This window comes from Conger conger, chromosome 6, assembly GCF_963514075.1.
Source record: "Conger conger chromosome 6, fConCon1.1, whole genome shotgun sequence".
Classification (NCBI taxonomy): Eukaryota; Metazoa; Chordata; class Actinopteri; order Anguilliformes; family Congridae; genus Conger; species Conger conger.
The window spans coordinates 27,314,861-27,434,732 of record NC_083765.1 but is presented as its reverse complement, the minus strand read 5'-3'; the positions used below and the strand labels follow the sequence as shown (position 1 = coordinate 27,434,732).

Here is a 119,872-nt window from a genome sequence, read left to right as displayed (position 1 = left end):
GATTTGGCTTTGTCAAACACTGTCAAAACATGGGCATTCCAGAGAAAAATGAGCCATACCACCATAGAATGCTGCGTTACAACCCTGGAGGTACTTTTTTAATTGAAAAGAAAAAAAAACAGTGTGAGGAATGTCGGTTGCGAGACCCGGGTCCCTGTCTGCATCATTCCTGCGTTCTTGGCTTCAGCAAGGTCCAGTCTCGTGTCATCTTTCAATTTTATAAAATGCCACTGTGGCTGTGTGCCTTCTAGCGCAGTCAAAACACTGTGCCGACTCTATCAGGAAACAACAAAAGAGGGAGAGGTCTGGCCTTGGAGTGATTAAGGTTTCATTTCTCACAGAGAGAGGGAAGGAGAGAAAGAGCGAGGGACAGAGAGGGAGGGTGAGCGAGAGAAAGGGAGGCAGACAGACCGACAGATTGAAAGAGAGGCAGCAGGACAGAGAAAGAGAGAGGGAGACAGAGTGAGAGAGAGAGAGAGAGAGATGCCTCATTAAAGAAGAATCACTTGGGACACATTATGAGACATAATTGGTACATTTAAACCCCCTGCCTCATTTATTCATTGTGGGCAGTTTAAGTAATTAAATAGTGTGTGATACAGTACATAAAACCACTGCTCTTCCATAATGGAAATCCGGGACTGTGTGTCCAGGGCTTTGTGTTTAATAATGACCACGTCTGGATCATGTCTGCAATTTATGAAAAAGACTTGGTCAAAATTATTGACGTAGTAGCAGATTGAGTCATATTTTTCCCATCTTGTATTATTAGTTTAAATAAAGGGGCTCACTTAGCTTCCTCTAAGCACTGGTTCTGTGTCTGCCTGTGTGTGTGTGCACATAGACGTGTGCGTGTGCGTGTGTGCGCATGTGTATGTGCGTGTGTGCGTGTTTGTGCGTGTGCGCACCTACACGTGTGTGTGTCTGCATGTGCATGAGTGTTGGCAGGAGAAAGACGGTTGTGAGTTTCTATAGTATAACTTTCATTTGCCTTTATCACTGTAATTTGTGAAGCAGCAGCACTTGAGCTGATTCTGTATGATGAGGATTAGCCGGGCCTGCCAGTGTTTAGCATCCTCGGGAAAGTCTTGTTCCAGCATAATTTCATCAGTTAAAAAGAGAAAGAAAGGAGAGCCTGCTGGGCCTTTGATCTGCACAGTAAAGGCTAATGCAGTCTGTTGTGTTATCACCGTCTGCTTCTGCTGTTAGAGACAGGCCTGCTGGCTCCCTGCTCTTACCAGTGCCCCCACCACCAAATATGCCACAAAATTCACTATCTTCAGCTCAACCCCTTATAGAAATGTATACATCTTTTTACTCCATAATTACTTTAAATCCCATTGACTTAAATATTTGCTGTTTTGCAACCCTGCACTTATTGTTCCAAATGTTCTAGCTTCTATGAAGATCTGAGCCTCAAATCTCCAGTCACCATTTTGGAGGGGTTCCCTCTCTTTACCCTTTTCCTGAAGCTGTGCAGCGGAGCCGCTGCTGGGGAAAGCAGGGGAGCGTGGCAGGTCGTGGGATGAGGACGGTGAGGGCGTGTGTGCGCTGTGCAGGAGCACCTGGACTAACCTCGCCCGTCACTGTTCACTTCTCCACAAAATGGACGCCATTAGTGCAAATGTAATTAAGGCCAATCAACACCAGCTCCTCCAAAGAAAAGAAATCGAAGATGTGGAAAGATGAAAAGAACAAGAACAAAAGGAAAAATTATGTGTTCCTTTTCCCCAGGTCGGTCAGTCGGACAGTCGACTGTGCGGAACAGACACATATTTAGCCAGCATAAAATTGAAAAAAGACCAGTAGAATGTGTGTGGAGGGATGACTGCTCTAATGTGACAGTTGAGCACACAAAACCATTTCTGATCTGTGCCCCAAATGTGACTAATAATCAGCAGATGTGACCATGCCTTGCACATTCTAACCAACTCTCAAGCACATCTGCCCACAAACTGACATTCATGTGCGCCCGCACACACACACACACACACACACACACACACACACACACACACACACACACACACACACACACATGCAGATGACATCTACAGCCTGTATTCTCTGTAATAAGAAAAAACAAAGTACATGTATGCTTAGCATTGATACAGTAATACCAACACCAACAAATGGATAGTTCCTGTGAATCAGCTTTCCACTTTAAAGCAAAACCAACTATATCGTCTAATATAGATTATTTAGGCTACCCAGATGGTCAACTCTATTATTTCAAACACTGACATTCCTCTGTTTTTCTCTCTGTTGTTGAAGCAGAACCGTTCTAACTTATTGAATGAAGTCATGAATAAGCATGACCAAAGACAATCAAGTAACTAGATGGATAATGCAAAGATACAAACCAGAAGTTCCGTAATTCTGTGAGCTAGACAGAATACATGCAGGAGCTTACCATCTGGCTAGTACATAGTCTGAATCTATGACTATACGTCTCAGTCTGCGGGGAAAAATATGAAAAATGATGAATAATTACAAAGACAACAAAGAATGGAACATGGAATATCCCAGTACAGAAGATTCAATAACGGTTCAAGGCAGCAAATAAACAAACCAGCTAAGAACATGGCACAATGAGACTCAAAACAAACAATTGAATAACAACACAAACTGAGATTCGAAGTTGGAGAGAGCCACCTGCGATAATTCACAAACCGCGGGGAAAACACTGAGAAAAACATTTAAGCATTTGAATGCTTTGGACGTATCAATATTGCATTTACATGTTCAATTACATCTCCTGAAGAAAACAGAATCCGGCCTATATCCCTCCATAATTCAAAAAATAAATTAGCCATATGGTACGCATTGGAAGTATGGAAATATAAGTCTTGGGAGTGGAACAAACTAGTATCCTGCTGGGGGAAACCACATAAGCTTAATTTTCAAACATTAAGCCGAGTAAAACTTTGTGTAATGATGTGTGGGCTGATTTCATTTGATTTCATTAGATGTCACAAACGTGTAATCCCCGGGGAGACGCAGTCACTCGGGCTGGTTCGCCGCACGTGTGTCGCTGTGTGCTGCTGATAGAGTCATCTTCATGACATTCTGCACGCACGGCAAATTTACATCATCCACGCGCACACAATAGAAGCTGTTATTGCGTAAGGAAAGCTGAGTGTATCCCGACGCCTTATGCTACCCGCGTGATGATGGGGATTTAAATCATCTTTGATTGACAGCTGTCAAAAAGAGTCCTGGCTGAAGCCCAGTGATCCAGTTAATTCAGTGTCGTGCTCTGGTGGCAGGAACAGGCTGAGGTTCACGTGCCGCCATGAAGTCCTGCTATGGTGACCGGCAGCACATGGAAACGGTGCTAATAATGCTGCAAACACGCAACAGGAAAACAAACAGTTGATGAGCATCTAGTGTCATTGTGTCAGCCAAATATCTGAGAGCAAGCAGTCAGTATGCATCGACCAAGAACATAGCAAGCAGTCAGTATGCAGCGACCAAGGACACAGCAAGCAGTCAGTATGCAGCGACCAAGGACACAGCAAGCAGTCAGTATGCAGGGACCAAGAACACAGCAAGCAGTCAGTATGCAGGGACCAAGAACACAGCAAGCAGTCAGTATGTAGGGACCAAGAACACAGCAAGCAGTCAGTATGCAGGGACCAAGAACACAGCAAGCAGTCAGTATGCAGGGACCAACAACACAGCAAGCAGTCAGTATGCAGGGACCAATAACACAGCAAGCAGTCAGTATGCAGGGACCAAGAACACAGCAAGCAGTCAGTATGTGGGGACCAACAACACAGCAAGCAGTCAGTATGCAGGGACAAAGGACACAGCAAGCAGTCAGTATGTGGGGACCAATAACACAGCAAGCAGTCAGTATGTGGGGACCAATAACACAGCAAGCAGTCAGTATGTGGGGACCAATAACACAGCAAGCAGTCAGTATGCAGGGACAAAGAACACAGCAAGCGGGGTGACGCCCAGAGCAGGTGTGCGCAAAGAAGGCAATGTTTGTTGTCCCTGGGTACAGTACTCTCCCATAAGCCGGCCATTTACAAAACAAAGCTGACCCCCCCCAGTTTCAGAAAATGAGGGACGCATGGGGATGGGGGGACATATGCCAACAGCCCCATCAGCTGCAGTGAAGTGAGGAGGATATATCACACACTGATCTGAAAAGCGTGGCCTCTTTTGTTTTCTTTTGTAATTTGGCTTTTGCCAGAGACATGGACATTGAGCCCACGGCTAGCATCAGGTTTCATTTGCGTGATCTGGACGCCGGCCCATCGAAGGGTTCTGTGGACTTCCTGCCAGGAAAGAATGCCGTTCCGCAGATGCACTGCGAACAATGAATCGACAATAAAACCAGGAAACACAGCAGGCCTCCGGGGCTAACGTTCCACCGTTATTTTTTTCTGCTGTAGGAGAGGTCAAACAGCATTCTAATTGATGAAAGATGCTCATTTTCAAATCAACACGCTTTGCCAGATTAGCCTGAATTTATTAATTCTGTGGATTGGCAAGCATGGAATGTATGGAATGGAATAGATGATTACAACGACAAAATGTGACATTTGCGCGAAAGTTTTCACATTTTTTCAGAATCAGACTCTACCTTGTGATCTTTGCATATGCTACCAGGAAACTAGCTAACTCAGCAAATATAACCAAACAACATTGGGCTGGGGTGAGGGTGGGTTAATTCAACATACTGTTCAGAAAGACAACTATGAAAGCTTGAGTATATTTATTTAATTAACCTTTCAGGGATCACATCACATTATCCTTTTAGTGAATAGGGTATTATTAACTGCAGAATAAATGTATAAAAAGAGATACGTCCGTGATGCTTCTCACTGTGCTGAAATGAGCCCTTGCTTTGATTATGCTTTGTGTTTTTTATGCCTGCAATTAACCTGCCTTTAGGCTACTAATGAATGGTAACCGTAAACGTGAGGCCGTTAAACGTGAGACTGTAAAGGTGAGCCCACGCGAGACCGTAAACGGTAAAATGCATCGACAGTTCCTGACAAAAAAACAAAAACAAGAAACAGATTCACATTGATTTTGCCACACGTTCTGATCCTTCTAACAGCTATTTCACCACATCTGTCAGATAAATTCATGTTTCTGTCAGGGATGTCCTGCAAATTAATCGCCTTGGAAAATAACACCCTTGGACACAGTGGTGAAATCCGGGGAACTCGAAGAGGAAGATTATAAGAGGAAGTGAATGAGTGAGAGGAAGAACAAGTTCCTGTGAGACAGCTATGACCTCTGAATAATGAAGAGTTCACAGCACAGGTCTCAGGGAAGATAAAGCCTTTCTCTTCCCTGGAGGAGTGTTCAGCTAAAACAGTGACTGCAAAGTGTCCGACAGAATGAGAGGCATACACTGTCAGAGACAGAGAAATGAGAAACAAAACTTCCAACTTTAAAAACTTTGCATCACTTCTGGGAGGCAGACAGATAACTGGACCACTAACTGAGCACTTCAGGCCATTCAGCTGAGCTGTGACATTGCTATGAAAAAAACACAGCTATAGTTTTTTCTGTTTGTGTGTGTGTGTGTGTGTATCTGTCTGTCTGTCTGTCTCTCTCCTGGAGGCAAGAAACCCAGGTTCCCATTATTACTGAGAGCTCTTCAGTACTGCTCCCTTACTGCACACACACACACACACACACACAAACACACACACACTCACACACACGTAGCCCATAGCGATAGCGCAGGACCTCTCGCTCCCCCCAGCAGCACACCAAAGGCAGAGAAAGGGGCAGAAGCACAGCTGAGAGAGGCATTTTCAGCTCTCTCTCCCAGACACACACACACTCACTCTTGTTCTGTCTATTCTCTCTCAAGTTTCCTCCACTAAAAAGACAGCAGAAAAGTAATCATTACTGCTCATGTCTCTCTCTCCCACGGTATCAAGGGGTTCAGGGCACCAGTTAGCATAGCGCAAACGAGCGGCCAGCGATCAGTGTTCTTTGGTGATAACACCCAGCCGCTGGAGTCGCTGCTCTTTGAAGCTGCCGGAAGCCAACGGCTTCACAGATGAGGAAGATTCGCAGGAAAGGGGTTCAGGACCAGACCAGTAGAGCTCAAAGAGAACCTGGATTTAACACTCGGGTGTCAGTATAAAAGTTAAAAAAACAGTCGGTTAATCTTTAATGAGAGCCCAAAGAACACTTGTTAGATGTGTGGCCTGGACCACCTCTGTTAAGAGACTTAACATGGTGCCCCCACCCTCAGCCCCCAGCACAGCACAGCTTCTTAAAAACCTTAATCTTTGCCTCTTTTTGAACAGCACTATCAAACTTTGGCAAACATCACTTTGAAAACAAGTCCTTTATTAGCAAACACTTAAAAAGCCCAGCATAAGAATGCCTTGTACAGAATCCTCTGTCCTCCATAGAATACAACCTCTAGGAACATTTAACATTTGAAACTGGTCTGATAAAAAAAAGTAAAAAATCGGGTTACAGCGTAAGTTACTAAGCTGCCAAGCAGTTTTCTTGCTGCAAATCCTGCGCCCCCAAATTGCCATTTAGACTCATGAAGGAACTCCTTTTACAAACCTTCTGAGCACTTTAATATTCTCAAAGATCAGAACACAAATTACATTTTACTGACATGCACATTAAAGTCAGTATAACGCAAGTTAACCATGCAACAATTAAGGATACCAATACAGGAATTCTTTTTCTCCCTTCCCAACATGTGATTCCTCATCTGTTATTCAATCTATCATTTCATCTCCACTGCCTCTCTTCTCCTGAGAGATTTCTGGCAGACAAACACCTTCTTTCTCTTTTCTACCAGACCACAAATAAGGAGGCAAGGGTCCCAGCCTAATGTCATCTCTTAAAGACTGCATCCTTGAACACCACACATTTTCCATGCTCAATGTTTTTATATTTTAAAAATGACAACCTACAGTAGTTGATGCTCTACATGTACCTCATACATCTACGTTACAAATGCAAGATTTTTCTGTCATCTGAAGTGCAGTAGCTCCTGGCCCATTGATTCCTACATTGCATGGAAGACTTGTGGCACTATTCCTACATTTGCTGCAGCATAGTTGCGTTACACAGATATTATTCCTGTCACATTTGACCTCTGACCTGTTATTTACTCTACATAAGCAGGTAAACTGGTGTGTATTAGCCCAATGCAGAGGGTTCCACTAGCTGCTTGTTTTAGTAACCCCCAGGCAGGTGGTAGACTGTGTTTTCTATTAGAGCTAGCCTTTCCCTTAGGCATTCCCCAGAACAGCCTACAATGTCATCACTATGCAGGACACAGAGAAAGATTAGTGGGCCACACAGAAACAGCTGGAACTCTGCCTTTCCAGAACCGCTGGGTGGCTTGTTCTGCTAATAGGCCGGGTTGTAGTGGGGGAACACCCCCACGGTCTGCCCTCAAACACGCACTGTGACAGTGTGGGAAATGGAGGTTTGCACAGCAGCACATTATGGGCCAGTGCTTCCCCCATGGAGGGAGGGTGTGGCTCGGCAGGGCTGTAGTGGAAGGAGCAGCAGCAGTGTGGATGCTGAAGCGTATCCTTCCATCACAGTGAGGGACTGAGAAGCTCAGCGGAGTGAGAAATGGGAGGGTGGGCAGCAGGGGGGTCGGAGGAGAGCATGTGCTCATCTGCTCACTCCAAATTACAGAGGATGTGGTGTGAAATGGGCACTCGGACAGTGGGCATTGCAAAACGACACAAAAAAACAAACCGATGCAGAAATTACAATGTTATGCTAGGCATGGGAGGTCTACATCTGGTCGGTTTCCCCTCTGTATTTTTGGGACGCTACGGTCATTCAGAATCATAATTGCATAGAAAGCATTTCTCCCAAAAATGAATATTTGTTTGCACAGAAGTCTGAAGTGGTGAGGGTATCTGGATATAGTAAAGGTGTGCTTGGTCGTAGGGAGCAGCAGAATGTGCAGATTTTGAGGGGGACGGTACAGTCTGTAAATTCTGTCAACATGGCGTCTGTAGATTAAGGCACTAGTGACTGAAGAGCAACAACAATATAAAGCTATATGCGAGATTAACAACATAGCTGCAGGTTTCTCACAAATTGAATTAAATGAATTGTACATAGCATTGCTGGGGCTAAGAGATGGTTGCCGTTGGAATGTAGATAAAAGGCTTGGTCCACTTGTAGGGAAGTTTGAGTCAGACGGTGCGCTCTCTGTTGCATATTTTATGAGCCTCTAAACCTTTACACAGATGGAGGATAATTATCCATGGCGGAATTGATGGAATTTCTTAATGTTCATCATTGCTGCCAATCCCAGTTTCCGGTAGGTAATTACAGGCTGTTGAATCGAATATTCTACAATTGACTTCTGTTCCCTGGACAAAACCCACAAACCAATAGCAATTTAGCATTCTATTTATTACATATGCAAAAAAAGCATTCATGAATGCTGAAATAAATAAATAGGAAATTAATAAATACATTTAATCAGGGGAGCAAAGCAAGGGCCGATCCGCTTCAGGATTTTGTGCCAACTTCTGCTCTTAATTATTTAATTCGCTAAATAATGTCTTGATCAGACATTTGTATAAGCACAAGCTACAGTCGCAGACGGCAAGTGTTTTCCTAAAGATTGTACTGTCTTAAAGTACAGGAGTGAACCAACATCATTTCTAGAGCTGTCAGAAAAATACTGCTCGCAGACTGGCCCTCCAGGACCGGAGTTGTGCATCCCTACATTAAATGAAATGAAATTTATCTATTTGATTATGCATTTCAGTATCCATTTCAAATTTATATACAGTATACATTTTAGCATTTATTATTTATTAAAATAATTAATTAAAATAATTATCTTGCCATTCGTAGGGTCGCCTGCCAAGGTTGCTCAGTTATGCTCTGCTATGTGTTGCTATGACCCTAAAATCAGCAGTCAGTTTAGACCCAAGGAACTGCTGAGGTAATTTAACTGTGTAATAAACTGCCCTAAAAAGCCGGAAAAGCAGCAGGGTTGTTCAGCCCCAGGTTTGGCCTCTCGAGCCCCGGGGTTGGGTTGTGAAGTCACAGGGTTGGGTTGTCGTGCCACAGGGTTGGGTTGTCGAGCCACAGGGTTGGGTTGTCGAGCCACAGTTTTGGGTTGTCGAGCCCCGGGGTTGGGTTGTCGAGCCACAGGGTAGGGTTGTCGAGCCACAGGGTTGGGTTGTTGAGCCACAGGGTAGGGTTGTCGAGCCACAGGGTTGGGTTGTCGAGCCACAGGGTTGGGTTGTCGAGCCACAGGGTTGGGTTGTCGAACCACAGGGTTGGGTTGTCGAACCACAGGGTTGGGTTGTTGAACCCTGGGGTTGGACTGTCGAGCCACAGGGCAGCCCTGGATTATTGGGCTGTGGAAAAATTACCTCACTGCTAAAACTCAAAACTACGATGAAGTCACTGGCAGACAAACAGACATCCAGCAGCAAGGCAATTGGACCAATTACACCATGAAGGACAACTCAATTTCAGTCGAAGGACAACTGCTGAATAAGAGCTTATTATTTCTTTTAACATCACTCTCAAATCCAGGAAACAAATTAAAGAACAAAATTTGAACAGAAAATTGAGCCTGTTAAAAGTTCTCCTGAAAATGCAATGCATGTATTGGTACAGCATTGTGTTTTGCAATGAACAGTCGATGGAACATTGCTCTGTTCAGAAACTATTGAGTGTTTTCTAGTAGGCCCTACATGTCGACAGCGAGAGAGTGAGAGTGATAGAGATAGAGAGATAGATAGAAAGAAAGATAGTGATAGAGTGATAGAGATAGTGATACAAATAGAAAAAGATGTAGAGATAGAAAGAGAGATAGCGAGAGGACAGAGCACATTGTCCTCCTTGCCCTCGGTACAATGCCTTGCATACAATGCTTCTGCCAAAATAATCCATTTGCATCACTGCACAGATGTCCTTGCAGTCATAGGGGAAGCATTACTGTAAACAAAGAAGCACTGACAAGCATAATAAATCATCAATTTAAAAAAGACCCATCTCCAAATAAATCTGCAGTGGTAGGTCTCAGACAGAACTTCAAACATGTATTCTTTTCTGATCATTTCACAAGACAAAAGGCAGAAATGAAATGTAAAAAAATTAACAAGGGATCCTCTCCAACAACATCTAATAATACACTAACAAGGCAAACACGTGCCCCGTGTAATACATAATCCACCCCTACCATTGTGTAGCTTTGCCAACAGAGCAGAAATTGTGCTAAATTATTGAAGAACACTATTCAGACTGATGACACCAGCTGAGCTGGCACAGCTACTGGGCCAAAAGACTGCGCAGCTGATGCAGACGGTGTAGTTACTGAGTCAGAGGACTGCGCAGCTGATGCAGACGGTGTAGTTACTGAGTCAGAGGACTGCGCAGCTGATGCAGACAGTGTAGTTACTGAGTCAGAGGACTGCGCAGCTGATGCAGACAGTGTAGTTACTGAGTCAGAGGACTGCGCAGCTGATGCAGACGGTGTAGTTACTGAGTCAGAGGACTGCGCAGCTGATGCAGACAGTGTAGTTACTGAGTCAGAGGACTGCGCAGCTGATGCAGACAGTGTAGTTACTGAGTCAGAGGACTGCGCAGCTGATGCAGACAGTGTAGTTACTGAGACAGAGGACTGCGCAGCTGATGCAGACAGTGTAGTTACTGAGTCAGAGGACTGCACAGCTGATGCAGACAGTGTAGTTACTGAGTCAGAGGACTGCACAGCTGATGCAGACGGTGTAGTTACTGGGCTGTAGGGCCGCACACTCAAAGCAGTTAACTTCATTAACCCTAAACCCATTAAGTGAAAGTGCCAACTTTTTCCTCTCTCTACAGCATAAACTACTTTTCTATGCAGGCACAGGTTTGCACATTGAAATGGAAACAGCAGGAGGAAATTACCGTCGTTATTCTTATTATAAAATAAACATAGTCACCTGTCACACATGCTCTGCTACTGCATTTGGCACAATGAACCAACACAAGATTAAGCGCTGTATCGACATCATCGACAAAACAACTAAAGGGCAGGTAAGCAAATATACAATGCTAATAGTCAAATATACTCTGCTGATTTTGTTTACCTCTTTTTCCGTAAACATTTGCTACCTGAAAACATAATTTAGTTTGTCGTTTTTGCTTTCTTTACAATGTAGAGGTGACAAATCTGCAACAGGGTTACACTAATACTTTCTTAGAGCTGAATTATGCAGCAGCATAGTTCATTCCTCTCGTTCTCATTTCATACCTCCTTTGATGTATAATAATAACACTCCAGCAATTTCAGTTTCTCTGCTTCAGCTTCAAACCACTTCAGATTGCTGCACGCACGTATCATCTGCATAACTGCATGGGGACCCTTTCCCTAAAAGTCGGTCCGAGACACTAGCACAGAGAACACAATTATTTCTGCTTATATTTAGCAAGAGCTCTCATCCTGAAAGCCTCACAATGGCATCACGGGAGGATGCACAAACAGCACTGCAGTATAAGATAAGGAAACGCGCTGCCATGTTAACACCGGCTCTTACCCACGGGCTGGGCCCATGGTGAGACCCTGCTAACGACGAAGACGGATTACGCTCATATTTCGCCTTTCAGGGTGTGGGTGAACCGGGTGGAGGGGGAATCACGCCAGCACCCCTCCCGTGCGTGGTGTCCCTCAGGGTGATGGATGCACGGCAGACATCTTGAACCCCAACACTAAGAACACAGCAGCTGAAGGCGCGGGGGCATCTGCATAACGGACATGAATATGCATGTCCAGATGAGCTCGCTGCATACACATTGGTCACTTGGGTAATGTCTGATGAGTCTGCCGCAACGTTCACGCGAGGTGAATGCAGAGATGCCAGGGGGTTCAGGTACGGAGAATCACGGTCTGCCACCTCAAAACAGGGCCAGGGCACGCTGTTCTATCGAGTGTTTGAAGTGCTTGTTTGAGAGGGTGGCGCAGAACGTTTGGGAGAGCTAAGCAATGACAGGGACCGTGAGGGCCCATTGGCCAAACAGGAGTCCAGCCTTCCTGGGCCTAAGATGACGCTGTGGCCATTATCTGGGGGCTGTCAAGGACCAATGAAAACAGTCAGCTATTAATCATGTAATGCAGATTTTGAAAAATAGATTTTAATGGAATAAGATTGCCTGGGTGTCAGGTAGATTAAGTCCTTTCTTTGACTCATTTCTGTCAGGTGTTCGGCTTGTGCAATATTGTCATCTTAAATGACAATTCGATTTGTCAAATACATTGCCAAGAATATTGGAGATATTATTTTTGACTACTCAGTGTGAAAATTGAGTTCAATGTCAAGACTCAATGTCTAGACAAAGGAACCAGTTAATACTTTTTTTGCTGAATATGGCCAGTTTCCAAAATAATAACAAAGGAATTGAATAAGTAACAAAATATCTTCCTGGACTGCATTTCTCACAGAATGGAGTGAGTTGCCTCAAAATGGGTGATTTGCTAAAGCACTCACCTCTGTCCCCATTAAAACAGTAATTGCAATCGCACAATTTCATTTCAGCTTTGGTTACTGTGGGCAATAAAATTTTAGATGATAAAGTAGAAAGTGCAGTTAAACCACTCAAGGGCAGTCTGGTGTTGGCTTTCCCTGTACAGTGTTTCAGCAATTAACCGCTGGTCCCATCTCTCATACGAGACACTGCTTTGAGTGAGGTCCAGATTGAGAAGTATAGCAGACACACAGACCAAAGAAACCCCAAAGTGACCCAGACAAAATCAGGACAGGAGAAAGGAATGCAAAGGGGAAAGAGGATATTGCACACAATTATTAAACTGACCCTAAATGTCATGTTTAGATTGGAGGGACTTGACGGCCATCCAAGGACCCAGGAGTTTGAATGCACAAAGAATGCACATATGGGGGTGGGGGGATAGATTACATAGATATTTTTAGTAGTCCTATGTCAAGTCAAGAAGTACCTTAGTTCAGATTGACCGTTTAGGCTTTAAAGAACTTCATAACGAGAAACCAGTTTACATTTTCCAGCAGTTTTACAAATGCTGTCAATGAATTGCACATGAATTGGCCTTGCTGTTCCAATACCTTTGAAGGGAAGTGCATATGTGCCTGTGCATTCTTGTTAATCTGGTACACAAGATTGGGAACAAACATAGTTTTACATTGCTTTTGCGCACACACATTTAATAAAATAAAAATAAAAAAATAAAATAAAATAAATACCACTTTCACATTTCTAAGAAAAATCATTCTTATCCCACTGTTTAAAATTGCACTTTTCAGAAAAATATGAAATCCTAGTCCCGTTAGGTGGTGTACAATTGGCCACGGCTTTGCTCAGAGAAGCGGGGCTTTAGTCTGTCGGTTATTGTCCACCACATGGCACTACAGTGCTTCCCCATTGGTGCTTGCATCAGCTTCTCAGACCTCAGGGCCAATAGCTGAACAGTAATGGGAAAGTTGGCACAGAGGGTGCTATCTTCAACCAAATTTATAATAATGGGATGGGATTCAAATTGTGAATGGCCATTCCCCATGAGTGTGTGGATTAAAGATTAGGTTAACAAATAATTGTACAACGGTCCATGGAAATAGGACATGCTATATAAGCTTTTGCCTTAAAAAATACTGTATGCTTTCCTCAACAATAGAGCCTTCTTTTTTGACACATTTCTATTTTCTTTCTCACCAGGTATCCATAACAGGAGGCAAGAGAAAACTAAGTTCCAGCTTCTGCCTTCACTAGCGTGTATCTGCCAGTATTTCCAGGATAACATACTATACCAAAGGCTGTCTGTTCATCCCCAAAGATTATCATAAAGGCATGACAGTATTCTTGGAAACTGGGAATAAAAATATTTCCAGAATTCAAGTCTTTTTGTTAAAGAAAGAGAGGCAGCTTCATTGCATTTTCCTGCACATGGATTTTGTGTGTAGCCAAGATATTTAGTCGAAATGAACAATTGGAGAGGCAAACCTCATCAAGAATTTGGTAATTTAAAAACAAAACAGTGCATTTGCAAACTGTTAAATGGGAAAAGACTTGGGACCAACCAATCTTAACAGCTTAAATGCTTTAAAATCATTTTAAAAATAAATAATACAGATCGTATTGAGAGGTCCTGTTGTTTCCAGGCAACATGCCGGCTGAGCATTTCAGAGCACAATCATGGCTTCTGCTCTGATAATAAATTGAAGAAGGCTATTTTTACACAGGGCATTTGTGAAGGGATCAAGCTGACTCCTCTCAGAAAAACTAACAAGTTTGATAAAAAAAGAGATAAAGGTTGGAATGGCTAATGGAACATCACGATAGGAAGGAATGATTATGAATTATTTCAGTTGTTCTATTAACTATACTTGGCATATGCTTAAGTACCTATATTGGTATAAAAGTACAAGGTACATTTTTTACATTACAAAAGGTTGGATAGCATCACCCATATTCAACATAATTTATGTACCTTGGCTAAAAACACGTATTAATGCATTTTATCTGATATCTTTGTCAAAAGAAATACATCCATCCATCCATCCATCCATTATCTTAACCCGCTTATCCTGAACAGGGTTGCAGGGGGGCTGGAGCCTATCCCAGCATACATTGGGCGAAAGGCAGGAATACACCCTGGACAGGTCGCCAGTCCATCGCAGGGCACACACACCAGTCACTCACACACCCATACCTACGGGCAATTTAGACTCTCCAATCAGCCTAACCTGCATGTCTTTGGACTGTGGGAGGAAACCGGAGTACCCGGAGGAAACCCACGCAGACACGGGGAGAACATGCAAACTCCGCACAGAGAGGCCCCGGTCGACGGGGATTCGAACCCAGGACCTCCTTGCTGTGAGGCGGCAGTGCTACCCACTGCACCATCCGTGCCGCAAAAGAAATACAGAATAAAAAAAAACATTTGGTAAGTGAACCTATTAAGACCATGTACCAATTAATGCTGCTTTCATTTTTTGGGATTTGAACAAAGTTTTTTGGTTGACTATCTTGAGCAATTCATCAACTTCTTTTATCCATGTCACATTTTATGCTAAGCAAGTAACTTCGTGTTTTCATTCTACCATGAGGTGGTGCGACAGCTAGCTTAGAAAATCCACCCGTTTACCTGACAAATGGCAGCATTTTGAGTAGTTCACTATCAGACCCAAATATCAAGACATGACTTTCTTAATTTTAGATTAAAAATCAGGACTTGCAAAAGAAAATGTCAGCAACATGTAATCTAGCGGTCCCCTCCACAGCAGAATTTTGGCCCACCATAAGCCTAAATGTGGAGTATGCTGAGCTGATAAGAAGTGGGGAAAAATTGCAACTGACAAACCAAATTTGGAAAAGGTTCACGGAGGTGTACAAGATTCTCTGTAGGCTCTACATTTGATCTTTTCAGTGTTCTTTACAAATAAAATAGTATAAAAAATTGAATGTGCTGAAATAAATTTTAAAAAGATTTTTATATAAATTATTCATGAGGTGGGCTTATTTGGAACAGCTATGGGTTTAACTGGTATGCTGGGTACCTATTAAGCCCAGTTCAGACCTTTCATTTCATATTCCATAGCATGTCTTCATCTCAAATGTTAAAAAGTTTATAAACCAAGTCAGAAAACTTCAAATGAGAGATTAATGTTTCATTTTTACACAAGTTTGTCTGCAGCTTAGATCTGGGTGAGCTTAATAGGTATACAGTACTTGCCCTATGTCATTTGACCAAAAGACAGATGAAATGCATAAATGCTGAGAAAGCATGGCTACACATCACAGATAAAGCAGCAAGCTAAAAGCACTGCGCTAAGGTGCAGAAGAGAACACACAATACTTAATAGCAATATAACAATTACATTCAAATTCCTGTGAGAAAGGAGCTATGGAGCTAGAGAATCACTCATTAGGATTTTCATTATTATATTTTCCCCCCAATTTGGCTTAAATGTGTATCTTGTTTTCTATTCCCACTGGAAGATTCCCACTGAGAAACAATGACAGGCAATATAATAACTGCGCTCAATAAAGATTGACTGATTCATTGATTGATGGATTCATTAGTGTTGTCAAGGGCATATTGATGCTTTATTACACAGTTATTCTTGAATAGGTGCATGAAATTGTTTTCTTGAGGAGGGAAAATGAGCCCATTGCAAATGGCTCACCAAAACAGTAACACAGCCAGAAAGTTCTACAGGAAAAAAATAAAAAGGCTTGAATTTGGAGGACATTTGAAAAGTTCTGCGATTGGTGACAGGGAGCCTTTATTTACTTTTTTTAAATCGACACTTTCAATTGGTAGGGAAACCTATTGTACCCAGAAGAAAGGAGACCGGATGTGTATTTATAAGAGTTGATATCTGTTGTACAGTATTAGTGGGTTTGGATTAATGAAAAGAAGATCAATGGATGATTGATCTCACCCGGTGAGGTCTTGTCAATTTTCTCCACTTTCATTATTTGCAGAGAACGAGAAGGAAATGAGGGAGAACAAGCCACCCACCAACATTTCTGTGGAATTGCAGCACTGGTAATTTGTTTTGATTATATTTTCAAAGCATGGAGGCGAAGGGAAGTTCAATTTGATAGAGGGTTTCTGGTAAATGATAACGTATGGTAATGGCCCTGGTAATATTTATCCCTCTCAATAGTGAACACGTGGGGTTCATCAATGGCAAGGCAATCCAGCCAACACTGAAGATCTACCCATTATTGCTGTAGAAATCCGTGCAAAACTGAGGACCCGTAACTTCTGTTTTAGGATTTAAGCTTGCCATTTGTCCCAATTTGGAATGCTTATTTGCACTCATAAACCCACATCCTCTGTTGAGCTGAAGGGTGCAGGCTGGGAGTGCATTTCTGACAGAACAAATGCTGCAGTCCCAGTGCTGCTTTACACAGGAGTCGCTAATGGTGCGAGATACCATCCAGACCTGGGTCAAATACATAATTGTTTTAGATTCAGATATTTTAAATGCTTTACTGGGCTCGTCTGGTGTATTGGAACCTATTACTCTAAAAAAGTACAAACGTCCTTATATTCCTCTTGGTTGGCTCAATTTCATCAGGCATGATCAATCCAGCGCATTGAAATCCAAAACAATTAAGTATTTGATCCAGGCCTGAACCATCTAGATTTATGTAAACTAAGCACTAAGTAGACTTTAGTAGTTGGAAAATGGCAAGCATTTTTGGGCTAAATGGCCTGTTCTTTCTATTATGTTATGTTAACCTATGATGAGGCGGGGAACACCCTGCTGACTGAATGCTACGCTAATGATTCCTGCAACTTGGGATCGTGATGACAAAAGATTGGGCTGGTGCATTTAGCTGTCACCGCAAGCAAAACTCCTCTGCATTCCACCATCCCCGAATTCCTGAAAAGAAACGGAAACTATTTTGTTTTTCTCCTCTTTTCCCACCACTAAGGGAATCATTTTCATATGCCTGCCTCAATCACTCAACATGAAGCAAAATATTCCTGGAAAGTTTGGAAACCTTTGGTCTTGACACTGAAAGGGGAGTAGCTAACTGCTGATTGTGCCAAATTATTTTCTGCCACTTTCTTTGCAAACACGTTTGGTCGATTCTATGGTACCTGACCTTATAGAGGGAGATTTCAACTGTATCTGGGGTCATACGAGGGTCACTTCGGGGATATTCGGGAGACATTTGTTATAGACGTGGGTCTTCTACTCCCCTGTCAATCAGAGAAATTACATGGAAATTATGCAACTGCGGGAGGAGAGAAATGTCACAGGTAGACAGAAAAGCCTGTCAAGAATACGTCACGGTTCCGGGTGATCGATCTCTGGCATCCAACATTGAGGGAGCATCGCTGGCATGTTAATACGCTGAACTTTAAAAGTGAGAGGGGGTGATTCATGGGATTCTACATTTAATTAAAAGCCACCGGTACAGCGATTTCCACCCCGCCCTGCATTTTGTGCTTACCGTTTTCCTTAATCAAAAAGGTAGCACCTTTTCCCCGGTAAGCCAGAGATGTGCCAAATGGACAAAGCTGTTCTTTGTGCTCCCTCCTTAATACTGAAGAGGCTCCCCCCCCCCCACAAGCGGTGAGTGAGAACACCCAGCATTGAAAGTCTATTCACAAGAGAGCAAAGCACTACTTCTAACGAAGCAGCATGAAAAGGGAGGTCAGGGGAGGAAACTGGTTAGAGGGTATCTAGCGCAACTCTCCGTATTAACACAGCACAAGCTAAAGATCGCTTCTTTTGTGACTACTTTCAAGAAAGGAAAAAGGAAATGTCAGGATTTGAAATTCAAATTCAGAGCGCCTTTATATGATAGCTTGGGTGCTCGTGGAAACGGATATCCTTCATTTCTATTTATTTTATTCTATTAATTTCTGACTCGATTCTGCTAACATCGGCAAAGCAGCAACCAGCACTGGAGACTGAATTTCAAACTTTCTTGACAGCATCTTCCAAAAGAAAAAGAAAAAGAAATGGAAACTTCGGACCAGTGTGATAAAAAAAGAAAGTAACTTGTATTGTGCATGGACTGATTACAAAACTAGCTTAAATTGTAAAATTTGTATATTTTAACATATTATAGTGATCGCGGTAGTGTTGGTTGGCACTTCCATTCAAAACAGCAAATTTCGGACCACAATCTCTCACGCATTTCAGGTGACTTAATATGCAAACACAATGTTGATGGCAGGCGTCTCCTTAAGATTTGACTGAATGAATACATTTAAAAGAAAATAATTATCTTTGAAATGGAAAAGAATTTCAGTAAATGATCGTTATGCATGCTAGCTAGCTATATATAAAAAAATTACACTTTTTGAAGGAAGGAAATTAATCACAAAAAACTATGTTTTAAGTTAAATGTTTGCATTTGCTGAAAGCCTCAAAAGACAGGAAATTAAATCGATCAGCCCTAATGCTAACATCAGTCAGCTCTCCCTCAAAGTATCAGCACAGATCTTTGACAACAGGATACAGTCATGTACAATGTCTACTCTACGTCAAACAGTAAATGCTCCCCACTTGGCAGACTGTTTAAGATTCAAACCTCTCAAATAATTCAAAATCTTATATTTTTGTGATGAATATTATATATGTATGACCATGTAACAGGCTCTATATGCTCTATTTGCACTGCAAGAATACATTTTAAAAATAAAAAGATTCTAACAGCGGATAGACACCTGCTGTCTAGAAGTACATACTGACTCAAGTTCCATTCCAACCAATGGCTCCTACTTGAAACAAGATGATAAAAAAAAAGTTCCTATTAATCAGTCCGTTTCTAGCAGTACAGGGTGGCTCCTACAGATAAATTGCTGCTCATGGGAGGTTAGGTCCTCAGAGGCTACACTGGAACGGGGGCACACACACTGGCGCGGGAACATTTCCTTCATACTGTTCATCCAAAATACCAGACGAGTACAAAATAAAAAAAATAAAAACTCGGCATTTATGAACAGACGGACCCAACGCTGAACACAGGAAAGTTTAATTACACAGTGGTGCCGCAGGAGCATGAGCAGGTTAGTGTTCAACAGACACAAGCTGTAATTCTCTCTTACACAGTTAATGAGCTACATTTACATTACTGCACCCAGGGCGGCCAGACGTTGGCCCTGCATGACTGCTTCCGAGATGCCGTTGTTACCAAACATTTCCGGACTAAGGCAGACGTTAAGGTGTCTCTAATACACAAACAAAAACAAAGTGTTCATTCTCAAGACCAAGTGTGCTGCTCCGTTGACATGCTAAACACAACCAACACATTACTCCATTCAAAACCATTGAAAACCATGGTAACCCGCGTTTCTGTATGGATGAAGGACCACATCCATACAGATACAGGCAGCCCTATAACGAACTAACAGAAAACATTCTCACAATGTTGCTACAATGTAGTGGCAATGTTATGACACAAAACATTCCAGTAACATTGTGAGAAAATGTTGCATCGGCTGGGGGCCATCATCCACCTACGGCTGATTCCACAACGGCAAGACAGCTAGTGCTGCACCGCCTGGGGTAGGTTTGGTTCCTCCCCCCACCAAATGCAACACGCCAGCCACCATCTGTGAGATACAGCACCTCCAATCAGTGCTCGTGTTCCCCTGCAGTACCATGCATACTGCAGGGTTTTACATTGGCACAGGCTGGCAGTGCCCCTGTGGTAGTCCTACAGGTCTGGATGGCACAGCAGCAAGTCACGGGAAGCAGTTCATAAAAATAAAAAAAATGCTGAAAGGATGAGAAAACTGCATACAGTCATATGCAAAAATTTGGGCACACCTGGTCAAAAAGCCTTTTACAATTAATATCTTGGTGAACAGAAGCAAACCTGACCTCTAAACGGTACAAAGTTAAACATGACACATTTCTTCAAAGCAAGACGACTTTTTATTATCATTTTTTAGTTTAAAAATAATGAAAAAGAGAAAAAGCACCTTGTGTAAATGTTTTGGAACCCTGTCATTTTGGAAATAAAAAACAATCTTGCTTAAAAATTTGCAGAAAGGTCTCGTTTAACTAACATTTACAGTTCAAGTTTGCTTATGTTCAGCAAGACATTCATTGTAAAAGGCTTTTTGACGAGGGGTGCCCAGATTTTTGCAACCCACTGTAAGCTATGAGCTGTGCCATGCTTGAGTTATGGTTTTTAAGAAAGAAAGATTGGATGTTTAATATACTTTATTTGAAACATCAAAACCTTAGTTAAAGATATAATAGCATACATGTTAAGTTGTATAACATTTTGTTCCTGGTTTAGTCAAACTACATCCAATGGCTAATTAACCCTATACACCACGGGTACACCACGGAAACTGATTAAAGGTAAAAAAGTCCAGAACTTAAGACTGTTTGAGAAACAAAGCACAGACCTAACCCTGAAACTGGACTGCGCCGAAACTTTGAAAATGAAAGTTGCAGGGTCCTAAAAGAGCAGCAAACAGAAGTATGTATGGAGTAATTCCTCCCACACGAGGAGGGCAGTTATGGCTCCGGCAGGATCAAGACGCACTGGAGCCCGCCGCCCCCTGATTTCCAGAGAGGTCGATTGAACCGAAATCAATGACGACCTTTCCTCTCTTCGGCTGAAACTTCCTGAAACACACACAAATAAGAGCGTATAAGAAAGTCCTTTTTGTTAGAATGCTCATTTTTCCAGCAGCACCGCCCCCCTCCCCGTTTCCTCCAGGATTCTCTCCGTGCTGGATTCACCCCCCACCGTCACACTGCTCAGTGCCAGTCCCACAGCTGCAGCTGCTCTCCTGCAGGCCTCCAGCAGGCTGTCCTCCAGGGGCTCTGCTGGTCCAGCAGAAACGGCCTCCTCACTACTCACAGAGCTGCTCTGTGGTTCCACCAGACCCACTGGCCCCTCAACAACCCCCAAACCGCCAAAACACCCTCCCACCGGCCCATCTGCAGACTCGCCTCCTCCGTGACCCTTGACCCCCTTTCCCAGGAGGCCCGTGTGCGCTGCGCTACCCACCCCCCCCCCCAGGTCTCCCTGTCCCCAGAGGGCTCCTCTGCAGAGGGGGGACCCCTGGTGCGATGCCCCCTGGCACCGTCTGGACAAACCAGTGCACTCCTCAGCCTGAGCGGGGGGGGGGGGGGGGGCCTCTTTAACTCCGATAACTCAGGGGCAGGTGCTTTCAGAAGCGGTCCACAGCAAAAGTGGGCACGTTAATACTGCCAAGACCCCTGAGCCAGACTGCCAATCAAACGGGCCTTTCTAACGCCCAGCCTACGTGTTTAAGACCTTGTGGGCTTTGCGAACAGCACCAACTAAATGTCAAAACAAATTCGAACTTATTTTCTTTTTTTCTTGTCTTGAACTTTAACTCCTCAAGCAGCAGTGGAAAGGTGTGAATAGTTAAAAGTTTTAAAGCCCCCTTTCAAAAGCGCCTGCTTCAATCCCAAACTATACATATAAAAAAAAGTTTTAAAGATTGAGTTGAGAGTAAATAGTGTGCCATCTCTTTGGCCATTGGCAACAACCCCCCAAGGACAGCCATTCACTTTTGGGGCTTTTTACTGGCTTTTTTTTTTATTTAATTCAGCTTTAATTTCTTCCAGGAATAAAATATTTAATCCATAAGCACCAGGTATTCAGCATGCATCAATATTGCATGGCCAACTGTTAGTGGTTTTCTTCCCGTTTCTTTTTTTTCCCCCCATTCTCAGGTGGAAACATGTCAAGGTTATAAAAGCTGTTTTCTAAGCTACAATTGGATGTGAGCTCTATTTGATGTGCGAATGAAATCACCGGCCATAAATGGACAGAGAGGAAATATAATTGAACTGAGTTACATGAAGTACGCCTGCAGGTAGGAGACAGCGTTCAGACACCTGCCAGGGGAATTAATTTCTAAACCTCTCAAGACATGAAGATGTCTTCCGGGATTTTATATTGAAAATTGATTTTTTTCTTCCTTTCTTCTTTCCCGTAAGCTCATCCCCTGCAATAGGTTTTTCGTCTTTCCTTTACATCAGATAGAAGTCTTAAGACGCCACCGTACACTTCCTTACCTACGTTTATTGTCCTATAGTGGGAAGCTTGCCGCGGAAGCTCAGAATATATACGCGTAAGATTTACAGTGGAATTTCTCTTCTTCGCTCCTGCATCTTCTTTGCTCTCTCACTAACTGCCAATTGGAAATAAAGCCTGCTCATAATGGAAAACCTTAATCACCAGGTCACTCGTGCCATGAATGACATCCTGAATGTCGGAATCACATTTAATAAAGCTGTAGAATAATTTCAGTGCAAAATAAAAAATGGCAACACAGATGTTCATTAAAGAAGCAGATGATAAGCAGCACCACGGCGAGTAATGTGGGTGAGTGCAGGTGAAGGAACCATAAATCCCCTCAATAGCCCATTTTCCACCAGGTTGCAGAAACTAAAAGTGGGCAGGAAGTTCAGATCCACAACAGGAACTAAAGCGGCTCCTGGAGCATGGTTGTGTTTGCCTTCCCATCGCACCTCCAGAACCACGCAGAGTAGGAGTGGTCTAAAACTGAGTTCATGGACTGGTCAGTCTGCCACTCCGGTTATCGTAGTGTCATATCCTATTTTTGTAATTCTGCTTTGGTTTTTTCCATGACTGTTCAGTTTGAGTGACCTAGAATACTGACCACAGCTAGCTTGTTGCAGTAAAGTCCAATTTTACGCAATTTATAGTTTATATTTTATTTCCTGCAGTTTCCTGTTCTATATTACTGTAAACACTTAAAGGTCCCACACCTTTCCCACGCTTTTAGATCCAGATATCCATAAGAAAGTGATTTTAAACAGCAAAAGCAATCTCTTTACATGTCCAGTCTCCAGTGCCTATCATGAGCTTTACCAAGAACAGGCTGGTTAAGTGACTATTTTTAAGGCTCATGAATATCAATGTTCAGGCTAACTAGCTGGCTAGCTCTGCAACAAACTGAATGCCGTCTGTGCCAAGTGTTTGGATTTCTTCAAGCTTAAGGCGGACATATGCAAATTCACTTCTTTTTTTTTTCCAATTATTGTCCAAGTATGTTTCTGTTGGTATTGGCAACAAATATGCATTTGCTATACATAGGCATTTTAACTTCGCTAGAATTAAAGGCTATTTTAACCAGCCGTAGCTTGATGTTTCAATAAATGTTTTCTGTGTATTCAGGACTTACTTTTATTAAAATGCTGTACTTTAAGGCGCCAGTGACCTGAGAGAACCACCTATTCAGCAGGAATGTTATTTCTTTGCATACAAAGTGACACTAATGTTATTGGTTATATCATATAAAAATATGCTGTTACAAGTAAAATCTTACTTATTGGTGATCAAGTCAAGTTATATTTGTACCCACATTTGTAAAGTGATTTGGAGCTACCGTGCATTTAAAAGTGGCAGTTGTTTCACTCGGCAAAATACCATTTCCAAGTTAGCGGTTGACTAATCCGTGATGTACAAGACTGCTAGCCCCACCACATAGTTCTGGTACCTCAGAAAATAACTACAACATGAGCGAGACTAAAAGGGGTGCAGGAACCAACCCCCAGAACCTAAATCGCCCCTGGTTCCTCTGGTTTAAAAGGGGATTTAGTTGCTGAGTTCCTGAAAAGGGGCTAATGAAAAGGTATTAATATAATCTTAGTTGCGTGTTATTGAAAGGGGGGTGGGGGGCACGGCTAAATTTCTGAAATTCAACACGGAGGGTGAAGGGGGTTGACTGCTTATACTGCCAGAAAGCCCTCAGAACATTACCTATTGATATTGAGAAGGAACTATAAAACAGTTTTTTGGTCCTTTATTTATTTGTTTTTTTGTAATATAGCATTCTCAGTAGCACCGTGTGTGTGCGAGCACACCTGCAGTCGTGGAGCAATAAAGCTGTATTATTAACTCTGAGGAGGTGACCCAGCAGGGGGAGATGGGACTTCCTGTCCTCTAGAGGTGTGTGGCTGGATCTGGAATGACGGGTCTGCTCCCAGCAGCCGGCCGGGCTGGCAGGCTAACAGCCCTGGAGGGCACAACTCCCAAAAACCCAGGCCTCTCATCATTTACATTCACAGCAGACCTGGGTCAAACACTGTACATAATCATTCTGGATTCAAATACTGCTCTGTGCCCAACTGATCTTGTCTGGTGCAATTGAGCTTACCAAGAGGACCCGAAGTTGGCTTTTGCACTCCATGAGAGTATTTCATAGGTTCCAATACACCAGGCAAGCTCAGTAAAGCATAGAAAAGTATTTTAATCTAAATTATGCATTAGACCCAGGTCTGACTCGCACACCATGGAAAGGACAGGAGAGGGAGAGCAAGAAGGAATGACACAAGAACAGAAAGAGAAAGACAAAGTAAAAACAAGGAGGGGAAATGGGAACATTGGGGACAGAGAGAAAGAGAACAAAAGCAGGACAAAAAGATGTGGAAATGATAGGAAGAGAGGGAGGAGAGAGAGCAGAACAGAGAAGCAATCACAAGAGGACACTTCAGAGAAAGAAAGAGGTGATAAGAGATGGGAAAGAGGAGAGATTGAGGTTGAGAGGGCTAGAAAAAAACAAAAGAAAGGAAGAGAGAGGGATGAGAAAGAGGAGAGAATGGGGGAGAGGGCAGGGGAATGTAAGGGAAAAGAGAGACTCTGACATGGCGTACACAATTGAGTCTGTGCAGTGAAATACACCGCAGATGAGCGGGCTGAGACTGCAAACATCACAAAAACAAACACAAAAGGACAAAACAGCCAGAACTTCAACTAACTGGCACCAAAGTAAACTTGGCTCCAGCTGCCATGACGGTGCAGGGTTACTCCCGTGAAACCTGCCATGCGCTTCTCATTTCCGAACATCCACGGGGGATGGCGAAAAGGCTGTGACTAATTCCCCCAGTACTGCCACAGGGGCACTCCGCCGTACAGCCGGGGAAAGGGCGGGAGAGACAAATAAGCAGCCACAACCGTACACTACATTTTACGATAAGTGCATCGCTCCACCCACAAGGCCCACATGCTGTTTTATATTAGTATACTGATCTGTACTGGCTGGAGCAGCACTGCCCTGCACGCTTCCAGAGGTCCGTGAAGCAGCCATTACAGGTCAGTGTGGAATGGTGGACTGAGAGCTCTCCTTCACCAGAAAATGGCTTCTTTGAAGCAGAAGCCCTTATTTGTTTGTGCGGTCAGACCTGTCGGGCCCTTAAAGATGTAAATAATGACGTCTGTCTTTTTTTTTGGATCCTCTCTAGAGTGCTGTGGAGACTCACTTGTACTCGATCCCCGCCATGTCGAGTAGCCGTCTGGAGGCAGTAAATTCCTTTCGGCCATGATACTTGTCTGACAGATAAATCACATCCTTTATTCCTGTGGAGAGAGAGAGAAAGAGAAGGAGAGAAAAGTTAATTGATGGATGTGGTGGCGGGTGGTCAGAGGTGTAGAAGGAGGGTAGGGCGGATGGTCTTTTAACTTGCAGGTGCGGCCGTGACCCCGTATTAAGGGCTTGAGACACACAGGAAGAGGGAGCGCACTCACAAACCCTGCCTTGTGCCCAGTTTCTGTCGCACCGCCCAAACCATGCCTCCCCCTCACACCATCCTGAAGGCACATACAGAGACCACCCCTATGGGCTGCCAAGACTCCTCCCACTCACTCCTGAAGGCACAGAAACCACACCCACAGGCCACTATAGCTCCTCCCACTCACTCCTGAAAGCAGAGACCACACCCACAGGCCACTATAGCTCCTCCCACTCACTCCTGAAAGCAGAGACCACACCCACAGGCCACTATAGCTCCGCCCACACCAGAAGGCACATGCACTGACCACTCCCATGAGCCACTATGGCTCCTCCCATTTGCTTCAGAAGACAGAGAAAGCACAGGGACCAGGCCACGCTGTTTATGTGAAGCGAGGACAATCTACAGCCTCACCAGGGCAGGCAGACAGCTCCTAGAGTAATGAGCACCAAGTGAGGTCAGAGAAACTCATCTCCCATCCACTAACCCAGCCCAACCATGTCCCCAGAGCACGAACCAAACTCGCGAGTGCTTTAAATCTGCGTACGCTTGCAGGTTTATATACTGAAGCCACTTGTGACGAGGGACGACAGCAGTGTTTCAAAATGTACATCTAATAAACAAACCATAAATAAAAATGCACGCTGCACATTGTCAATATTCAGAGCGCAGCGCGCATATATTCTCGATGCGTTTGAACCTGGCACTGTTCCAGCTTCACGGAGCAGAGGAATGCTGATGGCTCAGAGGGGGGGGGGGGGGGGAGGAGAGGAATGCTGATGGCCCAAGGCGGGGCAGCCTGGAGTGCAGAGAGGGCCGGCACCCAGACATTCAGCCCCACAGAGAGCTGTCGCAGCAGATACACATCCAAAGGAGAAAAGTTAGCTTAACCTATTTTACTGGAACCTTTGAGTATGACATCTCAGCACTTCAAAATCACTTTTCCCAGGAGAATCCTTTTTGTTTGGTGGTGAGACTTGACTTTTTATTGATAACCAAAGGATAACACGCAACTTGCATAAAGCCACCAACTCCCTGACCCCTGGCATATGTCTAAAAGGTTTTTTTTATTTAAGGTATTTAAGACTCATACCGTGCTGCTACAACTACAGGATTTGGGCAAAGTGCAGCCAAGCCTTTCATAAAACCTGAATGTGCAGCCTTTTTCAGTCCCAGAAATATCAAACGCATTCCTTCGGTAAAAGAGAAGTTGTGAACAAAAAGAGGGGCAACTGTGTCATTACTGATATGTACTTGATGACAAAAGAGAAAGCGCAGCTCCTAAATCACCACTCAACTCGGCAACTCTGAAGGTATAAAAAAGTGCATTTAACCCAGATTACAAATCTTCCAGTGGTTGCAGACCGGCGGTAGTGGTGTTACGGCTGTAGTGGGGCTCCCACACGTCACATCCACTGAAAGCATAGTGCACATATGCTTCATGTTGTTCCCATCCAATCTGGGAGTCCCAAGCGCTTCCGCTAAATTGGGCATAGAATCACTCAGTGAAGGCCCTCAGTCACCAGGGGAAAGCAAACCTCATTGCTCAATAGTAACAGCTGTGCACCGGCGTTGCCCACGAGGGCGTTCGCCCTTCCGAATTGACTGAGGAATTTGCAGCAACGGGACAAGCATAGACTGATGACTGCTCTTTGCAAATTGGGGAGAGAAATTGAGAGAGGCAGGTTTAAAACCCCCCAAAAAAAGTTTGAAACGAGAAATTGTATTCAAAGACGCGTCTCTTTGCTGCACAGTGCCACAGAGTGCATCTTTATAGGCCACAGTCCATTAGACTGCACTACATTTAGCAGACACTATTATCCAGAGAGATGTACGACAGTGCGTACAGAATGTTTTGAGCAACAAGGAGAGATGGCCGCAGTAGTCAATACACAGTACTCGCATCAACAGTGAAACGTGAAGTGCTGTAGAAGGTATAAGAGATTTCAGCTGTGATGCTATGAAATGGATTTGAAGGCACCGTGTCAAATGAAGCATAGGCAAGGGTATTCAGGCCAGAATAACAGCTCAGAGTACAGGTATTGTTTCACTGGTGTCAGCAGGTGATTTTTCAGACAGACAGTCAGTGACTCTGCTTGCTTAACTGAAGAGATGTGGCAGAGAAGACCTTTTCAGGAAGGAGCAGCATTGCGACACTAGATTGAAGATCATAGCAGTCTGGCTGCAGTCACACAATAACCCACCTTCTCTTTCTGGCTAGCAATAAAGCAAATTGTGCTCCATTAGCCACAGCTGGCTAAGATTCAATACAAAACTGAGGGGGCCACATCCACGCGCCAATATCCAATGTCTTGACAGGTTGAGCAGATCGCCACAGTACAGACATTACTGTGTTACATTTTGTTCAGATATCCCCATTTACCTCAGGAAATCATGTGCCTCTCTGCTGATGAGTCACACGGGGGGACAGCCCAAGAGAAAGAACTGTGTACTAAGCATACTTCATATAAACTATAATTATACGTTTCTGAGCATCTGAGTATCAAGTAGTGTATACTTCAGCTATACTTCAGTATGCCATACGTTCACATGGGTCTGCCTAGCTCTGAAATTCTACACACTCTCCCAACACATTCCGCACAGGTGAAACTTCTCACATCGGTGCTGTAAAAGTTCCCCAAACCACATGGGAGGGAACATTGAAATTTGGCCGTTGTGATCAACAAAACATTGAGTAAGTGATCTGTGTAATCACTTCCATGAAATATGTTTCTGTGAGCATTTCCAAAAACCTTTGCAAACTTTTGCAAAAGCATGAAGCTTTTCTTTTTTCCGTAAGTTTGAAATACAACAGGACTTTCCCTGTCCCGGCTGCAGCTTTGCTGTAAGCACACAAAGAGGACCAGCTAACCATAGTAGAAAAACAAACTGGTAGCTAGGGAAGAGGAACAATATATAAAACTAAGCGGCTTTAAATTATTGCTTCAAGTTGTTCTGGACTGTGCCTGACTCTATTCTCTAAAACACACACGTAGCAGAAAACCTCTCCATGGACCAGTTACTCTTTTTTCCCAGCTCCCAAATCGGATTTTCCCAATTTCTTCTGTAGCAGGAACAAAAAAAAAAAAAGTTTCATTTTCTGCTGTCTTGTCTCTGCACTGAAAGTCCCCTGTTACAAAACCTTACGATGTGACAGACTGTGAAAGGCTCTAACTGATATTAAATGCACCCCAGTGAGAGAAGCAGAGTGGATGGGAACAGGTCAGGGCGTGGCGTGGCAGAAATGAGCATATGGGCTCCGACATCCAGAGAAGACTTTACTTTGTCTGGGGGGCAGTTCCTGCACAGATACTAACTAAACTGTGGAGTGGTTGTGTTGTGAAACCCGGGAGCACTAAGCCACCGCTTCCCATTGAGGCAGATGGGTACCGGCTGTAATCGCAATGCGGGGTTTTGGTGTCTCGTTTTGGAGCCACGCAACTTCAATAGGCAACACAAAACTCATTCTTTAGACTCCGTCAGCGAAGCAGGTAGCTTACTTTACTTGGTCAAAATGCCGGTATAAATATAAAGAATGATTTAAACAATGACATTGTTCAATTTCTTTGCCTTTGTTATAAAAAAGAAGTTTTTTAATGTTGCTTGATCTTTATTTTTAAGAAAGTATTTGTTAAGGCATGGGTACCATTTCGAAGGTATCATTTTAGCATTTTAGCTAAATTTAAAGGATATCCATCCCTAGGTATCAGCAGGTATTTTGATGACTAAACTGAGGATCAGACCAGTTTTATACAGTCCCTTCAAAAAGTATTGGAACAGCAAGGTCAATTGGGTTATCTGAAACCAAAGGTGCTATGTTCTAAGTAGTTTAACACATCTAGATGATAAACGATTAGACACAGTAGAAACCGCAACTCCATCCACAGTTGAACAAAGTGAGAAAAGAGAAAATCTTGAGAGATATACATTAGCCAACACTGTGAAAAATCATTAGAAGTTAGAACACATTACTTTAACAAATCTTCTCAAATTATAAGATTTCTGGAACAAAAGAGAAGATACTGCAAATGACAAGGGCCATCAGCTTCAAAACCAGCAAAGTACATCTTTGCCAGTAATAAACTGGATTGGACACTGGCTGACAACATTTGTTGTTTACTTATCTTTTTATTATATAAATGTATCTTAGACAGCATTATTGTTCTTCACAATATGTTTATCTTTACTTGTAATATGTTCACTGTAAGTGTTCATGCTCGTGATGTAAGTGTTAATGCATGTCATACATGTTATTTCCATATTTCTGTGTGTATTCTGTGTGTACAGTATAATATTGTATTGCTTTGGCAATATGACTGTAGTTGCCCTGCCAATAAAGCAAATGAAATTTAAATTGAGAGAGGGAGACACCACGGTATCTAAAAGTAAGGGGAAAAAGCCAGGTAAAGGGTAAAGATAAGGGGTGTGAGGGGGTGCATCCAGAGCTCCCCTCCCTCCCTCTCTCTCTCAGTGCTGGGGGAGCAGGTGGCATGTTAGGGCATGCCCAGGACAACAAAAGAGGGGACTATGGGGCCAGCCAGCGGAGCAGCAGAACCATTACCACGGCAGGGGCACCGGGGCACCGTGAAACACGCCTGGAAATGGTCTGGAAATGAGGTGGGGGGGCCAGGGACTCGGGAAGACAACCAAGGCATAATTAAACAACATTAGAATGCAATCAGCATTTTCACGTATTCTTCATTCCGGAACCCTAGCCCATAATTCCCCCCGATTCAGCCCCTCACATCCAGCTAACAGAAAGCTGGCACCAGCCGCAGACGTGGTGCTGGGCTCAATGAGGCTTAGGAAAGCCAGGGAAAAGATTTACAGTTTCACTACACTAATTATTTCCCTGCCTTTTGAAGTATAATTACACACTAAATGATTGTGACAGGTCCGTGATTGTCAATCCCTTCAACTTGGAAAAAAAAAAATGTACAAAATGTTAACTGCGAGTTAAGAAGGGAGTGCTTAAATAATCAAAGCCAGCCCAACTGAGCTATATGCTGAACGTGCTAAACAAAAACAGTACAAATCAGTCAGAGCCCTGGAGCTGGGGTGCCAGCCTGGCAGGAGATGGCAGATATTAGTGTTGCTGAAAGTAGATGATGCAGCTGATTTTCTGGGACTAATAACAGAGCAGTGTCCGATTAACCGTCTGCTGCAAAAGAGAGGGAGGGACAGAGAGAAGCGGAGGAGGCTGAGAAGAGAAAGAGGGAGAGAGAGTAAGGTAGAGAAGAAATAAAGATCAATGGTCTAAACAATGGTATAATAGTTTCCCACCAAGTATCAGGCAATTTTGGTTGATAATCTGGTTGCCTCTACCACAAGGCTGAGACTTGGCCATAGGCGGACTTTCCAACATTTCGATGACCCAAAGCACACCCCAAAATCCGCATATAAATGGTTCTGTGACAATAATTGTTCAGGTCTGGCCATCTCAGGCGCCAGACCTCAATCCAATCAAAAACCTGTGGGCTTGATAAACCCAAGAACGTGAAGGATCTGGCAAAGATCTGCAGAGGAGTGATCCAAAATCCCTCCCAATGTGTTCCTTAACCATGTCAAGCATTACAGAAAAAGACTCCACGCTGTAATCCTTGCCAGAGATACATGTGCCAAGTACTAAACCAGGGGTGCCAATAATTATGGAACCTTGATTTTGGTGAGATGTATTTTTGCTTAAAAGAATGCGACTCTGGTTGCTTCCACTGAAACATGAATAAAGTGCAGTATATTTCACACTTTGGCATTTTGAGATTCTCAATAATTACATTGTTTAATATATATATATATAGTACCGTGCAAAAGTCTTAGGCACCTGTATAACATTCTGTCCGGATAAGATTCTTTAAAAAATAATTCAATGAAAGGTCCTAAACAAACGTACTATACATTTTACAAAAATTTAATCTTTTGGAAAACGAATACTTGAAAATCTCAAATGTGTTCTTTTATACTAACACACACAAAAAAATAAACATAAATATAATAAAGTCTAGGGTGCCTAAGACTTCTGCACAGTACTGTATGTATAATATATATATATATATATATATATATATATATATATATATATATATATATATATATATATATATACATATATATATATATATATATTTGTGCATTGTCAGTCAGAGAATGTTCATGTGTGCAATGGTGAATGTTCCTTATATGTTCGTTTCTGTGCTTTGGCAACATAGGATGCAACTTGTCATGGCAATAATTTTTTTCAATTTGACTTTGAGAGCGAGAGTGGGAGAGACAGACAGGGGGAGGGGGAAAGACAAAAACAGAAAGAAAAAGACACAGAGAGGGAGGGAGAGAGGGGGCCCTCAGTCAGTCTGCTTTCAGGAGGAGCTCAACAGAAATTTAAAAAATGAAGTGTTACAACTCATTGGGCTTGAGGCCTGAACGTGTGGGAAACGTGTGGGGGTCCAGCCTGGGGTGAGGGCTGGGAGTGACAGCACCACAGCGCCCCCTAAAGCCCACTGCCCTCCCTGCCAGTCCAGCACCCAGCCACAGGGCCTGCGCTCACAGAGACGCTGAAGAGCTCACAGAGGAAATAAGGGTGACATGTATGAGGAAAAACCTCTGTGCCAGCACAAACTGAGGATGGGGGGGAAGTCAGTCTGCCATTTCAGAGTCTTAATGTTACTGCCCACAGTCAGAATGACAAGGCGCAGCTGTTTGTCTGACGACAAACAAACAAACAAACAAACAAACGAAAAACCTATTCCAAGCGTGCACATACCATGCCATACTGCGTTTCCTGGAAAAGACATCAAGAGAAATGAATAATTTAGGATCCACCCAAGAGTTCACCCTGTTGTTCCTCGCATCTTAGGAGGAACACAGACACAAATCAAAGGGGGGGGGGGGGGGGGGATTACACAAGCACTTTTGCCCTTCTCCTGTTGCTGAGGAGCACACCGCAGTCAAAGAAATGACAAATCTTGGGGTGATTTGAGCTTGATGTGTCTGGGCGTCTTTCGTGCACGAGTCTCTTCTTGAAGTGCGAGGGGGTCGCAGGAGGCTGAGGGGTGGGGGGGGATCGGGGGAAATAGCCGAAGGTGTTTCAGAAGAGCGGAGCCGCTTCTTAATGAGGTGGCAACCCCTGGATGAGGCGGCACCCCCACCGCGCGGTGCGAGAGACGTCAACCTCATCTCCGAAAGCAGCCCCCAAGGGGCTCCGCCTCTGCTCCCGCAGCAGGGGACCCTGGGAGAAACTACACATTTCAATAAGTATATCTAAAACAGTCTGAGACTGCTTTGAGTACAGCAGTCAAACTGCTGTGTTGCGGGTAAAAAGTTGGGTGTTGTCTGAAACAGAACTGAACAGGCACTGCTGGGCGCGTGTGTGAGTTACTTTGCTGGATATTCTTCACCTTCCAGAGGTAAATCAGCACAACTCCAGGCACCGCTCGCTAAGCCAGTGAGCCCGCCGTGGAGTCAGTGGGTGAGAAAGCGCTCATATCATTTCTAGGGCTGCCTCCTCTGCTGTCAGGGCCTGCCCTTGCCCTCTTTTTTGGAGGCCAGGGTGATTTTAACCCCCGAGGGCCTGGGTTTGCCCTTCATTTCTCACTCACCGTGATAGCTTTGCATGTTTCTCCACCTGCTGGGAAAAACCACCTACACTAGAAAGAGCCAACAAAAAACTGGCACACAAAATTAAACAAAACAGGGGAGGGGGGGAAAAAAGCCTCTAATGATGTGTATTACACGGGAGAGTTACACTTCACACACGGCACACAGGAAGAGTCACCGCTGTTTGGAAGGGCCAGGGGAGTAATTTAAACTCTCTCTCCTTGGGTGGAGTATTGGCAACTATGCCGGTCCAAACTGGCACACTGCGGACCACTAGGCATATCAACATCAACCAAGGACCACTTTAATTCCTTATGCCGACCAGAAGGTAAAGATTCATCACAGTGCCAAATTAGTGTAATCAGCAGATTAAAGGTCCAGATGTAGCCAACAACATCTTGGACAATCGTTATAAAGGGACAAGCTTGGGCTACCCGGATTCAGCTCATCAAAAACAGCCAGGGCGTAGCTTAAGGATGGGGTATGCTTCATAAGAACCTCTCAGAGAGAGGGGGGGAGAGAGGGAGAGAGAGAGAGAGAGAGAGAGAGAGAGAGACCCACCTGCCTGGATGATGAGCTTGGCGCACTCGTTGCAGGGGAACAGGGCCACATACATGGTGCAGCCCTTCACATCGGCGGAGTTCTTGTTCATGATAGCGTTCAGCTCTGCGTGACACACTGCAAGGGGGGGGGAAGTGACAATGTTAGCGTGTAGCATCGACATTCATAACATACAAACATGCACGTTCACACGCTCGCAGGCACGGGCACATGGACCCACACAAACGCATGCGCGCGCACTCACGCATAACAGCATCTTACAGACAATGCTTCAAGCCCGAACAGATGTATCCTCTTTCCGACAACATCGGCCACAAAAGGGGAGGTAATTGTTCAGCTGAAGCGCTAATTATGTGAAATGAATGGCCCTATCAGCGCTGATAAATTGCCATGTTTTGACTGAAAGCCAACGACCACCACTTCGCTGACAGTGTTGGCAGAGCTCAAAGTCTACAGTACAAACACACAAAAACATAACCCCGCTAAGAGAGAGCAGGAGGATGCATGAGGCGTATAAAAACGCGGTGGAATCAATCATTCAGACCGACACCGGCATAACGGGAGGACACTTCAAGTCTGACAATGTAAAAATTATACAGTCAAAACATTTAAACAGACTATCAACATGGTGGCACCTAACTCCAAGACACTGAGAACAACAGAACCCTAGGTAACAATTAACTGAACAATGCCTTTCTTTCCCTAAAGTACATGAATGAAGATGGAACAGACTGTGTTCACAGAAGCACAATCCCGCTTCGTAAACTCCAGCTGTAAAATCCCATAAGGCTTCAAGGCTCGCTCAATGAGAGACATACAAGAGCCAAGAAAAGAGAGAAACAATGGCCGCTTACAAGGTGATCAATCAGCGCACCATCAGGCAGGCAAACTCTGCCCTCAAGATTTCTTTTCAGATTTCAACACTGCCATTTCAACCTCAAATTCGGCTTACACAACAAATCAAATACAGTCAAGAACCTCAAAATAAGGACGTTGTTCTTCAAAGGGGCCCCAGTATACTTGAGAGGCAGCATCGTGTTCCATCACTGCCAATCCCAAATAACAACAACCAAGACACCGCGTACTACCACAGTACACAGAAGGTCCTGAGGCGACACGCAACGGTACGTGGATTTGCAACTGACTTGATAACTGCAGGGGATGTCAATATCAAGGCATTCAGAGAGGGCGATGTGAACACATTATTTTCTGCCATCAGTAGTTTAGCAAGAGCTGAGAAAAGTGAGAATTAGAATGAGCAGCCCCCACACCCTAAAGCAGCAATGAAGGCCACACAGGGGACTCCACGTGTAGATCCTTATGTACCTGATGACAGGAGAGGCTGCAGAACTTACACATTCCTCCAGAGTGAGTCCCAGTGCCGGGCAGCTCCTTTGTGACTGCACGTCTCAACTGCCATACATGGCAGGACACAGGAAGCTCCATTAAAGAAGACTGAAACCCTCCTCATGAGCACAGCGAACAAATTGCTGTCACCATACCTCCACGGCAAACAATTCCACAGGATATTTAGAAGGTATTTTGGACCGTCTTCAAAGACAAAGCAATTCTTCCCTGAAGAAAAGCAGGAGGTGTAATTACAGCCTTTGGGTCTGCAGAGGTGCAAGGGCCTCCATCAGATCCGCTACACAAATTGTCTCTGCAAATTTCTAAATCCAAGCTAAACGAGACAAGACAGGCAAGAAAACACAGGACGGAGACTACCAAATAAACTGAGGTAATTTCTGAGATGGTCAGGCTAATATAATTACACTAACCCAGCAACTCACAAACAGTTGCTAACAGCACAGGAATTTAGCTTGCCTGAAACGGCCTGCAATGAAATGAAAATGTATTCCAACTGTGAAAACATCTACTCACCTAATAAATGGTGAATAAAAGCGGACTGAAGTCGTTTAAGCCATTCTAATTTCTTCTTTAAAAAATCATTCCTTGCGAGTAATAAGTGCTGGAGATGCGCCAGTTAATTTACTCCTGACAGCTGGCTATGTGCAGTTTTTGTCTGCAAAGCTTCTTTTGCCAGCATAATGTTTAGAAGAGACATCTTTCAGCTACGGGTAGCCCTCCAAACTGCTTTCAATTACTTTTGAGATGCCTATCTTTTTTTTTTATATTCAACCCCAAACAGCACAGCTCCTCAGAGAAAGAAAATAAAAACACGAAAGGAAACTATGGCTTCACCTTTTCCATTTTCAACCCCAGGCAATGAACCTCCCTCAATTCCCAATCACGCATCAATGCTACAAACACAGGTGCTGCTTCCAGTCTGGGAACTTGGGAGGGTTTGTGCCAGTGGGGAATTCTGTCGGGTGCATTTCTGTCAGGCGAGTACCTTTTCTTTACCAATATAGAAATGCAGTTTTCCGCTGAGCAGGAACAGCACAACAGTTGAATTTACACCACACAGTAAATCGGCCGTGCTGTGGAATACAAGTGTACATTAGAGTGTGGAGCAGTGGTCTACAAAAATGTGTATTATGTTTGGAAGGAGTGGTGGTCTATAGCAGTGGTCTCTACAAGGTATTGGTGTCTGGATGGAGCCGTGGTCTATACGAGGCATCTTGATGTCTGGGTGGAGCAGTGGTCTATATGAGAGGTCCTGATGTCTGGGTGGAGCAGTGGTCTATACGGGAGGTCTTGGTATCCTGGAGGAGCAGTGGTATATACAAGACGTCTTGGTGTCTGAGTGGAGCAGTGGTCTATACGGGAGGTCTTGGTGACTGAGTGGAGCAGTGGTCTATACAAGAGGTCTTGATGTCTGGGTGGAGCAGTGGTCTATACAAGACGTCTTGGTGTCTGAGTGGAGCAGTGGTCTATACGGGAGGTCTTGGTATCCTGGAGGAGCAGTGGTCTATACGGGAGGTCTTGGTATCCTGGAGGAGCAGAGGTAATGTGCTGGGGCTTTATGTTTCTCCATGTCTTGCTTCGCCAGGTGTGTTCCGCTAACAGGCCCAGACAGATGGGCTGTGAGGTGCCCTCTGCTCCCCCTCTTGTTGCCCTCTCTCCTGGCTGTCGCCCCCCAGCAGGGCCCTGCTAATTAGAGTGGCCCAGGGCAAGGTAGGGGCAAGAGGACAAGCACCACCTGGCACCTTCCGGGTTCCTTGCCCCCACCCCCGACCGGGCGCCACACTCACTCTAACAGCCAGGGTCACAAAATATCTTTTTTAAACCAGCACAGAAGAGGAGAAGAAAGCAGGTCAGCTTTTCTCACTAGCCATTGCACCCCACCCAACCAGACACATTTTGGATGGTTTTCTCCCCCCCCCCCCCCCCTTCCCATTGAATTGAAAGCAGCTCATAAAAATCATTTTCACTGGTAAAGCAGCGGCAGAAGCTGGCGTCCCGACATGCGGGCATCACGGGGAGGCTGGCTCCACGCCAGCGCTGGGGGCAAGGCTGCTGACTCCGACAAATGGCGTATCATTAACTCTCCCGGACGCGGGTGCAGCCATTACATTTACATTTCTGTGGTGTTTAGATGCGTTACGGTAAAAACAAATGATGGTGCATTACGTATTAGGGAGAACGCGGGGTAAGGTGGTTCAATTATTCCCTGAATGCAAATATCAGCATATCAGCACCGGTAGTGGCAAATCAATTCCCGGTTTCTTTCCTTCTTCAAAGGCAAGTTTTCCTTTACCCATGCCTTTTCCTTCTTTAAACTGTACACAAATATTTTATCCACTGTACTACTTTTAAATACATGCATTATATTATTAAACTGTTACAGAGGAGGAAAAAAGATCGAGAGATTTTAAGCATGAAGTTTTTAATAATGATTTTTGCAATCATGAAGCAGGAGATTTTTTTTTTCCCCCCCTTCTCTTGAATGAAAAACCACTTACAAGAGTAACAGGCTGGGTAGAAGCAGCCATTTGGAAGACTGTTTCCATAGAAACCTGCAAATGATTGATAGTGTGGATGGGGGCACAATAGGGAGGATGACTGCAGCCAGGCTCGCTGCCCCCACCCACCCTCGCCGGCTCCAGTGTACAGGGGTTAAACAGATCAGCCCGGCCCCGGCCAAACAAATCCTCTTACAGAACTCCCTCTCACACTCGCACACAGGGGCTCAACTACACAAGCCTTCGCCCCAAGCATCTTCACACTCTTCCTGAACGCAGCAAAAATCTGCCCGCACCTGCCGGCCCGCCCACACCCCCTCCCTCCATCCCGGCCCCACCGTGCCCCCGTTGACTTCGGGCGTGTTCCAATCACCTTCTGGATGTACTACGCAAGACGAGAACATCACCTGCAGAGAACCATCTGGCTGGCAATTGTGTGTGTCGGTGTGTGTGTGTGTGTATGGGGGGGGGTTTGATAGCCTGAATGACATTTTCTACAATGAAGACCACAAAAGAAGTGGACAAGCGTCTTGTGTGACGTTATTCTCAACAAGATGCTGTTTATCATTGCGGATGTATGCACAAATCGGCACATACACGTTTTTCCATTTCAAAAAATGTAATTACAAAATAAAATGAACGTATATAAATAAATATCCACAGTATGAGTTTACCTGGTGTATTGTCTCAAACTATTCCCTGGGAAGGGATTTAAGCAAACAGGTGAGGTTCTGACCAAATGAAAAGGTTCAAGTCAAGTGCCTATTTAAAAAGAAAAACAAAAGGTGTTAAAACGTGAAAGGCGCATCTGAAGCGCCGGCCGCTCGGTTGTCGGGGGGAACAGCCGCGGGGCAGCCTTTCACAGCGCGCGGTGCGGGGGGCCGAGTGAGGGACCTCTGAGTGAGCGAGGCCGGCAGCATTAGGAAGCAGCGCCCCCTGCAGGTTACACAGGAATCACAAATATAAAGGCAAAAAGACAAAGGGCCGATCACCGTCTGAGTGAGCGCGCTTTCAAAAAGGGGCACGGACAGCAAAACCTTCCTGTTTTCCCCTTTAATAGGTCACCATTACACCCTCTTTCCTCCTGAAAAAGGTTATTCTTTCCGCCCATTACAGTTCCGATGAAATAGGGCTCATTTAGTTTTTTTACAAAGTAAACCAGTGTGCATTTTATCCCTTGTCGCCAACAATACAACAGCAGCAATCTCGAGCCCTTTCTGCCATCCGCGTATAGTCTGCCATTTACAACAGCAAAAACGCTAAATCAATTGGCAGCAAGACTGCAGAGGAAGGCAATCACAAAGCACCCGCCTGTCTTTCTGGAGCTTTCCGCGCAATCACGGGCGTCTGAGACCCAGCCACACAATCCTGGAGGGTAAAACATGCACACCAGCCCCTGAAGTGTCCACATCCTTATAACCAGTGGACACAGAGTGCATTGGGACCTGTCGGGAACTGAAAAACACAGCTGTTCTCATTTTCAGGGAAGAATGGGCACTGCGTGTGGTTTACCCTGTTTCAGAACTCGGTACCAGTTAGGAGAACGGTGTAAATTCACTGTTTGCAGTATGCTTTCTGTGACATCACAGGGTTAATGAACATCTTGGCTTGGTGGGTTACCAGTTGTGTTTGCGGGTTTGCGGGTCACTTTCCCATAATCTCAGTCAGTGTCGGTGCGCTCTGGAAAAGGGATGTACCCCAGCTCTCTTACGGCCCTATGTTTTTCGGAGAGGGGGTGCGTGGGAAGGGAGACTCACCGTAAGGGTACTTGGTGTCCAGCCAGTCAGAGGATGACCGAGCCCAAGGCAGAAGGTCATCATTGCAGTCATTGGGCATCCCGTTATAACCTATCCCCACTATCTTGTTTTCCTGGTTCACAATACAGGCTCCCACCTGAAATGAAAAGGGTATTTCACTCTCAGAGGGCTAGAGGCACTGAATCCATCTCTAATATAAAAACCCAAGTAGAGAGACAGAAAGAAAAGTGGGTCATTCAAAAAGAAGGAATATTTTGGAAAAGGAGGAATATATGAATATGAGACTTTAAACATTCACCAAGAGCAAGCACATCAGCCACCCTGAGTACTGCCTTTTATATAGTAGGTAAGCCCCTAAATGTGGGGGCAACAGAATCTGGTAGGAACCGGCCAAATTCACAACTTCTGCTTGCAGCCCTGCAAGCAATGTGCTATCCGAGGAAACTGAGCAAACTACACAAGGACTGCACAACATCCCTGAAACATGACAGCTTTCAGATGCACCTGGACTGCACACTGTAGCTTTAGAGTTCAGGTCTCATTGGTTAAGACTTTAAACGTGCACAGGTACTCTGGAGGGTGGATCACAGGACGGTATCGGCATGGCACTGTGGCACCATGGCAACAGGAACAGTAACCACAAGGCTGTGGATATGAACGCCGGTATTTCTGTCAGACCCTTCACAAGTGATCATGTCAGTCACAGTCCATGACTATACAATGTAAGCATGGGGCAAGGGGTTGTTTAGGTAGCAATGACAGACCTAAATGGCAGCAAGGACATTTGGAACATACCATTGTATGTATGTATGTATGTATATATATATATATATGTGTGTGTGTGTGTGTGTGTGTGTGTGTGTGTGTGTATATCCTCAGTCAAATGACGTACATCTGGGGTGTCTCGGTGGCGCAGCCTGTAGAGCACTGACCGCATGCTCATTGCGAGCCGCGACGTCGGCGGTTCGAATCCGACCGTCTGACATTTGTTGCATGTCTTCCCCTCTCTCTCGCTCCCATTCTTCCTGTCTCTCTATACTATACTGTCCAATAAAGCTGAAAAAGGGCTAAAAAATATCTTTTAAAAAAAAAAAAAATGACGTACATCTGCACATGCAGGGACTCGTAATTCCTCTGTCTCACTGTCCGTAACGTCGATGTAGCACGAGATGCATCACGTTTCAAAGCCAGTTTGTTGAGGCAGAGATTACAGAAAACGGACGCCAGTGCCAGTCAAGGTCAGGCTGAGCTGTAAGATGCATCAATAGAGAGCTTTCACTCACCTGCTCTGGCACCAGAGCCCCAGAGACTCACAGAGATATAAATGCCTGCACCCAGAGGGGGGGATATGTAACATACATCTTCAAACTTCAGCACCAATACAATCAGTATGGCCACAGACATGGAAAGGTGGGGGGGGAGGCCTTCTATGAAAAATAATCCATCTTTGTTTCCTCGCCCCAGGAAGGTGATGAAGAAGCAGAGACTCTGAGATTTAGGTCTGGAGACACGACCCTGTGCACTACGCTGTATAAACAAGGCGTCAGCTTCCTGTTTTCACTCAGAAATACTCGTCTTATTGTTGGTAGTTGGATCGCACGGACTCAAAAAACTTTTGCTCTCCCCCCAGCCCCAGATTTACTGACACCCCAAACAACGATCCTGGCACGGCTTTAATAAAATAACAATACAACCTGTCAGTGTCAGCAGACAAACTCCCCCCTTCTTAAAACGAGCCCCCCAACAACTCCCCTATCGGGTGCGCCGAGGCTGGGTGCCTGGAGAAGAGCATGCTGGGAAGGGGGCTGGGATGAGAAGTGTGTTAGACACCCCGCTGTGCCCCTCTGGCTCAGACCTACCCCCCTCTCCTGGATTTGGGCTTATCAAAGAGAAGCAGCTCCAGCTCTCATAAACCCCATTCACTTTCCAGACACGCGCACACAAACACACACGCTAGCATAAACCCATGCACATACACGCCAACATAAACCTGTGCACATACATGCTAACATAAACCCATACACATGCTAACATAAACCCATACACACATGCTAACAAAAACCCATACACATACACACGCCAACATAAACCCATACACGCCAACATAAACCCATACACCGTAACATAAACCCACACATATACACACGCTAGCATAAACCTGTGCACATACACGCCAACATAAACCTGTGCACATACACACCAACATAAACCCATACACATACACACCAACATAAACCCATACACATACACGCCAACATGAACCCATACACATACACACCAACATAAACCCATACACACGCTAGCATAAACCTGTGCACATACATGCTAACATAAACCCATACACATGCTAACATAAACCCATACACACACACACACAGGCCAACATAAACCCATACAGATGCTAACATAAACCCATGCACACACACACATGCTAACATAAACCTATACACACGCTAACAAACACTCATACACGCAAAAACTGCATGCAGACATAAACCTATACAAACACACACACACACACACCAACATAGACCCATATACATACACACAGACACAACCTAACAGAAACAGAAACATGCTAACATAAACCCAAACACATATACACAAATACATGGTCAAATCACATGTAGACATTCATTCCAACAGACATAGACCAAGACATATAGACATATACACATTATATACCCATATAGACATTATATACCCTTCAGCATGCATACACATTTATTTAGCTCATTCATTCCTTATTACAGGCAGGGCTTCCTTTATTATTTTTCGTTTCTGCACACTTATTAAGCATTGGTCCGAGTAGGTCCCTTTTTTTCTTGGGAGAAAAGCATCAACCACTTCAAGAATTTTGAGTCCCATATAGGCACAAACACATTTGCATTCAAAGTGACATCAGCAAAAAGCTCAAGGCTAAGGGGACGACACTGTCACTGAAGATTGTAATTAAAAGGGGGCATCACCAATTCTGTCATCAATTTAACCGCTCGTGGTATGACATCAGGTAATACAATTCACATGCACCAAACTGTAAAACATCAGTGCTCAAGGCCTTTATTTTCCCATTTTGATGGAACCGATTGTGCACCGGAATTAAGGATGAAACAATGCCTAAACAACTGCTTATACTAATATCACTACTTTGTTCCTCACTGTTTTTAAGGCACATTTTAGCCCCGACTACTTTTCCCCACCTTCGCACGACTGAATCATACTCATAGGCTCATCTCTGCAGCATCCATCAGTCAAGCCGGGAGAGCAGACTCATAACGTGCCCTATCCTCTTGAATTCTACAGGACAAGGAGAAAATCGAGCGGCACGTCAACCGCGAAGAGTAATGCTCTACGTGTAATGTGGGAAAACCCTGAACGGGGGAGAGGTGTAGGGCAAAACAGTGGCTGACAAAACTGACAAGCACCAACTGAGGTACAGGCTTCCGAGAAGAACTGAAAGTAAATCTGCAAAGCAGACATGTGGTCACCTAATTACCCCACCTGCATGGTACCTCATCAGGAGAGTCATACTTTGAGTGAATTTGGTCGCAAGTTTGTGAGCACTGAAGAAAGCATGAGCTGAAATGTTTGCCCCTGTAATGTCTAGTATCTATCACATGCCTTTTTTTGCACCATGCGTTTCTTGTCCCATTAAATATATTTTTCCGAGACCATTTTGTCTGACCCTTTATGCAGAGTGCACTCGGCATCTCATTCCTTATTATTGGCTCTGGCGACATGCACCTGAGGTAACTTTTATCGACTGAGTGCAACAATTTATTTTTTCAAAATAAGGACGACCAAACGCTCTAGACCTGTTAATTACTTTGGATTTAAGAACCAACTGGTTTTTTATCATATTTGCCATATTCCCACAATTCCTGCCACGCTCCGCCCGAACCCACAGAAGCAGCTTCTTCTGATTATTGCACCATGTACCCACTACCCCCACACAGAAACGCACGCACACACAGACCCCCAAATTTATTCAAAAGGGCTTCTGACATGCTCGTGTCAGCCCAGTTAATATTTAATGTCAGGACAGAGCAGGGAGTAATGTAAGCACAGGCTTACATTGGGGTGGGGGTAGTCAGCATTGATGGGGAGGGTGTTAGAATACCTGTGAGTTTGGATCCTTGCTCCTTTGTGCTGACAGGAAGGCAACCGCCATGAAATATTCAGGCCACTCCAGGTAGTCCTGCCTCTTCTTGCAGGGAGCCTCGGCCTCAGCCCTGGCATGCCTGGCAGCCCGGACAGGAGAGACAGTAAAGAGACTGTGAGCACAGGCGTGGGGCAGGACGCGGGCGCTTTAGGCAAAGAGCCCACCTCCCCACAGCCAGCACTGCAACTCCAAGACACAGAGCCAAGGACCAGACACTGGACACACACGCACGCACACGCATGCGCACGCACGCACGCACACATGCACGCACACACGCACACAGACACACACAGACACACAAAAACATCTGTCTTCAGTGTTTTAGTCTTGTAATGACATTAAAAACATTTTTCTCTCAAGTCGAAAATATTTGCTTGTTTTAAGCTACCTTTTGCTTGACAAGCGAATTATTTTTTACCCCAATAACCTCACTGGCAATGTGCAGTCTTATTTAGGAAAAAACGTTATAGAAGAGAGAAATGAAGTGAACATACACTACTTGTTGAGATTTACTTTTTTTTGTCCGGTGCACATCACAGGCACCATTGCTCTACTGCTAGTTACTGTGAAACAAAACAGGCAACGTGTGGCCTGGGGATTCCCCACTTCTAGACCATCTCTATCTAACCCCCTCTAGACAAGTTAAAAAACACATAAGGTGGACAGCCAACAAAAAATAAATAAATGAGACATTCACCATTCAGAGGAAAGCAATTCTTGATGTGTGTCAAACTGGATGTTTATTGCTTATGAAATCCATTTTATGCCTCTGAATAAAATCATGGAATTGTCCCAGGAGACACACAATGTTGTGCCCTACACAATGGTACAGGTCCTTAATTTAAACTGGAGCATTTCAAATCCACATACCGACACCAACACTAGAAACGGTCCGTTTCTTTTATGGTTTAAGCTTTCAGGGAGCTGCGTCATTATCATTAGCACCAGAGTGCTCTGTGGGGCTTGAGTTAAAGGCTGACCTGTGACACATTGTGTTACACAGGGTCAGTTTATTTTTTTTAAATAAAAAAATAAACAATCACTATAACAGTAAATGGGGAGCACAGCTATGAATATCATTGTATTTTGTAGCTTTATCCAACCGTGAATAATACTGAAACCGTCTGGATCCAAAAATCCTATCATTCTCAGATTCAGGAGAGAGAGAAAAGCAGCAGTCTTTCTGACCTGTGATGTACTTTCACTGATGGGGAATTGGGGCACGGGGATTATGAAAAACGGAAAAACTGCATTGAAGCCACTATTGCAATGTGATTTTTAAACTAACTCACTGTTTTAAACTAACTTTTCAAGCTAAGGAGCAATTCGAATTAGTCTTATTGCCAGTGTCAGGAGGCTCCACACTGTACGGGGCAAAGATGCACTGCGGCTTCAGTGTCACTTCGGATGTCTTGAGGTGTGCATGTGCAAACCAAACATTTAGCCATACGGCAGTGTTTTATCAACGGTTCACATCCACATCAGCGGTCACTATGACGTAAAAAATATCTGTACCTGTATCATGATTTTAACAGCTGAAGTCCAACTACCGCAATGCATGAATTGTTTTGTTTACAGTTACAACGCAGATAGATCAAGCAGTGACGACAACATACAAGCACATGTAGCAACTAACGTAACAGAACGCATCTTAGAATAGCTCGGGAATGCATGTTATTTCACGTTAGCCCTTGATGACGAACAAAATGAATAATTATAACGATATATTCAGCTTGTAAACATACAGCTAGTCGCTAGACAGAACAGCACGTACAAACGTAGCTTGTAAACGTAAGTTGTTGCTAGCTAACAGCTGCATGGTTAATCTCCAAACCATCTTAATAAGTGCACGCCTTTAAATGTGAAAGTTACCCATTTTGTAGTGATGTCTCTTTACTCGCTTCTGTGTTCATCTCCTAGTTTTTGCTTTAGTCTTATTCAGTATTTTCTTTCCCCAAAACTATTTTGGGTATGCGTTCACAGAAAAAAAATGTGTGCTCTTTCCTTTGCCATGCACGCTGTGATCTCGCGCTAGCACACATGCTTTTTTCCCGCGCCTGCAACTAGTACCACCCATAGGCTCAGAGAATGTGTTGTACACGGAAATTGTTTCTTTCTGCAACCAGACACCCATACTGCATTATGTCAATGTCAGCGCTGTTGCCCCAATTCCACCGTGTAAAGCCTGTGAAAGTAAGATACAATTTGTTCTTACTATATAATAGCGCCCGTACATAAATCCATAGGCTACTTGGCCAAGTTAGCTAGGCTACCTAATTTACCACGTATGTGTTGGTAGATTGAAGCTCATTGTTGCCGTTTCTCAAATGTTTATCAACATATTTTGAATATGTGCATATAACATAATTTGCAAATAAGTTGTGGCTGATGGGGCAATGAAACCATGAAAACAACATATAATACCACCCATAGCCACTACGCGGCAGTGACGCAGTTTGCATAACTTTGAACACATTCTCCGCATGTGTAGGGCAGAGTTGTATGCTCCTTCACAATGCTTGCCTTTTTAATGTTAAGTTAACAATATTTCTGATCAGTTGAAAATAAATAGTTATTACTGCTACAGATTTTGATATGTGTTTTTGATTCGACATAAACTGATTCAAATGAATGCACAATAATTGTGCATCGTGAATATCCTAACATGGTGAATATATCTAATGCAACTAATTGTTAGCTATAATGGAGTGACACAGACATTAAGAAGGCTATAATCTTTCTTGAATCAGGGTGAATTTCCATTATATGCACTGACAATGAACAGGATTTTCCTGCAGATTTGCCATTTTTGTTGTTCAGCCTACCACGGCGTGTTAGGTGTTGTTTTTATAGGGAAAAATAAAGACAATACCTTTTCTAATGTATCCCTTTATTCGGCTGGCATGTTGTTTTTCACAGCTTTTTCTGCAACAGCTGGTGAACCTACAACTAGGCTACGATATCTGCAGAATCAGCGCTGTTTTATTCTTGTTAACAAGCGCCTTGTTAACGACGCGTTGATAAATTTACAAGTCACGAACATTTCTTAATCTCCTAACACATTTATTTTTGCAGGTCTGCAACTGCGCAGTCTGTGGATTCACAGCTTCTGTCATGTACGGGAGAGCGCGTCGTTCCGCTGCGCAACAATGAGATACCTTTTTCACCTGTCCCGGAGGCATATTTAGGATGCATGTTTTCTTTTTTGGTGTGTATGCTACTCATATTTTTCTGTTCTTGTGAATTGTGTTTTTCTAAGACAGGTTCATTCATATGCAATGTCACCATTCTGATTTTATCAGTACATGTTTTAGTTTTGCCAGCCAATATACAGTAGGTCGAATAATTTTCCAGTCTCCTACGACACCCCACCTCCGCAGAAAGACGAGTTGATCCCTAAGTTTATGCATTTTCATTAAAATCCCAGTGGATGTGTGCCTCTTCATTCTGCATTCTTGGTATCATAGTTATGAAACTCATATCAGATCCCTGCCCAAATCTGGAACATGGACCCCAGGATTACCAGCTGACACAGTAATTCTGGGGGCTGTTATCCGGATAACTGCACAAAGTCAAACAAGGAACAGCTCTTTTTTACTTGGATCCATGTTCTGGATTTGGACAGGGCAGTTATCTGACCAACTCTGTGATCCTGCTTTGAGGAGCAGCCCCTATCTTTGTGGAACAGGGCCCAGGTTATTGTGGTAGCTTGTGGTGTTATGGTATTGGTTGTGGTATTAGTTGCCCAATTGGAAAAAAAAGTTTTTTTAAATTTGTTTTATGTGTTGGATATTGGTAGGAACACAAAATAAAGTTGTGTGTGTGTGTGTGTGAGGAATTCTTACAGAATTCTTGGAATAATTTTGGAGTACAATACATGTACATGCTCTAATAAACTCTTGTCTGAAATGCCTTGCTGCTGCTTCAGCCACTGCCTCTGGTCCAGAATACAGGTGACCGCATCGTTTTCAACCCATGAAAATTTACACCTCAAAAAAACTTTATTAACTTCCAATGGCTGCCTATATTCAATTCAAATATCTCACCCAGGCATACCAAGCAGCAAATCTTCAAAGAGCAATCACACCATATACTCCAGCTAGACCTCTTCATTCAGCATCGTCCGATAAACTGGCTGTCCCCTCCCTTTGAGCGCCCCTCAGTCCCCAATGGTGGAATGACTTTCCCCAATCAGGAACATAGATTCACTGGCTGTTTTCCAGAAACATCTAAAAACTCACCTTAAAAAAAAAAATCAACCCTTCTCTCCCTTTAACTCACGGGTGAGGAAGCAAGTACCTTGATGATGTCATGCAAATGACTGTTCCTGTACCAAACCTCTCACTCCTATAGCATTTGCTTAACATGTGAAATGCATTTTTGTAAGTTGCTTTGTCTAAAAGCATCCACTAAATAACCAAATTACAAATTGCATATTTCTTTAGTTAAGTTTTTTTAATGTATCTCATGATGATGTTACAGCTATTTCAATGCACATTGTATTTCCACTAAAGATATATTTCAGCAGTCCACTGTTATAACTTTTTAAATCACTAGTTCAATCATGTAACGTGAATATAAGTATTTTTTTTTACAGATTACAGATTGGTAATTGGTTTGCTTACTAACCAGAACAGTTAACCGTAAATACCTTGCAGTTGCACACAAAGTATAATTACATTTTGACAGGTGAAATGTAAGAATTTTGTGCCAATGTTATCTGCCAACCACATTAAAAATAGCAAAATAAAGAACATTAATTCAGTGTTGGCATTAGAATGTGAATTATTTATTTCATGCTCAGTTTGTAGAAAGAGCCCTGTTCTCTGTCAAGAGACTGCTCTCTTCTCCCATACTCCCTCCTTCCTTCTCTGTCTCTAACTCTTCCTTCTCTCCCTGACACTTCCTTTGCTTTTAGCTGTCGTTTATCTTACTCCTCTCAGTGACTCTGTCTGGGTCTGGAACAGCTTTGCTTATCTTATTTCTCTCACTATAATCAGGTGATGCTCCTGTCTCCTTCTTTTCCCACCCCAGTCTGACCAGAGATAAGTATATGGTGTTATTCACAAAAACCATATCAATTTAAAATATCTAACTGAAGGCTAAAGATTATGAACTGTCAGTACTGCAATCTTTGGCATTGTTTATTAGCATGAGAAGCATGGATGAGTGATTCTTAGTACCAGGTGCATCTCATTGAAAACTTCCCATAAGTGATTTTTGGTTTAAAAGTCTGATTTCTGTATGTGTATAACAGCCATTATACTTTCAGCACAATCATGGTGTTGAATGGTAGGCAGGCATATACACTATACACTCAGTGAGCACTTTATACGGTATTTATTGCACTTTTTTTTTTACTTATTTGTCCCCTGATGCTGTAACCTATCCACTTAAGAGGTTTGACATGTGTGTTCAGAGATGCTCTTCTGCATACCACTGTTGCAATGTGTGGTTATTTGCATTACTGTCACCTTCCTGTCAGCTTTGACCAGTCTGGCCCTTCTTTTCTGACCTCTCTCATTAACAATGCGTTTTTGCCCGCAGAACTGCAGCTCACTGGATGTTTTTTGTTTCCACAGTCAAAGTCACATAGACCACATTTCTTCCCCGTTCTGACATTTGGTCTGAAAAAAAGCTGAACCTCTTGACCATGTCTGCATTCTTTTATGACTTTAGTTGCTGCCACATGATTGGCTGATTAAATAGTTGCATTAAAAAGCTGGTGTACAGGTCTACCTAATAAAGTGCACAGTGAGTGTATCTTGTTTCAGTGGCTGAGTTTTCTTGGTTTTTTAACATGGTTAAAATCCTTGCCTTTCCACCTAGGACCTAAATAATGAATGGTGCTGGCCTCATACTCTTCAACATTGTATCCTCCCTGATATTTTTTGTAGTCCTCCCCCACTCCCCTCTTATCTCTTTACCTCACTATCTATAGTGAGCTCATTACACAGTCTGCTCTCGGAAGGTTTAATCATGGCAGACGCAGAACGTCCTCCCTTGCCTGCCCTGATGGCCTTGACCACATGACCTCTCATGCTTATAGCCAGCCATTGCCTTAGTATAAAGGCTACATCCCAGCTATGTAGGAGCAGAAACAACCCAGGCCCAATGTCAAAACATTGAAGTTCTTGCTATTTGGCATTCTTGGACCAGAGATATCAGAGCATCACAGCATTGGCTATATATTTGTTGTGTGTGTGTGTGTGGGGGGGGGGGGGGGCACAACACCTACTGCTCAAACTTTGGTCCAATTGCTCATTATTCTGCCCTGGACACTTACGACTATTGTGATCTATACTCATACAGTGCATCCTAAAACCGACAATATAGCAACCAATAGATCAGACTGCAAACACGGTTCTGTTTTTCTACCACTCCTGTCACAAGAATCTCCTAATCTGCTTTTCTTATTTCCTTATAGCCCCTCTATCTAGCAGCCTGCATCAAATATGCTCTTCTTTGTGTACAATGAATAAGATTTAGCCATTTTCAGTCATTCCACTGCTGATTACATATTAAAGAAAAGTGTTTAGCTCATGTCGTTATCCTCCGGTTGGTGCATTTGTAAATTGTGTGAAGAAGGCCTACATTGCAGGAGATTGGATATTTTGTGTTTCTTTCAGCAGAGGGACAGAGTCATAGATAAAAATACAAATAATCTTTTGTTATTTATGTATGCATGTGTGTTGGGATACATTCAACAGAAAGTTGCCTGGTTATGATCCTCCAATAATAAAACGTAAAACGAGGCGGCGTTATTTGGCAAAGTGTCCTGGGACAGGACAAGTCACAAGTGCCACAACTTCTCTTGTCAACACTCGAAGGGTTAAACCTGTGGAATGTTGCACTGAGGAATGTGCATGCAAATAGATTTATGCTAATTATATGCTAATGAGCTGTTGGCTGGGAACAGAGTCATGTCTATCCGGACTGTTAGGAACTAAGATGGAGGATTGGGAAGAGCGAAATATGGACCTGTATTGAATTTTGTAGATCCAAGGATTTCGTTTCTTTTCCGTACTTATGGAGGAACTTTTAGGATCTGATAATGCCTAGAAAGGGGAACGGGCAGCTGCCGTTACCGGACGGCTGGGAAGAAGCGAGGGATTACGATGGCAAAGTGTTTTATATCGACCATAATACTAAGCAAACCAGCTGGATCGACCCAAGGGACAGGTAAGCAACGGCTAAAGATAGTGTTCCTAGACTTTAAAGTTGACATGAACAGTTAGATACGCAAACTATTCGAGTAAATAAAGTGTACGTTGAGGTAAGAGGCTTGCCAGCTATATCAGGCGTGGAAGATATTGACAAGTTTCATGCAAGCTAGCTAGCTACTTGTCCGAGTTGCTAGCTAACGAAGGACAGCCAGTTAGCTAGCTGGACCTATTTTCTAAGGAAAGGCAACTGAATAACGTGGAGATCGTATGCTGCTTTTTATTGAATATTGTAATGAAAGCTATGTTGAACGATCTACCACGAGCAGGGCAATGTGAAACAAAGTACACAGGCGTCATAGTGAAGCATACAGCTGACTTGGGACGTGCATTATCACAATGTCTAACTCTGCTTTTGAATCGCTGCTGCCGCGCACAATAGAAGGATTGTTCCAGCTCGTAGTTTTGTTCTGGATTAGCTATAAACTACAGCACACATATCTCGCCTGTTCGCTACTGACATATCTTTAATATTCAACCAAGAGTTGGTCATCTGAAACGTCTGATGGATTCTGTTTAATTATCACAGCTCGGTCTAGCCATTTATATACTTTAAATATATAGACTAGCTAATTATGTTGCTTCTAAGTACTTGTGATGTTCAGTAGCGTTCGAGGAACCTCGACAGACTGATGCATTTGCTGCTAACGAGTTTTTCAGTCAAGTAGCGTGCAGAGTTAGCACTAGATCACTGTCTTCAATGAAAATAAACCCTTTTGCCCAAGTTGTACCCTGTTATCAAGTTAGTGCTAGCTACTTTTGTGTTTTAAGTAGTCAGTCAGTCTGTAAACAAATTTCTGTTCTCACTGCGATTGTCTGTGTATCGCCTTGCTAAAATGCCCCGAGGTTAATTTTTGGCACTCAGCACAACTTCTGTTGTTATTTAGCTGGCTAGCAGGCTGATTTTAGTTCACAACGCATGAGGTATCCGAGCAAGTTAGCAATAAGAAGTAGTCTAAATGTAATCACGTTGCGCTGAATGCATTATGGAGAAGTTAAAATTACGATGGCCATTTAAAGTTTTACCGACTTTACACGCGTGCTTTCGTTCCTGTTCTGCTCCAACATAAAGCCAATGTGTAACGAGCCTGTTTGTGTTACTTAGCCTTAGGCCTCATGACCAGATTTGTCGGTGGCTACTGGCTAGCTAAGCTAGGCCTCGTCTGAACATAGTTTTAATTGAACCGTTATTAGTCCGATCGACAGAGAAGGAATGTTATTTTGAAAACACAATATGTTGTCTATACGTTAGCGCTGTATTAAACAGGACGGCCTCTCTATAAATCGTCTGCGTGGTTGCTAAGGTGTGCGAGGTAACAACTGGATAACTGCCGATGAGTGAGTTGATAGTAGGTTGCAACTTTAAATGAATGGGCGTAAAATAAAGCAGTTAGCGCTTGAAGTTGTTATTGTGTTGCTCATGCATGTTTTTGTTAGACACCGATTATTTGTTCAAATACTGGTTTGAGGTTAACTTTAAATGTGCTCTAGAGCGACATATATTTCAGTTGGATGAATGTCAACAAAAAGTGAGTGATTAGCCTATGGAGAATTTCATTAACGTTAATTTACTTTCATTAACCACGCATTGCTCAATTGCATTGCAATCGTAACCTATAGCCTACCTATATTGACCAAGTTCTGAAAGCTTACTAAGAAATTGATTGAAGATTTCGGTTTCTAACGGAGGGGGTCATTTCTGTGCACCTGAGCATTTATAATACTTTGTGATATTAGTGAGGATAGTATGATTACACAAGCCATTATTATTTTACAGTTTGGAGAATAGGCAAACCATTAAATGGTGGTATTATCACCACTAACTTGTTGACTTTACTATCTGTAGTCTTTACGGCCTAATGGTATTACCATATTTACTTTGTGTTTATGACCAGGGCAGATATTATTGTTGTGTCAAGATGAATGAATGTGACGAATCTGAACCAGTCAGTCTACAAATATGTGAAAAAGTCAGTTGCATTAAAGTTTCAGGTTTCATTTTAACAGGCCAAACATTTTGCTGCAATATATTGATTTTGGACGCGGTTCTTGCAGGGTTACATGCGTCTTCGTACTGCAGGTTGCATTCTTCAGGACTGCATCTGAAGTTGATTTGGTGATTGATTAAAATGTGTTGTAAAATTGATGTGTTTTGAAGGCAAACGACCAAAACTCTTAAGTGGGATCATTTTGTGCAAAACACTGCATGACAAACTGGCCTATATTTGTTCTCTAGAAATAGAGTTTATCGATAGTGGTTATGGGAAATACCATTATAAAAGCATTTCTGTGTTACTTTTGTTTGTGAAAGAAGGGTGGTAAGGAAATTGTTTGACATTAGATATCTAACTGAGACTCAGAGGCATCTCACTGGGAGGGTATTTCCTAAATTTCTTCAGCCTCTAGCTAATGGCTTCATCGAGGTAAATATGTGGCAAGACTCTGCTGTCTCTGGTTTCCATGGAAGTCAAATTCACCAAATAATTCTGGCTAGAATTCCATTTTGAAGTCACGTGTGTAGTACAGAACAAAAAAGGTCACTGGGCATTCCAGCCAATTTGTGCGTCCATGTGCTTCGCCATGTAAGAATGGTAAGAATATACTAAGGTCTTTATGAAACCATTTAATATTGAGAGGAAGTACAAAAAGACAGAGGATGTGGTGCCTCTTGCTCTCTTAGTTATTTAGGCATTCATTTTGCTTTTTAATGGGGTGAACAACACCAAAGCGTAGTTATCTCCTGTAAAACAAGATTTTGTTTACTGGTTGAAGGAGAGCAATTCAGTTCTCATCGTGCCCCTTGCAGGCAAAAGGTGAGATCTTTCACCCGCTGTGTTACATCAGTGCTGCGGTGTTCCTATGGTTTGTAGCGAGAGTTGTGGGTTGTAGTGAAGATCGTGAGTCGATACTCTCTGTGTGAGACGAGGAGGATGCAGCACATCGAGGCAGGAACACAAGTATAGGGTAACAGAATGTGATGGCAGAAGAGGAAAAAAGACCCCACGCACACACTGAACGGTCTGTGTTGGTTATTTATAAACAAACAAATGCTATCTCCGTCTGAGAACCAGACTGACTGCGTATTTGCAGAGTGGCTGATTTGTGGTTTTGCTGGTAGAGTAAAGTGAGAGAGGCAGGCTTTCAAAACAAACAAAAGTCTGAGAGCGGGTGTTGTGCTTGACGCATGTGTCAGTTTGCAAGCGCTTGGCAAGTGATATCACACCTGCGCACAATGACGGGATTTGGGCGCCAAAGCCAGGTAACATTTAGCACGGTGCTCCTGTAGTTCCTGCAGATACCAGACCTGACGAGGGTTGGCGGGGAGCCCTCCTGTCAGGGAGAAAGAAGAAGAAAAGAAAAGAAAAAAACTTTTGGGTGCCTGGCACCGGGTTGAGCGGTTGCCATGGAGATGCGGCCTGCTTCCTGTGCAGGTGGACTGGACGGGAGCAGTCTCCCCCTGGCCGTCAGAGACCAGCACTCTTGGCAAGGTGAACCCAGCTTTCACAATTGAAGACCTGCAGCAGATCTACTGCCTCTATGCTACCTTATTCCCTTTGAAGTCTGGGCACGGTATAGGCAAGAAAAAAGGAAATGTAGGCCTATTTATGCAATGCAGTGTTTTTAAGGAGAGGGCTGTATTAGGAGACACGCACAAAAAAAACTCTGTGTGTGTGGAGGGAGGGAGGGAGGGAGGGAGGGGGCTGCACTCTGTGGAGGTATGATTGGAATCCAAGGAGGCAGGAGGCAGAGTTTTTTTCTTTTTTGCAGGTCTGGAATGTGCAGGACAAGGTGGAGCTTCTGCGGACCGGCTCCTGTTGCCGATAACAACCTTAAAATGCGCCACGGGCAATAAGCGTGATGAAACGCAGTATACCAAACAAACTTTTTTCAACAATCACATTGTCACAGACTAATACCAAATTATACTGTGCTGAACGGGAAATCTAATTAAGTTATTACAAGTCCATAAGTAAGCAAATTCCATTGTTTAGGACGGCCTGGGTTGGTTTTTGGTTTTCTGTTTGTTTTTACGCTGATGCTACTGCGACTTCAGATGTGGAGAACTGCTTTGCCGTTTTATAAGTGACTGAGCTCCATTTGGGAAATTCACCTACTGTCGTAGAGCAGAGCAGGTAACTTGTTTGTGATGTGGGCTCTTCCATCCCGTAGGTTTCATCCTGCGTTGTTGGGCTAAGGCACTCAATCACAGTGCAGTGATGAGCATAGCTGGTGCCCAAAGGGGTTAGGAATCTCATTGGCTAATTAACCACGAGGGTTTGTGGCGTTACAGTGTCCCCTCCCAGCTGTCTCACCTAGTGAGTCGTGTGCCTGACTGGGGCCAGACTGTGCCTGCTACACGGGTCTCCAGCACAGAGGGAGCTGTGTCCCAGCTGCCCAATGTTTGGCTTTATGGTGCACGGTCACTTTATGGAGGTTTGCAGTGTGTGCTCTCAAGTGGCTCTGCAGTCTGTGGCCGATCAAGTTGACGGACAGACGGGCAGACGAACGAGTGGGTGATATCATCGTCTTTAGTGCAGTGCGCAGTGCGCAGTGTGCTGTTGTCTTGGTCCCATGCATTGCCTGTTGGGTCCACAAGTTATACTTTATACTTTTTAGTGACGGCGGTGCTTGTTGTTCACATGTATGAATCACCCGGCATTAGTCACCAGTTTCCATAGACATATTTAGTCTGGGCTCCCTACCTAGATTTGACTAAATTCCACTGTCTGGATGAGCAGTTCTGTGACGTTTTGGGGTAAAAGAGTGCATTTGGTTCAGTAATGATTTTATTTTGGAGGGAGAGGCAAGCGGAGCACTCCGCAGTGCGGTCGCACGTTGTTGGCGGGATTTGCCGTGGATCACGTCACCATGGCTGCAGTATCCGCGAGCGGCCCTCGACCGTGACCGCAACCGCGGTCGGACCGGACGGTCACCTCAGGAATGTTTCATGGCGGTTAAGTGTGCGCTGAGCTCCGGGCTCCTCACACCCGGGAGCCGGGCATCCGCCAGCCCAGTGTCCCGGCTCGTACGGCAGTTCTGCTTTGCATCCCTTCTCTTAAAGGTTTTGCGCACGGTCGCGGGTTAATGATTCACTTTTTTGTTGACACACTGTCAAGATTAATGTTGTAAACCGCTGGGTGAGGAGCCGTCCAGGAGTGAATTCCTGATGGTAGAAAAAAAGCTTGCTTGCGTGTGTGTGTGTGTGTGTGTGTGTGTGTGGGGGGGGGGGTCTTTACAGGTGAACTAAATGTCCCCTCTTCACAAATCACACAAATTAATACCAGGTCCCAGATCATTTGATTGGACATCTGTGAGCGCAGCGGCAAACGCAAATGAATCACAAACCCCCTTTCCTGATGCGGTCAGAAAATGTCAGCATCATGTGTGAGGCGTTTACCGGTGGTGTGAGCATGTTAGTTTAAGGGCGAACAAAAACAGTTGCAGCCCTGTGTGTGTGTGTGTGGGGGGGTCCAGCCCGTTATTGTTTGGTTGTCATGTGATGAAGAATGAAGCCGTAATAAAGATCGCGGGGGAGATAAGTGGGTTTCATTAATGGTTCTTTTTTCCTCTCCACTACCTCGAAGCTCAAAGCGCAGATTGAAACCCCCGTTTCCTGACGCCATTGAGACTGCTGTTGAGTAGTTGTACATAGGGCTGGTGCTACAGAGTAGCTGCAGCACACCACAGTGTGATCATTCTTCAGACTTAAAATTCCAGCCTAAAGCCCTTTCACATTGTAATAATTTGCGGAGTGCTGATATGAAATACCCTGGGCCTGTTTTCTGTAGCATTTCACTTTGTCGCAACTGAACTTGGGTTCTGTAGACAATGTGACGTCGCGTGCGATAACTATCAGACATAACTAGTCCTGCTCCTACTGTCGTACTCCTGCTCAGTCATTTATCAATAGGACATAGCAAATGTTGCTGTGGTAGCAGCCTCCAGCACGCAGTGTGGCTTTGGGATTGGGCCTATGGCCGCAAATTTGCTCCCACTTTGCTCCCACTTTGCTCCCACTTTCCTCCCACTTTGCTCCAACTTTGCTCTTAGCCAATTAGCTACTAGTTAGCTAGCTATGTCACTGTTAATCTAGCTGGCTGTGTACGTCACATCCTGTCTTCTCACGAAGCGGGATGGTGAGCGTAGGTCTGGGTAATGTAGGAAAATGACACATTGGAGCAAATGTCAGAAGAAGCCTGACAGGCTGGTGAAAAATTGTCTATAGCAATGAAGTAAAATATTTTGCCTACACCAGATAATGAACCCTGGAATGAACTGGACTGAAAATGCGTTTTAACACTGCACCCACCACCACAAAAAAACAGTTATTCGAATGAATACAGGCATCACTTCGCATCACTTGCGTCACCTTGTGCGCGTTATTCATGTCATTAACCCCTGCCCTGCGCATGTCCTCCTGCTCTCCACTGCTCTGTCACATGTAATGACCCCAGAAATGACTTCTGGGTAATTGGAGTGAAGCGGGAACCGTCTGTGACCCTGGAAAAAGGCAGTCCGAGACACCCGCCTTACCCGGGATTAGAGACGAGGGAGAGAGGGGCCAGCGACAAACACAATGACCCTGTAATCTGCCGTAATTATTTCCTGCGCTGCTGCCACCGTCGCCTGTTTGAGCGCAGTTGCCGGAGCAATTACACACGGCTCATACCCGCGGTAACAGCGCGCTGCTCACAGCGGCTTTGTCTGTGACATATTTCTATCTCAGAACAGACTGACAGAGATGTAATCCCACTAATTACAGCAGAACACACTGCGGTCACCCCCACTCACCACAAGGCTGAATTGAGTGGCAGGAGGGGATGGCAGCAGCTAAATTGATCTGTTGGCAGGGCTTATTTTATTCGAAAATGCAGTATCAGACATTTCACGCACACCAGGCGGAGTTTGCAAAGAATGGTGCGCAAAAAAAACGAACTACAATGAGCAGCAGTCCTGTGGGTGTAAACACCTTGTTAATGAGAGAGGTCAGTGGAGAAGGGCCAGACTGGTCAAAGCTGACAGGAAGGTGACAGTAACACAAATAACCACACATTACAACAGTGGTATGTAGAAGAGCATCTCTGAACACACAACATGTCAAACCTATAAGTGGATAGGCTACAGCAGCAGAAGACTTAATGAGTATAAAAACAAATACCGAATAAAGTGCGCACTGTGTACAGATAAACTACAACCTCGCTGCTAATCAGGCTTGGCCAAAACTTGTCCTTTCTGGACAAGAAAACCCAAGAAATGTGTATGGTTGGACATTACTGGCACACACAAATGACCTTAGTGACGTTCGTTCATCAGCTTTGTGCTTTGTACTGTAAACACAATTATAACTTGTCCTCTGGAGTTAATTTGCAAATACTTGGTGAACTTTCGCAAATGCCCGTTGACCTGAAAAGCTCAAATTTGTTTCTGTTTTCAGTTTGAGCTTATCAAAGGATAATGATAATGGAGGGGAAAATTGGAAGGATAGCCTTCAACACCTTCAAGTGTCATTTGAGCAAAATGTGTCGTGTTGTCATATTCCAGACATTTGTTAACCACCTTTAACGAAGCCGCAGTCTGAGAAAGGGACCATTTGTTTGGGGTCTAAAGTAGACCCTCCCTTCTTGCGGAGAGCCAGGAAACGTGCTCATGTTTCCCTCCTGCCCATCCTCTGCTCGTCCCCATGGCAACCAGGTCCTGCTCAATGGAGCAGAGGCATCCTGGGCGGTGTGGCGGGAGGGTTTCTGGGAGGACTTTGGAGTGCTCTCCTGGCCAAGAAAAAAAAACCTGAAACCTCAATGCCCCAAATAGCAGATTTATAAGTCCTCTGTGGCAGCAGCGTGAGGGTCTGTGCATTCCAGCGCGAGGCTGTCCGAAGGCCCAGAGAGGGAGAATTTATAGGACTCCTCCGAGTGACCCAGGGCCTGCGCCAAAAAAGTTTATTTAAAAAAAAAAAAAAAGGTAGATAAAATTCCTACCCTTCTCCTCACGTACTCTCCCCCTCCGTTCTGGTTTAATGGGGCTTGAGCAATTTTAATGAGGGAGGATTTGTAAGGTTCTGCATGGCTACAAAAGATTTTGTTTCCCTCTTCTTTTTTTTTTAGTTGTGTTTAAAAAAAAAAAAAAAAAAACTGATGCAAATCATTGCTTTTGAAAGCCGCTGGCATCTCGGCCAATGGGCTTGAATGAGAAGGACCCGAGACAAAAACAAGGCCGCGCAGTCGCCATAGAGACGGCGAAAACACGGGCCGGCCGGCGCGAACGTGCCGAGCGCATGATGCTGCGGCACCCACCCCCCCCCCCCCCCACGCCCCCCCCACGCCCCCGCCGGTTTCAATGGGGATTTCTCTCAATGCGCGTAGAAGCATTGAAAAACATTGCAGACTATGGTGGCAGACTGGAAACATGACCCTGCGTTAAACATTAAACCCATCACCTGGTGCTGTTGATGGGTTTGGTTGATGTTGGGTGTCTCTTCCCTGTGAGCTAGGGGGTTCCCCCAAATTTCAGTACCCAGTCAGGTTAGAAAGGTAGCCAGCTAGAGGGGTTGCGGTAGGGAGACAAGTTGTTACATTGACATCGTTTCTTAAAGGAAAACGCCAACATTTTGGGAAATTGGGAAACATCTCGTCTAAGTCTGGGTAAGTCAGAAAAAAAGTATATATCCCAAAATGTTGGTGTTTTCTTGTAAATATCTGTCTAAAGCTGAGGTGTGTAGTTTTTTTTGCTGACAGCTGGCATTTATGGAAGGCCTTGTTGTGAGCCCTCCTGCCCTCCAGAGGGGAATTTCCTGTTGGCCAAATCTGACCCTGGGTGTGGATGTGATGCTGCTGTGCTCAGGCTGTGCATCAATAAGCCAAGTGTCTGTGTCTGATTGTGATGGTGTACACAGATTCACACACTCAATCACATCCTGTGTGTGGATGTGACGGGGTGTGCTTATTGTGAATGCTGAACTGTGCCCTGTGTCCGCGGTGTGGGTGTGAATGCGAATGCTAAACCTCTGTACTGTGTTTATGGATGTGGACGCTAAACCTCTGTACTGTGTTTATGGATGTGAACGCTAAACCTCTGTACTGTGTTTGTGGATGTGAACGCTAAACTCTGTGCTGTGTTTATGGATGTGAATGCTGAACTCTGTACTGTGTTTGTGGATGTGAACGCTAAACTCTGTACTGTGTATGTGGATGTGAACACTAAGCTCTGTACTGTGTTTATGGATGTGAACGCTAAACTCTGTACTGTGTTTATGGATGTGAATGCTAAACTGTGCTGTGCTTGTGGATGTGAATGCTAAACTCTGTACTGTGTTTGTGGATGTGAACGCTAAACTCTGTACTGTGTTTGTGGATGTGAACGCTAAACTCTGTACTGTGTTTGTGGATGTGAACGCTAAACTCTGTACTGTGTTTGTGGGTGTGGATGTGAATTCTAAACTGCCCTGTGTTTGTGGCTGTGGATGTGAATTCTAAACTGCCCTGTGTTTGCAGGTCTGGATGTGAATGCTAAACTGCCCTGTGTTTGCAGGTGTGGATGTGAATGCTAAACCGCCCTGTGTTTGCAGGTGTGGATGTGAATGCTAAACTTTGCCCTGTGTTTGCAGGTGTGGATGTGAATGCTAAACTTTGCCCTGTGTTTGCAGGTGTGGATGTGAATGCTAAACTCTGCCCTGTGTTTGTGTTTGTGAATGCTAAACGCTAAACTCTGTACTGTGTTTGTGGGTGTGCATGTGAATGCTAAACTCGGCCCTGTGTTTGCGGGTATGGATGTGAACGCTAAACTGTGCCCTGTGTTTGCGGCTATGGATGTGACCTCTAAACTCAGCCCCGGGTTCGTGGGTGTAGCTGTTTAGCCTTAGCCGCGCCCTGCGTTTGGGATCTGACGGTGCGTTATAGATTCAGGGCCTGAGTATCTCTGAGCCTGTGTGAAGCGGGGCGGGGGGGGGGGGAAACACAGGAGTCCTCACACATGGAGAAGGCTCTGATGAGCGGAGAACACAGCTGATCACAAGACAGGGAGGAGACAGGCCCGGCTCTGTTACTCACGCATTCTCTTACGTACGACCGCATACTTTCAAGATGAATTGCACGTTTTGAAAGATTATGGGGAGACAAATATCTGCTGACGGGTGCATCGGTCTAGGCCTCAGCCGTTTGTTTTGTCTGTTGGAAAACTTTTTGTTAACCGTCTGTTCACTCCGTTCCACGCAATCATCTTTCAGAGTAATAAGAAACATTTTTTTAAATGTCGCATTTGTGTTGCACTTTTCAAACATGTGTGTCACAGCCAGGCAGTGCTGAGCGTACCACAGCCTGGCTGTGCTGAGAGTGCCACAGCCAGGCTGTGCTGAACGTGCCACAGCCAGGCTGTGCTGAGAGTGCCACAGGTAGGCTGTGCTGAACATGCCACAGGTAGGCTGTGCTGAGAGTGCCACAGGTAGGCTGTGCTGAACATGCCACAGGTAGGCTGTGCTGAGTGTGCCACAGGTAGGCTGTGCTGAACATGCCACAGGTAGGCTGTGCTGAGAGTGCCACAGCCAGGCAGTGCCTCCGGACCCCCGCACAATCTGTAGAGCAGCCCCCTCAGCGGCAGACGGCCGGGCATCGCGGTGAAGAACGCCCTTATCTCCGCCCCGCACACTCCCCATCACAGTGGCTGTATCCCTGACGACGGGAGTCCGCACGGTTACCGGGGGTGTCATCACAGGCCTGGGACCGATAGCTTATCCGGAAATCCCAACCCGTCGCTCCACACACGCTGCTGATAAAGACGCTTTGTGCTTTTTTTTGACGGGCCTTGTTTATATACGGCGATGACCCCGGCGATCCGCATTGTGTCAGCTCAGAGACGTGTACCTGGGTACATATGGGACTGAGAGATACTGGGGAATTGTGTGTGTGTGTGTGTGTGTGTGTGTGTGTGTGTGTGTGTGTGTGTGTGTGTGTGTGTGTGTGTGTGTGTGTGTGTGTGTGTGTGTGTGTGTGTGTGTGTGTGTGTGTGTGTGTGTGTGTGTGTGTGTGTGTGTGTGTGTGTGAGAGAGAAACCCTCAACACAAGAGTTATGGAGGGGGTGAGGGTTGGGTGATAAGAGCCAGGCTGTCTATACCTTCACATTTATAACAGGGTTTCCCCTGGTATGACCTAACAGCATAGCCAATTCACCAGCACCTCCATGAACACCAGAGAAAAATCAGTAAAACCTCACTCTCCAATCTCCACAGTGGCACTATTTAAGAAAATTGGCATTGTGTAGAGGTGTTTTCACAAGGACAGAGTAGACTACACTATGCGATGTATGTATGGAGAAAGACATGCGTGTCAGGTTAGGTATGCTCCTGCTGTTGTCCTTGACCAAGGCACCAGCCTCAGGACTGGAGTTGGTCCCTGGGCACTGCACTGTGGCTGCCCACTGCTCCTAAGCATGTAGGATGGGTCAAATGCAGAGGTCAAGTTACCCCACAGGGTGCAGTAAAGTATACCTTACCAAGGCTCACCACCTCACACTGCTGCTGCTTGCCCTCAGAAGCACTTCCTCCTCCACAAGCTGTTTTCCTGGGGGGGGCCCGGTATACGACTGTGGGAAACCCGGTATGTGACTGTGGGAGGTGAGGGCGGGGGCTTCTTTGTTGACGGGGGAAACGTATGCTTACATATATACGTGTGACCTCATGGATGTGAATGTAAGTGTACATGTGTGTATGGTGGACCAATGCCTCCATAATTGCGTGTCAGTTGGTAAGTTTGTGTGTGTGTGTGTGTGTGTGTGTGTGTGTGTGTGTGTGTGTGTGTGTGTGTGTGTGTGTGTGTGTGTGTGTGTGTGTGTGTGTGTGTGACTCTCTCAGGTTGGCCCTGTTGAAGTGAGCAGAGACCGTTCTCCCTGTTCATTCAGTAGTGTGTTTACAGCACTCTGGCCACCTGGGCTGTAGTCTCTGTTTGCCAGAGTTCGGAGTAGATCTTTTACATACGCCGTTCCAAAGGCCCTCTCCATGCTTACGTCCCCAGTCTTTTATACATCACTGATTTAGCCCGAGCATCTGTCTCTCTCTCTCATTCTCTCTTCCCCCTCTTTCTTTCACTCTCTCTTCCCCCTCTCTCTTTCTCTCTCTCGCTCACACTCTCTTCCCCCTCTCTCTCCCTCCCTCCCTCTCTCTCTCCCCCCTGACTGGCTGTGATCGAGCCAGATTCCCCCCAGCAAGTGCAAAGGGCGTCTTATCGCCACGGCGAGGGCGCCAGCACCTGTTCTGTGATTGGGCATTCCAGGCATTCCCCCTGTCTAATTTTTAACATTTACTGTAGGCACCTCTGACTGAGTGCACATTCCACACTGACAGCAGGGAGAGGGAGAGAGAGAAAGAGAGAGAGAGAGTGTGTGTGTGTGTGTGTGTGTGAGTGAATGCATTAGACTGTGTGTGTGTGTGTGTGTGTGTGTGTGTGTGAATGCATTAGACTGTGTGTGTGTGTGTGTGTGTGTGTGTGTGTGTGTGTGTGTGTGTGTGTGTGTGTGTGTGTGTGTGTGTGTGAGTGTGTGTGCGTGTGCCAATTTGAGTTAATGCATGAATTCCACTCGAGCTGAAATCTGTCAGAATTGCGTAGATGTACACTGTCCTCTCTCCTCTGCAAAAGTGGAGCCAGTTTAATATTTTAAATCCTCTAATCGGTTTGAAAGGTTCCAGGTGTTCTCTTTATTAGAAGCATCCTGCAGTACATCTCCTTCTTATCGCGATTGAATATTTTCACGATTTTATATTTTCACTATTTAATATTTTTACAGGGAAATATCCTGTGAAGATAAAGAACGGAATAGAAAAAGCTCTTTGTGGAGAATTAGGAGCTGAACTGTTTCCCGTTGACCGCAGTAACTGCAGGCTGCTGTCAGGACTCTCACAGTGTGCTAATTGCCTGCTAAGTCATGTGGGGGCATTGGTGAGAACTGCATTCCTCTCTTGTCTTCTGTGTCTGTGTCTGGAGGATGTGGCCCCGGGGCCAGTTTAGCCCAGGACAGAGGTGGAGGCTGTCTGGTCTCTGGTCAGGCCTCTTCCAGACTGCGGCTAGCCTGCAGTCTGTACCCGACACTAGCCGCTTTTCAGCCCCTTTAGCGCTGATCCCGGATCAGGGAAACCAAACCCCAGCGATTAGGGGCGAAAACACTGAGTCTGATTCAGGATCAGTGCCTGGAGTGGGCAGAACACTGCATAGCGAGGTTAGGCCTTCTGTAAACATCCTGTAAACTCACATATACATCCTTGCAGTGTTCAGCATTGCATTGTGGGGGAATGTTTTCTGTGAAACGCAAGCTTGGGTTGGGTTTCCATAGTTCACCCCCCCCCCCCGCCCCCCTTCATTCCATCTACTCCCAGATGTGTGGTGTGAACTGGAGGAAGACTGCTTTAGTGAGCGGTGGCCCGTTTAATTCGTAGAAACCAACTCAGGCTGCTAGCCTGTTGTTTTGCGTCGCCGACTCAACTCGCCGGTGTACTGAGCCTTGTTTGTTCCGTCGCCTTGCGTTCAGGTTGTTTCGTTAATAACGCAGGTTCCCCAACGAGTGGCCCTTACCGAAGAACACCTGCGGATGCTAATGACGGCTCTTCCTGTCATAAAGGGGCACGGCGGAGGTCAATAAGCTCAGTATATCCTGAATAGAGCATGCAGCCAAGAAGGCTGCTTTATGTGTGATGGAGTTTTACCTTTTACACGTGAGCCGCGACAGGGCGTTGCTACCCTCCCTCTCTGGGCAGTGCCAGTGCCAGCCACGCAACGCCCTGCAGCCAAAGTTCAGACGTACACACGGTCATTTCTCACCTTTTTCTAGCATTTGAATGTGGTCTCACGGTCATGCCAGCAGCGAATTGGATTGAGGTTAAGTGGGGTCCGGGGGGCGTTTGGTGCGTCTCTCCGAATGAGGCCGTGTGCCACAATACTGGCAACGGAAGAAGTGCCGTTTTAAACGGGGTGTTCACGTCCTGTTTTCGGTCAGTCAGACAGGAGAAAGGGGGTTTTGGCCTGCTCGTTATGTTGCGCTGGTAATAAAGCAGGGTGGGGGTTTGTGATGGATCTGCGGGTGGGCGGGCTTGGCCGTGCCGTAGAGGGGTGTGGAGAGAGGCCTGGGCCTTTCGGAGCCCAGCCCCGGGACACAGCGAGCCCTGCTGACCGCACGGTCTGGGACAGTCAGGGATTGTTTGTCGGTGTGGTCACTCACCCAACAGAACCAGCTCTTCACCGCCCCTGTGTCCGCTCCTCAAACCCTCCTTCCCCCTCTTACTCTCACAATAACAAACCGCCTGGCCTGGTACCACAGGACGCCAGCTTTAGACTTTGGCCACACTTAGTAAAGACGCAGGAATGCGGCCTTTTTATTGTCCTGGTCCAAGCTGACGATACAAGACCTCTTTCTCTCTCTCTCTCTTTCCCTCCTTCTCTCTCTTTCTCCCTCATTCCCCACTGTAGGGTCCTTTCTGAGTGAACTAAACTCAGACTACACTCCACTTGGGCTAATTCCTTGTTTGTGAAGGACAGGATGTTCTTACTTGGTCCAGAGGGGGTATGGTACAGGAGTGTAGAGTCAGTTTGATGGTGCAGTTAGTGTGATTAGTTAAATCTCCTGTCTCGTGCCCGCACTGGCCCACTAATGTCCCTGTTTCTCTAAGGCAGGGGTGTCCAATCTTATCCAGAGAGGGCCGGTGTGTGTACAGGTTGTTGTTTTAGCACAGGACTAAGACAGCTGATTCTATTCATCAAGGTATGATTAAAGACCACAATTAGTTCATTAGTATAATCAGGTGTGTTACTGCTGGGTTAAAACAAAAACCTGCACCCACACCGGCCCTTTTAGGATAAGATTGGATACCTCTGCTCTAAGGTCAGCGCTTGAGTCGCCCCAAGTTATATTTTGGTTGCTGCATAGTTTAGTCTACATAAGTAATATTGCTCATGCGGTAGCTGTAGAATTCATTTATATGCTGGTGATGCCTCCGTACACCTCTGCTCCCACTCTCAAATAAAGCATTGAAGTCTGACAAAAGGCTTTTCCAATCTGTTCTCTGATTGTGTGCATCAATAAATAAGGATCTTATAATAGATGGTGTCTGTGTATGTCTACTCTTGTATGTGTCAGAGAGAAAGAGAGGACGTGTGTGTGTGTTTTGTTGTTTTTATAATATGGGGTGTACAAGAGTGATATCGGGGAGGTCACTCCACTACTGAGGAACCAGAACAGAGAACAGGTGTGAACGTGCAGCTCCACCACCTGGTGCTCACAATGAGGGGTCCCCGGGCGACCACAGCTGGCAGACCGGAGTGGTCTTGCTGAGTTACAGAACAATAATATAAAAAACAGAGGTAAAACAATATCCCTGCAGAGTTCTGATGTGCGTGCGTGCGTAAAAGGCTACCAGGTAGAAAGATTTCATTGGATTTTTTCATAAAAGTGTCAGTCTTATAATTATAAACATAGGTTGGCTAGTCAGCTGTTTCTAAGGACTGAGATATGACGAGTGTATAAATAAAATGTGACATTAGTCAGGATGCTTCGCACGGGAATTCATCTGGATGACTGCCTTTACAAGCAAGCGGCTTGTTTTTGCCAAAATGAAGATTTTCATTTATCATTCCTTAATTACCTTAAGCTCCGGTGATCGGTGTAGCTACTGGGGTTCGATGTCGATACCGCTACCAGAACAGGATTCCTGTCCAGCTGCCTACTTGCCCTGGGTCACTTCAGATAGCACTCTGTTGCGCTAAGCCAGACCGCTGTACAAGCCTGGAGGCTGGCCGGTGCCAGGGGAATTCAGGCTACTATCTGCCAGGGTCTCCTATTGGGCAGTGAGAGGCATGGCTGCTCCAAGGTATCAATCTGAGCAGCCTAATGTGCCTTAAACAAAAAACACGCACACAAAAAACAAAACCCTTTTTCCCCTTTCGTCCCGAAGGCGTCCTGGGGATGATTCTCATCATTTTTATCGTCTCTGGGACGTTGGGACGCCGTTAGTCTGAAGCCCTGGTGCTCTTATATGCTGGAGATTGACAGGGCTCTCTCTCAGTTTGTGTGTGTACGCGTGTGTGCTTATGTACGTCTTGAGTGCTTATAGATGCTGGTTCACACATCTCTCTGACGAAGCCCCTGTCATTTGTGAACTCTGTGAGTGTGTGTGTGTGTTTATAAATGGTTCACGCAGCTCTCTGTCTCCAGGCTGACGAAGCCCCTGTCGTTTGTGAACTCTGTGTGTGTGTGTGTGTGTGTGTGTGTTTGTGTGTTTATGAATGGCGGAAGTTCACGCAGCTCTCTGTCTCCAGGCTGACGAAGCCCCTGTCATTTGTGAACTCTGCGTGCGTGCGTGCGTCTGCGTATGTGTGTGTTTATAAATGGCGGAAGTTCACGCAGCTCTCTGTCTCCAGGCTGACGAAGCCCCTGTCGTTTGCGGACTGTGTGGGAGATGAGCTGCCCTGGGGCTGGGAGGCCTCTTACGACCCGCAGATCGGCATCTTCTACATCGACCACATCAACAGTGAGTCCTCTCCTCCTCCACCTCCTCCGCCCTGGCCCCCCGCTGCGCCTCGCTGTTTCTCACATGTTCTCTGTTTCCACATCCGGGGCGGAGACAGTCCCTCCATTTTATTATTCATTTTACTTCAGTTTCAGTGTTCACCCACTCTTATTCAGTCACTCGCTCATTCAGTCCCTCCTGTATTCACTCACACACTCCTACTTGCTTGTTTACCTGCTCACTCAAACGCTTAGTGACTCGCTTTCACTCTCACACACTCTCACTCTCACACACTCTCACACACATACTTTCACACTCCCTCACTCTCATACTCTCAGACACACTCACGCACTCTCACTCACTTTCACTCTCACACACTCACTCTCACACACACACTTTCACACTCCCTCACTCTCATACTCTCTCACGCACTCACACACTTTCACTCACTCTCACACACTTTCGCTCTCACACACTCTCACTCTCACACACTCTCGCTCTCGCTGGTTCTAGCACATTCCGCTTGCTGAGCTGGCGGTTCCCTCAGCAGTAAATCGCAGCTGCGACGTTGTGCCACCTGAGGGTGAAAAGGCCAGTGAAGTGGTCACACCCATATAACGGTCCAGTTATTGCCTAGGACACCCCCCCCCCCCAACAGCTGCACAGCGGAACTAATAGAAAGATTCCTGAAGCAGCAGTATTGATTTTACTGAGCCGAATTCTGTCTGAGAGACAGCTGAAAATGATTTGTGCATTCTTTTATGCTTTCTAAAGTTTTAATTTTCCTCTAGTTATGGATGATGCTTTGATAAATCAGAAGAGAGAGAGATGGGAAAAGGAATGCATTAATAAATAACAGAGTTCTAAAATATGAGAGATAAATGATGGATGCTGTAATTCTGGGGCACATCAGATGTGTCGTTTGGCCGTGTAACACGCTGTGTGCTGTTGGACTGTGTTCAGCTCAATAGGACTGTGCTGTTTGACTGTGTTCAGCTCAATAGGAGTGTGCTGTTGGACTGTGTTCAGCTCGATAGAAGTGTGCTCAATAGGAGTGTGCTGTTGGACTGTGTTCAGCTCAATAGGAGTGTGCTGTTGGACTGTGTTCAGCTCAATAGGAGTGTGCTGTTGGACTGTGTTCAGCTCAATAGGAGTGTGCTGTCGGACTGTGTTCAGCTCGATAGGAGTGTGTGCTGTTGGACTGTGTTCAGCTGAATAGGAGTGTGCTGTTGGACTGTGTTCAGCTCGATAGAAGTGTGCTGTTGGACTGTGTTCAGCTAAATAGGAGTGTGCTGTTGGACTGTGTTCAGCTCAATAGGAGTGTGCTGTTGGACTGTGTTCAGCTCAATAGGAGTGTGCTGTTGGACTGTGTTCAGCTCAATAGGAGTGTGCTGTTGGACTGTGTTCAGCTCAATAGGACTGTGCTGTTGGACTGTGTTCAGCTCAATAGGAGTGTGCTGTTGGACTGTGTTCAGCTCGATAGAAGTGTGCTCAATAGGAGTGTGCTGTTGGACTGTGTTCAGCTCAATAGGAGTGTGCTGTTGGACTGTGTTCAGCTCAATAGGAGTGGGCTGTTGGACAGTGTTCAGCTCAATAGGAGTGTGCTGTCGGACTGTGTTCAGCTCAATAGGAGTGTGCTGTTGGAGTTTTTGGATGATGCGGTGAATGCCATGCTGATGCAGTCATGCAGAGGTCACAGAAAGGTGAGCCTACCTGAAGGAGGCTGGAATGCATCTTCAGCCATCTTGCCAGGAAGACAGTTTTCAGAGCACTGCTGTTATAGCTAGCGGTCTGAGAATAGAGACAAAGAATTCTGATGTGAAGCCTACAGGGGCTTGCGTTTTAAAGCAAGGCATAAATCTCCGGGTTGTCTGGGGTGTATTAACGCTGAGCAGCATCCTTACAGCGTGTTTCCGTTATGGGGCACATTACGTGCTTGCAAGTCTGAATTATATTTGCATCTGCATCTGTTTATAGGTATTCAGGCTTGATTATGCATGGATTCTCCCATGTAGCTCTTGTGCACATACAGGTTGTCAAATTAGTCTTGCACTGTGACTAAACATATTACAGTCTTAATTCATTCCTCACTGCTCAAAAAGCCCCTGGATTTCTTAACTGTTTTTTTTCCCTCATGGAATTGCATAGATTTTTTTCGAATACATTTTATTTTACCCCGTGTGCAGATTTTGTTTGTTTACCTTTTAATTTGTTTTTGTCACGTCACACTGCGACATAGCCCCGACAGTATCCCTTCGTTCGCCGCTGTTACGCTGAGATAAGATCCAAACATTATATAATCAGAGCAGAGGTTCCATCCTATTATTACAGAGGCTGCATCATCTGACACCCACACGTTGCGGATGGTGCAGCCAAAAGCTGTAGGCCTACACTAATCGTGGTGTTTTTCGCCCCGGAAAACGTAATCCTGAACACGGTTTCTCTCCTCACTCTTCGTTTGGATATTAGCTGCATTGTTACTGATTGGTGTCCCAGCTTTGCCTATTTATTCAGGATGCAGAACGGAGTGAGAGCGATAGCAAAAGCAATACCATTTTAACTGCTTTTAATTAGCCTACTTGCCTACTTCATCCACATGCAAGTAATGTTTTAGTATCGAAGGAGATACTTGAAGTAATGACTGAATTAATTAATGTTTTTGGGCAGCCTGTAGCCCTACTGGCTAAGATACATGACTGGGACCCAGAAGGTTGGTGGTTCAAAACCCCAGTGTAGCAACAATGCAGCTGTTGGGCCCTTGAGCAAGGTCTTTAAGGTCACTGCTCCAGGGGGGATTGTCCCCTGCTTAGTCTAATCCACTGTAAATGCTTGCATTTATATAGCGCTTTTATCCAAAGCGCTGTACAATTGATGCTTCTCATTCACCCATTCACACACACACTCAGACCAACAGCTATTGGCTGCCATGCCATGCAAGGCACCAACCAGCTCGTCATGAGCAACTGGGGGTTAGGTATCTTGCTCAGGGACACTTCGACACACCCAGGGATCGAACCGACAACCCTCCAACTGCTGGACGACTGCTCTTACATCCTGAGCTAATGTCGAACTGTAAGTCACTTTGGATAAAAGTGTCAGCCAAATAACTGTAATGTTATTAATGTTAAAACCATGTGTTTACTTTGGTTAGAGTGCTACGTGTATTGTTTACAGTACGTCATGTATTGTATTACAATGCTCCTGTTGGTTGTTCATAAGGGTCCATTGTCTGTGGTCGTAGCAGCTGTCACATTGCGTGGTTTTGGCCTGAAATATCTGACACTGCCAGTCTTCTGTTGGAGGCTAAGATTCACTAAATCGGCCGTCTGTGGGTATGTCACTCTTAGAGATTCGAGACAGCAGATTTTGGCTCACGGCAAAAGTATCCACTTACGATTTGCAAGTTTTGGCTGCGTTTGCAGAATCGTGGCAAAATAATTTACTATCATGACTATAATTTGTCCTGAAATCATTGATTGTTTTGCAATACTTTTCTTGTTGTTATCATTCGATACGCAGATTTTGTTTCTCTAAATTCTTTCTCTGGATGTGTTTAAAATGGGGACAGTAACTGTGCACTGTCCGTTTACTTTGTAGTAATCTCTTTATTGCAGATGCCTCTTTGTTATGGTGCAAAGCCCCCCCAGTCTCTTTGTGTGTGATGATAAAATGACTTAATACCAAGTGCATAAAGGGAGCTGCAGCACTTTCAAAGTCAAAAAGGAACTGGCACGGATGATTGGTCCTCATTGAAATCAACACGCTCTTTAATCATGCAGAATAAAAAACTGGTTCAGGATAATTAGCTGTTATTTTCATTTGGCACTTTTTTGGCAGTTCTCCCCCCATCTCAATCTCACGGCGTCTAATCTGGTGTGAAGTTTTAATTGTGGAACGCTCCCGATTTGAACAGATATTTGCAGGTGTTCATCACAGCCACTGTATAAGAATGAAATCCTGGAGGAGCCCATACGCGAATGCAGTGGAATTGTGATGGATGAGTGGAGCCGGAATGGCTGAACGGCTCAAGCACGCCGGCTCTGGCCTTAAAGAAGAATGCTCCTTTTAGGCACTGCAGAGGCAGAGGTGCTCCTGTGTGTCCTGCTGGGGACAGGAAGGTCAGGAGCAGCAGTCGGATGTCGGCCAGTACCCTGTAGATGAGGGAGAGGGAGAGGGAGAGGGAGAGGGAGAGGGAGAGGGAGAGGGATAGAGAGAGAGAGAAAAAGAGAGAGAGAGGTTCACTGTGGAAAACCGTGCTGCCTGTCACTGAACTTACAGCGCAGGGCCTTTCCTTTATCACACACAAATATTCCAAGCATCCCCTCTTCCCCCTGTTGGGGCCTACATTTTTTGAAAGCCACATTTATTCAGTCTTCCCGAGCGTGAGCGTAACACATCCTCTGCAGTGAAATCAATTCCCCGTCCGTTTTTCAGGTGTTACATCATTTATGCCACGTGACTGAAAATATGAGAAATGCAGTAATAATTCTGAACTGTTTGTGTGTGTGGTGAGTTGTGTGTTATAGAGGAGGTCTGTATATCTCTTTCCAGATTCATCTATTTTTGATGTTTATTTGTGTCAGTCAATTCTTAAAACCAAACGCTTCAAACTTGAATGCTTTTGCTTGGCAATTACTGATTCACCACTCGGAACGAAATGGCTGACAAATGTAGTTCAACTTTAACTGGATGTTACAAAATATCTTTATGATCATTTTATCTTTTTCTCCCCATTGGGGGCTTCATTTTTCTATTGCAGAGCTGAATTGCATTGAGATGAATGTGTAAGTCACTTCAGTGTTCTCCCACAGTGGAAATGGTATATTTAAGTTTATTTAGTGTCGTTTCCCCATGAAGAATTAATCTCTTTTGTTTTAACAGCCCCTGAGAGTAGAAAATGATATGCTTTAAGATTACAGGCTAAGTTTTGTTATTGTTGGCAATAGATTTTGAGGCAAATGCATGCAGTTTCCCCATTCTCACACAGCACACACTCAGATGCATGCACATTTACACACAGGCGCTTGCACGCACACACACACACACACACACACACACAATATGCATAGTGTACATACTCCCAACGCACTCATGTGCAGCAGAAGCATTTACGTGCATCCACAAACACAAACACACACGCACGCGCTGTGTTACATTGTGCATTGCGCTCTGTGGCCAGTGTGCGGTTGTGCTCTGTGGCCAGTGTGCGGTTGCGCTCTGTGGCCAGTGTGCGGTTGCGCTCTGTGGCCAGTGTGCGGTTGCGCTCTGTGGCCAGTGTGCGGTTACTCTCTGTAGTCTGTGTGCGGTTACTCTCTGTAGTCTGTGTGCGGTTACTCTCTGTAGTCTGTGTGTGGTTGTGCTCTGTGGCCAGTGTGCGGTTACTCTCTGTAGTCTGTGTGCGGTTACTCTCTGTAGTCTGTGTGCGGTTACTCTCTGTAGTCTGTGTGCGGTTACTCTCTGTAGTCTGTGTGTGGTTGTGCTCTGTGGCCAGTGTGCGGTTACTCTCTGTAGTCTGTGTGCGGTTACTCTCTGTAGTCTGTGTGCGGTTACTCTCTGTAGTCTGTGTGCGGTTGCGCTCTGTGGCCAGTGTGCGGTTACTCTCTGTAGTCTGTGTGCGGTTACTCTCTGTAGTCTGTGTGCGGTTACTCTCTGTAGTCTGTGTGTGGTTGTGCTCTGTGGCCAGTGTGCGGTTACTCTCTGTAGTCTGTGTGCGGTTACTCTCTGTAGTCTGTGTGCGGTTACTCTCTGTAGTCTGTGTGTGGTTGTGCTCTGTGGCCAGTGTGCGGTTACTCTCTGTAGTCTGTGTGCGGTTGTGCTCTGTGGCCAGTGTGCGGTTACTCTCTGTAGTCTGTGTGCGGTTACTCTCTGTAGTCTGTGTGCGGTTGTGCTCTGTGGCCAGTGTGCGGTTACTCTCTGTAGTCTGTGTGCGGTTACTCTCTGTAGTCTGTGTGCGGTTACTCTCTGTAGTCTGTGTGTGGTTGTGCTCTGTGGCCAGTGTGCGGTTACTCTCTGTAGTCTGTGTGTGGTTGTGCTCTGTGGCCAGTGTGCGGTTACTCTCTGTAGTCTGTGTGCGGTTGTGCTCTGTGGCCAGTGTGCGGTTGTGCTCTGTGGCCAGTGTGCGGTTACTCTCTGTAGTCTGTGTGCGGTTGTGCTCTGTGGCCAGTGTGCGGTTGCGCTCTGTGGCCAGTGTGCGGTTGCGCTGTGTAGCTAGTGTGCGGTTGCGGTTGCGTGTTTTACGAGGCCGCAGTGAGCGTGTTGTGAAAGCTCAGAGGAGGGGCAGTGTTCCCTGGGCTCGGCCCCACTTCCGAAGCTGTTGTTCCTTATGTAAACTCCCAGAGCCCCTGCTCTGCCTGCATTGTTTTAGTGGTGGGAGGAGAGGGCTTTGTTATGAATCTGTACAGGAATATTTCTCACACTGGAGCCTCCAGGAGACAGGAGTTCCTTATGGAAGTCATATTTTTTTTTGGATGCTTGGCATTTTTCTTCATCCTATTTAGATATTCCCCCACCCACACTGCACTGTCTGTTACAATTTGCTGGGCGTTCAGTTCCTCGCCACTCTGACAAGAGATCCGCTGGGTTCTCGTCTTGGACACGATTACCCTTTTCTTCCCACAAAACAGTTTTAAATTGGTTTTATGTTTTGAAAACACTGATTTATTTCCCAGAGACCACCGATACATTTGATGTATTGAGCGGCTGCCCCAGTGAAAATTCAGAATCCCAGCATGTTTTAATAGGATTTGACTGGAGATGTACATTTTCAGGCTGAACAATCAGAATAGGTCCGTCACGTATTTAAACCCGAGCCTGCAAACGTGACTGCAATATTAGAGAGGTCCGGAGCCATAATTACCCTAATGCGTGTCCGCTCTCTTCCGAAAAATACACTCGGCAGATACTAGAATTTCACATTTCAGGTGTTTCAGCACGGCTGACAAAACAACAGTCATTGAGAATGAAACCAAATGTCTCTGAGTCCCTGCAGTCCCTGGTCTTTGAGGGAAAAGGTCTGCTGCACGTGTTGCCTTCTCATATGGGCTTCTCTTGCCCCCCACAGTCGGCTCCAGTGATGGTTGAATAGCTGGTGTGCGTGAGGACTGCAAGAATGAGCAACTTTAAATGACCTGAAACTGTCCAGTTTGTATAAAATTTCAGTTTCGGGAAGTTGTGGAAACATGGGCGGAGTTATGTGTCAAGTTGGCAGCATGTAGCTTCAGTAATTGTTGACTGTGTCAAGGTATGTCTGTTTAGGATGAAGCGTTGGCGTGTAATGTCACGGTTTGCACTGCGTATGTGTGACTCAGCGTGACCTCAGCGCATTGCTGAAAGGGGGTTATTAGTGGAAATCAGAGATCGTCTAAAGGGCCACAAGGCTGTCGTGACATCACATCACGTGATGAACGGAAACCGAGGAGCTCCACAAATCACAGAGAACTTTGTTAACAACTGAAATGGCGATTGGCTCAGGCGTCACGGTCGCGCAGTGGCTAGCACTGTTGCCTCGCGAGAAGGAGGTTCCGGGTACTCCGGTTTCATCCCACTCCGAAAGACATGCATGTCAGGTTAGATATAGCTTCTCCAAGAGGCACAAACTGCAGTTGGTCCCTGGGCGCTCCACTGTGGCTGCCCGCTTCTACGTAACTAGCATGGGTCAAACGCAGAGGCCAAGTTACCCCACGAGATCAATAAAGTATAACTTAAACTTAACCTGTGAATACCCACAGACGTATAGACGAAAGGTAGCCTCTAGTACCCCCCATGGGACCTACAGGGTGAGACTGAGGTTTTGTCGAGAGGGTCTCAAGCTGAGTCTTGAGGAAAGGTGACGACCCGTGTTCACCGAATGTGCACTGTGATGTCAGAGAGCTTTATGCTTTTCATGCAGTGTGGCGTATTTCTAGTGTGGCTTAACCTTTTGAGCCATTGCAGGTCTTGCCGGACGTGAGTTAACGTAGCTGTCTGTGGTTAGCTGATGCTCAGTACAGTGTCTTGTTTCTGGTATGAGCTGGTGTGGTTCAAACTGTGTGTGGAGAGTGGTATCTCCCCCTGCTGTTGCTCAGGTGACTTTGTGCTTGTGGATTACATTCTTATTCTCTATTCCCAATGTGCTGCTGGGCCAACAGGACTCAGTGAGGCCTTCAGACAGTGTCTCGTGGAAACAGACTGTCGCGGTCGTGTCTTGTCGAGTCAGACTGTCGCGGTTGTGTCTTGTCGTGTCAGACTGTTGTGGTGTCTCGTCGAATCAGACTGTCGTGGTTGTGTTTTGTTGAAACTGACTCGTCGTGGTGTCTCGTCAACAGATTGTTGCGGTGGTGTCTCATTGAAACAGACAGTCGTGTTCATGTCTGGTTGAATCAAGACTGTCACAGTACTGTCTTGTCGATTCAGACTGTCGTGGTGGTGTCTTGTCGGACCAGACTGATGCGGTTGTGTCTTGTCGAATCAGACTGTCTTCTCGGTAGGAGGCTTGCAGACTGAGGCCCTCCAGCAGTGGAGGGGGGGGAACGGTCAGATGATACGGAGCGGCCCGGGTCAGGTGACTGTCTGTCGGCCTGACTCCAGGGTCGGCCTCCGCTTTACGAGCGGTGCGTGACGGGTTTCTCCTCTGACCGTCAGAGATGTGAAAGGTCCAGAGTGCCTCTGAGTATTATTTTTATTATTGAAAAGTCCCTTCAGGGAGAGGCTCCTTGCACTGCTAGCTTTCACCATCACCCAAAATATGTCAAAACCGTATCAAAACTGCGCGGTCAATTTGGTATAATCCGGTTTAAATCGGTATAAATGTACCAAGCAGAGCATATTTCTTTCATGCACATTTGTGAGATGTCAGTGTCAAGCTGATTGTTTGTCCAATTGAGATAGCATTCAGACGTGATTTATAAGCGCTACCAACATGTTCCTCCTCCACGTTTCTTTTCCCAAAGCGTTGAGAATTGCGGAGGATTAGCGCTGGTGCTAAACGCGGTGATGGAATGCAGCCTGCTGCATGCAGCGTGTCCCACGCTGCTAATGCGACGGAGAGAACAGGAGCGTCGGGGCGGTGAGCTGGGAAGGTGTTAAACAGCCGCAGGTACACAGCGTCTCTGCCGCGGAGAATGCGGCTCTCCTTCATAGCGAGCGAGCTGCACATTGCTGGCATGCCTGGTGTGGCGCGGAGGGGATGGGCCGCCTCTTGTTTTTGTAAGGAGTGCTGCCGCCCTGAGCAAGCTAGTAACCCTTTCCCCTCCCGCGCGGGAGCGGGGCGTCGTATCGGTGCGGACCGGACGAGGCGGTGTCCCTTTTTTTTTGCGGAAGATTGAAATCAGTTATTTTCTTTGTAGTTGCGCAGTTCTCGCTCTCTCGCTCTCTCTCATTCGCTCCTTTTAAAAGGCCTTTGGCCCAGTGTTCTTTTACTATACAGTTTTATGATAGCTTGGACTAATAGACCAGCTTCAACCCCAAAGGGTCAGCTGGTTGCTGTTAGCAATAGCGGCAGTGAAATATGAAACAAGGTGTTTAGCAACTTGTTCTTAAGTACTTCAGTGTCAGTGATGCCGTTGTTATTTAGCCTGGGTTTATTGATGTATGGATTGTATGAAGTGTGTTTTGTTCATGGCAGTCAATATTTCAGTTTGTTTTGTACATGGCAGTCAATATTTCAGTTTGTTTTGTACATGGCAGTCAATATTTCAGTTTGTTTTGTACATGGCAGTCAATATTTCGGTTTGTTTTGTACATGGTAGTCACTATTTCATTTTGTTTGTCTCAACCTGTTTTTACAGTCTCAAACTGAATTCAAACTGAAAAATTCTGAACCATAATAACTTTAATAATAACTTGATTTGTAATGGATGCTTTACAAAGTGCTTCTCTTAAAACAAATGAAGCAGTCTGACTAACATCATCATAAAAGTAAAAGAATGATAAAGAAGATTAAAAAAATATATGGAACGTAAAATGTGAAAGATAAGAGAATACGGAATAAAAATAAGTTGATAAAAGACGATAAAATCTAAATAATGGAAGAACTATATATTACAATTATATTCATATTCCCTTTCATTTATTTCAATGAATTTTAATAGCTTCAAATTCCCTTTCATTTATTTCAATGAATTTCAGACCCTTTTTGCTCAGCCAAGTGAGTCATGGGGACGACTATGTGGAATGACTGCTTCAGTCATTTCCATGTCCTCTGTTGTAGCAGGAGCGGTCCACCGTGGCAGGTGCATTGTGCCAGCCAAAATGGTGACCACTGAACACTGGTTCATCCTAATGACCACAGTGTCGGCCTTTGCACTGTTTGTGGGATTTTGGTCCATCATAGTGACTTATTGTCGTGACCGTGTTGGGTTTCTCCAGTGTGGTGATCACATTATGTGGGTCCAGTGTAGTAACTCCATTGTGTCGATCCATTATAACCACATTGTGCCGGTCTGTTATGGTGATCGATTGTGTTGGTCCATCATAGCGACCACATTGTGTCGGTCCATTGTAGTGACCGCTTGCTGTCGATCCATCGAGTGACGACCTTGGCTCGGTCCAGTGTAGCAACCGCATTGTATCAGTTCTTTGCAGTGACAGCATTGTGTTTGTCCATCATAGCGACCGCATTGTGTCGGTCCGGTGTAGCGACCGCATAGTGTCGATCCGGTATAGTGACCACATTATGTTTGTCCATCATAGCGACCGCATAGTGTCGGTCCGGTGTAGCGACCGCGTCGTGTTGGTCCGGTGTAGCGACCGCATCTTGACGGTCCGGTGTAGTGACCGCGTCGTGTCGGTCCGGTGTAGCGACCATGTCGTGTGGATCCACACTGACCCCGGCCTGCCCCCGCAGAGACCACGCAGCTGGAGGACCCTCGGAAGGAGTGGCGAAAGGAGCAGGAGCGCATGCTGAAGGACTACCTGACGGTTGCGCAGGACGCCCTCAGCACGCAGAAGGAGCTGTACCAGGTGAAGGAGCAGAGGCTGGCACTCGCCCTGGACGAATATGTGCGCCTCAACGACGCCTACAAGGAGAAGTCCAGCTCTCGCACCAGCTGTGAGTGTGTGCGCCTGACCGCTCAACCACGTACACTGCCCGTCAGGTCTGGGGACTGTGACACACTGTGTATTGTTTTGGCAGGGAAGATGCTTCTGACTGGGAAGATACTGACTTCAGGCAGTCATTAAATTCAAAGGATTTGCAACCAAGTAATTTAAGATTATGTTAATGTCTAATTGCTTTTGCTCCCCTAAAATGGTTAAAATGGCTGTAATTTCTGCACAGATCACTCAGTATGGATGTAAATTCCCTCAAATTAAAGCTGACAGCCTGCACTTTAACCATATTCATTGTTTCATTTCAAATCCAATGTGCTAGAGCCAAAACAACAAAAATTGTGTCCCTGTCCCCTAACTTTTGATGGGCAGTGTACCAATGATCTGGAAGCAAGGCTCAAGACAATGTAGTATATGCATTTGACCCATCAAAAAGGTTTCTCATAAGCACCTACTAAAGCTGCACATGAAGTGTCTTCCACCACCTCCTGTCTGTGTAGGTGGCAGCGTCACAAGCTTGTATACACTGCATCATAAATATATTTATCTTTTTAAGAAACATTACTTCAATTTTTTGGTTGTTGGAACAAGTAGACAGTTACTGGTAGCATCTACCATTTTGACCCCTTGTCCCCATACCCTCTGGGGTCTGCCTACATGTATACGCACATACACACCTATACCAGTTTTATAAAACAAACCCCATACACAAAACAAACCCTGTCCATACCCTCCAAGGGGACATACCTTCCCACATAGATAAAGAAAGGTGCAGATGCCGAGAGATAGGAGAGGAAGATAAATAGAATATGTCATTTGTTTCCTATTTCTGTTTCAGAGTACAGGTTGTTGGAATGCATTTCTGACTTGGTGCATTTTGTAAATATTTTTTGCATCTATCATGTTATTTTCTTAATTGACTAAAAAGGCGCACTGCGGAAGAATCGGCATCTCAGCACACAGCTTGTGTTGGCTTGTGGTCCCTGAACACTCCACACACGGTCGTGTACAGTAATAAAAAAAGTTTTTCCCGCTGACTTCTCCCTGTCGCCGGGCCCTTATTTCATCTCTCCGTTTTCATCTTCATCTCCCCCAGTGTTCTCAGGGTCATCGTCCAGCACCAAGTACGACCCCGACATCTTAAAAGCCGAGATATCAACCACTAAAGTCAGGGTAAGAAATCACTTCCGTTGCTCAACGCGTACTCTTTATTAAAATGTGTTTCTTTATTTCCACTCTTTTATCGGACGGGGTGGGGAGCTTTCTTGCGTTCTGCGGTCAACGGGGTGCCCTCCCTGGGCTGTGTTTTTTTATTTTTTTTATTTTACGAGCGTGAACCTGAAAGACAACGATCTGTGCCTTTTTTTTTATTTCCCTCAGGTAAATAAACTGAAGAGAGAACTGTCACAAATGAAGCAAGAACTTCTGTACAAAGAACAGGGCTTTGAAACCTTGCAACAGTAAGTCCCCTCTGCGCTCAACGTTACCTCACCGGTACACTGCCGCGTCAGACCGCCATTAAAATGTGTCAACCGCATAGCAACACCTCAGGACAGCTGATTTAATCAATATGAAATATTAGCGCTGCGTGATTGAGGCCGGGTCTCAAGGTTGGGTCTTCTGTTTGATTAGCGGAGAGGTTAATGAGACCAGGCGTAAACAAGCCTGCCCCTCCCGCGGAGGAATGGCGGGATCGATACCGCCGTGTTCATATTGAACAGCAGATCATTAAATGTGAGGTACGAGTCACAGGTCGTACGTGCCACACACCGGCCAATGAAAACACGGCTGTTTAACCCTTTCAGTCCCATGAGTGGCACTCGAGCGCAACTACCGTAAAATCCCAAGAGTGCCATATAGCACTCTCCACCTTATACCTCCTCGACCAATCAAAATGACTGCTCTAGTGTTTTGAGCTCCTATTAAAACCTTACGAAATTCTCTCAATTTTCTCAACCAAAGCCAAAACCCCTTGGCATTTAAGCGGAGTGGCTCCGCTTAAACCCCATTGGGTTTGGGACTGAAAGGGTGGACGAGCACCTGAACAGCGCTCCCTTTCTGCCTGCTCCTGCGTGCGGTGTGGCGTTGGTGACACGCTCCGTGTCCAGCGGCCTGCCTGTGCTTTGGGTCCGGCTGGAGCGAGCCTGTCCGGTCGTATTGCGCGCTGGTTTTGTGTTGTTTCAGCGCGTGTGTGGCTCCTCTGGGATTCATTCATAATTAGAGAGGTGAAATAACTGCTCCTCGCACACAGAGGAGACTTAGCGCCCGCCGCCGATCTTTGGCCCTGCTTTTATTAGCGTTTCCCAACCTTGTTCCTCCCGCCGCACACTTCACCAGTCCACACAGCCTCCTGGCACACCATCCTCAAAAACCAGCCGCGGGCTGGTATTGATGCGATATGTCAGCAGAAATGTACTTTTGGGGTTTTAATTAAGCAAAAGGCATTTTAATGACATTTATTTCGGCTTCTGTGAATGGGATTTGTTCATTTCGGTGTTCATTTGCACTTTCACATTTGTGAAAAGGTTTTTCCCACTGCATACCTGACCTGGAGTGGGAATGGCTGTTGTTAGGCTGCACCCCGGATCAGTACCGTTGTCAGGGCTGATATGCGCTCTGCAGTAGAGCAGTAGCCAGTGAACAGGGACGGACTGTGCTTGCGGACTCATTACCCGGACTGCGGGCCAGGGGGTCGTCAATCTGGAAGCAGAGATCGCCTAATGTCATGCAAATGAGAACAATTTAATAATTAATGAATAATTAAACCTCATATTCTTATTATGTATTCACCATGTCCGCAGGGTCAAAATGACCCACCCTCGGCAGACCCTTAGTGATAAAGCCCTGTGTTGAATTTTAAACCCAAAATCACTACTATGCATGTGGAGGGAACCTGTCACTGACTAACCGTTTTCCTAGTTCAGAGTCCAGAGAGACTGTCATTCTCACCAACCCTGGTCCTGCAGAGCCACAGGGTGTGCTGGCTCTCGCTGTTATTCAGCACTTAATGGATCAATTAAAGCAGTTACTTACACAGTTAACCTCACCTGCTTTCTTGGGTCTGCATCGCTTGCTGATTTTAAGGCGAAGACATAAATCAGCGCACCCTGCAGCTCTCCAGGACCAGGGTTGCCAACCTCTGCACACTCTTTTACTACAACATATTTACTACGAGATATTATAGATTTTTCTGCTGTAACATACGGTATGTGTGGCGCTTTACTTGGTTTTGAATTCTGATTTCGTGACTGCGGGGTTAGAAATACTCTTTGTACCCTGCTGGTGTAGCGCTTTAAAAGGATATATAAAAAAGGGCAATGTTTACCTTACCTTGTAGGATCACTCTAGGAAAAGTAATCAAATTTCATGATGAAAATGTGAAATTTAGGGGTTTTTCAGCGCTGTTAAACTCTGGAAAAGGTCATTTTAGACCCCGAGGACAGCATAAAGGTTAAGCAGTGATTGAGCTCTTATTTGAGGCAGGGTTATGAAAGGCCTATTATGTTACATGATTTATTTGCTTAGGCCTTTGGCCAAGACATCAGAGCAGAGCAATGCCCTTCTCTGCTTCGTGAAGCCGGATGAAATGAGAATGTTAGCTGTTACTTTTTTTAACGTGTCGCCGTTCCACCTCTTCATACCAGCTCCTCTGAAGGCCTCTCTCACTTCATCCGTAATAGCCATTCACCAAACTCACGGTGATGCATACGTGTAGTTGTGTGATGTACGTAAAGATTTTTCTCACATACACACGGTACATACGCTAACACTGCGCACACACACCGAAAGCAGCCGTGAAGAATGCCGGCACAGAGGAGTGATATGCACAGAATGTACGCGCGCACACACACACATAACAGACGTGTACAGAATGTGCATGCAACAGGATGGACACAGGAGAGATATGCACAGAATGTACGCGCATACAAGCGAACATGCGCACGCGTACGCACACATGCATGGAACATGCATAGAATGTACGAACAGCCAGGCTGTCATGCACACAGTGTACAGACTCGCAGAGCATGAATGTACGCACACACATACAGACACACACACACACACACACACAGTCACAGACACACTCTCACACACACTCTCACACACATGCACACAAACGTGCGCGCACACACACACGCACACACACGCGCACACACACACACACACACACACACACACACACTCACAGACACACTCTCACACACACTCTCACACACATGCACACAAACGTGCGCGCACACACGCACACACACGCACACACACGCACACACACACACACACACACACACACACTCACTCACACAAACCCATATCTTGCTGCTCTCGTAGCACATTAAATTGCCTGTATTTGTTTGACTTGTGCATGTGTCTAATAACCCGCCGTTTCTCACCACAGGGTCTTAGTGTCTGTCAGTGGCTGGGAAGTGGGTGGTTAAGTATCTGCTGGGTATCCACGCTGCAGTCTGAACTCGAAGACTAATTCCAATTTTTCACACAATTGGGGACGCTTATTGCCCCAGTTTCGCGTCGCGGTTAACCCTTGCAGTACCTCAGAGCTGCCACAACGTAGATAAGAAGGCTCTATCGCATTAGACAGAGTATTTATCTGCCTGCGTGCGCCAGTTCTGCCCCAGCCCTGGCGTGGAATAGACTCAGGGCAGGAAGGTCTAACTGCACGAGTTATCGGTCAATGCGTGGTCATGTCTGGATTCTGTATCGGCCAACCAGTTACATTTCATTATGGTAACCCAATTCATTCAGTTAGGAACACTCAAAGCACACATCTTACAGAACGAGTCTGAAATGCTAACTGTAACTACTCCAGTGCAACTGTTGGGGGAAAATATTGTTTAAATGGGAACAGGCAATTGCTACTATTGCTCCAGTGTCTTACTACTATTATAACAACTAACATACTAACTAACTCCTGCTGCTATCTCTTACTGTTACTTATTTTACTAGAACTATTTATAGTTATACTACTATTTCTATGACTGAGACTCCCGAGTATGCAATATTGTGAATAATAGTGATATGCTAATGGCAGAAGGGACTGGTTGGTATTTCCCTGTCTAAGAAGTTATTACTGCAGGTAAAAAAAGATCTCAATAGCATGCCCTGCATTTGGAGGATTGTCGACTCATATATTCAGGGGACTTTCGCAACAGAAGGCTATTGCGAAATGTTTAACATGCCATACTATTAAACCCAGGCCATGGAAAGCTAGTGCATATTGTACTGAGAGAGGCTGTGAGAGACCTATTCTTGCTAAGTAGCGTTTGTCATTTGGCCTTTTGCATTGAGAATGAAAGTGAGTTTAAATATAATGGTTGTTACGCATTATTTTTGGTATGTTAATGCCACATACTACCTCATTGCAATATTTAAATAATAAAACCTATAATAAATAATTGTTGAAGTTTTGTCATCAGGGGAAGAAGCTTTGGTGCTTGGGCTTGTGTTGGGGGCTCAAACAGAAATGGTGGTTTTGTCTTGAAACGATCCTTCGTGTTTGTTTTTCAGAATCGACCAAAAAATGTCTGGTGGCCAGAGTGGGTACCGGCTGAAGGAGGCTAAGGCCATTGTGACTGAGCTGAAATCCATTCGCAAGGCCATCAGCTCCGGGGAGAAGGAGAAACAGGACCTGATGCAGGTATGAGCCCACACGCACCACAACCCAACACACGGTCAGTGTAGTCATCTCTCTCACTCCCACACGCAAACACACCCGCACACGCACACACGCACACACGCACACACACGCACACGCACACACACACACACACACCCTAACCCATCAGCTCCGGGGAGAAGGAGAAACAGGACCTGATGCAGGTAAGAGCCCACACTCACCACAACCCAACACACGGTCAGTGTAGTCATCTCTCTCTCCCGCACGCAAACACACACACACACGCACACACACACCCTAACCCATCAGCTCCGGGGAGAAGGAGAAACAGGACCTGATGCAGGTATAAGCCTTCACTCACACACACTCACACACACGTTTCACACATGCATGCACACACACACACACACACACACACACACACACACACACTCTTTTGTAATACATGTTTGCTGGATGTATCTTATGCTAGCTGCATGGTTTGGCTGAGGGCTCTATGACATGGGTGACATCACCCAGGGTCTCTGCCCATCGCCTGGCTGTCCATCATGCACTCAGTGACATGAGCGTACAGCACATAAATGCCATTGTGCAACTGCAAAATCTGTCCCTCTAAACTGAACTTACTGTCTGTGTACGTGTGTGTACGTGTGTGTACGTGTGTGTACGTGTGTGTACGTGTGTGTACGTGTGCGTACGTGTGCGTACGTGTGTGTACGTGTGTGTGTTTCTGTGTTGTTCTGCAGTGCCTGGCTAAACTGAAGGAGCGCTTCCATTCGGACCAGAACATGGGCCGCTCGGAGCCGGACCTGCGGCAGCCTGCAGCGTCTCACCTCCTGCTGTCCCGACACACCCTGGACGCGGGGTCCCAGACCGACGTCTCGGGAGAGGTGAGCGCGGACCAGTGAAAACGTAGAGTTTTCAAACACGGCAGTACCTAGGCCCCCACAGAGTGAGCTCGCTCGCTCACTCTCTCGTTCTCTCTCTCTCTCAGTATCTTGTTTTCTCTCATTCCCTCTCTCACTCCTGTTCTTCCTGGAACGGTTTAGCTCGGTGCTGCAGGCCTGTGATGGCCCCCCTAGTCGAGCGGCGGTCAGGCTGTGGGCTAAGCTCCTTACACTGAGGGATTGTGGGCCGCCTGCTCTTAGCTCACAGCTGGAATGCTAATTGCAGGGGAGTTAGGGCTCCTAATGATATTAAAACTCAGGCGCTCAGAGCAGCTACATGTGATGTTGTGTTTTTTTGCGGCCCGTTACGCCCCCCCTCACCCCCCCTCCCTTCTCTCTGCGACAGGCCGGTTTGGGGAGCAGGTCCACCCTGGCAGAGAAGGTCCGCCTGAGCCTTCAGTACGAGGAGGCCAAGAGGAGGTAAAGACGATTCCTTCTCCCTCTCACATGCGCACTCACACACGTTCTGTCTTTTTTGCAGGAGGGCCTGGCTGTTCCTGGATCAGTCAGTTAACGTAAACTCACCGCGTTCCGAACAGAAGCAGAAGTTAACGTCCGTTCAATTATAGTTTTTCTCCTGAGGAATGCAGTTTATGATCGTGGTTGCTTATTGGCTATCCCTGACACTAAAACACTTTGATTGAATTGGACCTATACTTATAGAGAGAACTGCTACAACAAATAACTGCACAATGTCCCTGTGTTCAGAAGACTCACGTTGGTCCGAACACCGGCCTATAAGCCTGCCCATTTCATAGTCTCTCATTAGCAACAGCTTCCCCACTTCACTGTCACTGGGGAGCACCATTACCATGTCCCTATATGCTAAAATGGATCTTGTATGTGACTCTTACCAAGTTTTTATGAAAACGTAAGGAATTATACTTTGCACACACACAAAAACCAAAGCTGATCTGGAAGTAATTCTTTAGTTATTTGTCATTGCACTGTTCGGAACATGGTGAGTTTGCGTATGCCTTTTCTCTCTCTCTCTCTCTCTCTCTCTCTCTCTCTCTCTCTCGCTCTCTCTCTCTCTCCCTCCCTCCCCCTCCCTACCTGTCCCTCTCACTCCCTCTCCCTCCCCCCTCTCTCTCTCCCTCCCTGTCCCTTTCTCTACCTCCCCCCCTCTCGCTCTCTCCTCCCTCTCCCTCCCCCCCTTCTCTCTCTCTCTCTCCTCCCTCTCCCTCTCTCTCCCTCTCTCCCTCTCCCTCCCTCTCTCTCCCTCCTCCCACTCCTTCCCCTTCTCTCTCTCTTCCTCCCCCTCTCCCTTCCCCTCCCCCCCCGGGCTTGGCTGATCCTGGATCAGTGGGCCGTGCCCAGCAGGGTGTGTGTATCCTTAGCCAGCCCTGCGTGGTGGGGCTCATGCTGGGGCCATCGCTTAATACCAGTCCTCTGCTGCTCTCGGCCAAATGGATTCCTTTGATTCCTCCCAAACACAGCCGGCTCAGGGCTGACATTTTCATCTTTTAAATATCACACTTTCAATAATATATCTCCCTTTTTTTCTTTCCCACCCAGAGTTTCAGTTTGATTTCTTCTCGAGGCTTTTGATGGCTGAGCTCTGATGCCGCAGCCTCTCTCCTCTCTGACTCACCTGTTTCTCAGTCTCTTACCCGTCTGTCTCTGGCCACGTTTGACACTCACCTGCTGTGTGATTTCATATTCCTGAAAACGGGAATTACTTCACCCCCACCGTCCCTGAAGCCAAGCGTGCGTTTCTGTCTCAGAAGTGCTGAATTTACCGGGGTGCGCTCCGTCCTTATCATCCTCTCCCCCGTTTCCTCTGTGACTCCCGAAAACATACTTTTAAAAATCCCTTTTCTGACTTTTCAAAGGGAGTTTAGAGAATTTAGACTTAAGAAAATACAGTTCACCCGCAAGGGATCTGTATTGGTGATTTGGAGATTGTGATTCAACAGCTCCCTCTGCTGGTAGCTATGTTGCACTGCGCCTTCATGCTTTGATAGTGGATCTGTTGTGGAGCGCGGGGGTTTGGGCCGGGGGCTTACACAGATGCCGACATGTAAGACTTTGCGTCCAGTTATTTTGATATCTTCCCTCACCCCGTTGCGATCAAATAAGCAGATGAGGTCAGCGCAGTAGGGGGCGGTGTAATGAAAAGGTAATATATGCACATTATTCTCCGCGTTTATTACGTATGCCCTTTGAACCGGGCCACTCTGGCGTAACGAGCAGGCCACCCCTGGGCTAGCAGGGTGAAGCGGGGGGGGGGGGGGGGGGGGGGGCAGGAGGTGCCTCGCTGTAGGGGAGGGGGGTCCGGGAGGTTGCAGGAGTGTCGGGGGTCTCTTTGAGGGGGGCGCTGCGGTACTGGCAGGAGCAGGCATCCCGCGGCGTGGCTGAGCAGGGCGGAGGAGGTTGGATGTCCTCGATAAGTCCGGCCCTTTTAAGTTTGGCCTGGCTGTATCCCGGTAACGGGACGGCAGGGCTGTGAATGAGCCGCACACACAGGTGTGGGGGAGGGGGTGGGGGGTGACAGGCGATCACATTAGGTGTGTAATCGGGCCGCAGTGTGTAAAACGACACTGTCACCGGAGCCCGGTGAAGTTCAGGTAAAAACCTATTACAGCGGCTAATCCCCGCCGTGGCGGCTCTTTCTAATGGCTTAATCCGCCCGCCCGACACCGCGCAGACATGACAGGGGAGCGGGAGGGGGGCACGCGGGGGGGCTGTCAGCGCAGTCAGCACTTCAGCCCCCCCCGTTCCCCAAACTAATAAACACAGGCACTATCTGACCTCACCACCCCAACCCTAATACAACTACTCTCCAAAACACCTGGGCTTTCAGGCTTACTGCTGTGTGTGTGTGTGTGTGTGTGTGTGTGTGTGTGTGTGTGTGTGTGTGTGTGTGTGTGTGTGTGAGAGAGAGAGAGAGCGCGAGTGCGAGCGTGCGTGTGTCTGTGTCTGTGTCTGTGTCTGTGTCTGTGTGTGTGTGTGTGTGTGTGTGTGTGTGTGTGTGTGTGTGTGTGTGTGTGTGTGTGGTTGATAGGACCAGGGAGGATCGAACATATTAACAGAGGGATGCATGTTCAGGGTCAGGGTCCCTGCTAGGAAGTACCCTGGTTGAGCTTTGGCCTACATTTCCACTGCAACATGCCTTTTGAAATAAGATAACAACATAATTATGAAAACATGCCGTCAGCCTAACAATGCTTGCCATTATCCGACCAGTAAATTGTACCTAGTGCTTTGTTTATCTATAGAACTATCTAGCACTGTATCGAGCCTGATTCTGGGATACAGACGTGGGTATGCGGGGAATAGAAAATCACACTGATGCTGTGGCTGTGTGAGGTCACATACGGTAACGTGCGGTAGCATACAGTAGCACGCGGTAATGTGCAGTTACGTACAGTAACGTGCGGTGACGTGTGGGGTAACGTGCGGTGACGTGTCTCCCCTGTCTGGCCGCAGCATGGCGAATGTGAAGATCGAGCTGGCGAAGCTGGACGGCGAGGCGTGGCCGGGCGCTCTGGACGTGGAGCGGGAGCGTCTGATGCTCCTCAGTGAGAAGGAGGAGCTGCTGAAGGAGCTGCAGTTCGTCACGCCGCGCAGCCGCACGCAGGGGGAGCTCCAGCGCCTGGAGGCCCAGAGGCACCGTCTGGAGGAGGAGCTGCTGTCCGTCCAGAGCACCCCCAGCCAGGCGCTGGCCCAGAGGTGAGACCCTTCCCCTTCCCCTACCCCTACCCCTACCTCTCCTCTCCGCCCAAAAGCACCCCCAGCCAGGCGCTGGCCCAGAGGTGAGACCCTTCCCCTTCCCCTACCCCTACCCCTACCTCTCCTCTCCGCCCAAAAGCACCCCCAGCCAGGCGCTGGCCCAGAGGTGAGACCCTTCCCCTTCCCCTACCCCTACCCCTACCTCTCCTCTCCGCCCAAAAGCACCCCCAGCCAGGCGCTGGCCCAGAGGTGAGACCCTTCCCCTTCCCCTACCCCTACCCCTACCTCTCCTCTCCGCCCAAAAGCACCCCCAGCCAGGCCCTGGCCCAGAGGTGAGACCCTACCCCTACCCCTACCCCTTCCCCTACCCCTTCCCCTACCCCTACCCCTCCCCTCCGCCCAAGAGCACCCCCAGCCAGGCGCTGGCCCAGAGGTGAGACCCTACCCCTACCCCTTCCCCTTCCCCTACCCCTACCCCTTCCCCTACCCCTACCGCTCCCCTCTGCCCAAGGGCACCCCGAGCCTGGCGCTGGCCCAGAGGTGAGAACAGACCTTCCCCTCCCTCTCCTCTCCCCTCTATCCACAATACTTTCCTTCCCCCAGAAAAAACTGGAAGGCTGCAGTTTCTAGAACTAGGAAACTTAATAGCTACAGATTAGCAAGCTAGCTCGCTCAGTGCATTGATACAGACAGTTTTCATAAAAATACATTAGTGTTAGCTTGACATGCTAGGTCAGTGGTCAGCAACCCAGGTCCTTGAGAGCCACAGGGTGTGCTGGCTTTCGTTGTTACTTGGCATTAATTGATCAATGAAAGCCATTGATTACAGTTAACTCACCTCACCTGGTTTCTTGGGTCTGAATCGGTTGCTTATTTTAAGGTGGAGACGAAAGCCAGCACACCCTGCGGCTCTCCAGGACCAGGGTTGCCGACCCCTGTGCTAGGTCACCTGTATTCTGTGGGTGACTGCAAGCTTAGATGGGTTTAATGGCCTGTTCTTGTCAACATGTTGTCTAATATTTCTTTTTATTAAAGTTTCTTTCTATTTATCTTCTTGTGGTCTGAACAAGATTGGGGTTTGCAAAGAAATGAACAAAACAATTACTGTAAGTCGGAGCAAAGAATTTGACTTCTTGACAGGTGGTTTTGTACAGTGAAATCTACAGTTGTTGTGACGTGTTTGTGTTGACCGGCACAAAGCCACGCTAGAGATAATCAGATGCAACTTGTTTGCCATCTACATAGTTGTGTTTTTTTTGTTTTTTTTTGAGGGGGGTTTTGTTTAATGAATATTCCGAAGGGGAACACAGTTGGTTTCTCTAATTAGCCTGAATTTACATACTAATTGCTCAATAATTATTGTGTTCAGAATTGGTGCGCAATTTAACTTAACCATGACATATTAAAGGGTAATGATAGTGATGTTGTAATTGGCAACTTTGTGGTTTTATGGCTGTATTTGTAATTACATACTGTTGCACACGCACTGATTTTTTTTTTTTTTTGTTACGCATTAACTACATTGTAGCCATTGATAATAGCGCTGTGACTATGTGCAATTAGTCTCTGTGTGATTGGTCTATAAATACACAGTAATTGGGATGCTGTTGTTGATGTTTTAACAATTAAGAGCCACAGCGCAAGCAAATTGACGCTCGAGGGCAAAAACTTGACAACCCACATTTCTCCTTTCTCCTTTCTTTCCTGACATCATATGACATGAGTGGCGATGATTAGCCGAGTTTAAAATTAAACTGAAGACATGATATCCACCATTATTGCCCAGCTATCAGCCTGGACACATGAAAGCTGTAAGCTGAGGAGCTGATGAACATTATTACATTACACACTTAGCTGATGCTCTAGTACAAAGTCATCATTTTGTCCATTGTATCTGTAAAGTGTATGTAGGGGATATTCTCCTACATATCCCTTTACACAGCTGAATACTGAAGAAATTCAGGGGTTAAGTACCTGGCTCAAGGGTACAATGAAGGTCCCATACCTAGGAATTGAACCTGTGACCTTATAGGAGCATTTGACATTGAATGGAGAATACTGTAGTTTGTTATAGGGAACTTGAAATAGGGAATAGTGTAGTTTGTTATAGGGAACTTTGAATGGGGAATACTGTAGTTTGTTATAGGGAACTTTGAATGGGGAATACTGTAGTTTGTTTTAGGGAACTTTGAATGGGGAATACTGTCGTTTGTTATAGGGACCTTGACTTGAGGATCTGTGGCACTGCAGTTATACCCTTAAATGTGGTACTTATATTAGGAGGCTTTGTAGACATCAGCTCAGCACTGCACAACACTGTCAAAGCAAGGAATGCACACCCCCCCAGCACCACTCTCTGCACCCTCCCCCCCATCTTAAGTGTCACTGGGATACATTTTTTTGACATGGGTCACATGACTCAGTTCAGCACAGGCTGCGGCCTTTTGTTTGTCTGTTGTGCTCGTTGTCACGGTTACCGGTCCCCAAGCCGCATGGTGCTGGACGTGGGGGTCTGTCTGGCCTTGTCAAAGTGGAGCACAGGTGTTCTCACTGGAGAGCAGGGGTGTCAACACGATGCACACGCACACATGCACACACACACTAATACACACACACACACACACACACGCATACACACGCACATGCGCACACATGCACGCACACACACACTCGCACACGCACATGTGCACACACATGCACACACACACACACACACACACACACACATACACACGCACGCACGCACACACACACAGAGCTGCGTTCATCTGTTGTCATGACAACGTGACATCACTAACAACACTATTGTCACTCATACACACACACACACACACACGCAAATGCATTCAATTTATCTGAATGCTCATGCTATTTCAGGTTACCAAAAACACTCAAATTGCAAAACCACATGATTGAAGCCGGACTGCATTTAGTCAGATATTTTATTGAAGTGTGTTTTTAGTTCCTGCTTCACAATTACTGAGTACATTCAGCTAGTTGCCTAGTTGAGCGATTTAACGGTGATTATTGGTTGCCTAGCGCCAGTGTGTGCACCAGTGGAGCGTGCGGACGGCCTCTCTGGATTGAGGAGGTTATCCTGAGGTGGCTGTCCTGAGTTAACCTGCTGCTGGTCTGGGGATAGGAACCATGTGTTGCCCTGGTAGAGATGCCCCCCACAACCCCCTATCCCCACTGGTCATCCTCCTCCATGGCAATGCACCATCGCCTCCTCTGTGGTCCTTGTGTTTCTATGTTTATGTTGTCATGGCAACACCATCTCAGCTCTGCAGCCCCCAATCCTCCCCACGCCCTCCCCCTACACACACACACACCCAAGCACACAGACTCACACGCACATGCATACGCACGCACGCACCCACGCACGCACGCACACACACACACACACAGATGCGTTCATCGGTTGTCATGACAACATGACATCGCTAACGACACTATTGCCACTCTCTCTGTCTCAGGTTGAAGGCCCAGGAGAGGAGGAGAGCCCTGGTTCAGAGGCTGGAGGAGTCTACCAGGCTGGCCACACTCCTGCACTCTCAGCTCAAAAGGTTTGCCCATAGCCCCCACCTTAACCCCCCTTGATCCGCAGACTCCTTCAGGCAGCTCTACCGAGTGCCACGTACCGTCCTCCTGCTGCATTCTGCGGGAGGTTGTTTGTTACGTTAGCGTTGTTCTGACGTTGTCCTGCCGTTCCCCAGCCTGTCGGCCAGCACGCTGTCGGTGTCGTCGGGCAGCAGCCTGGGCTCCCTGGCCTCCAGCCGCGGCTCCCTGAACGCCTCCAGCCGCGGATCCCTCAACTCTCTGAGCTCCAGCGACCTGTACTACAGCCCCCCGGAGCAACCGCTGGACCTGGACTACCAGTACAAGCTGGACCTGCTGCTGCAGGAGAAGCCCTCCTACTGCCCCTCCGGCCCGATCACCACCATCCACGAGCACGAGGTGGCCCGCAGCCCCGCCCCGGCCGGCCCCGCCCCGCCCCGCCCGTCCGAGCCGCCCAAGTCGGTGGCGTCCCTGTCCTCGCGCTCCTCCCTGTCCTCGCTGTCGCCCCCGGGCTCGCCGCTGGTGCTGGAGGGGGCCTTCCCGCCCGCCGTCCCCGACGCGCCCCCGCCCTTCGGAGACGCGGGCGACGTCATCGCGGGGGATTTCACAGGGCTCGGCTTCTACGACAACCACATCCTGCTGGACTCAGAGACCGGGGAGAAGGACCTGGGCGACGGCGTCCGCCGGGTCCCCCTGGCGACGCTCCGCGAAGGGATGACGGGTGGGTGCAGTCCCCCTGCGGTGGGGTGGGTTAAATTTGGGTGGTGGTTCAGTGGGGATGGCTGGGGTGTGTTGTGGGAAGTTCTGTGATCTAGTGTTCCGTCATTAACCCTCATAAGAGTAGCATTATGGAACATTTTGTTCAGAATTCTAAGTCCGTGTTCCAGAACTCCATTGCTTTCCATGTATCAGTCGTGATTGTGACATCAGGATTAGAATGTTCAGTTAAGAACCTTCTAATCACATATTTGTGACCTCCCAGCTTAAGCGGTTAAGTGGGCTCTGGGCTCAGCCTGGCTTCACAGCTCCAGAAAAGAAAGCCAAAAGGTCTTCAGTACATTGGGTCCCAACAGTGTAGAGTTTCATTGCAGCGATCCGTCTCTTTCTCTGCCTTTCTGTGTACTGATCTATAAACTGGAGTGGTCGCACTCGCTCAGTGCCTGGTTAGAGTTTAATTCTGTTAGTGAGGTCAAGTGTGACTCTTCACAATCACAGATCAGCCTAAGGCGGGGCCTGGTATGAAAATGAAGGCATCTCAGAGGAAGGTGCAGGGTACAGTGCTGGGGGAGGGGGGTGGCTTTGATATAAGTAGTTGTTTTCTGAAGTGAGCCGGCCCCCCTAATATGACTCTGTCATTACAGACTCGGAACATTCCTCTGCTGAAGGGGCTTCACCGCAGGGGCTAATACGCTAATGCAGCAAGTGGTTATTATCAGCAGTCTGTCGAAAAGACAGGCCTTCCAAAGCCCCAGTTTCATATTGGGAAGTTTCCCAACTTGTGTTGTTGTACCCCCCACTGTGTTCTGTACGCACTCAAACGCCGTGCTCTTAATTTGCTTTTCAAGCTCAAATTCTTTTTTGGGGTTATTTTGACACCCGCCCTGTCTGTCTGTCTGTTTGAAGAGCAGCACTGTTTTTCTTTGAACAAGTGCAAGATAATTGCCTGTGTTTCTGTCGAACGTTGTACAGCAAAAGAAGAGCCATTCCACGCAGCTTGAAACACAGGCTGCTGGTGTCTTTGAGATCGCCGTTACTGAGCCCCCGTGCGGTGTTTCTATACAGCGCTGCCATCTGCTGGCTGATTAGGGAACAGCGCTGAGCTGAAAACACTCCGCCTGCTGTTTAACCACCCCGGTTGTCTCGCCCTGGAAGGAGGTTTTCTGGCTTTGTTTTATGTTTTGCGTGTTGGATACAGAAAGCAGATAAAGTGGAGATGATTGGAATTGGAAGTGACGGTGTGTCAGTGTGCTCAGCTGTGCTCGGTGTGTGAGTGTGTGATAGAAGTGTGGGGTCCTTTTATCTGTGCCAGCGTTTAATGCTCTGTGTGCTCAGGCCTCCCTGTCTGTCCCAGTAAAGAGGAGGCCCCTCCCTCCTCACACTCTCTCTCTCTCTCTCTCTCTCTCTCTCTCTCTCCCTCTCTCCTCTCCTCTCCTCTCCTCTCTCACTCTCTCTCTCTCTCTCTCTCACTCTCTCTCTCTCTCTCTCTCTCCCACAGAGGCGGAGCTGCAAAGGGGGGCGGGGTGTGTGTTGGAGGAGAAGTCCGCGTGTGTGTCGGCGGCCGTGTCGGACGAGTCTGTGGCGGGAGACAGCGGCGTTTACGAGGCGTCCGTCAAGCGGTGAGTCACTCCCCCCTAACCCCGCCCCCTAGTTCTGTTGACCGGCTTCAAAGCAGCACTGCACTGCTTAGCGGCTGGCTGTCTCCTTGCTCTCATTCGTTTGGAGAGCTGTCTGTGGAAGCAGCTGTAGGAAGAGACTGTGAAAGAGATGGCAGGGCTTGTGTAAGCAGTTTAGGCCACATCCTGGGCCACCATGACCGGCCTGGCACAGGGCCTCCCTGAACCACACTCCTCTCTCAGCCAAAGAAGATTCCTCCTCTGTGTGTTTCATGTACTGTGAGCTTACCCTCTGCGTCTCCTTCTCCATCCTGCCCCTGTCTGCGCCTCCTCCAACATGGCTCCTCACTCTTCAGGCTTACACCCCGATGAGTGGGAGTGGTTTGGGGCGTGGCGAACAGAGGGTGCCAGTGGGTGTGGTTTGGGGCGTGGCGAACAGAGGGTGCCAGTGGGAGTGGTTTGGGGCGTGGCGAACAGAGGGTGCCGGGTGGGTGTGGTTTGTGCTGTGGAACAGAGGGTGCCAGTGGGTGTGGTTTGGGGCGTGGCGAACAGAGGGTGCCAGTGGGAGTGGTTTGGGGCGTGGCGAACAGAGGGTGCCAGTGGGTGTGGTTTGGGGCGTGGCGAACAGAGGGTGCCAGTGGGAGTGGTTTGGGGCGTGGCGAACAGAGGGTGCCAGTGGGTGTGGTTTGGGGCGTGGCGAACAGAGGGTGCCGGGTGGGTGTGGTTTGTGCTGTGGAACAGAGGGTGCCGGGTGGGTGTGGTTTGTGCTGTGGAACAGAGGGTGCCGGGTGGGTGTGGTTTGTGCTGTGGAACAGAGGGTGCCGGGTGGGTGTGGTTTGTGCTGTGGAACAGAGGGTGCCGGGTGGGTGTGGTTTGTGCTGTGGAACAGAGGGTGCCGGGTGGGTGTGGTTTGTGCTGTGGAACAGAGGGTGCCGGGTGGGTGTGGTTTGTGGTGTGGAATCGAGGGTGCCGGGGGGGTGTGGTTTGTGCTGTGGAACAGAGGGTGCCGGGTGGGTGTGGTTTGTGGTGTGGAATAGAGGGTGCCAGTGGGAGTGGTTTGTGGTGTGGAACAGAGGGTGCCGGGTGGGTGTGGTTTGTGGTGTGGAATAGAGGGTGCCGGGGGGGTGTGGTTTGTGCTGTGGAACAGAGGGTGCCGGGTGGGTGTGGTTTGTGCTGTGGAACAGAGGGTGCCAGTGGGAGTGGTTTGTGCTGTGGAATAGAGGGTGCCGGGGGGGTGTGGTTTGTGCTGTGGAACAGAGGGTGCCAGTGGGAGTGGTTTGTGGTGTGGAACAGAGGGCAGTGGATGAGGTGTGTGTGTGTCCCTCTGACAGGTCCAATGAGGCGGAGGACCAGGTGTACGTGGAGGATGAACCCAGTGTGCCAGAGGCTGCTCAGGTCCAGATGGGGTTCAAGTAAGATCCAGCCCTACAGACACACACACACACACACACACACACACTCGCCGTCTGCCAAGGTCCCCCGACAAAAGCTAATGTGAGCACTAACAGTGTATTAAATTCTCTGTCCACATTTGCTCCAAACGGGGTGCGTTCGGGCAAGTGCTAGCTCATGTCCTGGCACATCAGCAGAAAGAACAGTTTAATGTCCTTGGTGATAAAGAGCTGCTTGTCGCATCAACAGGAAACTCAGCATTCAAGGCACTGTGGAACTAATGAGTGGTGTAATCCGAGTCTGAGGAAATAAGATGGAATAACGCTGGCTCACAGACGTTTGCTCATTAGTTTGTTTTATCAGTCTGAAGTGAAGTAGTTGTGTTCATTTGAGTTTTTCTCTCTCTCCCTCTCTCAGGTACGACATGGCCAATGGGAGTTTTGTCATTGTCGTCATGCAGCTACAGAACCAGGCAGCCCTCCTGGTTCCTCCCAGTACCAAAGTGTGAGTACGCGGCTGTTTGTGTAGGACGGAGCAAATGGCCGCAACCTTTACACTGTCACAAGGGCTTGGTCTGCCCTCTAACCCTGCAGTCTGTCTGTGCGCAGTCTGGTTAGCCTCCAGTCTGTAGTTGTGCGTGTCAGTTGACTGGGAGTATAGACTGTCAGTTCTGAATCGGGGGCACAGAGTCTGATTGGCCCCCGCCCGAGCAGGGGAGTGTCCTCATTGTGCAGCTCAGGGCAGGGTTGGTCTGAATGAGCGCTGCTCTCTGACAGACAGAGGAGGCCCCAGCCCCAGCCTGCAGGAGCCCAGTGTCATCCACACTCCAGTACCGCCAATCCTACCCCAGGCCCGTCAGGAGAACACGGACAGGCCTTTAATCCGGCCCAAACAAACGCTCGTTTACTCATCTGAGTCGCTCCGTACCGCCTGGGAACACGCTTATCGTGGGCTGGCCAGTTCGACATCCCCGTTTAGCTGCTCCGCCGGCTTGAGTCTTTTAGAGAACTTACACCGTTCTGTCACATTTGTTGCAGTTGTAGCTGTTTTGTAGCACTCTTGTTGTATTTTGTCCTGCTCACAGAGCCCTGCTAGCTGCGTGTGCGTGTGTTTCTGACGGCCTTGTGGTTTTGTCAAACGCAGGTACGTCCGCGTGGCTCTCCTGCCCTCCTCCAGTGACGTCAGCAGTCTGTTCCGCACGCGGGTGCAGGCCCTGGGGGCGGGGGGCGCGGTGCTGAACGACGTGTTCCGCGTGGCCGAGTCCCAGACCACCCTCCGGCAGAAGACCCTGCGGGCCGACGTCTGCACCGTCTCCACGTCCCGGAGGGAGGAGTGCCTGGTGCGTACCGCCGGCTGGGGGAGAAGTTCCTCACAGTCACTTTGCTCTGAGAGAGCAGTTTGGCAAAACACTCTCTTGTAGCTGAAAGTGCCCCACTCACAGATAAATCAGGATGCTGGGGGTAAAACTCACTGATAAATCGGAATGCTGATATAAAACGCCCTGATAAATCTGAGTGCTGATATAAAACGCCCTGATAAATCAGAGTGCTAAAATTGCACGTGTGACTCCAAAGCTGCAGTCATGTCAGGGCCTTAGACAATGCGGTTGCGTGAGTCTGGCCCTGGCTGAAGCAGGTGACTGTGTTTGCAGGCGGGAGCCCACATTAGCCTGGCTGACATCCCCATGACGGGAGACCTCTCCAGCCACTGGTACAACCTCCTGACCTGCAAGAGGAGCAAGAGCTCCGGGGAGGAGAGAACAGCTCCCCCGCCCGAACAGCTCCCCAGCGGGGGCGTCGACCTGGTGAGTCCTCCCTCTTCCTCCTCCTCCTCCAAATTCATAAGTTCATAAATTGTGTTCAAAAGCCACATGTTCTGTTTGTGCAGGAGCAGGTGACATTGATACATTTGTTTGCTGTGAGTTATGTGTGTCTGTAGTGTGTTTGTACAGGACACTGTGTTAAAAATGCTGTGGGTTATTCGATGGATGCAAAAGTCGAGTGTGTTTGTGTGTGTAGGGTAGCGTGCTGATTTCTGCCTGCTGTGTTTGTACGGCATGATGCGTTTATTGTGTGTTTGTACAGGATGCGGCTTGTTGAGTGTTTGTGCTGATTTGAGCACTGTGTGTGTGCAGGACACGGGTTGTTGAGTGTGTGTGCTGATTTGAGTGTGCTGTGTGTGTGTGTGCAGGACGCCGTGTCTGCCCTGCTGGAGAGGACCTCCTCTGAGCTGGAGGCGGTGGTGCAGGAGCTGGCTCAGGAGGAGAGGGACAGCCAGCTGGACATGACCGAGGAGTGGTACTGTCCCCTCCACACTGAATTACAGACTGTCCCCTCCACACTGAATTACAGAGTGTGCCTAACACACTGGACCCACAGAGCATGTACAGAGTGTTTTATTGTTGTTATAGCATACATGAGTAATTGTATTGCTACAGCATAGGTAGTTTTCACTGAAAGGTTTGAGAAGTTCATTATGAATGAGAGTGATGAGCAGTGGCCATCTCCCGGCTCTTTCTCCTGCTCTGTTCAGGCAGGGGGAGCTTGGTGAGAACAGTGCGGAGCTTATTCTGGGAGTAGAAGAGGAGGAGGTCGAGGAGGAGGAGGAAGAGGAGGAAGAGTCGGGGGTAAAAGCGGCAGCGGAGGCCGAGGAGTGCGCCAGACCCTACGCAGAGGAGGAAGAGGAGGGGATCGAAGAAGAAGAGGCGGAGGAGGAAGAGGGGGGAGACGAAGGGGGCTCGTACCAGATGCCTGAAGGACCAATGCTGGTGAGTGTTTTCTTGATGCGTTGCATTCAGACGTAGAACCAGACGTGGCGATGAGGGAGTTGAAGCGGTCTGAAGCCGTGTTCGATGAGCAGCCCCGGCCCCGGGCCGGCCTTTGTTCTCGGCGTCTTCCTCCCACCTGGACACTCAGCCCGCCAGTCTGCCTCTCTGAAGGCCGCCGTCCGGCCCGGGCGCTGGGGCTGTGCGTCACTTTCAACATTCCTCCACCGCGTCTTCAAAAGAACGTCATTAAAACAGGTGTGCGGGCGGAGGTACCGAGCCGTTCTCAATACCGCTGCTGTCTGCTGCCAGCCAGATTAAATTCCTCTACCCGAGACAGAAAAAACAGAACGCCGACGGCCGGCGAACAAGGGCCGCTATTCACGGGCAGCCGCGGGGTCAGTTCTCCGGCAGGTAGCCGCTGCCACTTTAGCGCATTTCAGCACCTCGAATGAGAAGCAACAGCAGGCAGACAGAGGCCCCAGACGCATTCACAGGAGATGAAAGCTCCTGTCTCGCCGGCTGTAAGGGGGGGGGTGGTTTTCCCTCTCTCTGATTGGCCGACTCGCCCCCGCAGGTGGATAAGGAGACGAACACGGACGAGGCGGGGCCGGGGGGCCTGGCGGTGCGGCCCAAAGACCGGAGCGCCCTGGCCTCCAGACAGCGGCCCTTCGTCAGGAACAGCATGATCATGCGCTCACAGACCTTCTCCCCCGGAGAGCGCAACCAGTACATATGCAGGGTGAGCCCAGGCCTGCGTCACGGTCACACGGGGGGAAGTGAACCCTACACTCTTTCACACATTCATACATTCACACATTCAATCATTCAGTCATTCACTCTTTCACTCTTTCACTCTTTCACACATTCATACATTCACACATTCACTCATTCACACATTCACTCTTTCACACATTCATACATTCACACATTCACTCATTCACTCATTCACTCTTTCACTCTTTCACACATTCACACATTCACACATTCACTCTTTCACTCTTTCACACGTTCACACATTCACTCTTTCACACATTCATACATTCACACACTCACACATTCACTCATTCACTCATTCACTCTTTCACTCTTTCACACATTCATACATTCACTCTTTCACTCATTCACTCTTTCACACATGCATACATTCACTCTTTCACACATTCACACATTCACTCTTTCACAAATTCACACATTCACTCATTCACTCTCACAAATTCACACATTCACTCTTTCACACATTCACTCTTTCACACATTCACACATTCACACACTCATTCACACATTCACACATTCACACACTCATTCACACATTCACTCTTTCACACAGTCACTCATTCACTCTTTCACAAATTCACACATTCACACATTCACTCTCACACATTCACTCTCACACTTTCACTCATTCACTCTTTCACACATTCACTCTTTCACACATTCACACATTCACTCTTTCACACATTCACACATTCACTCTTTCACACATTCACTCTCACACATTCACTCTCACACATTCACTCATTCACTCTTTCACACATTCACTCATTCACTCTTTCACACATTCACAGCTGCTCACTATTCGCTGCACTCAGATGTGTTCACTCTCTCTGAACGCATTCACACATGCATTGATGTTGATTTCCGTTTCAGCGGACTTCAGCACTTCAGCTTAAATCACTCCTGAACTTCTTTTTTTTAAATTACGTTCGTATTTAAAATGTTGTGGCTTCCTGATAATTTTCCGAAGGTGTAAATGTTTGAATCTTTGTTACAAAACCTAGTAGCCTAGCATAACATGCATAGCATAACACTGATAACAAGCTCCTGCTGAGAAAACTGTTTAAAAAAGATTAATAATATAAAAATTGTGCCCTCTCTTCTCTCCTCAGTTAAACAGAAGCGATAGTGACAGCTCGACGTTATCCAGAAAATCCCCGTTTGTCCGGAACGCCTCGGAGAGACGCAGCTTGAGGGTGAAACGGGTACGTCTCACGATTCACACTTGCACCAAAAACCATGCTTTTTCAACACTTTAATATTTATCAGTGTGTAACATCTTGCTGAAATATCAGGTTTGGTATTGGAAATAATGCATGAACTGCAGACTGTAGCTGTTAACATGTTAAATTAACTATAATAAAGTAGCATACACTGACTTTGTTTGGTAGTACCAATTATTTATTTTATGGTATGAAATCAAGCAATCTAGTCTATTACAGTGCAATCCTGGATGCTACACTGCATGCTCTGTAATGGGTCTGGGAGACATAGTAGTGGGAGTTTCAGTATCAAGGAAACAACAGTATATAAATGATGAGATACTAGGAAACGGTGAGCTTCAGCTTTGTGGGAGAACACAAAACAGGGGTAAGTGAGGTGAGAGAACACCATGTAGGTTGAGGTTCTTGTGGGAGAACACGATTGTAAGTTGATGTTCTTGTGGGAGAACAGCGTAAGTTGAGATTTTTGTGGGAGAACAAGGTTGTAAGTTGAGATTTTTGTGGGAGAACAAGGTTGTAAGTTGAGGTGCAGGTTTTGGTAGGACAGATGCTGAGTTTGCCCCTCTGCTCAGACCATATGTCAGCCTGCGGTTCGCCGGGCCCCGGACCACCCGGCCCGGACGTCTCTGGACCTGGAGCTGGACCTCCAGGCCTCGCGCACGCGGCAGAGCCGGCTGGACGACGAGCTGCAGGCGCTGCGGGGGCTGAAGGAGCGTCTGGAGGCCCTGAAGGCCCGCGGAGAGACCGAGCTCCCGCCCAGCGTCCTGGAGGACGAGCGCTTCCACAAGCTGCTGAGGCAGGCCGAGAAGCAGGCGAGTGGGGCCCGTCCGTCCGTCTGTGTCTCTCTGTCTCTCTCTCTCTGTCTGTCTGTCTCTCTGTCTCTTTATCTCTCTGTCTCTGTCTCTGTCTCTTTCTGTCTGTCTCTCTGTCTCTCTCTCTCTGTCTGTCTGTCTCTCTGTCTCTTTATCTCTCTGTCTCTCTGTCTCTGTCTCTGTCTCTGTCTCTGTCTCTTTCTGTCTGTCTCTCTGTCTCTGTCTGTCTGTCTGTCTGTCTCTCTCTCTCTCTGTCTGTCTGTCTGATTGGATGTGCAACACTGTCACAAAATTAGTACCAAGCGCTTGCCAAAGTGGGGAAAAATGGCCGTCTCAGGAAATTTGCAGGTTCTATGTCAGTGGTGTCCAACCTAAAAGGGCGTGGGTGCAGGTTTTTGTTTTAACCCAGCAATAACACACCTGATTATACTAATGAACTAATCGTGGTCTTTAATCAAGACCTTGATGAGTAGAATCAGCTGTCTTAGTGCTAAAACAACAACCTGCACACACCGGCCCTTTCTGGATAAGATTGGACACCCCTGTTCTATGCGGTACATCTCACGGGCTGAGGGCGTGGTCTCAGGCTGCAGAGGCGACACAGAGCCCCTGTAGGCTGAGTCATCACGCCATAGTCTCAGGTCGCAGTTATGAGAGTTCATAATGGGCTAAATGTAAATCATGTTCAGACTGGATGAACTCTGTGCCACTGAAAGACTGAAAAAAAAAAAAAAACCCGGTTCAAGACATGAGAAAAAAACGGCACTCATCATAAGTGCAGTCATATTTCATGAGTACGTATTACCCACATGTATTATGTTGACATCATTATTTTCAAAAATGTATGTAGATTAATCTCCAGACAGATGATTCTGCAACCTGTCTTAGGCAAGGTCACGGAGACATGATTTAATGCACCAGTTTCACATATCAATCACACCTCCGTTACTTCCTCTCTCATTCCAAATTCAGTGGACATTCACTCCCCTCCTCGTCTGTGAGGAGTGTATATTCCCTAATCTAAAGACATTTGGGCTGGGAAGTAAAAGTAAGAGGATCAGGTGGTGAGCTGCTGTGCGTTTGCTGCCTCGTGTCTCTTCACCTAAACGCCCCGGATCAGGTCATTTGTTTAACTTTGTTTCTGGAACGGGAGCGGGTGTGTTGATCAGAAGCACTGCAGGGCCGCACTGCGCTGTTCTGTGCTATGATTCGTCAGTACGTGCATGGTGCCCCCATCACACGCCTGGCAGCCACAGGTGGGAAAAGAGACAGAAAGCTGCCCGTGGTGAAGCAGTTAAATGACTCCAGTTCAAATGAAGCAGTCGACATGCGGCGGCTGACATCCAAAAGAATCACGACTGTTTCGGGTTTTCTCCTTGTTCGCGTTAAAGGAAAAAAATACTTTGAAAGACACGTGAAACAAAGCAGTGTGAGCGGGGATTATTTCGCACTTTGTTTAATCTTTTGCCTTTTTCCTCCCGCTCGTCTGTTCCTCTGAAGTGTCCGCGCGAGGGGCTTTTCCTCCCTAACGACCTTCACTTCTCCCCCGGCTCTGGCCGTTTCCCTTTGAAGCGCGGTACGCCCACACACCCCCCCCGCGGGCTCTTTGGGACTCGCCCACAATTTCACAACTTTCTCTCCCGTTCTGTCTGTTTTTGGCGGTTTTTGAAAAGCAGGCGGAGCAGTCGAAAGAGGAGCAGAAGCAGGACTTGAAGGCGGAGAAGCTGATGAGGAAGGCTTCCAAGGACGTGTGCCGGCTCCGAGAGCAGAGCCAGAAGGTTCCGGTACAGGTGCAGTCTTTCAGGTGAGCTCCCCTCAGCCCACGGCCTGCCCGTAAGGGAAACAAATTTACAACTAATTACTTGTCTTCATAACTAATAACTATTTGAACTGTACCCCGAGCCTCTTGAATCTTCAGCCTCCACAAAATGTCCACTTAACCTTTATAAAAGGCGGTGTTCGACACGGGTTGTGCGTTTTAATGTTTGGCAGCAGCGTGACGCTGCTTCCCTGCCCTGTGCTGGAGGTTCCTCAGACCTCACGTGGTCCTGTGCTTTGATATGAAAGCGAGCGTGGTTATGGGAGCCTGAGAGCCGAGAGCCACTATTAAAATCCTCCCTGCCTGCACTGCTGACCTGGTGCTTTGATAAAACACGCACAGCGGACCGCTCCTTGGGTTAGGCCGGCATGTTCTCTCTGTTTCCCCCGGCAGGAAGACGTCCGGCGCTTTGACTCCTCCATCACCTGCATCTCAATAAAGAGGGTTTTCTGTTGTACGTTTGGGTTTTTCCCTCCTGTTTGTAGTTTATGCCTTCGGCGTGGTCATAGTCGTGTCAAATGCACCTCGGTGGAATCCTCCATTTCAAACGTAGGGGTTGTGCACTAAGTGGACGGTCACGCCTGTCCCTGTCTGTTGGGCTGTGTTCGTTTCTGATCCCCAGCCGGTTGGACTGGGAAATACAGATAGTGGGATGAGGTAGTGAGATGAGGATACTGTGTTATTTCTGCCACAGAGTCACCTCACTGAAATGAATCTGACTATTTAGTTTGTTTCAAAATTGAAAATCCTGTTGTTGATCTGTATCAGAGATTCCCAGTCCTGTTTTGTTCCGTGTTCTGACAGATGTATTTAAATAATGTCCTTGACAACCGGAGAGAATGGTATTAACTGCAGAGTGAGTTTGTGTCTACAAGTTTAGCTGTCCCAGTGGCACAAACACTGCACTAAATTTGTTTGCACCCTCTTGCAGCAGTTGTAAGGCATTTAATTACTGCCTTCGTACACTGCTTTGAGACTAATTTAATTGGCAAACTCCCCTGCAGGGTCTCAGTTAATTCATTAAGGCAGGTGATTGCCCAAAGAACACTTGCTTTCTTGTCTCTGAGTTGGTTACTGGTTTTATGGTAAAACAGGGGACTGAGTTGGTAACTGGTTTTGCAGGGAATCAGGGGACTGAGTTGGTTACTGGTTTTATGGTAAAGTAGGGGATTGAGTTGGTTACTGGTTTTATGGTAAAGCAGAGGATTGAGTTGGTTACTGGTTTTATGGTAAAGCAGGGGATTGAGTTGGTTACTGGTAAAGCAGGGGATTGAGTTGGTTACTGGTTTTATGGTAAAGCAGGGGATTGAGTTGGTTACTGGTTTTATGGTAAAGCAGGGGATTGAGTTGGTTACTGGTTTTATGGTAAAGCAGGGGATTGAGTTGGTTACTGGTTTTATGGTAAAGCAGGGGATTGAGTTGGTTACTGGTTTTATGGTAAAGCAGGGGACTGAGTTGGTTTCTGGTTTTATGGGGAAAACCAAAGGCAACAGACCTGGTGGCCTAATGAAGCAGGGTTGGGGGAGGTCATGTGGGATCCCCACTGTTCTGCCCGTGCTGTGTGGCAGTATGGTGGTTGCCGTACACCAGCGCGTGCAGGTTGTTGGTTTGGGGTACATCCAGGTACGTCCTCCCTCCCCTCTCACTGCTGCCGTTGGTGTGAAGTGAAGGTCTGGGGCACGTTCTGCAGAACACAAGGCCTGCTGTCGAAACCCCTTTGACTCGGACTGCATGTGGCGAGGAGCACATGCCATCATGCTCAGTTCAGTGTGAAGGATTCTGGGGGAAAGGGAGGATAGAGCTGTAAATGATTGCCTTTGGGACCGGCTGTCACTGCCACAGCGGGGGTGCGGGTGGGGGGGGGGTCTGACTCCTCTCCCTGGCTCGCATTAACAAGGCCCTGCCAAGACAGCCCTCATTAACACCTCCATGCCTGCCCAACTATGAACTGCACTGAATCTTTAACTCAACCACCCTACTCTGCCAGAATTCCCAGCCTCCCTTTCTCCCATGATGTCACGAGTGAGATGTTTTTCTGTAGAGCACTGTCCACGCTGTCGCGGCGACGGCCGTTTCAATCCAGCCACGACCTTCCCCCGCTCTCTCGCTCCCTCTCTTCCCCCGCTCTCTCGCTCCCTCTCTTCCCCCGCTCTCTCGCTCCCTCTCTTCCTGTTTCTACACCATCCAATAAATCTGCAAAAGCCTGAAAAAACATTACCCTGTTCAAAAAAACATTTATTTGGCTGTTGCAAGGTGGTTGAGCCTCTGAAAACAGAGTTGCTGTGTGGTGTGGTAGCCTCAGTGGCCGGCAGCCTCACAGGACGGCACGTAACGGGCCGTACCTGCGGCTCACCCAGGGCCCAGATGGTCACGCTGGGTACGCCTGTCCTCACCTCACGGCCCCGGAGCGACTCGCCCGACCGGCCTGGTGTCTGCAGTCTGTCTGTGGCAGCTGCGCATTGAGCGTGCCCCTGCAACGCGGCCAGGGCAACGCAGCGTGTGATGGAGCTACGCCTGCCAGCGGTCAGAGTTTGCGGTCGTCCGCGTCCTCCTAAAGTGACCGCAGGGGGGCCGACCAATGTGATTGGGCAGTTCCAAATTTGGAGAGCGGAAATTAATCTGGGACAAAAATTCGAAAAAAATGATTTAATGGTCTTTGCCACACAGCCAGATGCTATGACATGAAATTATGCTGCAGGTTTGTCTGCGGGCATCGTCGAGTCAAGGGCTTCCTCTCTTAGGAGTTTGGCAGGCTTAATCATTTATCATTTAGGGTTACAGGTGCTTTTAATGAATTCTTCATCTTGTGAGTTTATGCTCTGTGCATTTCTCACTGTAATTCATTCGTTGACTTGTCTCATTGCAGGGTTTCAAGACATTTTGCATGTGACACTGAGAACGCCTGGGCCTTAACCACTCCTTGTCTCTTTCTCTTCAGGGAGAAGATGGCCTACTTCACAAGAGCCAAGATAAATATACCATCGCTGTCAGCCGACGATGTATGATCGTGTTTTATAAAAAGAATGAAGTATTTTTCCAACTTTATAGCAGAGTATTTTATTAGAATAGCCACTTAAATAAAAAAATGAACAAAGAAAAAAATTCCAGTAGTTTTACATCATAAGGGGTTATGCATTTGTACAATACGTTGTAATTGAATACTGTCATGTTAAAAAAAGAAAAGAAAAAAAAAACAGAAGAAAAACCTGGCTTTCTTTTTTTCCAGAGGAAACCAAAGTAGAGTTAATTCTGGTACATGTATGTGCTGATGATGCTTTCTGTACAGTTTGTGTATACGTGGCAAGGGTTTTTTTTTCCCGTAAGTAGGGACGCAGGAGGAGACGAAATGACAGGGCTCTGCCGCTTGTCCGTGTTGCTTTGTCTCCCCCTGGTGTCGTACTTGGGGATTGCGGGATGGGGAGGGGGTGTCAGTGTTATAATGTGTGGTGCATGAACGAGCCTGTCGAGCAAGGGACAGTCCTAGAAGAGCTACCTTTCAGAAGGCCAAGTTCCCTCAGATTCAGTCACAACAAACAAACCCTGTGAATGTATGACGTTTTCCTTCTCCCGTTACTGCACTGATTTGCATTCTGCTTGTGTGTTTTTTATTTTTTTTTGGTTGATAATTTGCACCTTTTATTGCAGCCACCACTGCTTAATCAGTATTTTCTTGTTGTCATAATACCTTCCACATTTGCATACATCTGCTCTAGCGAAATGGCACGTCTTGTTAAGGCTGCTCGGAAATGTGCTGAAATCTTGGTTTATTCACGGGAGAAGGCCGGTAAACCTCTTATCTACTGTGTAGGCTCAACAGGTTCAAGCACATGCCTTTTTACATTTACAAAAATGTTTTTTCTTTATTTCTTTTCTTTTTTTTTTCAGATTATGCCTGACTGCTTGTCAGGCTAAACAAATTGAGCAGACCGAACACAAATAGTGCTGGTGGTGCAAAAAAAAGTGTGTTTTATCTCTGACCAATGCCAAATGAAGGATTTCAGCTTTGCAATGCAAAGTGTGGGTGACTCCACAAAAGGGTGTAAATGCGTGCTTCACGTCATGGTATTTATTTTTCCCCCTCGTAGTTTTGTGTTTCCTCGCTCTTTAATTCTGGTGGTGGCGCTCAGACAAAGATCAAGACCCTTCAGTTTTTCCCCAACCCGAGAGTGTTGTCGTGGCCACTTCTGGGGCTGTACGTCAGTCAGTGCTGTCCAAACGAGGAGCTATTAGCGGTCTACTCTGTTCATTCTATTCCTCGTATATTTCTCATTTTTTATTCTTTCTTTTAACTAGCTGAACAAGCACTATTTATACAATGTTCATTTAACTCTCCTCAGATGGCTAAAAGCTACAAGAACAAACAAAAATTTATTTTGTTTTTGAGTGTTGATTCAGAGTATTTTTTCAGACCTAACCCTGTGACCAAAAAAGTAAATAAAATAAACAAGTGCAACACAAAGAACATAAAAATGATAAATTAAGCGTGACTTATTGATTCCTAAAGGCAGACAGACAAAGCAGCGATCAAACTGTGAATAAATGTTGGCGTTGTAGCCACGTTATCGCTGCTGTTAAGATAACTTTCACAGCAGGCATTCATATTCGAGAGAACCCCATTCCAATCCATAACAATGTCTCCATTTGGCCCTCCATCTCAGCGCGTGTACGCAGGCACAGATCACGTGCTGTATGCTCATTTAAAGAGCGCTTAAGAGACCAGAAATGAATTGAAGGTTGCTCTTTCAGCTTGCCACACTTCCTTATTTGTAAAATGTACCTTAGATGTTGGTAGAAACCTGTCTTTTTGATTTATTTTACATTTATTTATTTGCTGTCTTATTTATGTTTTGGTTATGTACAGTTCAGTTCTGGACATTTTATAAGTTAACACATTTGAAGGTAGTGTTTTTCCCACTCATCAGTTTTTTCTTATAGACTAGTTGAAATGGGACCAGACTTGGTATCAAATGCAGGTGCTTTTGCGTTATGTTATTAATTGGAATATACAGAATGATTTGTACGTTATTCGACATATGGATTGTGCACGACGGACTGATATGATTTCTGCTATTGTGCACCGCACCCTGGGATTGTTTTTCTCTGCTTGAGAACACCATGTGCAGTGGATTTGCCAGCTCGGGTATAGAGAAGTGTGATAAGGCAAATCCATTAGCTCATGTTCTGAACCAAGAGAAAACATATCCTAATGAGGTATGTGCTCTGTGAGGAGTGTGCATCTTAAAATAATTAAATATTATCTCCATGGCCAGCACAGCACATGATTCTGGAAAGTCTTCTCTTTTGGTCTCCCCTTAGAAAGCACAAAAATGTGTGGTCATCCATTTTGTCTACCTGATGCATGTAGATTATTCATCGCTTGCTGCTAGTCAGTGATCTACATACATCTAAAGTCATTTGATCCCAAGTCTGTTTAGAGTACAAATTCTTCCCTCTATTCTGGTATTTAGATATTCACTTTGGCTTGCATTTCTATTTTGTCAATTAATGGATTGACAAAATATTTCTGTTTACTGTTTATTAATTGGTTTTCAAACAAATTTAATCTCTGTTCGAATTGTAATCATGGTTATAAGATATAAATCTGAATTAGTGTCAGTTGTTTCAATATTTATGCCATCTTTAAATTGTAAATAATTGTATTATTCTTACATATCTGAATGCAGAATCAAATTCACTCTATATTTTATTATTCTTTAGATACATGAGAAGTATTGAAGCCAATCTTGTTATTTCAAGGGATATTAGGAAGTATAGCGTAGAAAGCCATTTTTTTTTGATTAAGCAACACAAATTTTTTTTACCACTTTATTCATTTTTTAAATTTTATTATTTTCCATTCCCAAAATAACTTGAGTTAATGGTCAGAACTGAACCCGGTTATGAATGAATGACATTAGCATGTGTGTCTGTATTGTGGAGTCGCCTGGAATGGTTTGTGAACAGTAGAACAAATGAGTATTCCTGTCTTCACCATTCATGTGTTCCAGTGATTGGTTTTAAAAAAAATACAATTTTTAAGCAAAAGTTTGTCTGATGTCTTGTAATTTCACATTCTGATCACAGTCCTACAATGGCACCATCTTGGGATAGAGTCCCTTAAAGATTGCCTCTGGTAGAATCTGCTTCAACTGGATGGCTCTCAAGGTCCTGAATTGAGGTGGGCCTGCCCACCACAGTTAGACTGCTTCAGCTAATGCACTGAGGGATAAGTGCTGGTAATTTATGGGGAATGCACGCTCAGAAATAGCCTATCCAATGGAAAACACCTATCTGGGATCGGTGTGATGCTGTCCAAGCAGAAGTGGGGCTCTAAAAGAAAAATAATCATGCATGAAAGCCTGAAAAATTATGAAAATCAAAAAATGCATAAATCCTGAAGTATTATTGAAGTGGCCTGATTCTGGGGCACAGCTGCTGTGAAATGCCTCTTCTCCACACCGCGCCCACTTCAGTAACGGCTCTGGAACAAGACGTACGGACCATCATTCAATGCCATTGTTCGGCACTGGCAAAATAAGCACAACACCTTGCGAATCAATTTCTCAAAGAGCTGTCAAGATGGCTGGTGGTGGAGGGGTGCAGTTATGTGAATGTTTTTTTTTCTTTCTTTTTTTTTTCTCCAGGTTTACCAGCTGGCTCCATTTGTCTCCTGCCTCTCCGAGACCTCATTTGAACTCAGTGTTATAAAATGTGTTATATTAGCCAGGGAGACGGTGGCAGCATATGAATGCTTTATACAGTAAATCCAGTCTTGGGTGCTGCTGGGTGGTTCATCCTGTTAAGGCACCGTTCCAGAGGATGAGTTCCACGGACTGGCTCTAAATCCAAACCGTGTCAGGTGGCCCCACAACCGTGAAGCATAAATATTGATTTTAATTGTTTAATAAAGAAAAAAGTACATGATGCTAAAGAGGATCAGTCCCAATTCATCCCTTCTGTTGAAGGAAGGGATGCCTTCTTTGCGGAAGCAATTTAAGCTATATATGACTGCAAGTCCCTTAAGTATTTGGAGAAAGTGCTGATTAGGAGTACACTACACTTTTTCCTATTTGCCTTCCATGTTCAGAGGGACAATTGTAAAAGCTGCATTTTTCTCAGACATAGCTATGCATGCCACAAAGATGTTAGAGTTTAATCAATGGGTTCCAAATTAGGGTGCTGAACACATTTAATTTCATAAAAGTATCAACACAATGCAGGTTTGGCTCATTATCATTTGATTTGTTTTTTTTTTGTGTTTTTATCATCTTTCTCATGGTTAGTTTTAGTGGCCAGGTCTCCACAATTTTACGAATTTGGAGCCTATTGATTCACTCAATCTTTAGTTTGATCAGTAAAAAATAAGTTGCTTTAAAAAAAAAAATGCTTGCAATATAACACTGTATGAACATGGGAATTTTGTTATTCCTGGCCATGTCTTTCAGGATGGTAAATAATCCCTTGAAACATCAACAGAACATAATTAAGAAAAATAAACTGCTCGTTAAAGTTCTGGGATTGCAACTGTGGTTTGAACAAAAACCAGCATACACAGGGGTCCCCCAGGACCAAATTTGGGAACCACTGCACTAATGCATTCACGTTTTTCAACTTACTCCTTGGGAAAAAGGTTTGCATAGAGCCCTGTAGAGCAGGAATCTGAGAAAGGTTTGTTTTATAAAAGTAATTAACAATGGTTTCAGACCACACAGCCATACAGTACACAAGTATGATAACACAAACCATAGCTTGTAGGAAAGATAATGGTAATGACTACAAGAACCTTAATGATAGTAATTCACTCCATCATTGAATAAAGGTTGCCATGGCACATTTAAAGTATTGTTTGAAAATGAAAGAAAAGGAAGAAAGGTGAATCCTATTAAAGAATTTAAACACTACTTCTCTTTATTCTCACAGACTCTCACACTGGCTTTTTTAAACAGACCACAATAGGGGTGAGTAAAGATCAGTACTCTGCTCCTCCAACACTTCATGCATACCTCCCTTCTGCTGCTGTTTGGAATCACTGCTTCTCCTGTTAGACACACCCAGAGTTACATCATGCCCATGGCACTGCAAGGCTATTTCAGTGTCTGCACCACTGTCACAAAGTGAACCTCTGCCCCTGGGCCTAATGTAAAGGACTGATGGCTGACTGATCAAAACCTCCCGCCACCTCCCCAAACATTTCTGTATTAACAAAAATATTCCTGATCTGCTTGGTTAGTGACACTGTAAAAAGTAAAGTATAAAAAACACACACACTGTAAAGACTTTTTATTGAGAGGACAGAGCTTACAGCATCCTGCTGGGAAGAACTCTTGAAGTGAACGATTGAAACATAAAATCAGATGGGTTTGCATCAACACCGTCAATCTATTCTGGGAACGCGCAGCAAACCTCTCTCCTTCTGCAGAGCGAAGTGATCTCACTCCTGCTGCAGCTGAACTTTCTCCAAGCTGTCAGCTACAGGCGCACCGACGGTGAACACAGATGGACATGATGGCAACCACAATATGCTGGGCCCCCCACCCCCCGGCAAAAAAAAAGGACTTGAGATTGAGTTGTTGAAATCTATCATCGCACCAGATGGAAAACAAAGTGAGGACTGGTGAAACAAAGTGAGACTGACTGTGATTGCGCTAATGTAGCCAAGGCAATATGGTCCCATCCACTTCTTCAGTTGTTGCTGAGCAAAATCACCACTTTTGTAGTAAAGAAAGAAGGTAAGAAAGGTAATTCTTTACGTGGGATATGGAAACCTGTTTTTTGAGGGACTATATGAGAAAATAGTTGTTCAACTGCTCCAGTTGTTCAATAATAAACTATTATAAATAATAAAAATACCTGTGAAAACAGCATGAACACATCACCTGCTTCGTCAAAACAAGTCAGCAGCAGTGATCAACAACAGAAATCTCTGGGCATGTCCTGCAAGAACATTGGATTTTTAGTGATTTGTATCTACAGGTTTGTATCAAATCCTGACCATCGTAGTGCATTTATTGGCTGGAAGCCCAGCAGGGCAGCACGTAATTGGCTGCAGCTACCTGCAGTGAGGGAGAGTTGTGTTAGCAGGGTGTCTCCACCTCACCTTACATGGGCAGCTCCTCTGGTCAGTTGGGTGCCTGCAGTCAATGGCTAATTATGTAGCTGCCCTGTTGGGCGGTTGTCTATGGTCTCCTCTGGCTCGGTCTACATCAGCCTGAGACTCTGTGTCTTAGCAGGGTGGTCCACCCAGCAGCTCCCCTGTTTGCTCAGTTATAATTAGTGCTCTAAGTCAAGAGTGTCTCCAGGCCTGGAGGGCCGCATTGCCTGCTGGTTTCCACTATGTCTCAGGAGGAGTGATTAGCTTAAGTCAGTGATTGGCTATAAAGCCCACATACCTTCTTCCCTTAATTGGCTGCTGATTAGGAGGAAACTAATTCCTGTTGTCACTGCAACCTGGAGTTTGACTGCTCTAAGCTATCGTCTTTTATTTTTCTTCTGATTTCTGTTAATAGCATATCTTGTTTCCGTATTGCTGTAATTAATATTATTATTAGCTGTATTCTGCCTGTCATACAATTTGAATGTAATAGTATGCGTAATTTAACTGAAAAACAAACCATATGTTTCAAATTTTGAGAGGTTAAAAAAGTATTATATTTTTTACAATGGGAACTATACACATAACTTGTATTATCCAGATTGAGTGTTGGTGAGGTTGCAGTGGTGGACATTCTGAGGTCAGTATGGGCATTGTGCAAAATAAAATGATTCAAATGCAGTCACAAACTAAATAGAATAGAAAGTACAGGGACTTGAAAGGTTTTGAAATAGGCATTTTGGCGCATATTTACTTCTTTTAAATGGTGTTCACATACATTTCACAAAATCATTTCTAGAATAATCCCAATTTTAACAGTAGCTACATTATTACTTTGTGTTATTGTGCCATCTAGTGAAAATACAGGTTATTGGGCAGAAATCTCTCTCTCTCTCTCTCTCTCTCTCTCTCTCTCTCTCTCTCTCTCTCTCTCTCTCTGTAATATTTGTAAATTTCTCTTGTAATTGATGTTTTATTATTTTATTTTAATTTTATATTAATTATTTATTTTAATTAATTTTAATTTGTACAACTCAATATTGAGTATGTACAATTTTGAAGGCTAGAGTGTATCCATTACCTGAATAACTGCGCTGTGAAACGCTTTAATCCGCTACTTTATGCTGTCACTGAAAATAATATATATGCAGCAATTAATCCAGGCAAATTGTTGTGCGTTGCCATTCAGAATTTCAGACTAGTCACAAATTCCCATTGACACCGCAACCTGGAGTTTGACTGCTCTAAGCTATTGTTTTTTATTTTTCTTCAGATTTCTGTTAATAGCATATCTTGTTTCCCTATTGCTGTAATCAATATTATTATTATTAGCTGTATTCACTTCTGTAATCATTTCTGCCTGCCATGCAATTTGACGTAATACTGTGCGTCATTTAACTGGTAAAACAAACAATCCATATGTTTCAAAATTTGAGTTGTTAAAAAATTATATTTTTTATAATGGGAACTATACACATAGCTTGATGTATTATCCAGATTGAGTCTGAAATAACGAACTGCATGGTCTGCACTTCGCGCTGTACAAAATGTGTGTTGCCGCTTTAAAATTTCCCATGAGTCGCTCTGTTCAGCGACAAAGTTTTGAAAGTGCATGGAGTTTGGACATCAATGTAAGGAGAATCGCACGTATGAATGCAGTAAAACACACTTCCCGTGTAAAAAATATATGTAGCAACTTCTTCTTCATTATCTTGCAACAAAAAAACTTTAGTTTTGGGTAAAAGAGGCTTCGGAGCTTCCATCTAAATTTGCATAATTTATTCAAGATCCAAGAACAGTGAATTATGTGCGCTATATTAAAGCTTAAATGAAACAATCCACTTTGTATTTTAATAAATGATGATTGTTAATATCTATACCGATGTAGCCTGAATGTTAAATATTAGAGATCAGTAAAACATCACTTCCAACCCTGAATCTGTTACATGTGCCAAGATGAACCTATATAGTTCACTGATTCCTACCCAAACGGAAGCATTCTGAAGACCTGTTTGCAAGGCTACCAACTGAGAACCTGGTTTCTCTCACAATCCCGCCTTGGGGAAAGTCCCCGGACACGTGCCAGAGACGGCCTTGCGTGATAGCATGAGACGGTTTGCAAGCTACCATTAGAGCAAAGAAGTTCTCAGGAACCGAGCTTGGTACGAGCAAATTGCTTTCGTCAATGTGCTAGTAATGCAGGTGGTGTGAAGACATGAACACAACGGGGCTCATTCTCAGAATGCATTTTAGCCTATATGACACATTTCAGCATACTGTTATACAACACAATAAGTAGCCAAATGCATTGTACAGGTATCTTCTTGGAAACCTCGATAAAGACAACGAACGTAAACGAATATATCTTGATATTGAGTTGCTACTTCCTGTTTTGTACAATGAACATGCAAAAAACCACAGAAAATGTTGATGTACAATACAGGCTGAATGCTGAAAATCGAATTTATTTATCGCTGAAACGCTCTTAATTATTGACATGGTTAGCTAACTCTATACAGGTGCCACATTAGCTGGTTAGCTTACACAGTCTTAAGAGCTACACAAATAAACAATTCTGATTATATGCCATTTGTACAGCAAGCTACACTTCGACCCCAATCAGTGATAGCACATGATCCACCCGTGGATCCAACCCTCTGTCGGAGAAGCTGCGGGAAAATGCAAAGGCGCCATGCATTTCCTTATTTAGAAACATTTTGCTCATGCGCAGTGGGAGTGATTTTTGTGTGAAGCGTTTGCAGTTCGAGTGACCGTGCTGGGGACCGGAGCTGCATGTACTACTGTTACACATGCATATGTTCATAGGCCTATTTCTTTTTATGAACGCATATGGTATCCACTTCTTTATGCGAGTTTTGTTCATTTGTTTGATGCATTTCTGTCAGAATGTTGGGACATTATCCAAACGTGGAGAAGACCCAACTGGTTAGCTATGTGGAAGATTATCTTGAATGTGTGGAGTCTTTGCCTTTGGACATACAGAGGAATGTTTCACTGCTACGGGAGATCGATACAAAGTATCAAGGTATGTTACACATAATGATTTGAAAGTAGACACTTGTGTCCTGTGTGAGAGGTGTTAAATGTAAATGTTAGCTAGCCAATATTTTCTTGAATATGGTAAGATCGCTGTCTTAATGCATCGAATTACATGATACACTACGTTGCAAGATACTGCGCCTGCTTCGTAGCTTGATTAGCCAACAATTCTCCTGCGCGTTATTAGTTCACACTAAAGCCAATAACATGACCATGTCTACTGCCTACGATCAGCCATATTGCCTAGCTAAAATTCGTTAAGCCTGCCATGCAGCAAACAAACGAAAGAAAAAAATCGACACAATTGTGTTTATTCCTGTGAGCCCCAACCAGTGCTCTAGCTAAGTTACATCTTATTTTCCTTAACAGTATGTAGCTAACCATCCTGCGTTAGCTACATTGTCTGTTTGTTTAGCTAGCTAATCAACTGGCACTGATTAAGGGATTTTCTGTGCACCTTCGTGTTGCAGAATCGTGTTTCCACGCCTGGAAACATCCAACATCATTTCACATTCTCTTTTTGCTGTCAAATGGGTGTTTTCTAGTGTGGTAACGTGTTAGCTAATGCTATGTTATCAAGCTAGTTTGGGCATACGCGCCTTCTCTCATTAATGGTGAAATAAAGTTGTCCCTGTTTTTTGGGAGACATGGCAGTAGCCATAAAAGCCATTGGGAAGCTAAGTCATTTTAATTTGTTTGCAAGTTTGGTAGTTTATTCTGCTAACGTTAGCTGGCAAGATACAATGCATGCTCAAATCACAGGAGACGGTTTCGTCACTTCCTGAATGTCAACACACGCCTTGATTACGGAAGTTGTATAGCCGACAGAAATAAGTGTAGCAGCAACTGTAAATCGTAAAAAATAGAATGTTTCCCATTTTTTCTGTCTGACCTTATGGGTGAGATTATTTGAAGTAAGCGAGAAAGTTGGCTGGACCGTGGACTGTAGTTATGTTGCTGAATTGCTAGTTGACTGTTGACAGTAGGTAACAGTAGGTCTTTCTTAGTCTCTGTCTTGTGCCTATTTAAACCCATGCCGTAGTACCGTTGACCGAAATTTTCAACAGATTTGTGATCAGCTCAACTAGCTTGTGTATCAAAGGAATTTCAAAACTTCCACTAAGGACATTAAGGGATTAATATTCAGTACTGTCTGAATGTAAAACATGTACCACACCTCCCTCTCTCTCTTACTAAATAAACCTGCCCAACCTTTGTAAAACAAGCCTGACAACTTATTTAACTTATTTTATGGGCACAAAGTGTCTCAGTGGGTAAAGACATTTTAAAAAAAGTCTCTTTGCCTGTGTCCTGATATTTTTATAGTATTTTTCTGCTCTTTGTCTGTGCAGAGGTTCTGAAGGAGGTGGATGACGTGTATGAGAAGTATAAGAAAGAGGCGGATGGGGGTCAGAGGAAGCGGCTGCAGAACCAGCTCCAGCGGGCCCTCATCGGCAGCCAGGAACTGGGGGACGAGAAGATCCACGTGGTGACGCAGATGATGGAGCTGGTGGAGAACCGCTCGCGGCAGATGGACTCGCACACGCTGGGCCTTCAGGAGCCCGTGGAGGCCGAGAGGAGCACTGTCGTGGAGAAGGTTCGGCAGGAGCCGGTTCCCGCCGAGCGCTCCTCGGCCCGCCGGCCGCGCCGCCAGCGCAACAGCGAGAGCCGCGACTCCTGTGGGCCGGCCAACGGCGTGGAGGAGGCCGTGGAGGAGCCGCCCCCCCGGGAGAAGAAGTCCAAGTCCGCCAAGAAGAAAAAGCGCTCCAAGGCCAAGCCGGAGCGCGAGGCGTCCCCTGCAGAGTTCACCATCGACCCCAACGAGCCCACGTACTGCCTCTGTGATCAGGTGTCCTACGGGGAGATGATCGGCTGTGACAACGAACAGTGCCCCATTGAGTGGTTCCACTTCTCCTGTGTCGGACTGACATACAAGCCCAAGGGGAAGTGGTACTGTCCCAAGTGCAGGGGAGACAGTGAAAAGACAATGGACAAAAGCATTGAGAAAACAAAAAAGGACAGGAGGTCGAGGTAGTCCACCTGGGTCAGGGTTGTCAGCTGTTTCTTTATCCTTTTATTTTCAACAAAAGTGTTGCTGATGGGAGGGGTGGGGGAATCTTATAACAGTTATGAAAGGAAGTATGTATGCGTGTGTGTGTGGTTGTGTGTGCGTGCATGTGGCTGTGTGTGTGTGCGGTTGTGTGTGCGGTTGTGTGTGCGGTTGTGTGTGTGGTTGCGTGTGTGTGTGCGCATGTGCGTGTGTGTCATTCGGATGACCATACCATTGAAATTGAAACTGTAATAAAGAGATGGGATGTGTACTTGCCTTGTCTAGTGCCTGCACTTTGCAAAAGATGGTGAATGTTTGCCTGTTGCAACAGTTTTCAAGAAAATGCTATTTTATTTGTGTAGCTCTTATTATAGAGACAATCACAGTCACAAAGAGGTTGGGGAGTATTGCCTTGATGGCCAGATGAGTCTAAGGTCATAAAGATTACATTCTAAAGTACTGTCACTAATGCTCCATGGAATTACCTAATTCTACATGTGTGCATACGTCACGTACAGCCTAGCATTGATGGCTCGTTCACCAGAATTTGGGATGAGATGAGGAAAGCTTTGATGATACTTTTTTCCCCCTCCTCCTACCATGGAGATTGGGGCCACCTAGTCCCTCCCCACCCCTCCTCTCCTTCATACAAGGCACACCGCCATGAACTGTTATTCTAACATCAGGGAGGGAAGATTGGCAAGGGTTTTTGGATCCAAGATGGTGCTGTGAACGCACTCTTCGAATTGAGGTCCACTACCAATTTTTACATTATTAGTGAAAACGTAATTACAGATGGCTTGCCTCTAACACGCACGCTTTGTTGAGGACCCTGCAAAATTGACAGGGAAAACCGGAAGAAGCTGGCCGGCGGTGGAAGCAGCCGGAAAGGAGGGAAATGTTTAATGCCTTTAGAAATGTTGCATAGTTTCTCTGGGACTAATTTTGGCCCCCTTTTCAGATAATGGGAGTAAAAAGAGGGATATGAACATTACCCTCCTCCTTAGCTGGGATAAAAGCCCAATACATGTATTTTTCTGAAATGTATTTTTTATGATCATTCAAGAAGCTTAACGGCTGCCTCAATTTTGCTTTAATATTCACATGACTAAATGGTGCAGTTCTTGGTGCTTTCTGAAGTAGTTTGTGGCAAGTTACTTGCTACTTATGTGCTATCTATTCTTAGTTCAAATTGTCTTTATCTTTTGTCTCGGGTTTAAGGGATAATGGGAAGCACAAAGCCTTATTCTTGTTTTGCATTATAAAATGGATTTCATCATCTTCTAAGATGTTCATTCTACAGAGGTCACAGTGGGGAAATTAAATCTGGCTCTCACATGGGTCAGAACATTCAGCAGGTGTGGGCACATTGAAAACAATTTTACAGGTAATATACCATACTCACACATTGATTTAAAAGGTCACTATATATCCCAAGTAATTTTAATTAACAGGGTTATTATAATTATCACTAATTTATGGATATAACACTAAATCCGAAACAAAGATTTGCTAGATACTATTGAACAACAGTTATTATTGTGGTTAGACAAGTTTCCTAATGCCTTCTTTTTAATTGGTGAAGACTTTAACATTGCTCTTGATAATGTGATTGGCATATGCCCATCAAGGCAAAATACCAACTTAAGTGCTTATTTAAAACTTTTCTTGCAAAGATTTTATTTGATAGATATTTGGAGTGAAAAGTTTCCTAATAATAAGAGTATACACGTGGTCTAACAATACAAGATCTTTTCAAAAATCTAGAATTGATTGGCTGGTTTCCAAAAACCTCCAAGAGAATACAACAGCACAGATTTTGACCACTCCATTAACCGATCACAAAGCTATTCCTATTCCTATTTCTTTATATCGCTCCTCTTGTCATATCCATACCTCATATTGGAAATTAAATATTTCAGTTTAGTTTTAAAATATGAAGCTGTGAAAGTTTAAATAAATAGATTGATTGAACAGTACTGGAATGAAACTCAAACTGAAAAAGGAACTTGTGAAAGTACCTGAGGAAGTACAGTTCTGATCTAGCCAAGTCAAGAAGGATTGATGAATAAAACGTAATATCTATCATCACCTCTTTCACAAAAGCCTCCTGAGAG

At 45.8% G+C, this 119,872-nt stretch overlaps 3 protein-coding genes across 4 annotated transcripts; 2 read left to right on the top strand and 1 right to left on the bottom strand.

The window, feature by feature from the left end:
• Positions 1 to 20,642: 20,642 nt before the first annotated feature.
• On the bottom strand, positions 20,643 to 45,960 carry dctd (dCMP deaminase). Its single transcript, XM_061246551.1, has 6 exons — positions 45,770 to 45,960; positions 43,856 to 43,976; positions 39,736 to 39,871; positions 34,113 to 34,229; positions 25,713 to 25,809; positions 20,643 to 21,074 (listed from the first exon to the last, which is right to left on the bottom strand). Exons 1-6 carry the CDS (start codon positions 45,808 to 45,810, stop codon positions 20,981 to 20,983), a joined length of 606 nt encoding a protein of 201 aa, XP_061102535.1. The 5' UTR covers positions 45,811 to 45,960; the 3' UTR covers positions 20,643 to 20,980.
• Positions 45,961 to 50,811: 4,851 nt separating this feature from the next.
• LOC133130373 (protein WWC2-like) lies at positions 50,812 to 109,599 on the top strand. Of its 2 annotated transcripts, none has more exons than XM_061244927.1 (23): positions 50,812 to 51,079; positions 67,509 to 67,618; positions 78,420 to 78,623; positions 79,719 to 79,795; positions 80,003 to 80,082; positions 84,146 to 84,275; positions 85,001 to 85,144; positions 85,548 to 85,621; positions 88,634 to 88,876; positions 92,353 to 92,442; positions 92,593 to 93,155; positions 94,650 to 94,770; positions 96,099 to 96,179; positions 96,577 to 96,663; positions 97,303 to 97,498; positions 97,811 to 97,963; positions 98,350 to 98,456; positions 98,692 to 98,926; positions 99,501 to 99,665; positions 100,813 to 100,905; positions 101,496 to 101,735; positions 103,412 to 103,539; positions 106,493 to 109,599. In XM_061244927.1, exons 1-23 carry the CDS (start codon positions 50,952 to 50,954, stop codon positions 106,557 to 106,559), a joined length of 3,516 nt encoding a protein of 1,171 aa, XP_061100911.1. In that variant the 5' UTR covers positions 50,812 to 50,951; the 3' UTR covers positions 106,560 to 109,599. The 2 variants fall into 2 exon arrangements, with proteins under 2 accessions (XP_061100911.1, XP_061100910.1); XM_061244926.1 differs by having other exon boundaries at positions 106,421 to 109,599.
• A 5,776-nt stretch (positions 109,600 to 115,375) lies between these two features.
• Positions 115,376 to 118,026, top strand: ing2 (inhibitor of growth family, member 2). Its single transcript, XM_061246299.1, has 2 exons — positions 115,376 to 115,691; positions 117,058 to 118,026. The coding sequence occupies exons 1-2, from the start codon at positions 115,553 to 115,555 to the stop codon at positions 117,738 to 117,740; spliced, it is 822 nt and encodes a 273-aa protein (XP_061102283.1). The 5' UTR covers positions 115,376 to 115,552; the 3' UTR covers positions 117,741 to 118,026.
• The last annotated feature ends 1,846 nt before the right edge of the window (positions 118,027 to 119,872 follow it).

Excerpts from the sequence above, each read along its gene's own strand:
- ing2 (XM_061246299.1), top strand. The coding sequence starts at position 115,553 with ATGTTGGGACATTATCCAAACGTGGAGAAGACCCAACTGGTTAGCTAT. Across the intron at positions 115,692-117,057 it reads GATCGATACAAAGTATCAAG|AGGTTCTGAAGGAGGTGGAT; the intron begins GTATGTTACACA and ends TTGTCTGTGCAG.
- dctd (XM_061246551.1), bottom strand. The coding sequence starts at position 45,810 with ATGAACACAGAAGCGAGTAAAGAGACATCACTACAAAATGG. Across the intron at positions 34,230-39,735 it reads GGACACCAAGTACCCTTACG|TGTGTCACGCAGAGCTGAAC; the intron begins GTGAGTCTCCCT and ends CCCCCCTTGCAG. Across the intron at positions 21,075-25,712 it reads ATGGCGGGGATCGAGTACAA|GAAGTTTCAGCCGAAGAGAG; the intron begins GTGAGTCTCCAC and ends TGTGTGTTTCAG.
- LOC133130373 (XM_061244926.1), top strand. The coding sequence starts at position 50,952 with ATGCCTAGAAAGGGGAACGGGCAGCTGCCGTTACCGGACGGCTGGGAA. Across the intron at positions 96,180-96,576 it reads CAGGTCCAGATGGGGTTCAA|GTACGACATGGCCAATGGGA; the intron begins GTAAGATCCAGC and ends TCCCTCTCTCAG. Across the intron at positions 97,964-98,349 it reads CCAGCGGGGGCGTCGACCTG|GACGCCGTGTCTGCCCTGCT; the intron begins GTGAGTCCTCCC and ends GTGTGTGTGCAG.